The sequence below is a fragment of the Dicentrarchus labrax genome, unplaced genomic scaffold, assembly GCF_905237075.1.
Source record: "Dicentrarchus labrax unplaced genomic scaffold, dlabrax2021, whole genome shotgun sequence".
In the NCBI taxonomy this organism is placed as follows: Eukaryota; Metazoa; Chordata; class Actinopteri; family Moronidae; genus Dicentrarchus; species Dicentrarchus labrax.
The window spans coordinates 28,492,594-28,636,772 of record NW_026136704.1 but is presented as its reverse complement, the minus strand read 5'-3'; the positions used below and the strand labels follow the sequence as shown (position 1 = coordinate 28,636,772).

The 144,179-nt window shown below is 42.9% G+C and overlaps 5 protein-coding genes across 9 annotated transcripts in view; 3 read left to right on the top strand and 2 right to left on the bottom strand.

The window, feature by feature from the left end:
• Window positions 1-47,221: 47,221 nt before the first annotated feature.
• cdon (cell adhesion associated, oncogene regulated) lies at window positions 47,222-78,843 on the top strand. The gene is made up of 19 exons (XM_051397833.1): window positions 47,222-47,718; window positions 60,670-60,808; window positions 61,376-61,654; window positions 62,164-62,310; window positions 62,738-62,881; window positions 62,972-63,262; window positions 63,356-63,625; window positions 66,324-66,598; window positions 67,004-67,178; window positions 69,200-69,316; window positions 69,985-70,188; window positions 70,728-70,909; window positions 71,652-71,757; window positions 73,554-73,676; window positions 73,944-74,135; window positions 74,909-75,204; window positions 75,371-75,450; window positions 76,544-76,806; window positions 78,119-78,843. Exons 2-19 carry the CDS (start codon window positions 60,736-60,738, stop codon window positions 78,271-78,273), a joined length of 3,372 nt encoding a protein of 1,123 aa, XP_051253793.1. The 5' UTR covers window positions 47,222-47,718; window positions 60,670-60,735; the 3' UTR covers window positions 78,274-78,843.
• Window positions 78,844-98,456: 19,613 nt separating this feature from the next.
• On the top strand, window positions 98,457-124,746 carry bcl9l (bcl9 like). Of its 3 annotated transcripts, none has more exons than XM_051397227.1 (9): window positions 98,458-99,206; window positions 115,397-115,470; window positions 115,698-116,110; window positions 118,446-118,568; window positions 118,966-119,140; window positions 119,329-119,413; window positions 119,784-122,187; window positions 122,279-122,533; window positions 123,029-124,746. In XM_051397227.1, exons 3-9 carry the CDS (start codon window positions 115,786-115,788, stop codon window positions 124,219-124,221), a joined length of 4,560 nt encoding a protein of 1,519 aa, XP_051253187.1. In that variant the 5' UTR covers window positions 98,458-99,206; window positions 115,397-115,470; window positions 115,698-115,785; the 3' UTR covers window positions 124,222-124,746. The 3 variants fall into 3 exon arrangements, with proteins under 3 accessions (XP_051253189.1, XP_051253187.1, XP_051253188.1); XM_051397228.1 differs by lacking the exon at window positions 98,458-99,206 and adding an exon at window positions 110,851-110,872; XM_051397229.1 differs by lacking the exon at window positions 118,446-118,568 and having other exon boundaries at window positions 98,457-99,206.
• Window positions 124,747-124,814: 68 nt separating this feature from the next.
• LOC127361986 (C-X-C chemokine receptor type 5) lies at window positions 124,815-127,972 on the bottom strand. Its single transcript, XM_051397230.1, has 2 exons — window positions 127,852-127,972; window positions 124,815-126,098 (listed from the first exon to the last, which is right to left on the bottom strand). Exons 1-2 carry the CDS (start codon window positions 127,882-127,884, stop codon window positions 125,070-125,072), a joined length of 1,062 nt encoding a protein of 353 aa, XP_051253190.1. The 5' UTR covers window positions 127,885-127,972; the 3' UTR covers window positions 124,815-125,069.
• A 4,788-nt stretch (window positions 127,973-132,760) lies between these two features.
• Window positions 132,761-133,521, bottom strand: LOC127361987 (C-X-C chemokine receptor type 4-B-like). Its single transcript, XM_051397231.1, has 2 exons — window positions 133,397-133,521; window positions 132,761-133,083 (listed from the first exon to the last, which is right to left on the bottom strand). The coding sequence occupies exons 1-2, from the start codon at window positions 133,424-133,426 to the stop codon at window positions 132,877-132,879; spliced, it is 237 nt and encodes a 78-aa protein (XP_051253191.1). The 5' UTR covers window positions 133,427-133,521; the 3' UTR covers window positions 132,761-132,876.
• A 3,092-nt stretch (window positions 133,522-136,613) lies between these two features.
• The window catches only part of ddx6 (DEAD (Asp-Glu-Ala-Asp) box helicase 6), a 12,171-nt gene continuing 4,605 nt past the window's right edge, over window positions 136,614-144,179 (top strand). The window contains exons 1-14 of one of the 3 annotated variants that reach the window (XM_051397100.1): window positions 136,639-136,772; window positions 136,891-136,968; window positions 137,243-137,924; window positions 138,025-138,088; window positions 138,844-138,948; window positions 139,429-139,558; window positions 139,931-140,077; window positions 140,923-141,017; window positions 141,122-141,244; window positions 141,368-141,496; window positions 141,775-141,891; window positions 142,264-142,327; window positions 143,033-143,134; window positions 143,256-143,435. In XM_051397100.1, coding sequence (XP_051253060.1) covers window positions 137,725-137,924; window positions 138,025-138,088; window positions 138,844-138,948; window positions 139,429-139,558; window positions 139,931-140,077; window positions 140,923-141,017; window positions 141,122-141,244; window positions 141,368-141,496; window positions 141,775-141,891; window positions 142,264-142,327; window positions 143,033-143,134; window positions 143,256-143,431 — 1,452 coding nt within the window. In that variant the 5' untranslated portion in view covers window positions 136,639-136,772; window positions 136,891-136,968; window positions 137,243-137,724 and the 3' untranslated portion in view covers window positions 143,432-143,435. Of the gene's footprint in view, window positions 136,773-136,890; window positions 136,969-137,242; window positions 137,925-138,024; window positions 138,089-138,843; window positions 138,949-139,428; window positions 139,559-139,930; window positions 140,078-140,922; window positions 141,018-141,121; window positions 141,245-141,367; window positions 141,497-141,774; window positions 141,892-142,263; window positions 142,328-143,032; window positions 143,135-143,255; window positions 143,440-144,179 lie in introns of all 3 variants that reach the window. The other 2 variants (XM_051397099.1, XM_051397101.1) reach the window with 2 other exon arrangements.

Genomic DNA, 144,179 nt, shown 5'->3' with positions numbered 1-144,179 from the left:
GTGAGGGTGCCTGTTTGCCCCATTGAAGGGGCACATGGGCCAATGAGCCTTGTGTGATATAGTGAGAGCAGATTGGCGAGGGAAGTGTGTTTTCCAGGGGCATGAACAGCTCTCCTAATGGAAAGCCCCGTGTCTCATTCAACACTTATTTGTTTTGAGCAGCCCATAATTCAGAGGATATACTGACTTTCTCTAAATTGTTAGTGATTTAAAAAAGGTGAATGTTAATCATATGGTTTGTTTGACTCTTCTGTCACGACTCTTTCGGCACAGCTGATTTGTGTGTAAGAAGCAAAACAACATAACATCAATCACGGGCCTCGTTAACAGTTGTACGAACGCTACACAAACCATGTTGGCGTGTAGGCAATCCATCAAACTCCTAAAGTGAAGGTGCGGTGAACACCATCCATGGGGCTTGTGGGGCGATTGTCGATTTGCATGTGAACACTTATTTGACAATGAGGAGCCAGACTGGGGGACAGCAATTTCGGAGCCGTTTGTTATCTTCCCTACAGGGCAGAACCTAATACAAGCAACCCCTCCCACACTCAAAGAGCGCAGCTTGGAGGCCGGGGCAGAGATGAGTGAAGATGGCATTGGTGTCACTTGGCAGGCATTCATAGCCGCCGCTACCCCCGTCTTCAGCTACGCAGGGGAGACGCGGAGAGACAGAGGCGGAGAGACACGGAGCCCCAGGTACCGACCTCATTAGCAGATAAAAGCAACCTTTCCCCGTGACCCCTGACCCCGGAGGTTGCCATGGAGCCTTCCAGTCGAGGCATAGATGGAGCACGCTGGGATTGCTCCCAGCAGGGTAGAGTGAATATGGGCTGCTGTGAGAATTATTAAGACCCCCCCCCCCCACCCACTCCTCTCTCAAACACAAATCCATATTCGTCCACTTCATGCTCTTCTGAACTCACTTCTTGATGTTGTGCCGGAGCTCATGTGCTGCTCTCCCTCGCTTCCTGCTTTGTTTCTGTTCAGATGTCCTAATACCAGTCAAACAGTTAAGCTCATTACATCGCAGAGTTCAGCTTTGATGTGCAGGGAGGAAAAAGTGTGATCGTTTACATAAGAACGAAAAGGAAAAGACTACCCGCAACTTTTTTCTCTGCCAGTTTCTACTCTGCAAAGTGGCCATGTACGGTGTTTGTTTTCAAGGCTTTGCTGCGTTGCATCATTGATGCTGTTTGTTCTTGTTAGTTCTTAAGTTGCACAACCAGTTTAATTTGTTTAAATTTACATATATTGTATTCAGTTCTGAACCAACAAGAGATTGTGCATCTGCCCTGTTCATGACTTGTTTTGGATTATTTGCATTTCTGGGTTAAGAGGTCTTTTTGTGATGTGTCTGTTATTAACCCATTTTATTAATTTGTTTTTTTTCTTTTTCAAAATTATTACAGTTTATTTTTTTATTTTTTATGTGAAGCACTTATTTCTATACAAACAAAAGTTATTATTATTATTATTATTAATTACTATATTATTAATATTATTATTATTATTGTTGTTGTTATTATAACTGTTATTATTATTATTAATCATTGAATGAGAATGTGAATATGTTCAAACTGTACATAACACCAAGGAGCTCTCAGACTGTGTGATCATACTTGATGCTCTTTGAGGTAAAACCTTTGGGAGAAAGTGTATCAGTGTGTTACAGCGTGTGTGTTCATGTATGTATCTGCATATGCGTGTGTCATGTGTGTGCATGTGTGGTTGTTGGAGAATTAGGGGTGGGGGGTGGGGGGGTTATATCTTGGTCATGCTGACTGAGTTTTATAAGCTGTGGCTAACCCCACTCCCCACAGCTGACTGAATATTAAATAAACAGAGCCAAGTGGATGAATTCAGCGGAGTGAGTGCTCAGGCTGGAGAGGCACTGCTTCACCAGCGCGGGGCCTCCCCCATGGGGCCCCCACATCAGCCTGTCTTATTCTTGGCAGCTGCAGTGGAGAGAGGCAGCCTATGGGGTGGGTGTGTTTTGGGGGTTGTGTACAAGGGGGAGTCACCTAAAGAGACGGGGGGGGGGGGGGGAGAGGTGGATGGAAGGAAAAGTTGGAATGAGTGAGGAAAGCGGGATGTGGGCAAAAGAAAATTGGGGGCTGGTGTTTGTTGCTGTGCAGCTGTGGGATGAGAATGTCATCGCTGGCTAATTTTTCTTGCAGTTTTGAGGAGAGTTGGTGGAATCTGTCCTCCGTCAGCCTGCCTATCAGAGTCAGAGTGTGACAGTGAGGCAGCATGTCAGTGTCAGTCAGTCTGTCAGGACTACCACATGCCTTCACCCCACTCTCTTCTCAAATATAATGTTTTCTGAGTTCACATTTAGTATTTTGGGGTGCGTCTGATACCAACATGAATAGACAGTGATGCTGAAAAGATGAGTAGAGCAACAAGAACAAAGACATCACATTTTGTACCTCCAATTTTTTCAAATATTATAAATAATTTTATGTTTGAGAATGTGTAATTATTATAAGCTTTCTTTTTATTTTTCAAAAATTTCTGTGAATCAGAAGCAGACATAGCAAAAAAAGCACAAGCTTAATTAATAACATTAGCAATGGCTCTCTTAAAGTAATTCCAGGCAGCAGTATGTACAATATCAGGGCGCACCTAAATGGAACGCACCTATAATTAATATTACTAAATACATAAAAAGTCAAAAAGTCTAAATAATAAAAGTAATGATGACTGAATTCCAATTTGCTGCTTCAGTTTCAGCGTTAATGTTATAACACCTGTGCTTTTTCCTACCATGAGAACTCAAAATGTCTGCAGTGAAAAAAGGAATATTATGGCCACTGCTGTTAAAAGTATGACAAATGTCTCAGGTGCAGGTTTACTTTTGCATCATGGATTTCAACCACAAAAATGTGGTGCCGTGTGGCTTTTTTATGTTCATAGTTAGAAAACACCAGCTCTCTACCACATGTAAACACATTTTGGAAGAAAATCATTATTGGTATTCCCTCATCTGCAGCGTGACCCCAGCCACTCTCATCCTCCCTACAAGGGGTCAAGTCAAGGCGTACACACACACACACACACACACACACTACACACTGCCCCGTCTGGAACCCCCTCCCAACCCCACTTCCCAAACATCACTGTCTCACACCCTTGAGAGTTCCTGTCTTGTGTTTTTTTTCATCTCACAGTTAAAATAAGATCTGTAGCTCAACCCCAGATTACCCCTCCACCACCATCGTTACACACCCACCACCAAAGCTTTTTTCACACATACTGTACTTGGTCTGTCCTTTGTGAACCCAAAACCGACCATCCCAGACCGTGAGTTCAGTTATTCCAGACAGTGAATATAAAGCATTTGATATCAAGCTCCGGCTTGATTTATAAGGCGCTCCCACATGAACGCTATCGAGTCTCAGCGAGCATCTGGGCAGGTCATGGGAGCCATTTTCTGGATGGAGTGAATCCGTAGGGCTCCAGCCTCCCACACCCTACTCTATAAACACAGCTGTCAGTCTCGTGTCTCCTGTCATTGCCAGCTCAAGTGTTTTATTCTCTCCTCTTACACATACTTTGAGCTTTAGGGCTGAGCAGGCAGAGAGCACCCAGTCAGCATCCTGATTACGTAGAAGAGAAATATATATGGGATGCTTTCTTGTGTTTACAGAGCAGTCTTCGCCTGGAACATACACTGCTGCAAAACACTGGCCTTCACTAATGACTCACACCAAAAACCAGCAAAGCACACAGCTAATTGAAGCCAGCGACTGTGTTTTCTGATGAATTGTTGTCCTCTTCGTATCCCTCCCTAAGCGTCCTCCCACACTGTGCTTTAGACCTCCCACAGAACACTACAAACATACATTTGCATGCACTTGCAGACACACACATTCATGCACTCATACTCAGGTAGGGGCTGTCATCAGGGAAATGGTGTTTCATCTTGACCCCAGGAAAGCAGAGGCACGAGTGCAGCTCATTGGTTTTCAAAGGGTGAATGAAAAAGGAAAAAGAAAGATTGAGAGGGATAGAAAAGGAGAGAGAGAGAGAGTATTTGTGTGTGCAGTAGAGGAAAGAGAATGAAGGAAACAGTGAGATGAAGAAGGGAGCCGAGTGCTAAAAACTCTCTGTGTACTCCGTCTGCTTCCTTCTCCTGCAGCCCCACGCAGCTCGGCGTTCCCCCTCTCGCTCTCCTTGTGTGGTCCGGAGCTCCAAGTCATTCCCAAACAATCGGCATTAATCCAGGGAGCGAGGGGCCTGGAGTACAGCGCTGCCAGAGCACCCTCACCCTGGCCTGTACTGACGCACGCTGCACTACACCCACTGTACACACACAGACTAATAGACTCATGCAGCCTTTAATCAGCAGCCTTGGTAGTGTGTTGTATGGTACAATCTGATACAGCAGACGTTGACATACAGTACACCATCACAGACATCTGTAAGTGCCAGACGCTATCAGACTCTAGTGAAGAAGTGGTTTATGAGCACCTTGGCAGAGCTGTTTTAAGGTGTTCATGAGCCAATTGCAAGTTAAGATGCACGTAGAGGTGTAAATTGCAAATCACTTGGCTGGTTAGAATCATTTAGAATCAGTTCAGTTCAAAGATTCATAGTCACTGACGGTAGTTTGTTCACTTTTTATAAGCTAAGCAGTGGTATCTCTGTATGTTCAACAGTAAGTGAATGCATCACCATTCGTACATTTGGTGTTGATTTAACTGTCTTCAGTTCAGTAGTAAATTCAGTTTGTTGTTGTTTGTTTGCGTGTTGCTATAAAGACTGTATAATAAATAGTTTACAGAGCTTCTGAGTCTGAAAAGTGAAGGCCAGCAGAGGGGATACCCCACTCGTTGCTAAAATAAGTCTGACTGTATGTAAGCTTATGAGAAACCGACCCTACTTTTCACTTGATTTATTACCTCAGTAAACAGTTTCCTAATGAGTTTATCATTTATTTAAGTAACAAACAGTCCTGAGCTGACAAGTGTGCTCTTAGTCATCAGTGAGGAGAGCTGCTAAATCTCCAAATAAAGTGCTTTAAATCTGGCTTAACTGTTTTGTACAACCTGCCTGGTTGTCTAACTGCTAATTCTTTGCTGTAGAAATGTCAGTGTGTTCTCAGGTCTCATCCATCACATCGGTGCGTGCAATATTATCACAGCAGATAGCCAAAATAGCAAAAATGAGAGCCAACTTTGTCTCAAGTCTGTAGCTCTACATCTTAGAGATTATTAATATATGAAATAGCATGTATTGAACATTTATTTATTTTAATTCACATTCCTGCATTACTCAGTCAACACCTCTGTTCTTTGCAGGTGCACTAAACCATCCTTTCAAGGATCATTTCTATTCCCATAACTCTATTTTGGCACTTTGCATGAAGCCAAGGGTTACAAGGTTGGTTGTGCACTCAGCCTCCGTGAAGGGCTCACATTGACCAGAACCTGCACCACTCCCATCCCCAACCCCTCCCTCACATGCAGGCCCAGGCATCTGGGATTAGCCAGCATCGTGTACTGTGGCCTGGAATGTATATTCCTGGCAGTGCTCAGGGTAAATTGCTGTAATCAGCCATTACTCTAATTCAGTCATTTACCTGACTTTACACATTCATCACTTTCATATAATTCTAGGCACACAGATGATGAATTGGACTGTTTGTCCCCCCCACCCTATCCCCCCGCTGTAACAGCCCAGAAAGCATGTCTCGCCAGGGGACCAAACTGGACTCCCCCTTCAGCCTCTTACAGCCTAATCACCAGCTCTGACCAGCCATTAGTCAGTCAGTTCAGACACCCTGACACCACATCCGGTACCCCAACCCCACCCCACCTTGCTCCCCAGAACACAGGCCAGAAGGTGGGTGTGCTTCTTGTAGGTTGGCTAGATGGAGTTGCAGCGAGGAACCAGGTCACTAGCTCCCTTATGGCCATTACTGTAATTATAGTTGGCGTTGTTAATTGTTTTTTGTTGGGGCCTAATGAGGTAGGGGGGCTGGTGCAATGCAATTAGGGAGGTCGAAGGAGGCGGTGGGAGGAGAGGGAGTTTTGGGTGAGACAGAGGGTGAGCGGGGGAAGCCAGAATGGGAGGAGGGAGCAGGCAAGTGCAGGATTGAATTGTCAGTCCAGGTTATGATTAGGAGGCGCAGATGCGGCCATGTGAGAAATGAATTTCATGCCTGTTGATTCCGCGATTTCTCCTGGAATGTAGGGGTTTCGCTGCAGACAGAGAGAGACAGAGAGAGAGAAAGAGAGAGAGGGAGACAGAGAGAGACAGAGAGAGAGAGAGAGCTCCTCAGACTCAGACTAACGTAGCCCTCTGTGGTCTGACACAGAGAGATAAAGGGATGAAAGGCTGAGGAGGAAAAGGGTGTAAACAAGAACCCATCATGTGGAAGAAGTTGTGCTTTAATCTTCCCCTTGGATGTCCTCTGTCTGTTAGAAGTGGTAATAAGGTGTGGTATTTATTTTAATGTATTTTATTTTAAGTTTAATGTGTATTTTTGTATTATTATTCGAGATAGCACTTTGTACTATTGTTATATGAAATAATAATTATTAAATGTAATAAACTTATGCATCAATAAGAGTACATTAGTATCCACCAAGCTTACACTTCTTACAATACTTTAATATTGCAGTCAAATGTGTGTAGAGCTCATGTCCTTAAGAAGTTGACCGGATATGACCCCTCAGACAAAGCAGATTTGTATTCTTAGACACACATGGGAAGGGGAGGCTCACTACAAGCTTGACCAATCGTGTTACAATTAATCAAGGAACGTCAGATAAATATTCCCTGGTGTTCTTGCAGCGATGCGTCAGTTTGGATTAAAGGTCTGAGTCTGAAGAAAAGGCGGGAAGAATTATGTATCCCTCACTGTGGGAACAACAGAGCCCTATGTACACTTCTCTCCCTTTTGACTCCTTATGTGAGCACATGTTTTCCATTTGTGTTTGAAGTGTCAGCAAAATGTGTGACACAAGGGGAGTGCAGGGTGTCTGGGGCGGGTGTATGGACTGGAGATGGACTGCCAGGCGCTGTTTACTCTGGCCGGCACCAGTTGTGGATACCAGCCTTTAGCCAACTGCCAACCTGCCATCTCACCAACAGCTTCCCGCCCCGCATTACTCTCCCACCCTGCTCACTCTCCCAGGCCAAGGTTGGACGTACAGTGCAGGATTTCTTGGACCAGGCAGCCGAGACGCCGGCCAAGTGGACTCCTCGTCATGAGAATACAACCTTCAAGGTTTAGGTTTATTTTCCTCAGAAATTAGCAATTACTGTTTTTTTTTTTGACCAGAACACAAAACATAAAAAACAATCCAAATGGGAGAAAGAGTTCATCATGGTTCAGTGAAAGCAATTAAGACAGTTAGTTATTCCTAATTACACTGGATAACCCGTTATAACAGTGGTGTTGGAATAAATGGCGCTTGTAATTATTTGTCCTGACCAGAGGAACCAGAGCGTAGAGGCTGGAATTAAGAGTGATGGGAGAAAGCACTTTGGTTGAACTTGCTGACATGATTTTCCTCGTCTCAGCCTTTTTTTCCCCTGCAGCTCCTCTCCAGTGCAAAACAAAAACAATCAAAGATCCCACACCCTGATAATTAACAGCTATCTTTGGATTAAGTAAAAACAACAACATAAAAATACATTTCAAAAATTAGCAACGCTTGTCATTTTTGCTGGCTAGTGAGGTCAAGTGCTGGTAAACGCCCACTGCTTTAAAACTACAACCCTAGTTTGTAAGGTGGGCACTTTGATTTGATCTTATATACATGGAGCCAAAAGACAATCAAATCTCTATCAAGTTTTAGATATTAAAAGCAATTCTAATGTGATTCTAATCCAATACACTATTCAAATTCTGCAAATATCTCCTCAGCATCCGCCAGCTTTCCGCTCTGTGTGCGCTGAAAAAGAATCCGGTGGTTGCACACAGCCCAAGCTCTGTAAATGGGAAACAAAGTGGATGTGACTGACACACAACACTAACTTGTTATTTCAACCAGAACTTGTGTGTCAGGTGTCGTTAAATGACTTGCCCACTGACATTCAGCTTACTTCCTAGTTTGCCAATTTTGTGTTGTTAGCTGTAGTAGCAGGAGAGTTGTGAGTACCTGTCTGGAGTTGGTGTGCCTGCTTCTGGGATACCGCCTCGTCCTCTCTGCATGTTAGGTGCGCAGCAGCAAAACCCACAACATAACTACCGTTAGTTACATTGCTTGCTGTGTCGTTTCTTTGCGCTATACCATGGTACTGGAATTCTCCAGAATCGCTCACCCCACCTTTTAATGGGTTAAGAAATGGGTTTTGGTCAGAATTCCCTGCAGCCCTTTTACAGAAGTTAAGTGGTCTAACTGTATCGAGACATTTAAGCGATGATGTAAAATAGCGAACAAGCTAAGTTATGCCGTCTGGATGCTTTATAGCCTTGCCACCCAAAAGCAATGACTTATTATTTAAGTATAGAAGATTTTCAGTGGGCACTGTTTGCTCTTACCAACCTTCTGCTGGCGACTTTTTGCCCCGTCAGTCAGTGGGTGGTGAGAGTCTGAGCAGTGGGTTCCTGAGCAGTGAGGTAGTGTACATGCTGTAATAGGGTGTCACAGTGAGTACTGCTGTGTCTGTCCATTGGGGACATCGCATCATGGAAAACCGAGCACAGAGCTCAGCCTGTATGGAGCTGGACATTGCGTAAAGTTTTCAGCAGCCTTGTTCGGAAATGAGTCAACATACTAACGAAAAGCGTTTGTCGCACCCTGGGCCCTGTCTACACCTCACAGAGTGGGAGAACGCACAGGTGCAGATCACAGTTTGCGTGTGTACATGTGTTCGTTTGAGCACGTGGTCGTGCACAGAGCGCTGTTTGTACCTCTCCTGCTGGGTTTGTTAATGAAGGAGTGTAATTGGATTTTTTGGGGTTGGTGCTCTGCGTTCAGCAGAGGGCGGAGCTGGGCCGAACCCCCTGAAGAGAGGGGAGATGAGGGGGACAAACCTGCGGGCTGGATTAGCACTGTGCCCTTTTCTCTCCTGCTCTCCCTCTGGTCTTCCCAAGGTAGGGGATTATTGTCTGTATGAGCGGGGAGGCTGGTGAAAGAGCATTTCATGAGTTCAGCTTGTTAGGATAAATGGCAGGTCGTGCGAGACTACACAAATTCTGCTTTGAACGAATGTTAAAGGGCTAATCTAGCTGTTGCTATTGAAAGCACAAAATCCATTAGCTTGTGCAGAGTTATTCTCAAAGGTAAATCTGTCCGTGTGGAAAGAGTGCTCATAAATTTGGCAAATTAGATTTTTATGACATGAAACTTATGAAACACCTGTGAGTGTGAGTAAAAGTCCAGTACAGAGGAAAATGTACCTTACTTGGCTAGTGCATTTGCTGAGGTCGAGGTCGAGCCTCCCAGATATGCCACGACAATGGTAAAGTGAAGAGGGAGGTTCTGCAGGTTTTTTTCACCAACAAAAGCAGTGAAACTGAGGGAGACGTGGAGTGAGGGTGAATACAGGTTTGCTGTCCCTCTCACTCCTTCCCACCCTCCCTTGTTCCCTCTCCCTCCGCTGGCCTATTGTCCTCTGTCCTCAACCTCCCTATCTTCCGGCTGGGACTGGAGTAGTTCCCGATGGCCGCAAACAGGATTAGGAGCACCCATGGCTTTGGTCATTCTCTGTGGATTTGGGAGTGTTACTGCAGCTTGGCTGAGCTATGGTACTTTAATTACCCTGCCACCAGGGGGCCTCAGAGTGGCCCGGCGGGTAGCAAGCAGGGAGCGGGGGAAAAGCTTCTGTCTTTACATGGGAATAATCCCTGAGCCCCTCTCATCAGGTCAACTTGTACTAAGCACTGACAACCCTTTTTAACCCTGACTGCTAGGCTTTAGTGCCAATTGCACAGTGTTAACATGTAAAAATATATATAACTGTGAGTAGGGAAATTATATTTAAAAGCATTCTTAAAAATATTGTTAAAATACTCCGTAAGTGTCGTAGTAACTTCGGCGTCACCTACTCCATAAACACACTGTTGCAATGTGGTTCTGCTGCCAAGTGTGTAGGTCATCATTGTTTATGTTGTTAAATGGCTGCAGACTGATGCATGGCAGCAAACCAATAACATGAAATCGATTTATATTTCAATTATTTAAATTGTTTCATATGGTTTATTGTTCATGTTAGCACTATGTTATCTACATGAGAAGTTACAATGTATAGTATACAACACAATATCAAGTAGAAATCATGATTGAGTGATTCTGTTATTTGAAATTTGTACAGGTTTATGTTAATTTGTGTATATGTGTGTGTAACATTGCGAGATTGTTTGTTTGTCTGTTGTCTAAGTGGCAATGCAACATGCACTTCTCACTGATGTTGTTTATTTAGGCTACATTAGGTTTATTTGCTTGGCCCTGTGATGTCCAGACCAGACCTGCTGCACCTGCTAATGATCGACAGACTTCGTATGAACAGAGAGAAGATTCTTGCCAACAATGACGTCACTCACAGCCATAGGAGCACAGTTGTAAACATAACTGATTTTATGCCTTTCACTTTATGCATTGTTTTATGTGATACCACAAAGAGATTCTAAAAGCTTTCCTCTTTTATTATTCAGAAGATGCAGAGGTATAATCTAATTAAAGTGTATTTATGACAAGGTTTCATGGATGCAAAATACAGCTTCAGCCCAAATGGTTGAGAGTGGAATGAGAAAATACAGCTCAGACTTAAAATGCCAACATCTGGACCTGGCTTAATGTCACTGTTTGCTATGTGTGTGTATGTGTGTCTGTGTGTGAGATGGCAGATACAGTGTGTGTTTTTGTGCTTGTGAGAGAGCAGGGTCTGCAGAGAAGGAGGCAGAGTAGGGGCACAGACAAAGGTAGGCCTGTGTGCCCCTTCCACTGTCGACCTGTGGAAAATTCCCCGACAGCGCTGTGCCAAGATGCCTGGCTGTACGAGGCGGGACTCAGGAGGAATGTGAGAGGCAGACGTGACCAGGAGTGCCAGCATTTAGCCAAGGCCAGAGAGGGTAGAGGGGGCACATCCTAAAGGGGCGCTCAATTTAAATTCACAGATTTCTCTTTGTGATGATTTACATCTTGTGACATGCATCAGTTTTTCATGAGAAAGTCTAAGTCAGTAATTCCAAGATAGTACATCATTTTGCCCATCATGCTCAGTGCTGCAACTGGTCATTGGGAGCAAAACGCGTTCTCGCTCCTAAGTCGTCACATACTGCAGCTTGGTCAGTGCCCCTATGATTTAAAATAGGACGCTGTAGGTAGCAGCCTTTCTGGAAGGGCATTCAAGTTGCAGCAATAAATATGTAATGTCTGCAAGTTCCAGTCAAGTTAGCATTTACAAATATGCAATGTCTGGTTACACTTTCAAAATAAAGTGACGTGAATCAACGTTGTGAAACAGTTTGACTACAAACTACTTTCTTAGGTTTATGCACAAAAAGACTCATACGTCACATTACATAACCGTCATGGATAAAATCTTCCATCCACCCCTCGCTCTTTATAGTACGTCACCTGACTTTGATGGTAGGTGCATCCATAAATTGACCAAGCTGCAGTATTTGAGAACTTGGGAGTGAGACTGGGTTGTTGACGTATTGCACTCCATATTATTACTGGAGTGGAGGTGGGTTGTATTTTGTATTCGCTGACAGATGGAAATACTGTGTTGTCCCTGGTCCACTGCGTTCAGGGTGGTACTTGTCTTGCTGTCCTGTGGTTTCTGGCAAACCCTCACATTTGTCTGCTCATTCAAACAGCTCTAAACCTAAACCAATCACTCCTCTTTCACTGCAGCCTCGTTTGAGGCAGCTGTCCTCAGGCAGTTCACCTGGTTGACTGGCCCCAAGGTGTCAATCTGGACCAGGTGTCCCTTTCTACCCATCACCCCTCTGGTGAGGCATGTCTGACCTACAGGAAGTTGCCAAAATATCCCACCCCACCTGCACTGGAGGCCTGCATATCCTCACTCACCATCCCCTCCACCGCTGATGGCTGGAAGACATGCTACAGTGACTGCAAACTTCCAGGAACGGAACTCTTTAAATGTGCAACTTTGCTAATGAGCTTGAGTTATTGCCTTGGATGGACATTAATAATGAATTATGAATAATTATTAGGGCAGTGCAGTGGCACAGAGAGCCTGTCTCTCATGCAGAAAGCCCTGAATCCAATCACGTCTGACAGCAAGATCCCTTGGGGTACCATTCTGTAGCTGATTTGGCACTTTGATGTCTTCATGGCGGTGAGGTAAGAAAAATGACAATGACAGAAAAGAATATGACAAAAAGTGTTACTCATATGTGCGTTGACGGCCCTCCAAGAGGTATATCGTTCCCAGAGAATCATTTCATAGGACAGCAATCAGGTGCTGTTGTATCCATTGTAGTGTAAGGGGCACAGAGAGGAAATTGTCCCGTCTGCCAAGCCTCCGTGAATCCTGTCAGAGGCTCCACTGGGGCTACCGAGCCTCCCTCAATCAGGCCCAGGAGCCGCCAGGACCCTTGCATCTGGTCCTGCTTAGGGCAGCCCCCAGCCTCTCCCGAATAACATAACAATCATTTGCTTTTGCTCCAGTTTTCTACCACAGCGAAGCGGCAGAGGGGTGCTAAGACAAACTGCTGGGTGTGCTCCTCTGCCGTGCAACCAAAGCATGCGTGAAAACAGTTAGGGTTTGGAGGAAACACATGCGCAAATACATAAATAAACACACATATGGAGACCCACATACACAATGGAGAGAGAAAAAGGTCAGCTTGCCTTGCCCCCACCCTTGTAGACATTCCTGGAGCACCTGCACTCACTTAATATTTTGGCAGGAGTGGAAAAAAAGCTCCTCTGCTCAGCGCCTGTCATGTTTGTTCACTGAAGGAAACAAGTTTGGTTTTAATTAGAGCCCCTGCCAAGAGCTGAGGTAATTGCCACTTTCTTTTTAAATTTTCTTTTCTCTTTTGTTGCTTCATATACTTTAAAACAGAGTTGAGTGGAGCTCATGCTTACAGATTTTTTTTTTTTTAATCTGAGCATGCATTATATGCGGTCAGTGGGTGCATCCATGCTGGAAATTGAAAATACAGGAAAAACACAAGGTCAGCAGCCCCCTGAGTGTAGCCAGACCTGCACTGTCATTAGTTACACAGGACATACAGTTTATGATGAGGAACATAATCATTTGGATAATTGCTGTGTTCATCCAAAACCCACCTCCCCGTGTCTGTATGTCTAACTCTCTGGCTGTTTTGGGCCCAGAACAAGGTTTTGTCCTCAAGGGGTCTGGGGGTTCCGCTCTTACTTAACCCTCCCCACAACCCCCCTCCCCCTTCTCCCCACCTGTAACCCAGCTGTGGCCTTGTGCAGCTCATGAAAATTCCCACCAAATTATTCTGACAAAACACCAACATCTGCTGCTGGGAGACACCCTCTTCATTACACACACATGCAAACACACTCATTTACATATAGAAGGTCATCTCGGTTTACAGTTGTTGGTGTACACACGCCTATATATGTACGGCGACCAAGAGAGCTCAACGTGAGACGGAAATGAAATTTATATACAACATTAAGAAACACAAGTAAGCACAGACATGCAACACAACACAACAGTTGTTTCTGAGGGACGGTAAAAACTGATGGAAAACTGTTATTATTAGTAAAAAGATTCAAACAATATCTTCAAAAATGCTGAAATCATGAAATCTGAATATTTTTTAAAAATGTGCGTTGTTAGCTCATTTTGCAACCGCAGTGATGAGTGGTTGAATCACATTTATTCATTCTTTGTGTCCCCTGGAAACTTCTTTCTATTAAAATATACTTCCATTGTGGTGTGCAGAGTTTGCAGTGTGTCTGTATGCGCATGCATTATTTTATGCTGTGTATGTGTTTTCTTTATTTGCAGTGCGTCAAGCTCCCTCTGCAACCTCATGTTTCTCACGCGATAATACGATGATGGACGAATGTAAAAAAAAAAAAGATTGACAGGCTCATCATCTGCCGCTCTGCTCTGTTTCATCACACCTTGTGCAACAAGTCACAATGTTGAGATTGAGAGGGTGCACTTGAGACAGGAAGACACATTTGATTTGTCTGTCTGTCAATATGTGGATGGGAATCAGGGATGTATTTTCTCCCAGGTTTTTCTCGGCGGGGCCTCAAATGACTTGAGCACATGCTGAGACTTTCAGAAGGGCTTTTATTTTGATTTGCACCAGCAGGGGATAGACTGCAGCCTGCTTGGTCTCTCTCCATCGGAGCCCCTGCGGACCCATCAGAGCCGCGCTCCAGTCCAGAGATGAGACGCCATGGCGCTGATTTACTATTCAGAGGTTATTCATCGCCTGTGGATAAAAAGACAATTGAATTATGTTGTTGGGAGAGCCAAGGCTGGGCCAGAGCAGCTCAGGACGGACAGACAAGAGAGACAGACAGACAGAGATGTCTGATCCTTCTGATTGCTCCAGGCGACTTCCTGTTTCTCTGATCGGCTCTGTGTGCCGATGAAAAACAGAGATGGGAGTGCTGTTTGCAGTCAAGGCCACTGATACTTGCCGAGATGTCTGCAAACAGCTCGGGGTCAAAGGTGAGATCCGAGCTTCAAGAAAATAATTGTGCTCAGGTGTGTATTTCAAGTTTCAGCCTAAAATGAGTTGAAAAATGCAATTTTTAAAGGAATACTAAAGTGAAAGGACGTATTTTGAGTGTCCGATATTCACACTCACAGTTCCTCCACAGCATAGGTAACCTTTACTTGAGTGTTGATGGTTTGAGAAGATTTTATGGGCATTTTAACATGTTTTTTTTTCTATGATTCTCAATTGTAGTTCATTACAACTTCTGTGAATCCATGCTGACAACAAGTTCATTACAACTTCTGTGAATCCATGCTGACAACAAAACTTTATAGATTGTAGATATATGCATTTTTTGGAATATTAAGCAGTTGATTTTTGAGTGAGATACTGTAACTAATAGAGAGGCCTCTGTTTAGTCACACAATGTTCCCTCTGCAGACACTGTGCACATGAGCTTCTTATTTAATGGACATCATGTCATATATGTAAGACGTCCAACATGTATTCAGTTGTAATGAAGCAATGCTGTCAGCTCGGCCCCATGCCCAATAGTAAATTGTTTCTTGGATGTTCTACTTCCTTCCCCTCAATTACATCATGCTGTTAGTGTTGACCTGCCATCCGTGCAACACAACTCAAACTATATAGCGGTGCAGAAAATGGCCCACATTTTTTCACGTCTCAGGTGAAATATACCACAAGAGACACTCATTACAACGTGCTCTGTTTCCTATTGAATTGAATTTTAATCACTGCTGCAGAAATGTCTATGCCAGATGCACCGAGGTGTTGGCAGGACATCCCTCGTTTTTGAAGGACAGGGATGTTTTACCCATTTCCCATCACCCATGTGGACTCACTGATATTAAATTGAAAATACACATTGAAATCCCGGGACACACACAGATTGCAAAAATTTAAAAACATCAACAAATGGGAAAAACATTTAACAGCATGGATCTCTGTATCCCGAAGTCGAGTCCGTTGGGTGGCCTTTGCTCATGGGGTGGCCCACCGTGGCATATGAGTGTTGATTGTGTACAGTATGAGTATCAATTGTAACACCCCCTCTTCTGTTCGCCAAGTGGAACATAGCTCCCTGTGCCCCTCACCTCCCAGGACACAGAAGGTGAGCTGGACACTGGCCCAGATAAACCAAACGTCTGTTCCAGCTGGGGTTGTGTCAGGATCTACTGGGCGGTGGGGACAAGCCCGTCTTTGTCCAACAGAAGCTGCGTGTGGTTCAGTATCTTAAGAGAGTCATAATCACATCGGTGATCGGGGTGTTAACAGGCCCCCACAGCTGTCAGAAAGCGATGCACCCTGGGAATGCATGACGAAGGAACCGCTGGCCCTCGGCGTGCGGTTTGCAGTATGTGTTAATGTCTGTACACACACAGCATGCATATGTCTATTCATCTCAAGGGTAATATGGGTGGATGCCTCATTTCTTGTCCAAACACATCAACAGCTATGGCAGCGCATCAACAGCTTCATCCTGTGTAATTTAAATGTCTTATGAAAAGCTTCTGTCCCGGACATTGTGTCAAGGCATTCCGAGCATTGTGATATATCTTTGTATAAATGCTGAAACACAGTAAATGACAGGATTCAAAAATAAACATAACAACATGAAACAACGATATAATTTCAGAACCAAAAAATCCCACAAAACATCATCTGCTTTAAATCAACCCGAAAACATTTTCTCTTGCCGAGGAGACATTTGGAGGCCTTTTGATGCGTGGAGGGTAACCAAAAAATAGCTTGGTGGTTAGGCAGGGGAATCTACAGGGCATTGCAGGGAACTCTGCTCATGACCCACGCTAAGGTACCTCCTGTCCAGGCGCTGATTCATGAACAGGGGTCAGTCCTTCAGAGTATATATCAGGTTCTCAGTTTGTTGCTTTTAGCAGCTGTTATTGCATTCAAGTGACTAAGCTGCCCCTGCTGAATAGCAGGCTTGAGCAGGGGAGGGGGACTTTGCCCTCAAGGTCCCCCAGCGTGCAGGCAGAACAGGAGGCAGGACCTTCGAGATGACGCTACGGTACTCCGGCAAGGCCCAGGCAGGGATTCGGTAACACCGGCCCATGCCAGGCTGTCTCCAGGCTGGCAGGCAAGGCAGCACAGGCTAGGTGGTCCAGCCTTGTTTACCTCTTCAGCCGCACGCATAGGCTTGTTTAAACAAAGTGGGTGCCTTCATAAGCTTCCCCTCAGCCTGTGGACGTCATCAGGCAGGCGCGTGTTGATGTGGCCTTTCCCTGGAGCACCCTGGACTGTGTACTTTGGAGAGAGACAGAGAGAAAAGAGAGAGAGAGAGAGAGATGTTGCCAGCTGCAGGACTCAGACCACAGCACCCCTCGTCACAGTTGTTTGACCAGATAACTGTGGGCCAAAAAGATGGTGGAGCAGCATCAAAATCTTGGCTTTCTGGCAGCCATGATTAACATTTGGATCCTAACGTCGAAGCCTCCAGCCAACGATTCAACATTCTTCCACTCCACAGTACTGCCAGCTCTTTTTGTGATCACTGTATGCTCACTTCATCACCTGTTGCCTGCTTGGTACAGGTGATCCTTGAAACAGTGCTTGAAAGTACAGTCAGTATAAGAAATGTCTTATTTAAGGATCTCAAGCATGTTGATCTTAATGTTTCAGGAACTTGTAAAATAGCACCTGAAATCAACTAAAACTAAAAAAACAGGGACGTTAAAGTGGTTGAGATTCTTTTGAGCAACCTGGTTTCAGAAATATGTCTCACTTCTGACTTATCAGTGACTGTAAAAGTCTGCACACCAGCACAGGTGTTTTCAGTTATTCTAATGAATTACTTTGGCTCAGGCTGACGCTGGGGAGTGCTATAATTTTTCACAGCAGCCATTTTGACATTGAACTGTAGGGTAAACACAGGTGTTACCAGTGATACTAATTAAGGTTCTGTTCCATTTAGGTCAAACTGAATCAGGATGCTGCTGTTGTGCATGTCAGTTCACTGGAAAGGCTCTGCCACACTAAATGGGACAGAAGCTTAATTAGTCAACACACATTGTTCTTCCTTTACAGGTGCAACAGCATTTCACCCCTAGGCCACCAGGGTGCGACAAACCTGACAGGTAAGTGAAGTAGATGTTGATCAATTATACCCACACAATCAGGAGAAGATGTCTAATCAGGCAAAGTAAGCAGGAGTGTGTAGGGCTTTTAATTAATTCTCTTGAGCAATGTTAATTTCTGCCCTTGTGAAAACATTAGCTGGTCATGGTCAACACATTTGAATAAAATGAAATCTACTTAAGAAAAAGGTTTTCCACCTTTAAAGGCGATTGAAGGTTGTATGTGTCTCCAGACGAATGATTAGCAGAACTATGTGACACGCTATTTATCTCCTGAAAACCGGACGCTGCTATCAAGTCCTGCTAATGCGTTTTTATTGAGGAATTTTCTGCAGAAATCTCCTTATGGCCCACCCCTGTCAACGATACCAGGCCATCCATATCAGTCAAGAGCAGTTGAATGACTCATTAGTAGCTGCCACGAAGGCCACTTGGCTGCTCACTTTATCATTAATCAGAGCACTGTGTCCCTTAATGGCAACCAATAGAGTGTAACAAGCAGCGCTATCTGGGTGCTTTGATCAAGCATCTGCCTGTTCTCTATCACCCTGTTGGCCCTGGGTGGCCTTGTGTTGTGGGCCCTGCTTGGTCCATGGGGACAGGGTTTAGAAAAGGTGGCTATCTCAGATGTCCTCCCCTCAACCATACCGTTCTTCTGAGTCCCCCACCCCCCACCCCACCCCCATTTCTCCAGCACATGAAAGCTAACAGAGGGCATGCTGGTCTGATCCCAGTCGCTGACATGAATTTTTTGATCAATGGCTGGTGCCTCTGAAGGGCCTTTTCCAACACTGCTCCTCTCGCCAGCCTCCCTGCCCCTGATGGCAACCCCCCCACTCCTCCCCTTTCCTCTCACTCTAAAGCTTGGGCAACTCCAAATGTCAATGATGTTAGTTTAGCCATTGTACACGGCTGGCCGCATCTGAATGGGTGACTTGTCCCCAGGCCAGCCCCCTACAATGGCCTCCTTTCTCACTCTGACTTGTTCTCAGCATTTTTCCCCTTCCATGAAGAGAGGGCTCTCTCTCTGGCTCTCTTAGCTATTTGGCTCTGCTGAGAATCCTGGAGTTGGAGTTAAACTGGAAGAGAAGGAGCAGGAGATCAAGAGAGAAAGCCAGAGAGAAAGAGAGAGAGAGAGAGAGGGTGTGAAGGAAGGATGGAGGTTGTGAGGTCAGTGGGGAGGTGGACCGTGACAGAGCAGTAAGCGGTTTTATAACCAGAATTGTTACAGTGTGCTCTGCCAATAATTACCAGCACAGAGGAATGGCGGTAAATCTGGCTTTCACAGACCGGCTAAGCTTGTTAGTGTGCTTAATCGGACAGGGAAAGAGTGTGTTGTAGCGCTGAAAGCTTTGGGGACTGAGAAAATGTGCACCCGCTTCCCTAATGAAGAGTGACGAGAGGAGATGGGGAGGGGAGGAGGTTGAGGGAGGAAAAAGTCATACATGTATGCTGAATTTACAGATCGGGATGGGTTGAAATTCCTCATCCGTGAGAGAGGGCAGAGCTTGGACTGACAGTACGGACTGACACAGAGCTGAAGGGCAAGCAGGGTTATGGAGACAAACAAAAAAAGAAGGGAAGAAGGGTGGAGCCCCATATTTTTTTAGAAGGCGAAATGGGGTCCAGCTCATGTGGTCAGCGAAGACCAGGGCTGCTTTTTAAGTCTTTTGGGGCAAATCCATGTTGAGTTTTGAGTCAGTTGAGACAAGTTCAAGCCACTAGTCTTGTCAAACCAAATCTTTCGTACAAGTTGAAACATTTTTAGCTCCTGCAGATTCGTTGGCACCGCCCTGAGCAGATTTGCATCTTTGCGCACACTCACATCTTTCTGTTGACTTTGTAATGTGCCTTGCACTCTGTCTGAACATACCTTCAGAGTCGTCAGTCTTTCATTGTTGTGATGTAAGTCTGACTTGAGTCTAGAGTCTTCAGCTCAAGCCACCCTCTCCCCTCTAATTTCCTTCCCCGTTGAGTCTATCGTCACCACTTTCCTTACCGTCCTCTGAAATAATTATTTCTCATTAAATACTTCCCTCATTTCCCACGTGGAGCAGATTTATTTGAGCATGTTAAAAGCAAAGCAAAATGAATGTAATATTTTCTGGAACAGCTGCTGGCTGGGTCTCTGCCAGATTCGGGAGACACACTCAAGCACACACACAAAAACAACTTCCCCCCACTTTTCAATGAGGTTTTTATAGACACTGAACATCTGGAGCGAGAAAGACGGTGATGTAGAGAGGAAGAGGGGTATCGAAAAAAAGTAACAAGTCGTATATTGTCACTGACTTTCTTTCGAAGGAATGAGGTCATTATTGTGGCTTGAATTATAATTATCTTTTCATTTTATGAGTAATTAATCTTCCTTTGTGCTTTTTTATTCAATCAGTGGTTGTCATTCTCGTTAAAAGGAAAGTTATATCATTAATTTTGGTCATTTGGTCTCATGTGCAAGAGCAAAGAGCACAAAATCATATCTGCAGAGATTCAGTTACTAAACTAAATGCTTGTTAAATAGCTGAACACAAAATGGAAACCCATGCAGCATTACACATCCCTCAGGTACATACATCTTTTCCCACTGACTTGGAAGAATTGCTCATTTTCAAACACTTTTTCAAACACAAACACTTTGTGTGCTGCCATCTACTGATGCGTCATAGAACTGCTTGGATTTCTGCAGTCTGGGGGTCAGGTACGTCCACATCTGGACGGCACATGCCTTCTGAGACAGATGTATGAGGGGTCAGGGGTCACCTGGGCCCTTTAATGCAGATTAAAGAAGAAAAGTGAAGAACAACAGAGATGAACAAACCTCTGAAGTGGCTCCAAATCTGGACAGCACGGAGTGAGAGTCTGATCAGCATCACTCAGGTATGCATGTGATGACAGGCTGGTTGATTGCACAAAAAGACAGGAAAGAGGTTGCAGAAACTATCCTGGAAACTCCTAATAAACTACATCCATGCATGATTACATTGATAACATTGAGCCAAATTGTGACTGATTTCAAATTCAGATTTTACTGAATATTTTTAATTTCTTTCTTTCTTTGCTGAGATTTTTTATAACTTGTGATGGTACTTTAAATGTAGATGTGTGACGTGGCGTGCTGCTTGTGTCGAGTCTTTGTTCCCCCTGCTTCTCTGCTACTTGCTCTGCTCAGACATGTCTCTCTCTCCCTCCCCTAAATTCCCTTCTTTCAGAGAGAGGTCAGAGGCCAGGGACTGTGACCTACCCTGGGGGTGGGTGAAGGACTCCCCACCTCCCTCCCTTCCCTGAGAGATGGGCTGTTCCTCCCCATCTCTTTATTTTGTATACACCTGAGTCCCTTATTCTCTCTCGGAGTGCAGAAAGAGCTGCCGTATCCAGTTTCCAGCTCTATTTTGGATTGTTCGGACAGATCAATACGTGCTCCACCGCCGGTTGTATGGAGTCATTGTGCACGCCAAAAAAAAGAGAGGGAAATGACTTTACTGAAAGTTCTGATCACGCAGCTAAAAATAAAGCAAGTTCACAAATCCCATGGACATAATGGTGCCTGTGTAGAACTGAATTACGTCCATTTGTGTGGTTTCCAAAATATATTTGTCGAGTTGTAATCTAAAAAAAAAAAGACGTGGAGTTCTAAAGAGAGATTTTACTATCATTACCTGGTTCTGGGAAGTTAGGTCAGATGAAGTCAGGTCTCAAAAGTAACGTCAGACAGTGTATGACTGTTTTCTCCCAACTCATAAGCCCATGTGTTTTGATGTTGACCACCCTCCCTCCTCCAGTACCCCCTGCCTCTTCTTGGCACCGGTCCTGCATGTGTGTTGGCTTAGAGGAATTTTCTGGAGCCTGCAGGAGAAAACGAGTTGCATTACACGCCACTGTCTCCTGCTCGCTCGGTCCAAAGCAAAGTGTTGCTGGCCCTGTCTCTGCTTGTGCTTCTCAAACACGTTTAAACAACTTGCCTCCTCTCTGCTCCTCATTCCACATTTTGACAAGCCAGACAAGGAAAGTGTTTGGGATGAAGCTGGCCCCGTCTCAAGCTTGTGTCTCCTCACGGTGCCTCCAGTGATCTGGACGATTCTTTACAATCTCATGCTTCTTTCTCAACAACTCAAATGTTTCTGATGTGCCTGCAGCCTGTTTTTTTTTTTATATCCACATTTCAAAATGTGAAGGTTATAAAACTGATTTCAAGATCTCCAGTTCAACTTCTCTTCTGTATTTATTCTTCCATTTTATTTTTTTCCCCCCACTTCATCTCTATGTTTTATACAGACTGTTTTGTTAAAACTGAACCCGTTTATCATTCTCTGTCTGCTCTGTGATTTTCATCATTGATTTTTATGCCATATTTTTGTCCACTTCACTTCAACTGAGCATTTTTCTCCAAATCTCTGTTTTGCGATTTATTTCTATACGTATAAATCAAACCGATCGATGACTAATCCGAATATTTCAACAGAAACAGACAGTACTGAAGCAGGTTAAGAGTCCCTACAAACTGCTGACTTTATACTTGGGTTTTGTGAGGTTTTATGAGAAGGGATATGAGATTCTGCCCTTCAGCTGGTGGCATTCCTTTGCTCCTCAAATGCAATTATCTTTTCCCATTTGTCTGTTTTTGTTTTCCCCATCCTTCCCTCTTACACTCATTTCCTGTTTTGAGCTACACCAGGCTTTTAGCCCCCCCTTCCTATAAGTATGAGAGCATATCTGTTATTTACAGCCCCCAGGGGCTACCTGTCATTCTTACCGCTCCATTGTGATTGCCATGGTGACACCCAAATTCCACGGAGCGCAGGTCCCGACCCCCACCCGCTCCACCATTAAGCTCTGACCCCTCACCTCCACACCTGGGGATGCAAGTCACAAAACTTATTGCCATCTATTAGAGAGTGGAGGAGGAGATACGGACGGAGGCAGAAAAAGGAGATCTATCTATCTATCTATCTATCTATCTATCTATCTATCTATCTATCTATCTATCTATCTATCTATCTATCTATCTATCTATCTATCTATCTATCTATCTTCCCTGGTCTTTATGCTAAGCTAAGCTAACCTGCTCATGGGGTGGCATAAATAAATGCTGATATATTAATATTTGCTTGGAACAGCCCCCAAATGAAGATATTTTAACTCCAAAGCATTACATTACTGTGGCACATTAGTGAATCATTGAATAGAAATATCTGAAGGTTTCATTAGAAATTAATAAATGGTTTTATTTATATTTAATCTTCAGACATTTGTCTAAATATTTCTCTCTTCTCAGTGAACTGAAGCCGATCACTTAGTCTAAAATGTGGCCATAACAGATCATTAAGTAAATTCCCATTTTAAAACAATTTATTTTTTTTAAATTAATCTAAAATAATGTGTTGAATTTGATTAGGATCGTAAACCAAACTGGGGCGGCCAGGCATGTTTTAGGCCACCCCCCCGCCCCTGATGACGTGGTATTGATCTTCTCATCCAACACAAAAGGCAAATCAGCATATTTCACCGAATGCTGAACTATTCCTTTAAACCTAAAGCAACTTGTTGACATAAGTTTAAAAAAGTCAAAAGCTGTTTTAGATAAAAGTGTGATGCCTCCTTCAGCACACTGCAGTACTTCAGTTAAATGTTTCTTAAATATCTGATGTTTGATCCGAGCTTCTGTTCGACTCCGTGGTCGTGACTTCAGGTTCATCACAGTGCACCAGCCTGAACGTGTTTGTACACGTTACACTTCTCAAGCCGGTAATATCCTCTTTTCTCAACCTGTGACTATGTATGTGTGTGTGTGTGTGTGTGTGTGTGTGTGCTCTCCAGTTCACCATTGTAGTCATGTTGCCATGGATACAGAGGCCACTTGGAGAGGAAGACATATCAGAAGGTGATAAGAGGCTGTCGTGAACCCGTGACCTGGTAAAGTTACAGAGTTACAGACTGAGTTTAATCTGTTAATCATGAAATGTATGGATATCATCTAATATCTTCCCTTTAACACTGGAAAATCACACAGCAGGGGTTTCATCTTCTTCTTAAGGTCTGACTCACGCTGCTACTGTTACTAAAAATGATGATATGTCTGACTGCTAATAAAGAAAAAAGCTGATCCCATTCACAGGCGCCGCTGAAGTCTGTTGTGTGAATGGAGAAGAGACCTTCGCTCGTGCGACTGTTAACATTTAAAGTTGGTTGAATTAACCCTCGAGCCCCCCGGGCTGTATTCCTCCATAATTACATGGTTTCACATTTTCCCTTACTCATATATAGCCATGTAATGGTTTACTCCTGCAAATATTTTGGTCCAGCTGGCGCTATAGTGTAACTGTAGAAGGAGAGCCTGTAGTGCAGGGGTGCTGTCTTGTCTGTTCATGAATGGACTTTATAACATTTGACAGACAGACAAAATAAAGTCATAGACAGAACATATTCAGGGACAGGCGGGGCAAAATGTCACATTTAGGAATAAAAAGGGAGGAAAATATGATTTACTTTATTTTGGGGTGTTGACAAAAACAAACTTGTTATAAATTCCACCTTCAGGTACTCGTACACTGTTGGCTTTGATGTTCAGCGCAGTCCAAGAGTTACTTTCTGATCAAGTGGTGAATTTCATGTTTTGCTTTATCCACTTTTCTTGTTTCCCTGCTCCGGTTTCCACACAATGCTGTTCGACATCTTCCAGAGCAGGGGTTTCCAAACTTTTTCACGTCAAGTATCACCACAATAGATGTCCTCCCAATTTGAGAGGATTTTGTCTTAAGGAATCATTTTTAGGTTTCGAGATTCAAGTCTTCATAGTGAATCGATGATCCAACTGGGATCATTATAAATTACGATCAATTTTCAGTCAATAAAAACGCACAATACTATTTCTTCTCTTGTTATTGGAACTTCCAAAAAAAAAGTGATTAAAGTTCAAATATGCTATTCCTCCTTTTGCTGGGGACCCTCTACAACCCACTCAAGGACCCCTGTTGGTCACTGTACCCCAGTTTGAAAACCACTGCTCCAGAGAATGGGGTCTAAACTTTATTGTGTAAAGAAACAGATAACAAGAGCAAACTTTCTGTCACACCCCTGAATGCAACATGTTTCCTGGCTGCATTGAGGTTCTGGTTTATTGAGGCTTCTGTCAGTGGACACATTTCTACATCTGTCTCTTCTACGATGCTTTTATTGCTTTATGATTGTTAAATATTTGTGCAAAGTGGTTAGTTTTTGCTAAAAAAACTTTTTAATTCTGTACAAAATTCAACTTTTACTGTTGATATTTTATATAGTAAAACCTCCTTCTCTTGATGAGTCAGACTTGTGATGCCACATTGTCTAGGTGTGGTTCAAAATAACAAGAATGAACCACCAAAATAAGGTTACAGAATCTTAAAGGTAAAGTTTCTATCACCAATGAGAGATAAAATGTTTAGGTTTCCTCTGAGTGTGAAATTAATATGTTCAATGTATATTAAAAATGTGTACCAGTCCAAACCAAAAAGGTAATAAATGTATGGTTGACTGGTGTTCTTTTATAAAAAGTAGTTATTAAATACAGGAAAAGTAGCAAAGACACTACAGAGAATACCACACTGGGTTTCTCATTATCATAAAAAGTAACCTAAGCTCTCTACCTTGCTATTTAACAGTGTGTTAACCCATCTGTTGCATTTATAAACTTTACAGTCCTGACCAGGAGCCCTTCACATGCTCTCTCCCCTCTGGAACAACTGGTTAGTCTCGTGGTCCAGATCTAATGAGGCACACATTATTATTGGCCGGGAGACTCGTGCGTCGGTCTAACCCTCTGTGCCAAGATGCCAGTCTGAATCCTTTTTGCTGCTGCTTTCCATCTGACTGCCATTCTGGCTGCTCCACACCCGTATGACGCCCACCTGTCCATCACTGTTTGTTTGCCTGTCTTCTGAGCTGTCCGCTGTTGGGCCAAACCACACAACCATCTGCCCTCTGCCTGGCTCCTGTCCTCCGAGACACGGATCATCAAAATGTTATTCCAGTGTAAACCTCAGCAGAACTACTGGAACCCCGGCGCTCTGGCACACTCCTGTATTGTCTCTGAGACGTGAGGAGGGAAAGTTTGAAGGAAACTCTACTGTAAAAGAGATTCCCTCCCTGGGAGTCCTGAAGGCTTCAGAGAGAGCAGGACGTCAGGTCAGAGGGTCCCGGATTCATCTGTTGTAGAAACACAGCAAACATGTGGTCATACACCATAACCCCTACTGTACCAGCTAACTGCAGTGTTCATTATTGGTTGTCAGTTTAACCTGTTTTATATTCATTTACTCACAGATACTGCTTTTATTTCACATGCTTATGCTTTTCTAATGATTATGTTCTTTTGATTTTCTTATTTCTAATTTTGTTGTTATTTGTTTTTGTTTTTTATTGTTCCTTCATGGATTTTTAATTTGAATTACTGTTTTCAGTTATTGGAACAACTTTTTGGATCATAACGTTAGACATTTTATTGTTTTTAGCTTGCATTTGGGAAATTTCAGCTTATTACTACATTTACCACTTTCCCTGCACTACTGTTGCACATTTAGGTTATTAGTTTTGTACTTTCTAAAACTACCTGTGTATGTCCAAACTCAGTACATTGTATATATATTTTTTTGACTAGATTTGGTATCTACAACATCTATCTCTATGATCTGCCTCACTCACATGACTGACTGATTTAAGTAAACCAAATCTTTTAAAATTCAACTTCTCCCACTGAAAGTTGAGGTAAACCCTAGAAAACTAACTTAAAATAAACAGAAATTCAACAGCTTTAATGCAAAAAAGAAACCAAATGTCACAGCAAATGCACATTGAGGTTAGAGGGCACGATGTCCTCACAGATGACACTGTATGGTCAGTATCACTCTGATTGTTAAAAATATTCATCAGTGTAACTATAGTGTAGACAGTAGACTCAGTAGACAGAAGATAGATTCACTTCACTTAAGAACATCTCCAACCCCTTTTAACCTAAAACCTCTCCATCACCCTCTTTTCACACACTCTTTTTTTTTTGCAGTGTCTGTGCTCTTCTCTTCTCTCCTCTCTTGTCTTTCTTTGAAAACAGCTTTCAATTTCCTGGGTAGCCGTCTTCAAAGGGAGCGGGCGGGGGGCAAGAGGCCGAGTAGGATGCCAGAGGCACAGTGACAGCTGGGAGGCAGGAGACTCCGAGAACGAGATCAGAGGGTTCGAGTTTCTGCCCGCCACAGACACGCTGTCATTCTCTGAGCTCCTGCCCCTGCTGCTTTCACACACACACACACACACACACACACACACACACACACACACACACACACACACACACACACACACACACTGACAGAAGTACAGCTAAAGACACACTCAACTACATAAATTTACAGTTATACACACACAAACATACGTACTTACAAATGCATACATACTGAGCATGAACATAAGTATAAACACACAGTTACTGCACATATTATCCACACAAACTGTTTTAACCAACAGGCAGACACACACAATGACACATACACAAAGTACAGAATCAAACTACATGTAAACAGACAGTTAAACTTTCACATGGAGCAAAATTAACTTCAAACTGCTAACTTTCCCAGAAGCACCTGCCCTTCATCCCGGCACCAGAGGTCTTCTGAGGCTGCAACACGGGTTGCAACATTGAGTTTTTATTCCCAGGTGATGATGTAAGTGTTGAGGGAAGAGCGAAAATAATCTTATTCAATTTACATAATGTGTTGACTTTGGAACCGATACCATTCTGCTGGAAGGAACGCAGGACCTTTTCATTGGCAGCTCTCTCGCTCAACACATTTTAGTGATTAATGCACTCAAACCGACTTGAAACATCTGTCCTGCTTTCTCATCTAACTGTCTTTTGGCGCTGCAGTTGGCTTACCCACTTGATATGGGTCTCGGCATGTCTTCTGTGCAGCGGTTTGGTTGGCCTTCAAAGTCTAGGCCAGGTAATGGCACTTTGGCTTTTGTGATGCTGCCACAAGCTCACAACTATGAAGAGCTTTGAAGATGCTGGCGCCACATTTCAACAGTATCTCTCTACTGTTTAATCATACCTTTCTAGTGGCCTGGAGAGGGCACTGTAAAGGGAAACAAATTATGTCCTGATAGCATTTGGTAAAGTGATGCCAGGCTGTTTTGTTACTGCCTGACGTGTGGCCTGGCAACCCCATCCAACCCCTGGAGTAAAGTGACATCAGCGACCACAAAGCCCCCGTTTGCACATGAGCAGGGAGTGGGGATAAACAGAGGATCTGTTTGGAAAGGCTCAGTGACGCTTTCCTAAGTCTCACCTCAAAAACCAGAGTGTTGACTGCTCTCGTATTCCCAGTGCATCTCGCACTCTCAAGGAAAAATATGCAGGAGTGGCGAAGGAAAGCCTGAGATTGAGAATGAAAGAGAGAGTGGAAGAAAATGAGACAGTAGGGACTCCAGCTAGAGAGGGGGGGAGGGAGAAAAAGGGGAGGGCGAGAAAGGGAGAAGCAGAGTGAGGGAGAAAGAGAAGGGGGGAATGGTCTTTGTTAATCCCTCCACATCTGGCTTCTATTAGGATGTGGGGGCCGCTAAAATAATGTTTTTCACCCTACAAGTCTTTCTGTGCTATAAATTACCCACCAGCCACTGTGCCTTCCTGACTAAAACTCTTTCAGTGAGCCAGTGTTCGTTTCGCAGGCAGTCGACTCAACTCCTCCCCCCCTTCGTCTTTCTGGTCCTCTCTGCTTTCTCCATTTCGAAACTCCCTCTTAGCGCCGGCGCAGTAAAATCAGGCCTTTCTTCCTGTCAGCCTTCCACACTTCCTGTATGTACTCTGGTCTTTATAACTTTGTCGATCTCACTACATTTGGATATCACCCTCTCCATCCTCACAAGTCAGTGCCCTTGTGGCTCATATAAACACAGAGTAAGGCTGTGTTCAGTCTGATAATGCTAAGTCAAGCCGTAGCCTCTTGACCATTTCAGTGGTGTTCGGGCAAAAAGCAAAAAAAAAATCTTGGCTTTGCCCTATCTGTAACCTAAGCACTCGTATGTTACTTTGTGATTTGGTCACATAGCTGCCCCAACCCAAAACCTTTCACTATGCTGAATTTTCCAGTAACAACTAGACAACTGAAAACACATGTCCACTTCTCTTCTTATATGATAAATCTTCTGCCTTAGCCTATGGCAGCTTGGATCAGCGGATGTAGTGGCCAGCTTGTAAATTACAGATCACTTAACTAACTTGAAGGAAGCTGTATCCTGGTGATCGAAAGCAAGGACGTCACTCAGCCATTTGTTGCACAAATGTGAAGAAAAGAACATTTTATTTCTATCTAAAGAAGAAGATCACATCACCATTTCTTAGTCTCTCAACATTCAGCGTTGATTCTGACTTTCTTCAGTTCAGTAGCATATTCACTATGTTTATGAGGTTAATAGCTCAGGATATGTATAAATATATATATGTACTGAACACCTCGAACAGAGTGATGAAGACAAAAGTGGAACCATGTTTGTAGTTCTGTAATTGAAAAAACCTGTGAGAGTCTGTGTAAATAGCAACATTTTATCGCTCTAGACAGACTTTGAGATCACAGAAATAACTTTGAAGATGCAACCTATTGCAGGATGACAGGTAAAAATAATATTTTCACTAGGGCTGCCCCTTAACAGTTGACTAAACTAAACAGTCTTGGACCCATTTCAATAGTCAGATAGTCGCAGAAAAAATCCCCAAGATCCACCAGGACTAAAGTATCAGAGGATTGTTGCAACATGGACCTTTTGTCTTGTAACACTGGAAGTCTCCTACCAGTGCACTGCTGCATGTGCTAACTGTACTAGCTACCATTAGCAAAATCATTATCGCTATTATCATAAACATGCAATGAGCAGTGAATTCATCACTTGAACTAACAAATGCTAGTTGACTAGGAAAATCTTTAGTCGGGGGCATCCCTAGCTTTCACCTCAGGTTTGTGTTTAGAACACCATGTGAGTAATGTACAGAGTTCACTGATGGGGATAATCCTATCTCAACTTTTGCAGCAGCAGGGACTGGTTAATCAAAAGCACATACCAGGCAGAATACCTTAAAGCTTGTACTGTGTAGCACTGTGTTAATTCGACTGTTTGCCTCTAAAGTGATTCCTTGTAACTAATTATTTGTAAAACTTTGCCTCAAAGCAGTATAAACTGCTGCAGCATCTTGGCATCTGACATCAAGTTGGAGTTTCTTGTTTTTATTGTATTATATTTTATTTTCATTCTGAACATGGCCGTGGCCGCCGTCAGTCTCTCAACAGCGAGACGGTCAGCCAGGTCTGATCTGTCAGAGGCTCATCATCACCAGGGGTTAAGCAGAGTTCAATGTGCAGAGGCGCATAAAAGTAGTGAGCTCGCATGTATGGAGCTGGAGACATGAGGTCTAATGGCCGGTGAGACGGCTGGGCCAATGGAGGAGGGAGGGAGGGAGGCTGGTGGAAGGGGTGGAAGGGCAGCAGGTCAGTGCCTCTTCACCAGTAACACCAATTAGATAAATAAGAGCTGACAGCTAGAGGATGAAAGGGAGAGGATTGACTAATGCGTGAATTCAAGTGGTAATGATGAACTGGCGGAACCTGATTTTATAGCCATTAGGCACCTGTTTTAGGAGGGCAGCTGGTCCTGCCAGGAGGCCGAGGCTTCCCCAGGTGATCCCCGATACCCGGGCACATCTGCTCTGAAACCAGAGCCATGCAAGCTGTAGCACCCTCCTTCTTTGATGACTGATCGCTGGATCATGATGCTTTTAGAGATCAAACCAGAAATCCTGCACGTTGTCGCTCACTTGTGCTCGCTCTGTTTACTGATGATGATTTAATCAGCCGACCGTCATCAAGCGAGATTCAGGTTATGTTACCTGATGACCCGATGAAGTGTGGAGGATTTCTGGCTTCTTCTCAGTTTACAGAGATCAAATCAAGATTAGACGAGAAAGAGCTCTATCCGTGAGAGAGCAACAGTCAGTGCCTCACCCTCTGAAACTGGCACTTCACAGGTACTCTGTGGGCATCACCAAGAGGAACGCCTCAGGACGAGAGAAATTGATGTATCGTATATCTATCCAGCATGGTTCATGTGCTACAATGTGGCAGCGTTTGGCAGAGACAACCCAACTTTTGATCGTGTAAAGTCGTCCTGAGAAACAACAGGATCATATGAGCCCGGAGAGAGGGGAATGTATCGAGATATTTCAGCACGGCGTAATCCTAGCTGGTCACGGCCTATCATCTGGATGGAGTGGATGTCATCCCTGTGCGGGTACCCATTGTGTCAACGGGCCCTTTGCCACATACTTCGATGTGCCCCCTGTCTCTTCTGTCTGTCTCTCCATTACTCCATCCCATAATTACCTTCTGCACTTCACTCAGTGAACCCAATCCTTCCTTTGCCTGTCTGCCAATTCCTCAGATGTTCAGAGAGAGCCATGTCATTAGCCCGCTGAGATGGGCCGGCCAGAGGATTGACTGTCTGGACCGTTCTGACAGAGTTGTCTGGTTTGGTCCCACAGTCTGTATCGGTCTGTTTTCACAAATAAAATGTAGCATTGGCCTTTAAAACAACTCGGGATCTTAAAGTTATTATGCATGAGTTACATTTCTGTGGTCTGATTATTTCATATTGGAAAACCGCTGTTGCTATGTCTATCTGCTCGCATGACGCCTGTGTATCCTCAGGCTGTCAGAAGTTTATCTCAGCTTAGAGCGAGAATGTCTAGATAAGAGATGAGTAACGAGATAGACGGTTTGAGCGCTGAGGTTGCAGATGAGAGCTGTCTCACCAAGCGAGGTCCTCAAATTCCAGCCTGGGAATATCCCAGTTTATCCCGTGAAAAGGTAAGGAAAGAAAGGACACAAACAACCTTTCAAAGAGCAATGTAGATGTATGTCAACCGTGCTCAGGGTACTAAACCCCACGTCATTTTTCTGTCATGATCCATGGGATTATTTGTATGGAGGTGGGGTGTGTGTGGGGGTATGAACAGAGGAGGCTATTCCTCCACGCAGGGGTCTAAGATATCAAAGCCAGAGAGCTGTGGGGAGGATGGAGAGGGTGGATGCAGCAGGAGGGTTTCAGGGTGGTGGGGGTTAGCTTTTGTTCCAACCCCTCCACAAGGATCCCCTGAAAAGATCACCGAGCAGGCCGATTCGTCACGGCTCCGAGCTCTTCCCTCTGATTGGTTACGGCGGGCGAGCAGATGTTGGATCTGCAGCAGGGGGTTCGGATGATTCCAGCTCCTCACACTCACACCGCAGGACGGTCTCACAGCACCAGCAGCTCTCACACACAACCTGCTGAAGCAGGGGCCCACAGGCTCACACACCGCTCGCTCGGCTGACTCTCAAAGACAGACGCACACTTAGCACTGTTCTCCTCTCCTTCCTTACATCAAAGATAAACATAAATGCTTCCCCCTAAACTATGTTTGCTTCTGAAATGTATTATGGGTGTCCACTGACCGTGTGTGAATGTACTTCAAGGTGCTATTGACAAACTAAACATCTTGTCATGGGGTCACAGCTTTATTCCTCCTTGAGAATGGATTACAACATGCACATGGAGCTACTGCTCTTGATATGAGTTCATTTTTGTCAAACTGACTGACATGCATATAACTTCCATGCACCTTTTCATGTTGTTGTTCTGTCTATTAACTGTTGTAAATTGGTCTGATCTTCTTGTTTCATTTACGTGACATTTATCTTGTTATAGAGCTTCTGTAAGCTGCTACTCACAGTTACTTGAACATAAAAATGAAGAGCTACTAGTGCTTGTTATTTAAAGGCACTGGAAACCCAAATCCACTATAGCCTTCTAACTATGGCTTTTAAGGTCTTATAGCCCCCGTTTGCACATGAGCATCATCCTCATGAGCTCCACTTCTGTGGATGCTTTAATTGAAATCATATATGAAATTTTCCTATGTCATGCTACGTTTCCAGAGGCTTTAAGCAAAAAATTAGAGGAGAGCCCATCCAAAAAACTGTCTATTTGCTCCCACAGAAATGTCCATAGGGTGCTGGTTTTGTGCAAGATGAGTCAATGTTGAAGTCTCACTGCACATTTACATCCAAAGAAATTGGATGTGACATGTGTTGTGACATTTTTGAGAATTCTTCTGATGTAAAATAAAGAATAACAAAGATCTGGACTTCTTTCTCTCAGCATTATCTTCAGCGTAGTCTTTTCAGTCTTGTTCAGGTTTCTTTCCACTAACAGAGCTAACTGCCCAAGATAAAAGTAAAACGATGCCTCAAGGCTAATATTCCCCCCATTGAGTGAACTAATTAGTGTGATTAGTGCGGGGATTACTTGTCTGTGTGTCATTTGAGCGATCCTGTTTCCCATCCCGGTAGCTCTGTAGCTCTTTACCCCTATCTTTAGCTTCTCTACAGCAGATAAGAGTACGGCGTGTACATAGTCGTCTTGTGACGCAGAACCTAACCTACTGATGCCTAGATCAGCTTGGAGAGGCAATGAGTACTCCAATTTGGGCAGGAATTGTAATTGTTCTGCTTTGCATCAACAGACTGATGCTTGCTGAAGGGTCTGGGTCCCATACAAACCCTTTCTGGCAGAGTTTAAGAGGCAGATATGCTATCTGGAAAAATCTGCAGGCTCTGGAGCTGAGAACAGTTCCCATACTGTCCCTCCTCGGCTTGGCTAAAGCTGCAGAGTAAATGGCCATTTGGACTGCCTTCTTGTTTTCCCTTTTTCTTCCTGACATGTGTTTTTATACACGACAAACACAAACACAAATAGATCAAAATTAAGAAAAACAAAAATGGAGACACACTCTATCAATTCATTTTGTGATATAGTGACCTGGAACAAGTCTAGAACAAACTTTAATCATCAGTTTTAGGCCATATCTAATAAATCTTTTCATTTCTAATTCCTGATTTCTAATAAAGGAATGGGCAGATTTAGTTTCTGGTTTCATCTTGCTGGGATCTGCATTTACAGTTCTGGCAGGGGGGAAAAGTAAAAGTAAGTAAATGTGTGCGTAGGAGTGTGCAAGTATGCTCACACACAACACAAATCAGAACATTTGGAAAGCCATCAGGAACTGTTCAAATGAACATCTCTGGAGATTTATGGGTCAATTTACAGCGTTGCATTTTCTTATACAGAAACAAAACAGATGTACGGCTATCATGCCGGTAAAGGTTTTATTGACAGTAGAGCCCCGCAAGCTGAAAACCTTTCAGCCTGAGCCTGGACAACTGCCACCAAAAATGAAGAGCAGCAGTGCAGTTTGGCAGGACATTTCTCATGACTACAGTAGGTGTGTTCATCAGAACCATACAGCAACGTCCCGAGGCCCTTGGAGCAGGGGCCGACGTGTTTAAGGTTGATTTAAGATTATTCCGTTTGTTTCCAGTGTTATTTCTCTGCATGGCATATTTTCCGCTCCACTTACTTGGATCAAAACGCCTGTGTGTTTCTTCCACATTATGTTGTTTTATATATGTTTTTGATTTCCCTGCAGTTTTGAACCATGCAGAGACAAGCAGCTTTGAGTGACCCAAAACAGGAGGCGCACACAGGAAGGCATTTCTGATTGATTGAAATAATGAACAGTTCAGTTTGTCAACGTTAAAGCCAAAGGGTCAAAGGGGCAAAGCTTCTCCTAGAACAGACAGGAGTTCTCTTATCCGCTAAAAATCAGCCAGCTGTGGCTCTGCTGTGTGTGCTAGTTTGCTCTCTTTGAAGCTCGGCGCTCCCGTAGGTAAAGCATGGCGTGACTCGAGCCGAACAGGGTGAGGAGACCTATGAGGGGAGATGTTCTGGTTGTGGTTATCGGTGCGCTATGCTGGCATCCAGGCAGCACAGCATGCTGGAGAGATAACAAGCCTTTAGGAGGGAGAGTGGGGGAGAGAGTCAGACCATCCACCTTTTAATACAATATGACCAGGCCTCCGCCCAGGTTGTGGACAATTGAAGTCTGAGCCAGTAATGCACATCTGTGCCTTATTTTATTGCTGTTCAATTTTGCTTCGGTATGCACAGAGGGCAACAAACAAAGCACAGTTCCACCTTGTTCCCATATCCCTGACTGAAACCTCCCTGCCCCCCCCTCTTCTGCTTTCCTCTCTCCCCCCATGTGGAGACCCATTTGGACACACATAGGCATGTATTACAGAGAATGCAAAGGTACAGATCTTATATTGAAGAGGCATTCCAGCGTAGCCCCCACAGGGTAGATGACAGGGTTTTACTTAAAAGGAAAAAGGCATGCAGGGGGAGACTTCAAGTCTGAAGAGGATATTAGAAAAATACATTGAAAAAAGTCCCCTCTGGCAATTTTTTTTCACTTTCAGGAACAATTTTGTACCTTTCCTTCAGAGCGAAAAGTGTGTTCAGTTGAGAGGGGGCAGGAGGAAGGGAGGGATGCTGTTTTTTTTCGGTGTAGGTCTGAAGTGCAAAGGACGTAATGAAAACCAACTGGCAGGCCGTCACTATCTATCTATTCTGGTGCAGGAGTGCATTGACATGGAGAGGAAAAACAGGCCCTCTCCTAATCCAGTGAGGCCTGCACTTCTCTTTTTCTTTCCTCCTTCCCGCTCTCTCTCTCTTTCTATGTCATTTTCAAGATAGAAAACAGTTCTCAAACTGATTTGATGTTTTCACATAACAAGAGAGCAGTGGGATGATGATGTGAGCTGATGTGTAGCTGTGCTGCGTCTCTAAATGTCTTTGTCAGAGACTAGGCTCCAAACAACATAAATTTTGCTCATTTTCCCCACAAACACCAAGAGTAAGACTTTACTCTCATGTCTCCTTTTTATCAGTATGAACACAAATCCCCATAAAGATTTCATTTCATTTCATGTGTTGAGTCTTACATTTTTATTTATTTTTTTATTTTTCTTTGAAATATTAAATCTTGGTTATATAAAATGAGACACATCAGATTCCATAACATAAAATACAAATATACCAGGTGGGATTTGTAGTCCTGAATCTCATTTTTCGTTTGTGTGTTTTAGGTCTACATAGATTGACATTTCTCAGTTATGTCGCGTCCCACCTGGTTGTGCAGTGAAAGCCGCCTTTGGATCAACTCTGAAGGTTTGTCCTGCAGCGGGAGGGTTCGGTCTGCAGGGTGATAACACTCTGAAGAGAGCTCTTTCACACCCACACTGCTTCCTAATCCACACCGCGTCACCCAAACCACCAAGCCCAATATTAGCTTTCCTGCAGCTGGCCAGTCCAAGTAATGAATATGAGCATGTTTGTTTGATTGCGTGTGTAGTGGCTCTGTCTGTGGACATTTTCACTCTGATGCAGATTTGATGTTTTAAAAAGTCACGAGGAAAGTTTCCTGTTTGCACTCATTTTTACATAGCTTTCCAAAGGGGGTTGCTATCGACTATGGATAATGAATTATTGCTTTAATTATTAATTGATTATTTGTTTGAATAATTGAGCCCAAGCTGGCGTCTTCACATTGCTTGTTTTGTCTGACCAACTGTCCCAAAACACAAATATATTCAATTTACAATAATATGAAAGAGAGAAAAGCTTTCATATTTGTTAAGCTTGAACAAGAAAATCTTTGGATTTTTTGCATACATTAAACTAAACACAATTAATTTATTATCAATTATATTCAAACAACAACTGAATTAATCAACTTATAATTTCAGGTCTACTTTAGACAAGATAGCGTTTTTAAAAGGATGTGGATGTCAGCCCCTAAAAAGAAATAAAAGCAAGTGAACTGAATTAGTGTGGCTAAGACATTTAACTGTATAACTAAGTCTACAAAGACCTTTTACAGTGAACACCTTCTTTGGTATGAATATGGACCTAAGAAGATTTATTCGTCAGACTGATAGATACAGAGACTGGCTTGTCCATTAGCAAATGTCTATTAAAGTCTACCAAACAAAACCCAAATCCTATTAAAACGACAGCGCCGTCGTAGTTCACTCTGAGATTTAAAAGCATAAACACTGTACAAACTCTAATGAATCAGACATGATGTTAAGTTGTGATTGTGAACACATCAGACAAGGTGTTTTTATGCAGTCAGAGGAAGCACTGTGGTGCCTATTGTCGCTGTGGAACATTTATGACCGCTGCTCTGCAGTTAAACGTTTGTTAACACTCCATCTACCCTTTTCATAATAATCAGTCATTAGTAAAGTCCAACAGGCTCCTCTCATTAACCAGCCCAGGCTGACAGGTAGAGAGAGCCTTTCATTCTCTCCACATTTATTACTACCTGCTTTAATGAGCACTTAGGACCATCACCTCCACTCTGTGATTTATAGCATTTTTAGCAGAGATCAGAGGCCCGGGCCTGTTGCGCGCCTGTGAAGCCGGCAGCCTTTCCTGACACCCCAAGCCGGCCTGGGCACAGGGGAGACACAGCTGGGCCCAACATGGCGAGAGGTGTGAACTCCCCGGGCTTAATGAGCTGATGGGAGAGGCGGATTACAGGAGGGGTCAGAGGTGATGGGACCTGGGACGCAGAGCCTGGTCTTAATATCCATGAGCCAGATTAAAAGAGAAGAGATTAACTCCATCAATGTGTAGTCACACAGAATTCCTCAAAACCAAAATGCTCATTCTGGGACGAGTTGACATGTAACCTGTGTGTGTCCACCTCTACAGAGCCGGTGTGTATATCATACAGCAACAATGACGAACAATGAATGTATGCAGGATACTGATGTATATCAGATGGGATTGTTGCTGCGACTGTTAATGGATTAGTTCACCCCAAAATTAAAGCTTTATTATTATCCTCTCACCTTCATGTCCAAAAAGCATAAACATCTTCCCAAAAAAAGCAAACTCAATTGTCTAAACAAACAAGCAGCGTAATCAATGTCCTCTGCAGCCAAACGATTGCACTGTGGGGCCAGGAGGCCTGTATTTATCTCATTATCTCCTAAATTTCCCTGACTTGACAGCTCTCTGATTACAGTAGCAGTAGTAAGCGAGTCTTTCATTAGAGTAAATATATGTGTGCAACCACAGCATAATCAGTATGTAGAGTTAGAGCAGTTGTGTGGCTATTAAATGTTTATCTTATGCAGCACAGGCAGTTTGGAGAAGCTGAATAAACAAGTTTTTTGTTTAATTTGTAAAGTTTAAAGTCTAAAGGGACGATCTTGTCTTCAATAGCTGGACACACAAGGGATAATTTGGATGTTTCCACCAATGAACCTCAGTAGTTGAATGATGACAAATCCGTTTTTATGTGTATTTAAGGGCAAACACATATTTTCTTTTGTTTAGCCAGTTAAGATCCCCGCTTAGATTCAAAATCTAATTTACAACATTGCAGTTACACACAGGAAAGATCCCAACAACATTACACAAAAATTCAAATGACATTAAGTGAAACAAGAAGAAGAAAGAATGGTTCCATGTCCATGTTTAAGACTCCTACTTAGAAGAAAGATTTTAGTTTTTAGTAATATATGCAAAGTGTTTTTTTTTTCTGTTCAGTCCAAATCTCAGGCACTTTGAAAAGAAAAGTTTCTTTTGACCCTCAGACCATACTGTAGTCCACAGACTGGAGCCATAAAGTCTTTGACAACCACAATAAAAGTATTTTTTTTGTATTATCCTCAACATTTTGTGTGTATTTGTCAGTGTTTGACAAGGCATATTTTAAGATGTCAAATAAATCACATCAAAATAATAAAAAAAACCTACTTTACAATAGCATCAGTAATCACTAGAACATTTTAGATCAGATTTAATATAAATGATAGTCTTAAACTGAATGGAGGAGGCAGACGGTCAAACCACTTGACGTCACATGAAGCTTGTTTTGACACGGTGGGGAAAATGATTATTTGAGAGGTCAGGGTCGAGTTAGCCACGCTGCTCTGCTGCCCTGACCCTGTGCGTAGATCTACCCATGAGCACCTTGGGTGAAATCAGTCATTACGAAGCTGGAATGACACTGTACCTGCATCACCATCAGATGTCCCTCCGTTGGAGCTCTGCTGAGTCCCTCTCCGCCTGACCTCAAGCAGTCCAGCATTGCAGAGGTGAACCTGAGCTGCCTGAGTGTTCCCTGTTGTGCCATCAATCCGAGCTGGATTTCACCTGCCCTGTCTATCTTCAAGCCAATTTGTCCCGGCTGATCAGTTTTCCTACATAGCTGAAACTCAAAACAAAACAACATATATCCTCTTGTCTTCTCTCTCATGTTCTCCAGTTCTGCCTATAAATCTGCACAAACACCTACCCTTCGTTTGATTATGTGTTTATTTATTATTTGCTATCACCAACTGGGCCTTTAAGTCTACCAGACTGATTAAAAGAAAACAAAATCTGACATTCTCCAAGTTTGACATGAGGCGTGACTCCATACGCACCTCAGAACAAGAAATAAACCAGCACGAAAAACTTTCAATCACATAAATAACATTGATGATCATTTGCAGAGGAGGGTGCACAGTCAGTGAATGGGGGCTTTGCAAATACTTTAAAGCTGTTGAGTGGCCAATCTGTACAGGAACAGAAACAATATTCAGTGCCTCATTTAGGTTTTAAACTTGAAATGTTTCATATGTGGACACACTACATTTCGTTCCTCCATTTCACTGCACTCCATTTCATGTTGAGTACACAACTCTGCAGTGACCTCAGTCCATCAGGGCATAGAGGCAAAACGAGGGAGGAAGTCCAGCGAACTCATGCTGGGCTGGGACATTAACTGCGGGAGCACACAGGCCATGAAATATATGCCTCTTTAGAGAGAGCTTTTTATTCGCCTTTAACAGGGCTATAAACTGCCTTTCAGTACCCTGATCGGGAGACCACAGGCACAGTGACACCAGCTTCGTCAGTCCTCACACACTGACTCTAACCTTCCTGTGTCCGCTCACACCGCCGGATGAAATGGGATACAGGAAGTAGATATGAATTCAACTTTGGGGTCGAGGGGACTTTTGTCCAGCAAGCCTAATTTGAAACAGGAGCCTTTTCAGACAGCTCTATCTGGCTCCCACTTGTACTGTCTTCCCAGCTGTCCCCAGGGGAACTGCGATTTATGGAGCAGAGAGGGGAGCGCGGCCTGCGGGATGGAGCAGATTGTTCACGGATCTAGCCTGTCTCTCTGGCATGAGGGGGAGAAAAAGGAGGAGACGGGCAGAACTGGGTGAGATAGCATGACTTACAGGAGGGGGGGAAAAAAGACATCATTATGAAGACATCAGTGTCTTCACTTCACATCTGCCCAAGATTTCCTCGCAGCCCATCCTGTTCCGGGGGAAAGTCACTCCTCTGGGGTTTGATTGAACCTAACAAATCTCTTGTGTCTTGTCACTGAGATAGCGGTCATCCCCGTGATGTGGTTAGAGAGACAAAACATGCATCCATACGGCTACATATAAAAACCCTCAGACATAGGACAACGTAGATAAACATGTACAGTGTATCAGGCACAAGCAAACATGCACACATGCTCTCTTTGTTTACTCTTGGTACATTTTCCTGCGGCTCCACAGTGATTATCTGCTGATATTCTGCAGTGATTGTGCGCCTGGTCCCTGGGGGGTCTGTGAGGCTCTACATCTGAAAAAGCGGAAGAGAGATAGATGGTATCTTCGGGGATGGTGTGTTTGACCAGTGCAACGCACAAACAAAAGTGATACTTCTCCCGAGATGAGGGCGCTGTCTGTGTCGAGACAGACGGGAAAAAAAAGAGAAAAAATAGATGAGGGCAGCGGACCCTCTATCACACCCTGACATCCTGTCCTGGCCTCAGTTCTGTTTGTCAAACTCTAATCTCTCTGTATCCCCGCTTAAATCCTTGAAAACAAACAAGCACGATGGCATGGTGAAATATCCTCTGGAGGATCGTTCTGTAACACTTGAGGCCTCAGCTGATACCAGCTCGCTCTGTTTGTGGATTATTTTAGCGCCGATGGGAATGCCAGTAACTTCCAAAGGCCATAATGAGATAAGTTTAAACATCCAAACATTTTGGGCATGCGCTCTCCTCGAGGTTGACAAATGTGCTCTGCAAAAGCTGCGTTCAGGAATGCATGCTGACAGCTTCATGGCCTTGTCTAAAACAGAGCCGGCGTGACGGATGGTGTCCTTCTTGTCAATGCCAACTGGTAGATGTTTGTGTGTTTGCGTATTGACATCTATATCTGTGTGTGTGTGTGTGTGTGTGTGTGTGTGTGTGTGTGGAGATGAGGGACATTACCAGAGATTCCTTTTCTTCACCCCTCTGTCCTTGACCTCTTCTCAACAGATTTCTGACGCATTCCCAAGAGCTGAGCACATCCACAGGTTTAGAGTGGAAGTATGTTTATGTTTGTTTTTATTGTCTACACCAAGACTTTATGAAATCTAAAGTAAATGTTTTTAACCACAAACATGGCTGACTAAATAAATGCTTTTAATATAGTTTTTCTCCTTGTTCTTAAGAATGCACCGTAAAAGATTCACTTTTTTTGCAATGCATCTAATCGTTGCTATGTAAATTGAAAGAGCTATTGGTTGCTGTAATTGTACCCCCTATCTATATCGGCCACAAAGAAATCTCTTCCGAAAGCGATTTCAGTGTAAGCTGAAGCTTCTGTAAGGCTTCAGCAGTCTCAGTCTTTTTGGCATAGAATTAATTCTTTGTACTTCAGTGGACAGTATTTGCTTGTGGAAAGAGACAACAACACCAGACAAAGCAAGCCAGCTGATATTACTTACTAGTCTGGCAGCAAGAAGGCCAGCTCTGCATTTGTTTTGCAACCTTTTATGTCACAAAGAAACAACTAAAAGCCAGTCCGGCATCTCTTGTCCAGCACTTTCCTTGGTCACTCTCTATTTTTCTCTTCTTAGCTTTCCACTTAAACCTCCTCTTCTGTGTCTTCACCTCTGCCATGATATCCATACAGGCAGCTTGGTGGGTGATGTTGTACCACAATACGTTATAACCCAAGTTATATAGTGCAAGTTAACAGGTGTTTGGGGTGCTGATTGGGAATGACAAAAGAACCATTCTCATTATTTAAAATGATCTTGAAGTTGTTATTTTAAGGTCAAATATTTACGTAATGTTGCTTTAAAGCTGAAAGTCATTACTCCATTTCCTAGTTTCCACTTTTATACTGCTCTTACACTGTGAATGATGTCCCAATCAGATCATAATAGTGCCCTAAATCTTTGCACTGTAATAGCAAACAGAGGAGAACTGCATGCTCAGCTCCCGAAACAAAACAATGAGGAGAGCTCATTGAAAAGTCAGCATAGAAGTTACTTGGCAGAGAAAAAAACATGCTGAATGTGGAATTCAGGCTCAGATTGTGTGAGTGGAGGTTATATGACCAGACGGTGTGCGAGTGAAAGAGAGTGTGGTGACCTGTAACAGCTCCATGACTCCAGTCTGGGGCTTTAAAATCCACACGCCGGGGTCCTGGATTGAACCCACTGCAGACCTCACTTCAGTATAGACAAGGCAGCCCCAATGGGAAACTGATTGTTTATTTAACTACTGTTTTATGGAATCCCTAGTGACAGGAAGTCCTTAAAACAGCAGCAGTTACTATTTATATAGTCCCTTTTTGGAGTAAACACACTCGCTCGCCCCTCCTCCCTCCAGCAGACACCCTGCCGTTGAGGAATGCACCCATTCACAAGCTGGTGGCCATCTTGGAAGCTTGCCTCTCACTTCCTGTTTCCATGGCTACACTCCAGTGCTACGGGAGATGATAAGCGCTAGCAGTCTCGGGTCCTAATCCTCTTCATCTAGCTCATTTTCTACATCACTTCATGCCATTCAGAATGAGCTGCAAAAGCCAGTTAGCTGCAACAAGCGTCACATTTTTACGCACATAATCCCCGGATTCACAGACAGAAGCAAATACGCACAAAGGAAAATAAATGCGGAAAAACTAGAGTTAGGGTTATGCATGAGTCTGGTATACACATGTTTGTGTGCCGCTATGGGGCAGCTGTATTCTGATCTGCTCCTCCAGCGCTGCACCATAAATCACAAAGTCACCATGAGCCTGTGGGACCAGAGGAAACATCAGTGTTAAACAGGAATGATATTTCACTTCAGCCTCTTCCTGCTCCACAACTCCCCAGATACCCACTACAACCAACTCCCGAATGCTTTATCATGACAGCTTCACGTCAGTGCTGATTCGGTTTCGGGGATGAGACCGGAACAGCACGTCCGTATGATTTGGGAATCCATTATAAATCGGAGCTTGGTGGAAGTGATATAGTGCAGGAGCGCAAGAATAGTTTTCATGGCTTCACATCATGAGTACTGTTCAAAAAAATGGACTGTTAATAGATTTTGTTACACTACTTAAAAAGTAATGTATTTAAGAAGTTTTAAATAGCAATTGTTAATTGAATATATCCATCTGTCTTTTCTATAATTTGGCTTTGGAGCCAGTCTGCTGGATCTTGTGTACGTGTGTGTATGGGAATATTTCCCCATTTTATCATGAATCAAAACAGTGCCACTACTAAACAGTATCTAATCTAAATATCTGCATCTCTTTAGAGCTGCAAGTCCTGCTTTTATTTATTTCTATATTAACCTACAATTGCTCAACCTGCTCGTAACTGCAAAAACTTGTGTTAAGCTCCTAAAAGTTTGAGCTGTTAGTTCCATCAATGTAGGCAAGGCAGTAGCTGTGTTTATGTGAATGAATATATATATTGTTGAGCTGTGGACAACTCAGGCGAAACAATGACAGTGTGAAAACTGGAGCTTAGACAGTTTTATGCCCTGTACAGTTCTCACAGAGGCAGGATATCAGACAGAAAGCTTTAAAGATGTTCAGAGGATGTACAGGGTCACTGCAGTGTCAGCAGGGACGCTGTAGGATTGTTCTACATGGTGAAGCCCGGAGAGACGTGTGAATAAGTGAGATGTTACAGACTGATGAAATTCCCAGAGAGCCTACGATGGATAATGTGATCCCACCACAGTGATGCAGAAACCAGATGCAGAGGGGTGCCTTCAAATTTCTCTTTCTCTCTTTCTTTTACACATCCATGAACACACACACACACAACTGCAGGCGGATACCCGAAGACAGACACAACGTACACACATACACACTCATTGCACACACCTGTCTAAGTCATGAGATATACAGCCCTCCGAGGGGAAATCCATTTAGTCTATGTTGTAAAATATTGTGATTTTTCTCACCCTCGTATAAATATTTCTTCGCCTGCACAAAGTTTTCCTTGTCTTATAAAAACGTATAAAAAGTCTGAAATAAATGTCCTTGTCTTAGCTCCTTAGAGAGAAAAATTACACATTTTTGTAGCTGTCCTACTCCATGTCTAAGCATTTTTTCCTACATCTGATTTCAAGTATGTAAATTGGGTGTTATATCTGCTGCCTAACAATTAAACCTTTGGTATTTTGTCCTGCTGGCCAATCCACAACCCCTGGCTGGCTCAAACAGAGGGATGGTACTCCTGTTATCTCAAAGTGCCTTTTAATAGCACAGGGAGTAAGGCGTTCCTCAGGCCCCTGCTGACAGAGTCAACACAACCCAGGCTGCTTGGCAGGTCATAAACACTCTGTTGACAGTGGTCGGAGGCTTATTATCCTCAGAGCAAAGGACATCAAGCTGGAGGTATCAACTGCAAACAATCCCAGCCTTTGGATTTAGAACACAAAGCCCTTGTTAGCAAGTCTCCTGCCATTTCCCCTCATTTAAGCGCAATCACGGTGTCACACAAGGAAAGTCAGTATTTTACTGTATAAAGTAAAAGCCTCTGCATGATCGTCAACAAGTATTCTTGTACTGGCTAAATGTGTTATAATCTATTGATATTTGATCAGGGCTGATATGACTGTAGGAAACAAGCTTCATATCAGTTAAATGTGGGCCAGAGGTCACTGCTGCTTTGTGCGCTTAGTGTTTTTGCTGCTTCTGCTCTCAGTGAGCAGCTCGCTGAAGCTGCTGCGGCTCAACAGTGCAGAGCTGGCAGCTCCGCACAGATAAGTGAGTATATACCCCAGGGGGCCAGAGACAGCCGAACCCTCTGTGGATGAGAAGTGTCTGTGCTGTCAGCTTTGGTTCCCAGCGTGGCCTCTCCTCCTCGGTCGCCCCTCCCGCCCCAACAGAGCCCCCACCCCTAGCCCTTTGTGTGTGGACCCTGCTCCCTGTGGACTCGCCGCTCTCTGGCCTTTCACATGCGACTGTGTCCAATCACCCTGCTCACCCCCCTCTGAACCCAGAGCCTCCGTCTCCATCTCCAACCAGCTCCTGACCCTGAGAGAGGGACAGAAATGAGAAATCACTTGTATTGGAAAGTGGGCTGCACTGTCTAATGAGACATATTTTTAAAAGAGTTTATAAGTTGTAACTGATTATTATTATCAATGGTTGGAAAGCAGTTTATTGACAGTTGATAAAGCAGTAATTTGTTTTTGGGTTTACAGGTTGTGAAATTTGGTCAATATCCTCCTCCACTATCAAGCCTGCAGTTACGTTATACATTAATAAAGGTTTCCTCCACCACAACACACACACACACACACACACACACACACACACACACACACACACACACACACACACACACACACACACATAACTGAACAACAAAGGTAAAATAATAATTCTACTAATATTAAAAGTAATTATAATAGCTCTTAATAAAAGTATTTTATTCTGGATGCACTAAGAAGAGGTTAAACTGTCCATTGTAGGCGTCTTTCTGCATGAGGAATTGAAGACGTAGTTAGGTTTGAAGGTCAAAATTGAATATATTATTTATGGGTATGTTTTCATTAATGTATAATCACCTGAAAGTAGGTGAAAGAGCACACTGGTCCTTTAAGTAAAACATTTTTTTTACAACCTGGAAATCCAGGTATCGTAATGGCTTATTACTGATCTACAAGCAGTAATAATAGATGATTCATTACATTAGTGAAACAACTTATAAAGCTTTTACAATGTATGACATTAGAAAGTGGTGCTGATAGGTGAGTTGACAGTGTGTAGAGAAAAAAAACATCTTCTCTCTTCTCAATGACAGAAAACTGGCACCTACAGACAAAAAAAAAGGAGGAGAAAAAAGACAGCAGGTCTGTCCAAACCCTGAGCGAAAACAGAGTTGAAGCATCCGTCCTTCATCAGTCCCGTCTCCACCACCTCCTCCATGTTGTTTTCCCCCTCCTCCTGTGTCAGAGCTCTGCTGGTTTGTTGGCTTTGGCCCTGACCGCCCGAAGGCCCGCACTGGGTCGACCCAGCCTCGGGAGGATTGGATCACACCTTCCATAGGAGTCAGCTGTCAGATGGTGAGCTGCACCTGCTGTCTGAAGCAGGGTGGGCCCGCCGCCGCCACCGCCCGGCCAACGCTGGAGCACATAATTACTGCCTCAAAGATGATTATGCTGTTTACTCATGCCCATACGCACAACAGATGACTGTTTCACACTCCCAGCTCCGTCTCCCCCGCCCCTCTGTGAAGGCGTTGCACCTAGGGATGGGGAAATAGCTGCAGCCAACCAACATTCAACCCATCCAACCAACAGGTCTGATGCCAGAAATGACCCGTAGCTATTAGCTGTTCAAACATCCCCCTCCCACATAACTTTAATTCAATTCAATGGGCCCAGTGAGAGCTGATTTAATCTACAAGGCACAGTGTATTCCAGTGAAAAAAAGAACTGCCTTTATGGCTTTGAAGCAGTGTTGGGATTGAGGCTGTTTGTGCTGTAGATGAAACTATCAAAGTCCTAAACACAAGTAGATTTGGTCACTGTTAATGGAGCTTTAAGTATAATTAAAAAAGACTTGGACACTGGACACGTGTTGATAAAGAAAAAAGTAAAGTTATGTAAGTACTTAGTTTAATTCAAATTTTACTCTCTAGTGTTAAGTCTTTTTTGACCCTGACAGAAATGTTCACAACATGAATCCTTTGTGCTCAAACTAATGTCCGTCATGAGGATTAGAGTGTTTAAGTAAATATTGTAAATCACAAATCAAAAAACCTACAAACGATAACTGCACAGGTGAAAATATTTATAGCATTAAACAAATTCACAAAAAAAATATTTCTATTTTTATCATGGTATTTATTTTAGGGTGAGTCTGGTGTAATTTGGGTTTTTTAAAGATTTTTATTATGTCTCGGTTAACCAAGAAGTGTCCTCCAACATCCCTTAAGCCAGTGTAATTTGTAGTTCAATAAATATAAATCACCATTTTATAAAACAAACACATTTTTAGTGTCGAGAAGCACTGATTAAACCACATTAAAGCCACTGTGCTGTAAATGTGCATCCTCAAGCTGACACTGAAGGTGGGTTCACCTTCTATCCGGATAACGCAGGTGAGTGTGCGCAGAGGAGGAAGGAGGAAGTTTTTTTTTTCTTTCTCCTAGATTGTAAAACTTGCTAATGCACAGTCTATATGGGCAACTGCCCCCCTCCTCCTCCCCCTCCCTCTCTCCCTCCCCTCTCCAGGAGCCGTATTGAGCTGTGGGGCTGGGACATTCCTGGTTTGACGACCAGCTCCGCCGCTGCCATGATTTGCTGAGCAATTCGACACTGGCTTCAAAGATGCGTGTGTGGAGGAGGCAGCGGTAGAGAGACGGAGACCGAGAACTGGGGGAGAAGCTCCAATAACGGGTTCATACACACAGGCAGAGCGAGTGAGTGAGCGCACGGAGCCGGGACGTTACGCTTTGATCCAAACACGCGGACTCCAAACTTCCCAAGGAGGAAAACTCTCCACTACCTCAACTCGAAGTTTAGACCAAGGGGGGGCGGGAGTTGTCGCACCTTGGCCCCGAAGCCCTGCGCAGCTCCGCGGGTCTGAAAACTCTCTTCCTCCCCGCTCCACCTCCGGCTGTGTTCATGTTCCTCCCGTCGTCTCACACTTTGAGCCCGGGTCTAATGGAGGGCCCCGTACGGATTTGCCTCCAGAAGAATGCGTTTGGCTGCTAATTCACCCGACGGCTCGCAGCTTTTGCCCTCCTGCACGAGAGGTAAGGACGGAGGCGGAGAGGGGAGTCCCGGGGCCGGCTTGGCTTGGCTGGGAGCGGGGTGGGGGGGTAGAGGCTTCGCTGTGCGCACCAGGCCAGCTGGGTTTCTCTGGAAATAACAAAAGAAAAAGTGACGCTCCGAGACGCCGAGAGCTCCGCAGTGGCAGCTTTAAGCTGTTCCCCAAACATTTGCGTTGTTTTTCTGAACTTTGCATTGCGGTGAAAGCGGAGAGGCGCAGCGGCGCTACGGGCTCCCGCGGTGGGGCAGTGTGGTGAGCGGGGGCGCCCGTGTACGGAGGTTAATATTATGTGTGTGTATCAATGAATTAACTGCCCACATTAGAGACTACAGCTACAATTTCATGCACATTATATAATTACTTTAATACATTGCATTTGCTCCTTAATTTCCATTTTACCTCCTTACAATGAAAACACTGTGATTATTAGATTATTAGATTTTTATTGTTTAGTTTGTGTCAGAATGTGATATTATGCATTAGTTAGTGCTTTGTTGTTCAGGCTACATCTTTGTCATATTATAGTTAGATTGCAGACAGAAAAAGAAAATCCTGAGCAGCATTTTTGTGTAAAATCATGCTTTTATTTAGCTAAAAAAAGCACCCCAAAGCATTCAGATTATCGTTGTTATTCAGCAGTTATCTGTTATCTCTATGCATTCTGACACAGCTCAGCTCTGTTGCCTTTGAATACAACACAAGCAAAGGCATAAATATTTGTTTGGTAAACAGCTCAGCGACACTTCACTTAACTTCCCAGTTGAAAACAGATGGCCTGCAGGCTGCATTTCTGCTTTGAAAGATGAAAGAACATTTTTAGAAATGGCAAATATGACCCTGGGTTGACACACTGGTGACACAGTCATAAAAGGTGAAATTGGACTGGGGATATGTGAGACATTACTTTGTTCTAAAGTTATACTTTAATTATGGATCCACTTTAGGAGCCAACTTTCTGCCACATTTACCACTGTGCAGGAACATGGTGGCTTAGACTAATATTTAAAATTGTTGTTTTTTTTTCCTCTCTCCAAAGACAGAGAGCCTTTATTGTTTTAGATAAATCCCCCGAGGGTGTCATAAATGATGGTTTGGTAAATCCGTGTTTGTATTGCTTTAAAATTTGGCAAGTGCACAAATGACTGTGCAGAGCATGCAACTGTACCTGCTGCTTGAGAGAAGGTGTCATTGTTTGCTGATCAGGAACAGAGCTCTTCACTGATTTGTGATCAGGGATAAAGTCTTAGTTTAGTTCCACAAATGATTAAACGCTGGAGGCAAAGAGGAAAAATACTGTAGAGAGAGAGAAGTGTGAACGCGGTTTGATCAAGATCATGAAACAGCTTTTGCTTTGTTCCTATTGGCTTAATTTTACATGTTTCTTCGGCATCTTTCAACGTGGAAAATATTCCAAAAAAAACAAGAAACAGTTTTGATTTTGTCCTCACTAACCGCTCAGGACTGAGTGTGTGCAAGTGTGTGCATGAGCTTCTTCTGCTCAGGTCTCGCTGTGTTGTGATCTGCACCGCTGCACTTCAGGAACTTTGAGGATGATAACTTAAAACCTTACAGTCATAGACAGAGTTTTTCTTTTGGAAATTTAACATTAATTCCCATTTTAAAATTTCAATTTCTATTTTTTATGCACTTTTTTGTGCACTATACATGCAGATATAAATGTAAAGAGGCAGCATACATGTTGTAAATATATGATCAGTGAATAAAAAGGATGACAAGAGACGTGACACGAGTAAAAGTGATAGTAATGGTGTGGCTGCTGAGACAAGTTTCTCACTTTTTCCCCACAACTAATTTCCTGTGTCTGCTGTTCACCCCTATCATCAGAGCTTCACAGGGACTTTTGTTACATAGGGGTAACTCTCAGAAAACGGAACACTTAAAAGTTATTGAGAACAAAGTCTTGAATCCCTCTCGAATGCATGACATCCAGTCAGTGGGACACACATGGCTGCTCTCAGATAAAACACTTTCAAGTTCAAACAGTTGCTCGTGCATTGTTGCGTCGGTGGGGGACAAGAAGACACTTCCGATGCCTTTCAAATCCTTTCACTGCTCCCCAATATTGGGTGAGCTTTTGACAGGGCCAGAGAGAGATTTGGTCTTTGTGTTGAGGCTCGGACACTGACGGCGTTCCCTTTTTAAATCCTCCCTCAGGTTTTGATACCTCAGTCTTTTCCAGGAGTTTTTTTTAATTTTTTTTAGTAAGGTGTTGTTATTTCCTCCCGCCTGCCTCATTTTAACTTAATTCACTCCACAATTTCCCACATTTCCTTGAATGCCTCTCTCCCTCGCTCCAACGATTGCCTCGTTGGCTGAATTGCATTCTGGTCAGTCTGTAGAGAAATTGGTTGTCCTTTGTTTCTAGGAGCTTTTTAAAATAGAAAATACAATCATTACCCTTTTGAACGTCACAGTCGAAGCTGCATTACCAATAGCTGGTGGATTTCAAGCTGAACATAAGGGCCCGTGGAGTATTTTTAGTATAGCCGAGCACATTGTTATTGTGTGGGGATTTTCCCCACGGTAACTATGAATCGGGAACGTGATTGAATCAGACGACAGAGCCTCAGAATCATTTTTTTTTTTTTGTGACTTGTAGGGAAATTAATAAACCATTAGTGGCCCGGCTCTTATCAGACAGACCCGAACAAAGCACAACTATGCCATTAAGTGAGTCTGAATAATGTTTGAGCCATTAGGGTGCTCGCTAATGATAAACACATGTTGCTGTAGGAGAACTATGTTAAGTGGGCAATTTGAACGTAAGCATGTGTAATGATACCAGCCCCTGCTCTCATAATGGCTCTCTTGATTTTTCTGATCTATTATAATCACACAACCGCATACGCTCCAACAAAGACAAATGATTGTAGAATAGTAGCAGCTGAGGTAACACGTGGGTTTCCATAGCAATGGCGAGGTTTCATTAAAGGTAGAGCCAGGAAGCCAGGTCGTATACGAGTTAAAATCTTTTAGTTTTGGCATTAAAATGAGGCTCTTTGTCAGGTCTGATACGATTAGTCCATCAGTTAACTGACAGACAGGTAAACTACAGCTGCTTTTTGATAAGCAATTTATCCTTCACGTCATTAATAAATGAACTTGACCTAAAATTTTCTGGTTCAAGCTTCTAAAATGTGAGAATTTGCTGCTTTTTTATGTTAATATCATTGTATATTTATTATCTTCAAGTATTTGACTGCTGGTCAAACAAAACATGCAATTTAAAGACATCTCTTTGGACTCTGGGCAATTGCAATTTTCTCACAGTTTATTGAATTAATAAGATTAAAAAACTCAAAAAAATTATTGTTAGCTGCAGCCTTACTTTCAGCTGTTTAAGAAATGATGGATAAGTGGATGAATGTCTATCGGAGGTGAGTGTGGTGGGAGAGGGTGTGTCTAAATGGGTGACTAAACTATATTTTGGGCACCTCCCCACATTCTCCCGTTTTCTAGGCCATACAGATTTGAGGCCAGGCAGCAAACCTCAGCCCTGGCCCTAACGTGAATGGAAGCAAATTTAAAACCTAAATCACAATGTGGTGTGGTTGTTTATTTGGTTTGACGCAGTGATCTGTCATTTTATTGCTCCAAAGGATCAACCTTTGGCAGAGAAATATGTTTCAAGAGTCATAAAACGGGAGAAAAATGCACATTTTGAGCTGCCACCTTATTTTTCATCATCATCACAATATTTTGACAGCTAGAATTAAGTCTTACTTATTTTCTAAGTCTCTGATGGCTAATCCATTTCAGCTTCTTAGTATAATAAAGTAGAATTTAGTGGACTGTTGTGTGGTTGATGTTTGACCCTTCAAGCTACTTTTTCCAAACTCAAACCTGGCTTGTTTTGAACTCTTGACACATAGCCCTTCTTTTACTCTCATTGCTCAGGGATTGAGTCATACAGCAGCGTTTTTTCCCATTTTCTAATACTGGCCTTTACTCTGCGAGCTTCAGCTCCCATTCGTCAAGGACAGACCCAGAGCTCAGGCCCTCATTAGATGGACAGAGGGGAGTTTGGGCAGCATGCCAAAGAGCCCCCATGTTCAAGGAGCCAGGGGGTGCTGATTGACAACACCCAGCAGCCATGAGCAGGGGGTCGATGGGAAAGATGGGCAGGTCATAGAAAGAGTTTGAGTTCTTGTGACTGCTGGGTTGGTGAGTGCACCCTGCAGCTGCAGTGCTCACAAAAAAATACTTCACTTTCCGCCCTTCGTTTCCCTCCCTAAATTTATTCTAGAGAAAAGCTGTGAGTGGAATTGGATAACTTGGAGCCGTGTTGAAGTAGCCACAAAGGCGAGCGCGGTAGCTGAAGGTGTCACTGGTGTTTATACGAAGCTGTCATTAGTAGCACTTCTTATCTGCTCTGAGCTCAGACTGTCGTTATTTTAACTACACAACGCATACGTCTCTCTGAAGGGACCCCCCCTCCCCATTTCTTCCATGTCCCCCTTCCCTGACAGATGATCCAAACAGCCCAGCACTGACTCGCTTTACTATGCAAGCATGTTACTCCACCAGGTTACAGATAGGCTGCATGCTTCCTCCGGTACAACTCCTCTGAAATGTCAAAGGTGAGCTGACTGTAGCCTGATGTATACACCAGCTTTCAACAGATGGTCGTATTGAGTTTCTAAAAATTCAGAACCTTGAAAGACCTGAAACTGGATAATGACTTTCGGGAGATTTGAGAAATGAAATGAGAAACATCGGGGCGTAATTGTTAAGACAAACAAACAGTTTTTGGAGCAGCAGAAACAGATGTTCCAGCCAGCCACCGAAATGCAGCGGGACGAAGCCGTACAGGCTGGATGGAGATAGGCAGGGTGAGGAGGTCTGCTTCTTCTCTGAAGATGGTTTGTTTTCTGTTAATGTAATGGAAATACAGGCCTCAGCTAAATATATATATGTCTGTGTTCTCAATATGATAAGAGAATGTAAACCAATACCCCGCACACATCGCTTTGAGGAGAAACACACTGTCCAGGCGGGTACATTTAATGAAAATACCTCGACAGTGGATGGTTAAGAGCAGTTTTGTGACACAGAAGGACACACTTTGATAGTGACCAAAAAATGATCTTATATGTAGCTGGTAGGCTTGATGAAAAGCCCAAAAGACTACGACAGACTGCAGAAGTACTTGGAAGTGCACTGCAACGGCGTTTTGATGTTACTTTCTGTAGATGCCTTTTATTACACGCTCATAATCACCCGATGGAGTGCTTTTTCACTTTTGTAGCTGTAATATATGTGCCTTTAACATGATGCAGATGGCACATGTATGAGAGGGAGAACAAAAAGTCCCACAGAAGGGTTTCGACGTGGCATTTTACACAACACTCGCCTCTTGCCAAAAACAACAGTTTTTCTCATAATTGTCAAGCGAGTACACGATGAGACCCATTGTTCCGCAGCCTTGTCTTGTGTAGTTTTCTTAATGATTCCTCAGCCCTAGGGAAGATTTCAGGGAGTGAACTCCTGAACCGAACCCTTGCTGACAGGTCTCACAGCAAAGTATTTCAGAACATGCGAGGGGGAATTTTTTTTTTTTTTTTGCATCCTCAGCGTCTTCCTGTTTGCAAGATTCATTTCTTTTTCCCTTCCTGAAACTGACCCTACTAAATATGCCTGACTTAGCCCGTTGCCTCAGCGCGGGCCCCAAGAGTTAGTCTTTTCTTCTTGAAACTGTAAGCAGCCACAGCTTTTTCTATTTCAAATGCTGAACCAATAAGTCACATCTGACATGGGTTTTCTGCGAACCAGAATGTGTGTGCTGTTGAAAAGCCAGCGCAAGGATCAGCAAGACTATATTAAGGCAAAACTAGTGGCTGGCACTCCCCTCCGGCTGACAAACAGGCTACTTGTTTGAAGGGCTGTTTTTCTCCCAGATCAGAGTGTGAGGCAGTGTGGGTACTGCTGCTGCCTGCCTCCGGGCCTGTGGTTGTGGGTACCATTTTGGGCCTTCCCTGCTCCAAAATGTAGCCCCTTAGGGAGCAATGAAACCCCTTATTTATAAAAGATATTCAAAGTGAGTGGAGGAATTTAAGAGAGAAGGGTGAAACATATGGTTGGCCCAGCCTTCTGCATTGTTCTGGGAATGTTTTGAGATTGCAGCAGATACTCAGCAGACTGCGGGGATGTATTTTTTGCCTTGTGATAGATGGAAACACAGCTCTGGTTTGACTCACTTTAATCAAGTAAAATAAATCATCGCCATCCCTTTGTGGCGCTCTTACACAGTAGCAAACACACACAAACCTACACGAAGAATGCACCGAGTTAGCATTAGCCACGGTTTCTTTATTATTGCTGTGTTTTGCTGTTGTCATGAGGTTGTGTTTCTCTTGGCGCCATCAGAGCACTACGTCATCTGCAAAAAGCTCTTCTCACCTCCAGACACTGTGGCAGTGAGCAGCCTGGACCCTAAATGTGTTGGAGAGGTTTTTACGATTTGACGTGGTGCCAGAAGTGGAGACTCAGATGATCTGTGTGTTGATGTATCACCACCGAGTTTGTTTTGTGATCACTCGATTTGCCGCACAACAAGCGTGGAGTGTTACAAGGCGAGACGGATAAACATTTAGACAAACTAAATAAAGCATTGACACGCTTTTTTGGGGGGACTGTATATTTATCTTTGGGTCCTCAGACTTGTACGTACAAGGCAGCTGGTTTGTTTGTTTGGGTTTTTGCAAGAGATTTGCGGAATTGGTGAAGAAGACTAATTATGTTTTAACCTTTTTACATGTGTTTGTTTTTGTTCTGCCGGATGGCTGCGTAGCTCAGGTTTTCACAGGCAAAGGATTTCTGTCCTCCAAACCCCCTTCCTTGAATACAAGGCCATTGCTCTGTTATATTTGCAGAGTCAATTTGTCATTGTGAGAAATGGAAATACTCTGTGTGTACTTTCTTTCTCACGCCTCTCAAGTGACAAACAAAGAAAAAGGCAAACACCCTGAAAGCAACCAAGCTGAGTTTTATGTCTGGTTGGTTTTGAATACTGACTTTGCAAAACGGAGTTTCTTGTTAGCATCTATTTGGACAGCTTGTCATTTTATTTTTGTTGCACATGTTTGAAATAACATTATTTAATATATGTTTTAGTTTGAAAGTACTTTTGGTCGGCAGCCAGGGACCTATCAGGAGGAGACTGAACAGAAACTGTTGTCTGCGTCTCCGCCGCTTGTTGCCGTAGAGACACAGGCAGTGATGGAATCCAGGGGAGTTGGGGAGGGACGGGAGACTGCGTCGAGGGGAGAAGGGGTGTGGACAGCTGGATCAGATCACTGCATGCCCATATTTCACAGCCCACACAACAGCATTTAAAAACATAGATACACTGTCGTGACTCCTCTGGAGAAAGAAGGTGGACATTTTCAAGGCATTAGGCAAACTTGATCATTTTTTTCCTTCACTGCATCAGCGTGTTTTCCCATCATCTCTCTAATCAAGGCTGATATTGAGGAATGTGAATCTGTGGCCTCCTCTGCCTCAGTGCCACGGCTGCACAATCCCAGCTCCCCTCTCGCCTGGTGTGATGAATCAGACTCTTGGCACATGTTGGAGATCAGTGTTATAACACACCCTGCGGGCAAGACGGCCTTCTTGTGCATTCCTCCTTTCCATCAGAATTACCTTTTCCTCTGAGCAGACGTTCCCCTGTGGGCTGAAAGGCCTGTGAAATCGACCGGAAGGGCCCAGAGAGCTCCGACAATGGGGAAGGGTTGTTAGTTACATGCGCTTTGCAAAAGGTCTCGAGGTGGCCTTGTATGGTGGCGATACCCGAGGATCTGTTTCCAGTGTCCGAGGCCGCTATTGAGTTTCGCCCCTGTGGTTAATCCCGCTGTTCAGGACCTTGGGAAACAACCGTACCTCCCCACCCTCCGGACCCTCCCCCTCGCAGATTCCCAGGAAAAACAAGACATTGCAGAACAATCTCCAATTAAGATGGGTCTTACATACTGTACCATTCAGTCCCCACTCTCTCTCCCCTCTGTCTCAATCTTTCTAGCTCCCTCCCTTTCTCTCCCCTCTCAGCTCCCTGTTTGTGTCCTTGGCCAACAAGCCTGGGGGTAGAATTAGCGCTGTCTCCCAGGTCCCGGCCCTGGCACTTTGGAAGGGTCGGGCTTTGGTGAAGGGAGATATTGGGGGAGGGAGGAGGTGAAGGGAGGTGGTGGTGGTGGGGGGGGTGTGTGTCCTTGGTAAACAGGGCTTTGTGGGATGTGACTGTCTGATCCCCGGGGGCCTCTCCTTTCATTTCTCCTCTCGTCTGATCCCACAGCACGGCGTTGTCGTCAGGGCCGTGGCGTCTCAGGGTTCTGGGACCCGCTTGGCCCTGCCGTCACCCCGCGCCTCCCGGATTGCTTATGCTCTGTCCTCCTGCAGACGCACGTGCTCAGAGAGACAGCAGTGTCTGAAAAGCAGACTGTCCTTGAAGATGTATCTCATTTGTCTTCTGCAGTCCAGCTCAGTTTAAATGATTTATTGAGGAGACTTGCATTAACTTTCTGAAGGATGTCAGGTTCAGACAAGGGCAGTCATTTTGTATAATGGATCGACTAAACCCCACGAATGCGATTTTCTCCTTACTTCTCATTGTAAAACAAAAAGGACCCCTCTTCTTTACCCTCCTAATTCCCTTATTTAATTCCAAATCATGTCTCTCTTTCTTTTCCCCTCTTTCTCTCCCTTTCTTTTGCTCACTCCCCTTCTCTCAGTCTGTCCCACTTTTAATAACGTCTCAGTCTTTAATCAGACAGAGTTAGGCCATACCAGAGGCCCAGTGTTTCCACTCATTAGTTTCTTCTGTGGCCCCGGGCTGCCTCAGTGGGCTCACCCAGACCAATAGAAGAAGCCCATAATGGTCCCCTAGAGTCTCTTCTCTCAGGAGGCTCTTCCCAAGTCCCTGAGCCGAGCTGAATGTAGTGAGGCTGAATCATCAGTCAATTTTGGCAGTCGTGGATGCACGCTCAGCCATTATCTGTACGTCTCTATCTCCGAGCCAAATAAAGAGGGAGGAGATATGAGTTGGGGCTTGGCAACTTTTCACCTCCCAGTGAATGTTTCACCTCTTTATACCCCCATCTCCCTTTCCTTCCCTCTCCCAGTGAGCTTTCCTCTCGTATGCTTTTCCCCCCATTGCCTCTCATCTTCTTGTTTTGAATTTATCTCCCATCTCCTGAGTGTGAGTGTGTGTGTGTGTGTGTGTGTGTGTGTGTTCTCTCTCTCTCGCTCTCTCTCTCTCTCTCTCTCTCTCTCTCTCTCTCTCTCTCTCTCTCTCTCTCTCTCTCTCTCTGTGGAGCTCAGGAATGTGTGTGCTGCAGATCCTCTGTCCATGAGATGTGGGGCGAGTGCAGACAAGTTTGGGGTATAGCATGTGAATCAGCTTCAGCGCACAGGTCAGATTAGACCATCATACCAGAAAAGACTTGCGCTTTCTCTTACACCCCACTGCTCCCTTACCCTTAATGTCTTTATCTCTCAGCTTCTTTCAGTTCAGGCATTTGTTACAATTCTCTCTCTTTCTCGAAGATAAACCTTTCTGATTTATCAGATTCGTACCACTCTGATATCGATTGCGAGAGCAGTCGCGATTGGCTCCTGTTGTCGAATGAGCTGCTTCGTGATGTTTGCTGTTGACTTTTATTCAGCTGTGCAGTGTTGTGAAGCGGAGAGGCCAGGCCCCCGCCTCAGTCAGCAGCACCAGTTGTGACCTGTTCTTCCTGCCCTCCAGGTCTTTGATCCTCCACTGCGTTGCTTTTGTCCCTGTTTACCCAATATGACAGGGATATGGACCAGCCCCACATGCGGGCAGATGGGGCTTTAAGTAGTTCCTGCAGAGAGGAGGCAAAAAAGAAGTGCAGGTGCTAAACCCCCCCTCCCAAAAAAAACTCAAACCCCTTTCCCTTCCCCGAGGGCAGCCTGTCAGTGTGTTTATTTTCTCCTGTGTCATCACCAGGGATCCCTCTTGTCCTACAAGGGGATACACGGTGCTATTCCTGTGCCGGAGTTTTGTATTACTCCCAAGATGGATAAATAAAGGTGCTGCCTCTTAGTATATCTCTACTATGGATTCCTCTGGAAGGGAGCTTGACAGATAAAATACAACAAATACAAAAAAAAAAACGGACAAAGACTGAATGAGGGACACAAGCTGTCTAAGAAAACTGCTGTTTTTTCTTGCATTCACACGCTTAAGCCAGGTGTCAGTCAAACATTTCCCAAACATACACGGGTCAACCCCCCCACACCCAGAAAAATAGGAACTTTTCCACTTGAACTCACTGACACTAACCTCATTTATTTTCATAAACTGTCCCTGTGTCTGTATATCAGCTTTCAATGGCGCAGAGTCTGTTTTCTACGCGGAATGTCTCTTCAATTTATAGCTAGTCGATCCCTCCTTGAGAATGGCCATGCATCTACGGCGTAAGTGCAAAAACAGGGAGTAACACAAGATCAGATTTGGGATCGGAGGAGGAAATCTGGAACACAGGATTTTTTTCCTTTAAGTAGTATAGTCTGGAGTTTTGTGAAGTAGAGCAGAGGAGTGAGGGAGTGGGCTGGCCGCAGATCAACATTGGACCAGAGGAGACTCTCTCAGGCCGATCAGACTTCATTTGACAGGGACTTCCCCTTTGTCGAAGGGCCACTCCAGCTTTTGTCTGAGCGTCTGCTCGGGAGGAAGCAGGACTTGCCTTTCCATGCAGCCAGTGCTGCCAGCATCAGGGCAACTCTCTGTGATGAGGGATACAAGATATCCTCACAGTGTCTGTCTCCACTGAGGCGGCTTCATGGTGGCGGATGTCAGAGGAAAGCCAAACAGATAAGAAGCAGGAATGATGCCCCTGTGTTTCCTTGTTGCGCCAGATCGATGGGCCAGATAGGCAGCTGTGTGTGTGTTTACACAAGGGCACCCAGTCGGAGCTGTAGTGCCCGACTGCTACGCCCACTTGGGGGAAGTAACTGGTTAAAATAAGGAGAAACAAAGGTGGATACAGAGAGAGGGAGTTATAGAATCAGCTCTGGTTTCTCATCCATGTGCCAATGTGCCTGCGTTTGGCTGTGCATTTTTATAGCGCTGTTGTTATTATTGTAATTATATATCATTATTCCGGCAGAGAGAGAAAGATAGTTTCCACTGATGACATGGGGGCAGTGTGCAGGGCCTGTTGCAACTCGTGGGATGGAGAAATGCTAGTCTGCAAGATGTGGGTTTGATCTGCCTGAATGAGCATGCACACGCTTAAACTGGAGCCTGAGAGCTGCAGAGCGTACAGCAAATACATAATGCAGTACCTTCAGCCATCAAAATTACAGCTTGTGTTCATTGTTGTCGTTTTAAGCACTTTTACTTTAGTTTTGTCTGTAAAAACAGTGAAAATGTGTGAGTGTGTGTAAGTGAAACAGAGAGAGCTGAAGGTGACCTCTGGGGGCTGGTCCAGGGCCACCAGACACCCGCTGGTTCACCCTCTCTCTCTGCTCTTCCCTGACCTTTGACTTCAGGGTGAGAAGGGGGCGTGGACCAGGAGCTGGGAGAGTTTATTATTTCCTGCCTCTTCTCTCCTCCTTCTCCTCTTAGGATGCTCTCTGAGGGAGGGATAGAGAGAAAGAGAGCAAGATGAAGAGAGTGAGAATGAGTACAGGGATAAAGCATCTGTGTCTCATAGATCATAGAGGGACAGACGTCCCACCAGCATCACTCACAAATAGTGTTGAAACAATTAACAGAAAATGAATCGACAATAGCGTTGACAGTTGATTAATCATTTGTGCCATTTATCAAGCAAAAATGTTCCAGTGTTCCAGATTGTCAAATGTGAAGATTTGCTGCATTTCTCAGTTTTATGTAAGTGTAAATTGAATATCTTTGGGTTAGTTAGATGGGAAAAAAATAGAAATTTGAAGACTGGAATCTAAACTGTGATGGGACATTTTCAGCATTTCTTTACAGAAAGGTAATCAATCAATAATTTAAGAATAACAAGTAGAAGAAGAAGTAATTGTTCTTTGCAGCTCTACTCAAAACTGGCCTCAACTTGTCATCTTCTAGCCATACTGCAGCACTGAGCGGAGGCTAAACAAATTGACCTGCTTGAGTGTGGAGCAGATGAAACAGTGTTTAGGTTCGAGAATGAAGGGTTAGAAACCTGTTCAGCTTCACCGATCCCACCCAGACATCATCCTTTTAATTTGACCCACCCTTCAGCCCCGGTCGGCCCTTCCGCTAACGTCTGCGAGCCAACGAAGCACCAGTGTGAATATCACAGCTGGACGACCATTGTCCCTCCGGCCTCAGGCTCAAACCCTGGTTACCAACCAGGAACCTGGGATCAAAGCTTGCCCGGATTACTCAGAAAAAGGAGGAGGAGGTGCCACAGTTGGAGGGGGTCGGGTTGAAAAGGATAGAGGAATGCTCCTAATTACGTGCCCTCCAGTGTGTCTGGACCTGCACTTCAGGCTACAGTGAACCTATGAGGAAGCAACACAGTGTGACAAGAGAGTGATATTAAGAGTGAGGCGACAGTCTCTCCACAGCCACTCCATTAGCGGGAGATCTCAGCGGCCCAGTGGGAGAGAGAAGCAGGGGGGCAAAGAGGCTGGACATTCCAGCCTCTGTGGAGACACTGAAGTGGGTGAGAAGAGGGGTCAGAGGAGAGGGTGGGACGTGGAGATCAAGGAGTGTGTAAAGAGGATGTGTCGTGAAGATTAGAAGGATTGTCGTATAGGATTCATTTAGAACCTAATAGATTTTCTTCCCGCTCAGATCCACCTTTGAAATCCCCCTGCAGCTTGTTTTGTCATTTATTTCTGTCTGACCTCTTCTGTTGCTCATGCAGATGCTGTCATGTTGCCAAGCAGAGCTCTGGTTTGATGTGTTTTTCCTCTCCTCTGTGTGTTGCAGGTTTGCTGAACAGACGAGAGCGTGCGCGCTGGGCAACACGGCTTCTGGCAGGGGTCAAAGTGCACCATGGACAGTGGCCTAAGGGTCCTCCTGTCCACTGTGCTGTGTCTCAGCCAGTCTCTGCTTATCAGCTGCTCATGTAAGTTGTTGCCACAAAAAACAAATATTGACAATGGAGCAAATGATTGAAAGGTGTCCCTCGTAGTGATGAGTGCACAAAGATCTCTTCAGCTTTCGTGCATGCTTTTATCAGTTTATAGCAGCAGCATTGCAGCTGTGAAAAAGCTTTGTGAACCCAATGTACGCTACCTGACCATCACCAAACAGCAGATAGCTTATCTGGTGAAGAAAGTGTTGATTATATCAGATATATACCAGATAGTTTTCGTAGGAGATGTTGGAGACCAAAACTGAGAAATAAAGAGAGTCAGTATTTTGCTTAAGTCCAAGTGGACACAAAATTAATTACTGCAACTTCAAATGAATAATTTGTGAGTTTTTCATACTCTTTGTGGTTCAAAACATCTGGTGTTGGTGTAGGTCTATCCTGTCGTACACCAGAATGCTTAAGAAGCAGATAGCACATTAGCCATCACAGCAGGCAGAGGTATAGATAGCTTCATGAGAATGTGTTTTTTGGTTCAGGCTAACCAAACACCTGTAACAATATTCTGATCTATTTTTCTCTGCTCCTGTCTCCTCACAGCTCAATATCCCTCCTTCCGATCTGAGCCTGCCTCCTTGGTTCAGAGTCGAGGCTCTGTTGCTCGTCTGCGCTGCTTAGTAAGTCCTCCTTCAGCGGTGGTTTCCTGGCGCTTCAGAGGCCTTCCCCTGGACCAGCACACCCTGCCTGGTGTGGAGCTCAACGAGGGCTCCCTCACCATATCCTCCCTTAAGCCCAGCCATGTTGGCATCTATCAGTGTGTGGCACACTTAGACCATGGGTCGGCCATCGCCAGCCGCCACGCGCGTGTGGCCATAGCAGGTACGGATACGGAGAATTACCCCTCCGTGCATACTTCTACTCACTTCAAAGCAAGGGGGTAAAGAAAGAGAGGAAGTTGCCTTGAGAAAAGGAAGGCCATTTTGTGAGTGTTGAACACTTTGAAAGAATGCCTGTCCTCGGCTGCCTGCTGCTGAGTGGCGGAGGGGAAGGAAGCAGTATGAGTTTTTACTCGGGCACCCTTCCAGATGCCTCTTGACCGGTATCCTTAATGAGCCTTGGGCTTTCCTGTGTAGTGTGTTATGTTCCTGCTGGGATGCTGCTTGCTGTTGGACACTACACTAAGGGGTTGACCCTGATCTGGAACTGTATCAGGCATGAATAGAATCACTCACTGGAACAATAAACAAACCCAGTGATCCAACACAAACAGCTCAACTCAAGTAGCGCTGTCCGCCTTCGTTCTTGACTCAGCACATAATAAATGTCCAATATTCTGCATAGAAAGTAAGTGTAACTGAAGGGGTCTTCTTTTTTTCTTCTCACTGCAGAAATATCAGAATATGAAGATGGCAGACGGCGGTCGTTATCAGTGCAGGAAGGCAGCACTGTTCTTATAGAGTGTCCTCTACCGCACAGCGTCCCTCCAGCCCTTCCTCGACTAAGAGCACGAGGGGAGCGGATAGAAGTATCAACAGGTTTGTTTGAAACTGAAATAAATGTGAAGTTTCTGTTTTTTGTTGTTGTTTTTATAAATAATCCTTTCACTCGAAGTTCGTGATATGATAATATAAACTAGGAGACACTAAAAATTCAATGATATGCTATATTATTTATACTACGGCTGCAACTCATGATTATTTTTTTGACCTATTAATCGGCAGATTATTTTCTACATCTACATATCTGCATTTCCTTCTATTTTCCAATGAGATGTCTGAATTTCTTGTTTTGTCATTCAAAAACCCAAAGATATTCAGGTTAATAAATCAGAGATAAGCGAATTTGAGAGGCAGAAAACAGCATTTTCTGCCATTTATGCATGAAAAATGAGAAGTCACACTAATCAGATTCAGATAAGCTGTCTGTGCTATTACTGAAACTGCTGTTTCCTTCTCTTGTCAGATGACTATTTAGTTCTTCCATCTGGAAACCTTCAGATTATCTCTGTTTCAGCCCAGCACCAGGGCATGTATAAATGTGGTGCATTCAACCCTATAACAGGGGAAACCGTCATGCAGCCTCATGGCACGAAGCTGTCAGTAAAACGTAAGTCTGACATTTAAGTTCTTTTTTTTTACAATGCCAGCTGTATTTATTCTGTAATTATCTACTAATATGGTTCACTTGTTTGTTTAGATTCAGACTCCTCCCCCCCAGTGCGGATAGTTTACCCCACCTCCCCAAAGACTATTTTGGTGCAGCATTCACAGCCGCTGACGTTGGAGTGTATCGTGTCTGGTAGTCCTGCACCAGCAGCAAAATGGTTTAAGAACGGTAAGGAGGTCGCACCGGGGCCTTCTCACCAACAACAGCACAACAACCTGGCCTTCGTGACAGTGACGAGGACTGATGAAGGGAGTTACACCTGTGCTGCTGAGACTGAGCAGGGGATTGTGATCAGCGCTAACTATACTGTGAATGTTCTTGGTAAGAAAAAGACAAGAGAGGGTGTTTGGGGGTGCGGGGACCTTTTGCAGCTGACCTTGTGGCGATGTTAATCTTTGGGCCTCTCCTCCACAGAGCCTGTGTCTATCACAGAGGGCCCGACCGACCAGCTCGTTTCTCCTGGCTCTTCCGCTCGTTTTACCTGCGTAGCAAAAGGAAACCCATCCCCAAACATCACCTGGCTGTTCAACGCTGACCCCATCACGCCATCGCACCGCTTTCAGATCTCTGGATCCTCACTTGTTGTTTCAGACGTGACACCACAGGATCAGGGTGTGTTTCAGTGTCTGCTGGACAACGGGATTGGCTCGGCACAGTCATATGGAATGCTTACGACACAATCAGGTATGTATCTTGACATCTTCAAATTGCCTGTTTCTATCTGACGAACAGTCCAAAACCCAAAAGATACTCAACATATCCTCACATTTGAGCTGCCCCATCCCCACTGTTCCCAACATTCCCCTTTAATTTCCCTTTCAGAACCCTCAAAGCAGGATAAAACTTGATCCAGTGCCACATTGCCACTGTGTAACAATTTGAGATCATGACTAACCTAACAGCATGAGTTTGTACGCTGACATCGGAGTCCTTGCAGAGCTCAAGAGCTTACGGATACAAAAGGGAGAAGTTTGAGAAATGCTACGTAATCGTAATTGATGCAAAAAAATCTTGCTAGTGTTCTTACCAGGCGGGATCTCTGAGGGCCGGCACGTACAGTATCTACAGGGAGTCCTTGCTCCTTGAGTGTGAATGTGTGTGTGTTTTTTCTGAGGGCTGGTAGGAGAGGCTTAGCCAAGGCCGCCCTCCTCCTGAGCCTTGAACTGAGCTTGAGCGTGAGAGTGAGCTTTGTGCACGCCGTCGGGGATAAGCCCCCGGACACTGGAATGTAAGGAGTAGCCGTGGAGGGTTATGACGAGGACCAGACCACCCAGCTGTCAACATCATACATAACTGCCTTTTATTTATTAACACATCACAACCCTCCCCCCTCCTCCGTGGCTCTCCCCCAAGACTCCCCTCTTCTCCCTCCCCAGCCGCTCTACGCCATGGCCCCATTCCTCAGCTCGCCCCTCTATCTGCAGAATGATTAATACAGCTACATGCGGTACATAGGGAGTACAAATCAGACGGGATCAGGCGAGTTCACTGCAGAACATTTGCTCCCCTTCCACAGACCACAGGAAGAAGAATGAGATTCAGTATCTTTAGCTGCGGACCACGCAATACGCAAAAACCGAATATGAAGCTGATAAGCAGGATATGCCCAGCAGAGGTAAACACACTGGGGTCAGTTTGTGTTCGGTTAGTTTTTTAGGTACCAGGCGCCGGAGCTTATCGAATGCCCTTTGCATTCAGAGTAAACAGTGCGTTGATATGTGCAGTCTGCTATTGTAATTCATCTCCGAGAGCAATCTGAAATATGTTTTTTTTTTTCTGTTTGGTATCGTTGTTTCCATCACCATGACGACTCCCTGCTTTACTCCTTTAAGTGGGATGTACCACACGGGAGATGTGGTGTCCTTATTCTGTCATGCGATTGGCTGTTTCCGTCCTGTCATTCGCATCAACGCCCACTGCGCTCCCCTGCTCCTAAATGACAAAGCTAGCAGCCATACAACAAGTGCTGGGATGATTATATGATCAGTTGATTGACCTTTTTCACTGTTTTATGATATTTTCTAAGCTAAATCATTAACAGGTTAAATGCAAATAAAGAAACTTTTAATGCCCTACTCACAACTGCCACGTCAGGAAGGCGTATTGTGACATCCAGGCAGTCAGTTAGGAATGTAAGAAATACATTCACTTGTCCTCCAGTAAGCTGAGCTCTGTCCAAACTGAGGCTCTCGTCTCTGCTGGTAATCCCCCGTGATTTACTGTCACATTTACTCCCAGGTGTTCCTCTCTAATGGACTGACCTTTTTCTGGGAAGAACCTGGCAGCGAATCTCTGTCCAGGTGTAGTAGCACTTACTCAAGATCTATCACTCCTCTCCATCAGGATGGTGAGGATGCCGTGGCCTTAATTGCCTCCTCCTGTATCAGTGGGGAGGAGGAGGAGGAGCCCTGCCTGTGGTTAAGCTGTGAGTCAGAGCTGTGGAAAGGCGAGAGTGGTGGAGGGCAGAAGGAGGGAACGAGCAGGAGAGTATGTAGGACTGGATGTAGTGCTGGGGTCTGATTCTCTCCGGTATTTTAATGGTTGGCGTGTGGAATGTGTGGCAGCTGGCCACAGTCCCAGGATCAGGTCTAGTGTTACCAGCTTCAGTCCTGTTTGTTTTATAAAGTGAACTGGTGCCGCGCACAAAACAGCCAGAAACTGGACCCAGGACCCTGCAGTGTGCCCCTGTGGCAAGCCTCACTGCTTCAACCTCCTCATTCACTTGTTTAGGTTTTAATATTCAATTATGGAGCTCTTTGACCTCAGTGGTGTGGCTCGGAGTGGAGCTGTGGGCTGTGCTCAGTGTCCTCCAAACGTCTGTGAAAAATTCCACCCAGGCTCTGCCAAACTGGTGTCAGCCATAATAAGGGTCCCAGCTCGCATGATTTGCCCAGGTGGACCGCTCTGGCTCTGGTGAAAGATTTAATGAAAAAAACAAACAAAGCATGATTATGTAGTGGAGCCGAGATCCAGGTTTTTCTCGTTATTTTATGTAGATTAAAAGGCTTGTTCCAAATGTAAAACTTTCCAGCACTGGTTGTCTGCTGTGGACATGTAGAGGCCACCTCTGTTAGTCACTGAGTGAGTAATATTGTTGCCATCAGCTTTTATTACATTGTCCCTTTTCCAGTGACAGATGTCCAAAACTTAGATCCAAGTCCTTAATCAAGAAACAATAAAAAAATAAAATATATGCATACAGAAATACAAGAAGGTGCCTATAAATGCTATTGTTTTATTTCAGAAATCTAAGTGCTCCCCTCCAAGGGACAAAGTCTTGGCACTGGGCTCCAGACAGTTAATTGCATTGCCTGTTTTTACTCCAGCTTTGTTTATTGTGCATAGTTATATTTAAATAACCTTTCACCTCTCCCCCTGACAGATCCACAGCTGGGCTCGACTGACGGTGCGCTGCTGGAGGCTTCACCATCGCTCCACCCCATGCAGAGTGACGAGGGCCACGAGCGCTTCCTGACCGAAGAGGAAGGCGACACGATCAACCTGCCGGCCGAGAGAGTCAGTGACCGTCCTACTCCGGAGGCGCCGATCATCACCAGCCCGCCTCAGACCCACAAGCCTGATGTGTACGACCTGGAGTGGAGGGCTGGGCGTGATGGAGGGAGTCCAATCAGCGCCTATTTTGTCAAATACCGCAAGGTGAGGGAAAGACAGATTTCAGTTTTACCGCCAAACCAACAGAGACTGGGCGAATGTAGTTTGTTCATTAAATAAAGAAGGCCAAGACCTAAACTGACTGAAAGGTGGGTCATTTTCCTGTGTTTGCTTCAGTAATAAGCTCACTCTGACTGTAAAACTGCAGCGATACTAGTTAAGTTAAGACTTTGTTGGCAGCAGGACTCTGTTTTTCTGGAGCTGGAAATTGTGACTGAAATCTCTCAGGGATCCTTTCTGAGGCCGTTCCCTGTCGTTAGTCAGGATCGGAAAGAGTCTTAACTGTGCAGGATTGTAGGCAGACAGATGATTCTGCTTTCCTCTCTGGCATTTTTAGTCATGTGTTTGTGTTTGTCTGTGTGTGTGGCCTTCTGTCTTTGTCTGCGTCAGGTTGATGAAATGGGAACAGTGGTGGGGAGTTGGCATACAGTTCGTGTCCCTGGCAGTGAGAAGACCCTGCGGCTGTCAGAGCTGGAGTCCTCCAGTCTCTATGAAGTGCTGATGGTGGCTCGAAGTTCAGCCGGCGAAGGCCAGCCAGCCATGCTCACCTTCCGCACCGGCAAAGGTCAGTCCAACCACTGGCTGTTAACAAAAAGCCAGAAAAATCAAGCACTGTTAAAACAACAGTTATTAGCAGTGTACCTCCAATTCCTATGTGTTATTAGGCTGTTTGGTGTTACTTGTCATATTCCTGGGAATAACTAAACTCTGGAAGACACCACCTCACCCCATTTTCCAACACAGTTATAATAGAAAGAGGAAACTTTTCAGCTGCCTAAAACATCCACAGTAAATGTCAGGTTTTGGTGTCAGACGCTCTGAGTTAAAGAGCATCTGGTTGTCTCTGGGCTCGAGATATTGCACCGACATTCAACAGACATTCAGGAAGAAATTTATCAGAGAAGAAGCAGAAACATCTCTTTCTCCATCGATAGCCTCATGAGATTAGAAAAATATGCAAAGCACATTGCGTTTTGAAGTTAGGGGTGTACAAAAATGCACTGTAGCTTCTTGCTGTGATCTTTGTGTTTCTACCTTCAGAGCAAACACGTATAATCACATTATGTTTGTGATTTCTGGAAGAAGAAGTTTTTTCAACCAAGCTAATTTTTTGGCTCAAGTTTAGCAAAATGAAATTAGTTCAGTTTGTGTGGACTGAGGAAGATTAATAACTGAAGTAGAAGCAGATGAGACAGGCTGAGGATAAATCAATACACCAAAACATAAAATGCTTCATTACTACATAACTTCTGGATGATTAAAAATGAATTATATACAGCCATATGCTGTATCTGAAGGTAGATTATTCCTTTAAATAACTACTTCCACCACATTGTCCAATTATAATCCAAAGTACAATCATAATGATCAGTGTTATAATCATAGTGAATGACTGTAAGCATGTTTTTCGTGTTTTTGAGACAAATAAAAATAAGAACAACCGCAAATGTTCCAAAAACTAACAATAATGCTATACCACAGCAGGGTTGACAAAATGTTCCCTGGTCAGAAATATGTAAAATACTGCCAAAACCCACACATATGATTGTATCCCAAGGGTGGTTCTTTTACAAAAATGATCCTGGACCAAAAGAAATGCCAACCAGGCTCTTATGTCCAGATGCAGCTTCAAGCTCACGAGAACAATACCACCTCCATATTTGACTTATCCTCTGTAAGGTCTGTGAATGTATTTTGTCTGTATTTATTCATTTAATTGTTTAGTTATATTTTATTTAAAATATATCTCCCTACACAACGATTCAAACCCTTAAAAAATATCAAAATGAGCCTTTAAAAACAACCAAGTGTGTATAAGTAAGAACCTCAGATACCCAGAAACAATAACCAAGATGTGATGGCTACAGCTCTGATTAGAAATATATAAACTACAAAATGATTGTTCTTTTATCTGTACTTAAAGTTCCCTTCCACTCAAAAATCTGTTTTTCTTCTAGTTCCTACAGTGCAATGTTTGAGCTTCATTGTGCAGAGTTTGACACTAGAGGGATGTTTTCATCTCCTAAAAGTAAAACGTTTTTCTGTGGTCACTGAAAATCAGATTTTAAAGGGACGGGGCCTACGAGCATGATTGGTGACATAACAAATAGTTTGGAAGTCCATCCCGGTCCAGTATACAATTAATGCAAATGTGATGTACTTTTTAAGGATTATAATGTGGAAATTTTTACTAACTTATACTTTTTTGTGGTAAAAACATATTAGACACACATTATTGTTCCAAGCAGACAATTTGTATCTTAATACATGTCTGGAGATGCTCTTAATGCAGTTAGCATTGCGGTTTTGTGTGCTGGTTCTGTTCCTGAAAAGGGTTCAGTTGGATACACGTTAACATCACACACTCACCCAAGCAACAACACAGCTAACTTACTGAAGAGTTGTCAAATGGAAACCTGAAACCCACCCTGATAAAACCCGAACAGCTCCGGAAACCAGTAGGAAATTTAAGAGTTCAGAGCCAACATCCGGAGCCGTTCCTTGTACTTTTGGTGGAACTGATAGCCCTGAAGACCTATTAGACCTTGTTTTTCTTATTCCCAGCTTTTCCTTTTCCTCTCTCAGAGAAGAGCACCACCTCCAACAAGAATCCGTCCAAGCCTCCCGTCATCTCTGCGCCGCCCAAAGCTCCGGAGGACAAAACCCCCAACACACACTTTGGCGTCGTCATACACGACAGAGGTAGGTGTAGACACAATCTCCGACTGTCTGCTGTTTTGTCGCTGCAGCTGCTGGACTGTGTGCAGACAATGACTGCGGGATGTTTCTGGGGAAATTATGGGGCTTTCTGATGTGTAGTTGTTGAGTTCATGACCAGACTGTGTTGAATAGATCTCAGAGCTTCATGTTTAGATGGGGTCTGCTTTGTTTCTTTCTGCCTTGGAGTACAAACAGTGAAACGATAGTTGACACCCTGTAATGACTCTTTGGATGAAAGATGCTGTAAGCAGAAAGCTGTGAGAATGCACACGGCTTAAGGGTCTGATCTGAGTGTGTGTGTGTGTGTGTGTGTGTGTGTGTGTGTGAGTGAGTGAGTGAGTGTGTGTGTGTGTGTGTGTGTTCCTGCATTACAAACAGCCCTACTTTTCCGAAACTCACATTTGTCTTTTCACTAACCCTCTTTTCTCTCTCTCTTACTCCTGCCCTCTCTAACTCTGTGGCTAAGAGCCCAGGCAGTAAGTACACATTGCTCCACGGCATGCCGCTTCACTGTGTATTCTTTTAATTTTTTCTTTCCCTGTGAACTTGTTCCATCCTAACATGAGTTGGGATGCAGTGATGACGGTTGCCAGTTCGCTCTCGTTTGTTTGCACGACTCAAACGCTGTTCCTTATTTGTTTCTGCCCCAGTACCCGAGGCCCCCGATCGCCCCACCATCTCCATGGCGACTGAAAGTTCGGTGTACGTCACCTGGATCCCGAGAGCCAACGGCGGGTCTCCGATCACGGCTTTCCGTGTGGAGTACAGGCGCGGCCGCAGTGCAGAGTGGGTTGTGGCTGCGGATAATATCTCGCCTCTCAAGCTGTCTGTGGAAGTTCGCAATCTAGAGCCTGGTGAGCTTTCACATAGTTTTCTCTACAGTCCACTGAAGCATGACATGATTCCTCTGCCCAGATAAGAGTTTCCTCTTGATCCTTCCCCTAGTAAGAATGAAACACAGATCTAAACCGATCAGGGGACGCTATATGACTAATTTGCTTATCATTATTTCGATGTAGAATTTGAGTCTTTGAGTCAGCGTTAATCCAGACTAATGTTACCCTTTCACTGCTGCACACCAGAGTGACTCTTTTTTAGTTTATTTATTGGTGACAGACAGCTGTTGTCTCAAAGTGTTTAAAGCATGCATTTAATATAATTTTTGTAGCTTGGTTATTATCTGTATAACAATATTTGTAAAAAGTAGATAACATATAGAATGAACTTCTAATAGAACAAAATAAGATTTAAAATAATCATTTCTGCCATGAGCAAAGCAATAAGGATTTGTTTAAACTTCAGTGCCTCTCAACCTGAGCTAAGACTAAAATATATGATTAACATGATGACACTGTACTGTAACGTTTCCTCTATCATTGTATTTCTCTCTCAGGCTCCACCTACAGGTTTCGTGTGGTCGCCATTAACATGTACGGCGAGAGTCCTCACAGCATTCCCTCGAAGCTGTACCAGGTGCCACAGGCCAGCCCGCGTATCGCAGACCGTCCAGTGGTCGGACCTCACATCTCATCCACAGACGCCATCAGCGACACACAGATCATGCTGCGCTGGACTGTAAGTACACCACTGATATACAACATCCATAGAAGACCAGCGGAAGCTTCTAGATACATTTTATCAGGAATATTTACAAGTTGTTAAGTTAATTGCTGAGATCCCGAAAAAAGGCAGTCAGATTAGGCAAGAAACATGAGCAATCAGATTTTATACAGATTTATTTGGAAGAGCACAAAAAGACAAACTCTAACTTGGTTCAACATTTTAGGTGCACTTACTTCCAAATATAAAATATTCAAGGCCTGCCTACCCCTATCTTATTTTTTATTCAACGTTTGGCCACTGCATAAAACCAGCCAGTGACAGAATAACTTGGGTGATATAGTGTCTTTTACAGCTGGTTCACCTGTGTTTGAGCTGCTGGTGGTTCTTTTGCAGCTTGAGACTCAATCAGTCCTTTAATTGAGCGGCTGTGCTGATTAGAGCTCCACTCTAACAGAGATTAAGAGGTCTTGTCCGTCTACGTTTTGATTCTGCTCTCTTCAAAGCCATTTCTCCTCCTCACAGCAGTTTGGGCTGCAGATGCATGCAGATAGTTCCCCACATTTACTTAACCTCAGACAGTCTCATTATTTTCTGAACTTCAGACAGACAGTGCAATCACAGTCTTGCTTGCAGTCCTGTACATCTGCTGATAACAAGCCTTGCCATTAGTTGCTGGAAAATTTCCTCTCTTTGTATAATAATTGCCTACCAGATTGCTGTAGTCTAACGTAATCTTTTTTCCATCCCCATCCAGTATAGTCCTTCGAGTAACAACAACACTCCAATCCAAGGTTTCTACATTTACTACCGGCCCACAGACAGCGACAATGACAGCGACTACAAAAGGGATGTGGTCGAAGGTAAGTGGAAATGCAAATTTTAGTCAGTGTTTCCACTGGAGATTGAGTGTGTAGCTGTGGTGGATTGTTTGTTGACAGCCCCGTGCTGTCCCGGACGTTCAGCCTCGCGCTCTGCAGATGAACTGGGAGTTGGGAGGGTAATGGATACTCAGTGTCAAGAGTGGGGTGTAGTGAAGAGGGGCATTTCTTGCTGTTTGATTTATAGAGAGTGCTGTCCCTGGGCAGCAGGGCTTTCTGAAATCTGTTTTTAATAAATGGGTGCCAGAGCTGAAATATGAGCCCGGCCAGAGGAGAAGGGCTCAGGTTGCTGGCTGGAATGCTAACAGTGGAGCCTGGTACAGGAAGGGAAGGAGGGACGTCCTTTCACTCCGCCCCAACTCTTTAACATCTGAGCGACTAGTTTTCCACAAACTGCTCACCGTCGGGGACAAACGTCTGCAGGGCTGGGTACCCAGTGAGCGCGATGAAAAGATGTCCGTACATGACTTGCTTCTACTTGAAATCCCTATAGTTCAATGCTGTTGAAAAAACAGTAATTTGTAACCTAGACATCTAAAAACATTTCGACCAGTCCAACGTCAAAGCCACTTTTTTATAATTTAAAGACATAGACGACACTAATTATTACCAGAATTTTTCTACTAAAACGTACAACTTAACAGTAATTTGAAAGTTGTTGGGATTTTTTCTTACCTGCAAATCTGTGCTTACTTCATCTTTTGAAAATGTACTTTTTTGGATACTATACCTTGGGGAAAGTAAACACGTTTTTGAAACTCCCTTTTTTTGTTCATGTATAAATAAAAGTTTCCAAATGCATCATCATCTAAAGTCTTATCAAAAGCAGCCGTATAAGAACTTTGCCTAGACAAGAAGAAACTAATCTGACAAACCACTTAAATGCCATCTTTCGGTACCCAGCAGTTAGATTGTCTGTGCTACAGTCACATTGGTACTCAGTACTCAATAAGTACTGAGGTTCAGTACCTGCCCTTCATGCATGCTGAAGTCACTTTCCCCTCAGATAATCTTCTTGTGTAAAACTACATATTTGAAATCTGTGATAGAGCACAAACTGGCATTTCTTTGTGTTTTAAACGTCTGCTTCTTTATTGATTCTGATTTAAAGCACACAGTCTATTTAGCTTTTAGCAGCAGCTTTATTTTATTGTTCCCTCCTACAGCAGTTAAAATCTACCTTGGGCAGAGGTAGAACATTGTAAAGTGATTTATTATGCTTTATATTAAACAAAACACAGCAAGACCAGCCGCTTATTTCAGCCTCATTTGTTGGAAATGTAGCATTACCATGCCGTAGATTGTCGCCTCATCTGTGATCATAGAGCACGTAGGTGTGTGTGTGTGTGTGTGTGTGTGTGTGTGTGTGTGTGTGTGTGTGTGTGTGTGTGTGTGTGTGTGTGTGTGTGTGTGTGTGTGTGTGTGTGTGTGTGTGTGAATACTGGAGGCAGGCCAGGACAAACATGAAGCTGCCATATATGGAGCTTGTCTAGAGTAAAGCAACTGTCTGGGCCCTCGTGGGACTGACGGAGTAAGAGAGAAGGGTGGAGGGGGGTGGGGGGCCTGAAGCAAAAAGAGAGAGGGGTGAATGAGAGAAGGAAGGAATATGAGCTCCATGAAAGTGTGATACCTGAAGAGAATGAGAGAGAAAGAGTGGAAAAACTGTGTGTTTACCCAGGATTAGGAGCAATGTGAGTCCACACCGGCTCATGGAGGAAGTGATTTCTCACCTTTGTTCCATTTTTTTCCCCTCCTCCCTCGCTCTTCCGCATTCTCAGGTGTAAAACACTGGCACATGATTGGACATCTCCAGCCTGAGACCTCCTATGATATCAAGATGCAGTGCTTTAATGATGGGGGAGAGAGCGAATACAGCAACGTCATGATCTGTGAGACCAGAGGTAAGAAAACACAAAGGTGTACCGCACAAGGAATGACTCATGCATCAATCAAACCTCCACTTTTATCAGAAGTCCAGGCATGTTTCCACGAAGGCTGTAACTTTAATGACGGGTATGATCGCCATAATTGCACAACATAAATGTACTGAGTTTTATGAGACCAGCAACAATGGCTTACATTTTATAGTTTGGAACTGTGTTATTTTTCTTTGTTGCTAGCGGGTAAAGAAAATGTTCCTCATGTCCCCTCCTCCCTCTCTGCTGCAGCACGTCAGTCACCGGGGTCACCCAGCCAGCACCCCATCACGCCACCCGGCCCCCAACCGCAGGAGCCACCTAGCCCGCCAGGAGGACTGTTGTACCTGATTGTGGGCTGTGTTTTAGGAGTGATGGTGCTTATCCTGCTGGCTTTTATCGCCATGTGTCTATGGAGGAATCGCCAGCAGAACAACATGCACAGTGAGTTCATGGACAAAGCAAACCCAAAGCTAACATAAAATAAGTACAGTTTATGCTGACACTGTGAGATTTTGAATAATATCTATAAAAACCATCTATCATGTAGCGTATGTTGTCTTCACACCAAGTTTTACTGTAGTTCAGTCTGTAGCACCGGCGCACACACAAACAGTTAACTCCATTTTAGTTCTCTCATATTTAAAGATAGTTGGCCCCAAGACAGCTTGTGCAGCGTATTTCAAGTGTTCATAGAGCATATATGGATCCCACAGTGCTTGCAAAAGGGTTTGCCATTGTTGGATGGACTCTTTACCAGAGCTTTTGGATCTGTAAATAGTTCAAGTTTTGTAGCTTCAGTTTGGTACAAATCCTGTCTCTCACTGTACAAAGTAAGTCTTCTCAAAGTGCAGTGTTTAATGTTTAATGTCTTAACAAAAGCCGCGTTACAAGAACATTGCTAAGGTTAAAAAAAGAGGCTAAATTATTAAATACGTTCACCCTAAAATATCTGATAAAGAAGACACAAAAGAATATGACAAAGTTTCAATGCCAAATGATACACTGCTGAAAAATAACAAAAGTAGCTCTTCTTCAGATTATTTTTCATTATTCAAAAGTTTATTTAATATCCAAAAGGTTAAAAAGTGAAAAAGAAATTGCCATTAGTCCATCATTTGTCTTGTTTATTTATATTTATTCTTTGAACTAAACTAGGTCAGACTTTCAAATTAGTCTCTACCTCCGTCGTAACCATTCTGCCTCTCTCTCCGTAGAGTATGACCCTCCCGGCTACCTGTACCAGCCAGCAGAGATGAACGGCCATGTTCTCGAGTACACCACCCTTCCTGGCTCCAGCCGCATCAATGGGGGCGTCCACGGGGGCTACGGGCACAGTGGCCCTATCCTACCCCAAGGGTGCCATCACCTCCACCACAAACTCCCCAACGGCTTGGCACTGCTCAACGGCAACGGCAGCCTGTTCTCGCCCGGCCACCCACACAGCCACGATGGCACCCTGCCACACAGCACCCGGGACTGTGAGCACTCGCACCCTCACCACCACCATAACGTGAGTTCTGCGGTCCAGACACCACAAAGTTCTCCAAACTTAGAAACGGACCACTCATTCACATCCATGATATACGAGTGTTAAATGACCAAGTGTGATATTTTCCCTCAGCAGGTGCACATACAGTTTGGTTTGGCTAAATGTAGTGTTTGTGTTCTCTTGTCAGGGTGGAGGCATGTACACAGCTCTTCCCCAAACAGAGTCGTCGGATTGTATGAGCTGTCAGAACCTGTGCAACAATAACAGGTACGGGAAGAAATCGTATTAATCCAAACATAAACTGGACATCTGGGACACATTATTTCTGCTCTGTATTTTTCAGAAAATCTGGGTATTTATTTGTATAATGTATTTTTAAAAAGTCCATAATATGTATTCCAGAAAATATAATTTGTATAATTTGTGCGACAACCTGAAAAGCATTCTGTAGTGTAATCATTTATTTATTATTTTAAGGGATTCTGGTGCACAATCCACAGCTCATTTTCTATTACTGGAAGATTCTCTGAGTTGTTTGTCTACAAGAGTGCCAAATTTCTTGTAAACTACAGTGATTAGTATCTTACTGTCTTCCCGCAGCAGGAAGCACAACAACTTTTTGGTGTGCAGGAACATAAAATCTTGGTGAAACACCAACCTGCTACTAAAAAAATCAGATTTCAATTTTTTTTTTTTATTTAAAAAAGCGGAAAAATATTAACCTCATGCATATTTCAAGGAGATCACTCATATTTTAGAAGACGCAGCTGAGCAAAACGCACACACACACACAAACACACACACATTCCCCCTCCTGCTAGTCCTGTTTATGTACTTAAGGGTCCCCAGCATCACAGTTTACCCTGTGTGCACCCAGCCAGTAGACCTAATGAGCCCTGTGTTTATTTACCTCTGGCTGCTGGGAAAAGAGGGGGTGTGGTCACAGTCCAATCATGTACAGATAGAGGGAAGCGGAGTTCAGGGAAACATGGTGGAGTTCGCTGCGTGTAACTGTCTGCGTTTGGAAACATCACCGGAGAGCAAAACCACAATGTGTCACAGTTATTTAGAGGCAGTGAGACCGGACCTTTAATCTCCGGTTCCACTGTTGAAAATGCTTTTTGCAGCTGTGCGAGAGTGCTCCAGTTGTGTTAGAGCTGTCATTGTTTTCTACACTGTTAGGAGTATTAACACAAGGGTTTTCTGTGTCTGGCGGAAAACCCACAGATATCTGCAGAGAGGAAGAGCCAGAGCGGTTTGTGAAGCACTGCTGAGAGTTTTCAGTGGGTGAGCACTCAGCAACACACGGGCACCTTATAAACGAACGCTTTTCTTTCCATCTCCCTCTGTCTCTGAGCAGATGTTACAACAAGACCAATGGCACTTTCTCCAGCGGCACTCTGCCTCTAATGCATCGCGTGGCGCCATGCCAGCAGGACGGGCTGGAGATGGTGCCTCTGGGCCAGGTTTCGTCGCAGTGCCACGGCCCCGACAGCCAGATGCACTGTGATGACCAGGGGGCCGACGCAGCGTACCAGCCAGACGAGCACAGGGAGTCCTCGCCCTCACAGCATTCCTGCTGTCTGGTTGGGAACAATGAAAACTGTCCAGCAGACAACACTGGTGAGACACATTTTTATACCCACAAAATCTTTCCAATAACTTTGTCTTTTTCCTCCTCCACCACTTTTTTTTTTCCTTTTTCCTCCTCTTCTCTCCTTCTGGTGTTTTCTCACTGATATACAGAACCAGTAGATAATAGGAAAAGCATTAGATTCTGCCTGCCTGATGCAGTTGATGAAATTAAGTATAAATTGCCACAGAAGAGCAACTTCTCACTGCCTGTTCGGCCCTGCTTATGCATTTCCTTTATTTCATTAGATCTATAATTACAGGTCATTTTTGGATAAACACTAATTAATTGATTCATGAGGTTATAGAATACGACTAAAGAAAATTAGATACAAAAACTAGATTAACTTTAGGCCCGGATGAATTATCCCCTTGTTTTTTAATGTTTTCTCATTGCAATAATTTTTCATTGCGACACTTTTTAATCTTTGGATGGTAGCGTCTCTTACTTGTCGCCAGTGAAGTATTTGATGATAAATGTAGCAATAACGCAGAATAACATAATTATATCAGACTGACTAACGGCCTCTACAGCAGTGTATATGAGTATACTAGTTATCAGCCCCATAGCACTGTGTAAATTTAACCATAGACAGTTACAGGCATAGTTCCATATTTTGGGAAGCACACTTATTTGCTTTCTTGCCAAGAAGATTGATACCACGCTCATATCAGCCAGAAACTGGTTAGCTTAGCTTAGCAAAAAGACTGGAAAAGTCTCAACCTGAGGATGCTCGGCAGCCAACTGAGACTCCAGAAAGTCCTTTCTGCAAGCCAAGATAAAGTCTGGCACTAAGCGCTAAAAACTTCAACATTTTTAAACTTTGTTTTTTTGCCCGGATTTAACAAAGTTGTTAATTAGTGATATTTAAAAGATTAAATCGTTGGACAGAACCGGGTTAACCTGCACCTAACTATAGCTTCATATTACTGGGTGGTATAAACATTTTCATCTTAGTCTGAGCAAGAACGTATCGTATTTCCCAAAATGTCAAACTATAACTATTGTATAACTATTGACATTGGAACTAAAAAACAAATTCCCAGTGATTAAGTGAAGACATTTACTTCCAGACCCTCATGGTTAAAAACTATTGTGAAATCGAACTCTGACAGTCCTTCTTCATGCCCTACTAGTTTTTATATCATTACCAATTCGCATGTTGTATGCAGACAAGCTATGCAGGATCACCACAAATTACACTGTGGGCCTCTCCAGAATCTGTTCTTGTCTTTTTTAATATGAAGTATAAACCGAAGACTCTCTCCCCCCCTCTCTCTCTCCCCTGCTCGCTCTGTGCAGCTGAGGAGGAGCTGGAGTCTGTGGACACGGAGGGCCCTGTGGTGTGCTGGGAGAGTCTTGGCCTGCCAGACTTGGACTGTGACGAAAAGCCTGGGTGGATCTCCAGCAGCAGCCTGGCAGGAGAGCTGATCCAGCCCAGCCCACAGGAGGTCTGAACGCAGCCCACACACAAACAAGCTCTCCTGCAGTGTGGAGACTTTAGAGAAACCAGGCTGAGAGACTGAACGAGAGACAGTGGTGGAAAATGTCACAGAGGAAGTATGAGGACCAGCGATGGTATAGTCAGAGACACTGCATGTTACGGTGACAAGGACACTTAACTTTCGATGGACTGAGCTGAGATGAGCGACGTGGGAAAAGAGATTGCAAGAGACTGAGAGCAAAGTCAGATGGAGGGAAACCCAAAGAGCAGAGGAAACGTTGCTCAAAGACTGAAACTATATCCCACTGGAGGGAAGACTCTCGTAAAAGATCAAAAACTCTTTAGATGACTTATTTATTTTTTTGTAGTAGTAAAATATTATTTCATATGAATGTATCTGTTTTAAAGGAAAAAAGTTTGTCTTTTATATTATTTATGCCTTTTGGATGAGAAATACTTTTTATTTTTTGTTGTTTTGTCCCTTTATGTTCCGCTTAAATGTGGAGATTAGCAATTGTCCGTGTAAAGTTTTGTAATAATATAAAGAGAAGATATGGAAGAGTAAACAACAGCCTATTTTCAATGTCTTTCCTCCCCTCCTTCATGTGCAGCGCCCTATGACTGATAGCCATAGTGAAATTCCCGGCCTCGGTCCAAACCCATCGATATTTCTGGCAGGCCTTTGATGTGGCTCTGTGATGGGCTGTTCCACTGCAGTGACCCCTGAACGGGGTGAACACTCCCTTCCCTGTTCAGATTAAGGCTGCTGCTCTTTGCTTCAGTGAATACTCGATAGCTCATCACTTTACGCAAAATGCACTGTTGCTTTGAGAGCACTGTTGACCTACTGGCCCCAATCTGTTAGAGAAGTGGAGTAGTTACATTAAAACAGAATTGTTAAGTGAGAGGAGCCCTCTCGAACACATCTTTTGTATGTTAAAACCGCTCTGCTGTGAGTAACAAAATACTTTTTGAGATCACACAGTTGAAGATGATCTGACCAGGTGGAAATCTGGTGCCAGTCTCCAGATCTTAAACACAAACTGCGTCATAAACAGCTGAAAACTCTTCATCCAGAGAAGACTTGATCCTCTGTCATCAATGTGGTGTTCTTGGTATTAAAGGGTCACTTCACCTAAATCATAAAAAACATGTTTTTTCACTGTAACCCTCCACTGTTGTGTTGTTTCATTTGATTGTGTCCACAAACAGTGAACATTGATCTCTGTGTATAATTAAGAGTAAAAAGGACATTGTTTATAGAAAGACACAATGCTATTGAGCTTTTCAATCAGTACAAACTAAATTGTACTCAAAAACTAAAACTAATCTGCATGGCTGGCTATCACTAGGGGCTCAGTGATTTGGGTGAAGTGACGCTTTACGTAATCACAAATTGGGAAGATTGGTAAAAATGGCCATCTGTCCCAGTTTAATGCCATTACAATCCATGATTTCTTGGAACTGAGGGCTGAACTGACTGACTGAACTGTTGGAGCTGCTAAGACGCTGGTGTAGCGTTTATATCTCAAACTAAATGGACAGTGGTATATGAGAAACAGAAGGAGGGTGAGTTGAAATGCTCCTGATGTGTGAGGGTACTGCAGATAACTCATTCATAAAACGGTTGTAATATACTCTTCTCAAGTTTCAGCTTGCGTTAGCCTAACCCATTTTTCTGAAAGCTTAAACCCTCCATTGGTTTTAAAATAATCTCCATGGTGTGTTGGCTGATTGGAGTTGATAGGATTGCAGCGGGCAGATGACAGGGCTGGCCGTGCTTCACTGAGGATGACTGTGGTGCAGGCTTTCCATGCCTGGTGCCTGTCTGCCTGTGTTTGTGCCAAAGTCGGCTGCCAGTCCTCAGGCCCCGGCTCGCCTGGCATCTCTCCTCCCCCTGATGGTATACGGGATATTCCTGGCACCCGGATTTACTCGCCTGCTGCTGAGGCGTGGCATGGCCTCTTCCGGCTGTTATTTTTAGTCTCGATGGAGACTGGCGGCATTCGTTCAGTTGACTTCACTTAAACTCAGTTCTTTCCCAGGAATAGCCCGCCTGAGTTTCTCAGGCTTGAAACCCTCAAGTTTTTTAGATGTGCACCGATTTGAATTTGTTTCTGAGGTGGGAATCCAAAACAAAAAAGTGACTGACCCTTGCATTTTTGGAAGAACTGGCCATTCTCTGCACAGTCTCATTAAGTTTCCTTTCATCTTTAACTTTATTTCAATGCAGTAGCTCACTCGAGTGTCCATTATGATTCCCTTGCTCCCATTAGGATGAGAAAGGAACAAAACAATGGGTAGGAAATGAAGCTGGAAACGAAAGAGAAATGGTCCAGGGAGGGAGAGGAGATGCTGACAGATGCAGGCTGGGCTGATGAGGAGAAGATAAGGGCATGGTTGTCTCTAAATGAGCTGCTTCTCCATCTCCCACGTCTATCAGTCGGCACTCTCCCTCAGCCCTGCCCTGCACCCTCTACCCACGCAGCTACACCCCTTCATTAAGGAGCCCATGGGAACAAGAAAGCTCATTGTCCGCCTTGGAATTTCTGCCCCCTTGCTGCAGAGCCGACCTGTTAACGCCAGTCCCTCTCCCCTCCGCCCACCATTCTTCCTCTCTCTCCCCTCTCCAGCACACCCTGAATGAATGCAATTCTTATGAATCGGGCAGTGTGTTGTTAACTCGCTTGATTCAGCCCCGGGCGGTTTCATCCTTGAGATGTCACAAACCACAAGTGAAGCATGTTGTGGTTGGATGAACTCCAACGGCATTCCAGTGGGTCCCTGCAAATGATGAGCTCACATGACTAATAATCTATGTTTCCTCAAGGATATCCGCTATTTATTTGTTATTACCAGGCTCATGTCTTGATGCATGAAGATGTCACACAGCCAACTTTCACCGGGGTTTCACGGTGATGTAACCACAGCATTTGTAGACTGCACCTGTTGGATACAATCAGGGGAAAAAAAACAGAACCACTGTCTCGTCTGTGTCCCAGCTGCATCCATTTAGCTGCCCCCTATTTTCTCCCTGTCAACAGAACCTGTTGACATGAGCTAACTTCCAGAATGAAATTAATGGTATTCGCCAGAGTCAGAAGAAATTCTGAGAGCCACACTTGCCGAAAAGTAAATTTGCTATGTAGTTATTTTTATTCACCAGCCACTCTAGGATGTCAGTGTGCACATATGAGTAATGTAATGTTTATTTTATACGGATGAATTATTTAGGAGAACATTTGTTTTATGTGCAAGGATTCCTGTCAAGGTATCTGTCAGTTCAAAGGAGCTGAAATGTTCCCCAGAAATTATTCAGGAATGAGAGATTGTGGCCTCGAGCGATGTGCTTTAAAATGTTGAGATGTGTCAGTCTCCTCTGGTCGTGCCACAGTCTCTCACTCAGCTGAAAGTGACAACACACAGTAGTTAAATCACTGAGACTAATGCACTTAAAGAAAGAAAAACAGCACAGCATGTTGGCTGTTAGAATTAAGCAGAAACAGTAATGAACAATATATTTCAAGAAAAACAACAAAAAAAAAAATAGTCTTGTCTAATGAACCCGCTATCCAGATGGTTTTAATAATCAACACAAGACTGGTTAAGTATTTGAAAAGAAAACCGCAACCTCAGGTCTACATGGTGTCACGCTTCGTAAGTTTATATGGCTACAAAGATTGCAGGACACAATAGCACAGTCTTTCACTGATCAAAGTGTTTCAGTGTGTATTGCAGTCCAGTCGCGCTAAAAACTGTTCACTGAAAGGACAAAAAACATTTTCTCACTTAACCCTCGTGGTATTTCGCCCCGCAGTTTGGGGTTTGTTCGCCCAGGTATCGAGTTAACTGTTAATGAGATTTCTGCCGACTGTGAGTGGAATTTTGTTTGTGATGTACAGCGGTGTGAAACAGCCTCCCTGTTACTCTGGATAATTCACAGAACACTGTGTCACAATGTGTTTTTCAGGGACAATTTATTTGATACTTCTGTTTAAATTGCTCATATAGAGGTCTGCAGATTACCCAGAGTAACCAGGACTTTGTTTCCAAAGACACATCGAGGTAGTACAATAATTCTATGTTAGACTCCCAGTAAAGTCTAGGGACTCACATGAGACAGATGAGTAGTCAAAATCAATGAAGCAGAATCTGAGATATCTTGGTTTTTAGTCCCTTGTCTGGGCCAAGCTACAACATTTTAGTTTGTAGTTTTGTAGTGTCCAAGGCCAAGTCAAATGAACCCCTGATGACTTTACTCAGGTCTTAGTCTTACAAAGCTCCCTTATATTAGACAGCTGTTGAGTAGTACTCTCCATGGTGAGTAAACAGATTTGAATGTGGGAAATTGATCCTTTAGCAGTATATTTTCATTGGTGAAATTCCCTTGTATTAGAGTGGGGGCAAGAAAATCTTGACAAATCGACATGCTTGGCTCGATACCACTGGAAGTAAGTTTGAGAACATGTTTTGGGGAATGTGGATGAGCCAACTCTTTAAAGCAGATGGTTTGAAGATACACACAGAGGTCATGAATCTTAAGAGCAGACATTAATCGGCACACTTGTGAAGAAACACGGCTGATGGGAACTAAATAAGCCAGAGAGTTATCATCAGTCATCCTCCACATCCAACCGGGTGAAGTAGAAAGTTATCCTGGCCCCTTCGTCTGTGTCATACAAAGCCTGGCAGGTGTACATCCCCTCTGCGTCCCTTTGAAGCTCCTCTATGACCAAAGCAGAGCTGTTGATGGCCACCTGCATACGGCCCAGGCTGCTGGACGGAGAGTGGAGCTTCGGGCCCTGTCCATAGTTGTAAGCCACTGCTACGTTATTTTCAGTTCCTGGTTTGGTGAAGCCCCAGATGAAGATGGTGGGCATGGTAGAACCACAGTCCAAGGTGACTGAGCCTCCCACTCTCGCTGTAGCATGAGAGCGAATGTATTCCACCTCCTCGGGGTCAAGTATCTCCAGACCTGTAACACAAGACAGCCGGAGTCAGTTACTATTACTGTAAGGAAAGAAAAGGTCTGGTGTTGTTTTCTAGTCGTCAACAAAAACAGACTCCACAAGATCAGTATTGACAGATGTTTATTAGTAAGTGTCTTCAAAAAAGTTTTACAAGACCTCACAGTTTGTTGGGAACGGACTGCGTCAGCTCTTGAGGATGAACAACACATAATTAAACACACTCGTAGTTTATCTGCCTCTGGCCTATTTGATGGATCACATTTTATGGCTCTCCCTCTGGCTGCGCTTAGCAATTTGACATAATAATGACAGCAGTTTGTAAGAAAATAGAAGAGAAAATAGTCTACTCGCCCCAACTTGTCTCCAACTCAACATCTTTGTTGTTAAAGTAAGCTAAAGTACAATGCGTCTTTACCTTGTAGAGGAAGAGCCAGCCAGCAGAGGAGCAAGCAGAAATAAGGGATCATCCTCAGACTCCCTGCGGTGCCACAAAGCTTCAGCTGGAAATCTAAAGTCAGGAGGCTATTTAAAGCCTATCACAGTGGTGAAAGCGTGTCTCCTCTCCAGTCCACACTGCTGTACACACTGAGAGTGACTGAGCGAGGCTGGAGGACTGACAGGGAGAATTCTTTCAAACTACACTGGAGTCACTTTAAATTATTCATCAATGCTTCCACCTCCCCAGTGTCGCTCAGTTTTGCCTGTCTCTCCAGCTCTCCACTCATGGCTGGGCTAATGGCTAGACCTGAGAGGGAAAGGTGTAGGGTGTCAGAATGATGCCATTGCTTCATATATTATTGAATAAACCGGTGGAGATAGCCTTTTTAGAAATTCCATCACTTCCAACGTGAAATGAAAACCAGGGCCCGTGCAAGGTCGGAAAAATCGGCTCGGAGGCGCCCACACAAACACCTGCAAGTTATTATTTACCCAATGAGAGGTATGCAGCCTGAATAAAATCACCTCTGATTCATGTCATCTACTGATAACTGGTTTTCTCATGACTCAGTGGGTAGCATTGTGTCATCTCTAAGCTTAGACAAGTGTGAATCATGGAAGCAGTGCACATAGACACTCAAAAATGCATGGGATCCTGCATAATTCATGTATGGATATTAGTCCCCAAAATCCTTAAATACTTGTTGAAGTAGGACACTCATGCATGTATTTCTGTTGTTACAAAAATAAAGGCTCTGTTCAGACTAGATCTAGGTGGAGACAAACAGTGAGCATCATTAGTGGTGCCATGCAGCAGCTGCCAGTAAAAGTCCTGTTTCCCAGAGCCTCTGGCTGACATTTAGGCCTGCTAGCTGCAACAGAAGAGGCTGAAGCTGAGCAGTGCTGCCCTACAAGCAGCCCATAAACCTGCTCTTACTGGAGGCAGCCCCAGACTGAGGAGAAGGCTCTAATTAGTAAGGACTTAGTGTTCAGCTCTTTTTTTTGGGGGGGGGGGACTATATTTAGAAGGTTGTTGGAAGACAGACAGATGTAATAAAAATGCAATATAAAACAACATGGTTTCTGAGTGGACTGGCAGATGAAGTTCAAAGATGTCAGTAAACAGATTGCACAATGATGTTTCTGATAAAACTGCCAAGAAGTAAATTGCAATGGAAAATATTGACCTGACAATTATGTACAAAAGACTCAAAATGTTTGCAAATGAGCTGAAAGTTCGTACCAGTGTGGTAGTCCAAAGAGTGTGCAGCAACAAGACAACACATTTATGAGGAGTTAACAAATTAGACTTGGTGTTTTCTTTTGGAAAGAGCTATCAACTTGTTGGAAGGCAGTTTTTAGTTTTTTGCACTCCACTGGCTGGTACTCCTGGATATATAATAGGCATCACAGTACGTTATTAACTGTGAAGGGCAGCATTGGCGTACAGTCTGCCAGAAATATATTAGAAAGGTTTTAGAAGTAAAATAATTTGTCTCTTCTTTCTAACTTTAAGGTCCAGTGTGTAACATTTAGGAGGATATATTGGATTGAATATATTGAATATATAATATTCATAGGTATGTTTTCATTGGTGTATAATCACCTGAATATAAGAATGAGCTGTTTTTATCTACAGACACCGTGGGTCGCCCTATGTGAAATCCATCATGTTGAACCGCCATGTGTTCTACACATGGAGTTTACCAGCTACCACAGCTTCTCACACACACTTCACAGCCCCTTCTCATTCCCAGGTCATCAAATACAGACGAGTTGTGTTCAGTTTGTTGCAATTTTGCAACTTCTCTGCTGCAGGTCCCATTCACTGAAGAGGGATGTGGGTGGGAATAGCTAGGTAAGTTGACCCTGTATCACAGACAGAAATTGGTTTACGCTTTTGCATTCGCCACTTCAGCAAAGTGAGTTGACATCTGATCTAAATTAGGCCTTAAATAAGCAACATAATTATCCTCAACATAATACATTCATTTTGTGCGCAGTAGAAACGTAAGTCCTTGCCAGTGCAATGAGCCGCTGACACAACCGTCTTGCAGCTGCTACACCAGGCCATAATGTTCAAACTGTGACAAAGCATAGAAGGAGTGTGATTTGTCATTAATGGGACCAGTAAGTCCTGTTCTGTTGGAGTAAGAACTGACCAAATTCTTTACTGGTGAAGCACATCCTTTCTAAGCACTGCAGTCCTGCACACTAGGGCCTGCCACATCTGCTGGCTGCCTGCCTGATTTGCTGCCTGGCTGCTTGCAACTTTAAAAAAAAAAAAATGGGAAGGAAGAAGACCAGGCGACTGGAAAGTGTGAGTCGCTGAAAAACAAAATGTTGTGGATGGTGGTCGGTGTGGGGGGGAGAGTTTGCGACAAAGGGAAGGTTGCATCTTATCTGGACCCTCTTAGCCCTGTAAAAGCTTTCAGGTGCTGTGCCCCATTGAGCAGATCCGGCCAGGCCAAGCTCGAGCTACTTTTTTTGTTCTTGGCAGCAGATGAGAGAACAGAATCAGACCCAGATAGCTGGGACTATATAGGGATCTGGGTAACACATTACTGCCACCCCAACATGTGCCACCCGCCCAGGCTGTGAGCACTTGGCAACACTGCACTTTATGTGAGAGCAAAGCTGGCAAAACAGGTGGGTTTCTGTGAGCGTGCCCTATGATTAGATCAGTCATTACCACTGGCATTGTTGAAAGCAAAGCTAACCTCTCATTTCAGAGGACCACCTGTATTGGAATGTGTTACTAAAGCTTAACAGCAGATGATTCAATCTCTGGATGAGAAAAATAGTCTGTGTGAGGATGTGTTTCCACTTATGCTCTAATGAGATTCTGATTTGCTTTTATTTTCCTTTATTTTCACAGTGCTGTACAGCCACTGTTTATTTCTTTCTCAGGTTTTATCAGACTTGTCCAGTGTCCAGCAATGTTGACTTCCTCCTATTTGTAAGTAGCTGTCCTTTGAACCCCGCTGTCCTCAGACTTGAGTCACATACATCTCAAGCTGGCTGCAGCTGGGAGGTTTCCTCCTCCTCTTCCACCTCCTCCTCCTCCTCCCTGCTTTTTCTTCAGTTGACAGTTGTGTCAGGGACCACACATCGAGGAGGTGGAGCGAGGCTGTTGTACTATTCTTGTAGACAGGCTTACATATATTAGCCAGCCTACCGTATATTTCTACTCTATCATCATTTATCGGCCAGGCAGGCAGAGCGGAGGTAAGCAAGGTTGTGCAGAGGCTTGTGCTCGTAAAGCACAGGGGCCCACCCCCATGACCTCCATTTCCCTCCTGGCTTACTCATCTCATAGCCTCAGACCTCACCATGTTGGCCTCCCTCTGCAGAGGCCTCCCTGTTGGGCCACTACCTGAATCACAGAGCAGAGCACAGCCACAGATGACTGGCCTTGGGACAAGGGCAGCAGGAAGGGGCCTCTCTCCACAACTGAGCCCCAGGAGTGCTCAGGCACAAAATATTGTTTTACAGCTAACCTCTGCAGTCCTGCAGTCCTGCAGCCATGCACAAATTGTTTTCCTGGTAATATCTAGGCTCAGTGTGGTGCTAGAATCAAGTTTTTGTACAAGTGACAAAAAAGGTCATATAGCCTGCTTACAATAGTCTCAAATACATAGACAATTTAGAAATAATACTAATAAAAATATTACAATCAGGTGATTTGCATTGGAAACAAGTATCAAACGTAGAGCATCACACACCTATGTACTTAAAGGACCAGGATTTAGGGGCATCTAGTGTTGTAGTTGCAGATTGCACCTCCCTTAGCTTCACCTTCACCTCCCAAGCATGAAGAAGGAACTGCAGTGGTCATGAAAAGCACAGAAAACATGAATGCCCTATCTACAGCCAGTGTTTGGTTTGTCCTTTCTTGGCTGCTGTGGAAACATGGCAGTTCAGCACTGCAAGTGCAATATCCAGTATATATAAGGTTAAATGTGTGTCAAGACGACGAAGAAAACATTGTTTGGTACAGACAATTTTTTTCAAAGAAAATTAAAATTGTAATTACAAAAATGATTATTCCCACTAATCGTAAATTATATCGCCTCAAAATAATCACAATATGACCGTAACCTTTTTTTACCAGCCCTATGTCTTCTGACTGCTTCCTGTCTTTATCCTAATCTAAGCTAGCTACCTAGATATTTACCGTACACACGTGAGACTGGTATCTTCCTGTTCAACTCAGCTGAATATCTCATCTAAAACACATTCTTTATGTCTGAAATAGTTCTTCTTTTAATAAGTAGCAAAAAGGATTTTGTGTTTAGATGGACATGCTTGAATGAAAATACCAGAAACTTTACAGACTTCAAACAATCGAATTGTTGGACAAACAAAGTGACCGGACAATGGACATTGCCATCCTTAGATAAAGGTATAAGTAAAAGCTTCACCTCTGCATAGAAAGACAAATGCTAATGGCTGAAAACAAAGGCTGCTCTGTATTTGCTACATGGGTAATAAAAGAGAAGACTCGTTCTGGTTCTGAATGGACGAGTTAAACTAGCTTTCAAAGGTCTGTGGATACATTTTCTCTCACAGCCAAACTAGAGAGGATTTGATGACCACTTCCACTGCACAAAACTTTCATAGCAAGTCCTTTGGTTTTCTGTTTAGTGTTGACATCTTGTTTTTCTCAAAACAAGAAGAAAAATCTGTCATTGGCGTCAGATTATTTAACTTGTTCCCAATTAAAATCAACTCGTGTAAACAATTTACTTGAATGAAGTGTTGTTCTCTAGTGGAAAGATCTGCTTATTCTGCCTTGTTTCAAGATGTTTACACTTACAGAGTTCTGAAACAAGAGAACCCACATTGGATCGAACAGGAGCTGTCTCACTCCACTGGCAGAAGTTTTATTTTGGTTTCAGAAGGATACAACGTTAAGACTCAGTGTAATGCTACACGGGGTCTGACTGTGGTCACCTTTTACAGTGTGTTGGTCTGAGTGGTGCTTGCGACATGCTAGGTTGGGTATGTAAACCACAGGAGTACAGAGGGCCTGGCACTCTCCCCTCTTGTGAAGCAGAAAGCAGGTCCATGTCAGGGAACGTGTGTGAAGTCCTGGACGAGCTGACCTGGAAAGAGCCAGATGGGGATTGGGGTTTAAGCACCGTAGAGGCCTTTTGCAAACAACATATGGAAAGGCTTTGGCGGCTAATGTAGCGTGGAGTATTTATGTACTGAGTGCAGACTTGACCACTGTCCATCAGGATCTGGGAAGCAGATATGCCACGACCTCTGCAACCATTTCCACAAGACCACCTCATCTGAACCAGCCTACCCCTCAACCTCCCCCCGACACTGCCCCCTTCTGCAGCCTTTCTCCCCACGGGACCCTCACACCGCTTCTGGTTCAGCTGTTTAGTGTACAGTAGCACATACCCACAATCCTCTCTGAGCAGGTGGTCTGTCATAGGCCTCTTTGTTCTCCAGAGTCTCCCCGTGGCAGCTGAGGGCAGGGAACAAGAGGGACATGCAATAATCCAGCGCTTCAGGCTTTTTTGGCTGCGCTTGCTCTGGTTTAATTCATTTAGTCAGAATATCATCATATCAGATTGGGAGAGTGAGGTTGACACAGTGGTTTGCTCAATGAATATTTCATTTGGTGGTTTTTGAAAGCCTGTAGGGCCATATTGAAGGCAACAGTGACTGCAACAAGTTCTGCTTTGACATTACCACAGTGAAATGTATGTTGTAAAAAGGGATGACAGAACTGATTTTAACATACATCCTCTTGATCTTAACGATGTTTGAAGATGTTCTGTTCATGGGTGTGAGAAGTTCCAAAAGCACATCTCAATCACAATCTCATCACAAACCAAATACCTAAGATGCTCAAAATCGGATCAATGTGCGATTAACTTTCAGGTTTGTTTTGTTTGGGGTTTTTTTGTCGCAATTAAATATGTTTGTGCCCAACCAGAACCAGTACGGACACTGGCACCCTGTAGTGAAGCACCTTGATAGTGAACTGTTTTGAGATGGATGGGCATGATGATAATTTACCAGCATTGTTGGAAAGTTGTTGTATGGAACTAAAGCGCAGTTCACACAGTTCAAAAGCCTAAAACAATAGCATGCTTTAAAAAATAATTAGTAGTGATGTTAAATTGTGCAGAGACGCAGGTGCTTATATTGCTTTGGGCAGACGCTAACTTTAATTTTTTCTCTTTGGTGTCAGACGACATGTTCCACTGTCACTGTGACCCTTGTTCTCTTGCTCAAACTGTTTATGCTGCAGCATTTGGGGAACACTTTGTATTATTATCTAATTTATAACCAGATGTACGACAGTAAATTATCAGACTCTCTCAACAGAAGCCAGCCTTGTGGCATGTCGACAATTTAAACGTTAAGACGTTTTCCTAAAACCAAAAATTAGTTTCAAAAATGCTTCAAACATGACAGTGAAATTGCTATTTTGTTTCCACTGGTGTAATGGAGTTGTCAAACATGGTTTAACTCCTTCGTCTTCTAGAAAAAAAGGAAAACTCCTGTGTGTAATTTACGAGCGCGCCACTAATTTGTGCAAGTGGGGGTGTGAACGTGCATGATGCTGGTTGGCACTCGCTGATTCAAGGGTGGCAGAAATCACAGCCAGAGAGGAAGTCTGACAGTACTTCCAGAAGAGTTTCTCAACCTTGGTCAGAATGCCAGGATGTTAGTTTTTTTATTTCACAGACATTTAAAACTTATGTAAAAAATAAGGGTTAAAATTCACCAAAAGCTTTACAAAATCCATATTCTCACCTCAAACTCTGTATAAAGATTATTATTAATAAAACAGGATCTCCTGTCCTCCTGTACGCTCACAAGATTTCTTACTAACGTGTTGCGTATAGGCTTAATCCTGCTTTCACTCAGTGACTGTGAAGGTTGAATGGTAATGATCAGTTTCTTTTGTTCCCTCTGTTGCAAAAGAGAGATTTCATTAGTGTTTCTCCACAGCAACAGCATCAGCTGCATTTCATGAATATGTCAGCATGAAAGATGATCACCAGTTGTTCAGACTTGAGCCAGCAGATGGGTGGGGTAATACTTAATAACACATATTAGCAGCTATGAACTGACTTGATGTTAGCTGAGATCATAGTTGGTTCCATGAAGTCACTATATATTATAGATGTATTTATTCTAGGGTTTCAACACTGTGTAGCCTGGAAACATGTTGTTAGTTCTAGAAATTCACATGAACCCGTAATTATTATTGTAAAGTTGTCCTGTGAATTTGACGTTAACACACTTAGCTGAACTTGTTGGTGACTCAGGCTGACAACTCTAATATGGAGGAGCCTTTCAGTTTGCTTAAACTTGGCCACCAGCTTATTAATATCAACCACAGCAGCGGGTCTCCAACTGTTTCTGGTCCAGTGTGTAACATTTAGGAGGATCAATTGGCAGAAATAGAATATAATATTCATAGATCTGTTTTCATTAGTGTATAATCACTTGATTATAGGAATTATTGCGTTTGCTTTACCTTAGAATGAGACATTTTTATCTACAGATACTGTGGGTCGCCTTCCATGGAGTCCACCATGTGAAACTGCCATGTTTCTACAGTAGCCCACAACGGATAAACCAAACACTGGCTCTAGATAGGGCCTTTCGAGTTTCTTTTGCGAGTTTTGCAGCCACCATAGTTTCTGCTAAAACACTTTACAGCGTATTCTCATTCCCAAGTTATCAAATACAGAAGCGAGTGGTGTTCAGTTAGTTGCAATCTGTAACTTCACAGCTAGATTCCACTAGATCCTACACACAGGTCCTATAAGACCGGTATGCAAAGAATGGTTTAAAGCAAAGGTCTGCACAGGCCAGTGAATACTTATTTATGTTTGCATTACTTATTAAGTCCTTTATACATAAAAAAAAAAATCATGATTAATGAAAAACAAACTTTATTGCAAACTTTTATGACTTGGCTGGGCAGTTTCTTATAATCTTAAACACCCCAGTGTAACATGTGACAGATGTTTCCATGTAAGACAAAGGTAAAAACCCACCATCAGCAAGAAAGTAATTCCTCTGGCCTTTCTGTTCCCTTCAGCCACTTTACAAGCTTCTAAAATGGATACTTGCTCATTCTGAAGCGGTTTCTGCCATTTATAGGAAGGAGGTCACGAAAGCTTTTCGGGTGGGAAAGGTGACTGTAAAGCAGTCAGTGATTTTGTCCAAGTAACTGTTGCTATTGTTCCTCCCCTCATTAGTTGAACCCTGAATATGACAAGTAGGAAGAGACAGTCGACTTCACAGTTGGAAATATTATATATGTATATTATTTCTTTTGAAGACTGAACTTTTTGGTTCATGAGTCAAATCTATGAGAACATCAGTGTGGATTACATATACATGTGTTATGTGATATTTGACATGTATGAAGGGTTACATTTAGAAAGGTGGAGTTCAAATCTAGCATGATGGCAGCTTTTGTACACACATCTGTGTCATCTTACTTTTATGTAAAATGTGCCCTAAAGATGAAATATAAAAAGAAAACCAAACAGCTGTGCAAATAATCTGTAGCTCAAGTTTGCACACATATGACAACATGAAGCTGTACTCATAATCATACCCCCACGTTAAACCGCGGACACTGTCTCTGGCGTACAATGCTTCTGTAAATGCAAACAGCAGCCACGTAAACAAACACCAACAAAGGTAAACAACAAACTATCTACAGTACACGGCCCATGAATTTTACAGAGTGCCACACATCTGTGACAGGCTGTACCACACTCATGTAGGTTTCTCATCTTGCTGCATGGTTTTTGTAAGGTAAAGACATTAAAGCATTACATTTTTTTTTTTTTTTTCAAAAACAAACTTGAACCCTGGAGTGCCTTCCCCATCTGGAAGCAGTAGAGGGCTTGTCTAAAAGATAGAAACGATATGAATCGCTGCTGGCAACTCAAATGTCCAGTCTGGGATCAATTACATAGACAGGATTCAGAGAGAGAGGAGGGGAGCACAGATTCTATATCGTGGTCTGGTCCAGCGTAGGCATGTAGCCCACATACACCCACACACTAAACAAACTGCTCTGTGACCTGCAGCTTGTGTGCACGGTTCCCAGTGTCTGGTTATGGATTGGCTGAGACCGCATGCTGCCATGTTCCCGCCCCGCTCGCACACTGCATTTAACAAGCGACTGATGGCAGTTCCAGATGAGGCCACTCTCAGCCAGCTGCTCTGTCATGTGGGTTGGGGCAAGGATTTCTGCTAGGATCAATAGAATATGCTGGTTGTCTCTGTTACAGTTGCGCAGTTTTATAGCGTAGAAAAAATCTGAAAGAAAGATGTTAATAATTAAATGTTAGGAATTATTTCTCAGCTTTATGTTCTTTATGTCCACGTTTGTCTAACATTTCTGTACCCAGAATTTGCAGCACCATGAAAACATCTGCCTAACAGTCTCAACGAAATGCATTGTGGGATCCTGAAGACGGAGGGGAGGAGGGTCGTAATGGAATGAATATGAATAACACAAAGTAAAAACAGACAGCACAACCAGGAGGGGAGAATGGGAGAAAGACAAAAGGATTTAATAAGATCCAGACTGTTTTTGAGCTCTTGCTGTTTCAAAGGGAGACGCTGCCATATGTATGTCTACACTTACTGTGTTTGTTGGAGACCTTAGCAGGCAGGGCCAGGCATTCAGGGCTTTACGAAAGGTCACAGCAACACCTTCAGTACCCATAACCCTTTTTAGGGTCAAGCTTCAATTCACAAATAGTGCAGGACCTCACCTCATGTGGCCCCATTAAACTGCATAGGCATGGCCTGCTCTGTGTCTCCCGTTACCTTATTTACTAATGTAAACACACACAATGTTGCAACCGGTCGGATGTTACACGTCATTGTACAGTGATATTTTGATTTGGAGATCTCTTGCATGTAGTATCAATAAAGCAGTATCATTACTGTAGTTGGTTAATATATGCAACAAAAATACACCTACAAAGCAACTATCCAATGTCTGTCATTAAAGCTGTTGATGGTACATTGTAGGACAGAATAATGCTTAAACTTAAGCTACTTGTTTGCCTTCCTTTCTCCTGCATTTTCACCTAATTGTGTATTTAATATTAGTATTTATACATCTTTATTATACGTTTGGTACCTGTTGATTTTACACACTTTTCACTTAAATAGTTTCACAATTATTTAATATACATTTTTTTTTAAATATTTGATGTGTTTTGTGGGCTAGTGGTTTATCCACACAAGAAAAATATGTTTGTGCACTTACCCAAGATTAAACAATTTTGTGCAGGAATGTTTTGCCACCATGGCGACCAAATGGCAGTGTACACAAAATCAGAAAAATCTGGGTGTGCCAGACATCTGCAGTCTGGTGTGAATAGTCTTCACCACTGCTTTTTCTTCTGTCTTTCAGTGAGTCATACCTGTGTTTGTCCTAAGCAAAGCTGTCACTGTAGGAATGGAGAACGACTGTGAGCGTGATTAAAATTCATCAGAGTACCTCTACTGCCATCTACTGTCGGCTCTGGTTTTCCACAATGAGAAGTGTGCACTTGTGCAGTGGAGAAACTTTCCTCTGAACACCAGAATGATAAAAGAAGAGCAGTGAACTCTTTTAAAACTCACTGCAATTATAACCAAGAGTGTAGAGCTGCTAGTTTTGTCCAAACTTGGAATAGATATAAAATTAGACTTTCTGCAGTTTGACCAGAAGACAACCCTCTCTGAGAGCGATGTGGTTGACATTGGGAGTTTCTGCATGCTTTTCCTGCTCAGTGTAGCTCACCCGTATGTCCCGTGGATCATGGGTATTTTGCCAACATGGGGACAGTCTGTAGGTAGTTCAGTTAGCACAATGGCTTCATGGAGATAACGTTTGTATGACTTATTTGGGTTTATACTTTGTTACTCAGTTAAAAGGGATTATTTGGCTAGCTTTAGTCGTAGTATTTGAGTTTGTGTCAAACCATCCCATCCAATCCTATCCCAGTGTGGGAGACAGAATAAACACTACCCACACCACCTAAAAAAACATTTCCTTAATTCACCACCTGTACCTAATCCAAGAAAACAAGTTGGCCATCTACTGCAGAGAATTGGCCACATGGGTATTCAGGTGTGCCAACAACCTTGATCATAACACAAACAAGACTGTGGAGATTACATTGACTTCCACAAGAACCCAGATGCTCATCTCCCCCTGGTATTCAATAATAATATCTTGTGTAAACAGTTGAGTCAATTAAATACCCTCAGATTGAATGAGAGCATCTTCGAGTTTGACTGAAAGATGCTCCTCCTGTCTCAACACTGGCAGCTCAAACTAACAAATTCCGGTCCGAATTCTTATCAATGAAAATCCGCTCAGTTTCCATTACCGCTTGTCTGGCTCTGCCTCCTCCTCTTCTGAGCAGTTTGTCATTTCTGTGTCTGCTGGCTACCCTCCATCAAACACCTGCATGATTTTAAAGTAAGGGCAAGAGGAAAACATGATTGTTGCTGACTTTGCCCATCTGGGAAACCACCTGTTTGAGATACCGGTTCTGTGCATCAGTGCCTGCACCAGCCGCCACGGCAACCGCTTCTCCCCAATTAAAATTAAGCTCTCACCACAAAAAAACACACACACACACACACACACACACACACACACACACACACACACACACACACACATCACCGTCAGACCGTCAGACTGACTGAACAAGCAAACAAAATCTGCACACGGCTGCTTGTTATTAGATTATTCAAGCTATTTATCAATGTCAGCCACCGATGCATCATTGCTTTCTTTTGTGCTTTACTGCATTCTCAAGTTGATCCCTTTCTGTTTGATTTGTGTTTATAGGATTATGACTGATAATGACGGTCAAGACTGCTGCAGTGTTTCATTGTAGTATGAAGTTGTATTTTGTCTGCACTGTCTGTCAAGTCCTGTTTTTGATATGCAATTATTTTCTTTGTTCCCATCTTGTATTGTATGCATAAACGGGTGCCAAGCCTTTTCTGCAACATACAAACATCATTATTGGTGCATTGAACTGCATTGTACAATTTCAACATGTACCTTATGCATCAATATGTATCACATATATATAAATTGTTTAATTCATGTGAATTTAATATGAGAAAACAACCTGGATTTGTATTATACTTTTGTATGACACGCACATGTTAGAGCACAAGCTATTGTCTGTTGAGTACATGGTGTTCTCAGATGCACTCTGTTTCCACTCTGAAAGCAGTGGTAGAGATTGTAGGTGAGGGACTTGACTTCCTACATTGCTACACACAATGGCAGGGGTAGTGTTTGTCACCACGGAAACCATTCGTTTCTTGGCAACATTCCTATCATCTCTAGCCGACTCTAAAATCAAATCTAATGATGGGATTCCAGCAGTCTGAAAGAAGAAGGCTTTGGCAAGTGTGAAAAAGCACACAGGTGAAATGATGAGGTACAGAAAAACTTTTTTTCTTTTTTGGTCCTTACCCAATGGGTCCATGCAGACTTCTTGCAGCTGCTGACAGGTGGCTGTCAAGACGAAAACCAGACATTTAGGACTGATTCGTGTCATAATAGTCTTAAATGATGAGTGTGAAGAGGGCTAACATGCATCGCCATCACTAAATGTCAACCTTGCAGCAGCCGCTGTAGCCGAGCCACAAGTTGTTTACCCGCATTAGTAATTCACCCACTCACACTGACCTCTGCACCTCTCAAACTGATACATTTTTTTAATTAGCCATTTGTAAGTAACCGTTCTGCCTAAAGAGATGAGGGGTGATCCTCCCAACTACTGCTGCCTCCGTCTACTATCTCAGAGATGCCTGGAGTCAACACTTTAAACCTCCACATCTAAAGAGCCACACTTTTGTCATCTTTATTACTATTTTACATTTATTTTTTAAAATCTGTTTATTTGCATATAATGTTAAGGAAGGTCCTCCCTTAAATACATCTCCCTGCTTATTTCTTCCCTGTAGCGCCATCACATTCCCTAAGGGTAAACCAATTTACATTCTTGTTTTGCTCTTCAGATCCATGCCAGTTTCCATGACAACATAGTTTCACTTTCTCATCCTCTCTGTCTCACTCTCTCTCTCTCTCTCTCCCTCCTCTCTCTCTGCCCGTTCTCTCATTCCCCACTGCTCCTTTCTTATGTTCTCTTGACCTTCCTCCAATGTTTCATTTTCTTTCTCCCCCAAATAACGGGATCCAAAATTCCTCCTCTCCTCTCATTTCCTCACCTAATTGAGCTCATTTCTCTGCTTGCCATATACCAGCAGAGAATAATGGACTCAGATAAGACATATCTCAAGGGGAGGGAGAGGGGGGCAATGGTGGGATAGAATTCACAGCATCTTTTTTGCATTTTCATCATAAAATACAAATGCAGCATACTCTGTCTGCGGGCTGTTTTATTCCCTCTTAAATATCCCCGGGCTGGTCTGTTTGGCAGGAGTGATGCCCAGAGCCTAAAATTATTGAATCAAAACAATGTGCAGCAGAGTATTCTGTCTTTTGATTAAAACAATACTCTTGTTTGGCAATTAGTGTGTGTACACAACAGCAATACACAACTTAAAAATGGACAAAAGAACAATAGGAAAACAAGATTCCTCTGTCGAGTTACCCTATAGGTTTCCTTATGCTTTCATTTAGTTATTCAAACAATAATAAAAAAAAAAGCTTTAACCCTAAGTCCATCCTAATTTGGCATATAACGACAGAATAATGCGGAGTGCAGATCTCTACCCAATGGCATAATTAAAATCTCAAGCTATTTAATTACTCTATGATTAAAAATGTCTGATGCCAACAGGTGTGATGGTGCGTCCTCGTCTGATTAATGCCAGTCCTTTTCTGCCTCGTCTGGAAAAGAGAAGGTCGCGAGGGAAGGTGGTCCGTCTCATGCACGGCTTTGACCAGTCTGCCTGCTCTCACTCCATGTCTACAGGTCAGGGAGTCGCAGCGAGACACCTCTGTGGTTTGTGACTGTTTTCACTGCTCCGTTCTGACCCAGATGGCAGATTTTAGTTTTTTTATTCCCTCTCTCGCTCTCAGTGTAAATCACTGGCAGCCCTCCTCCTCAAGGATTTATGACTGTATGTGTCCTTCACTAATATTCAACTGGTTGCCTCATACAAACTGTTTCTTGTGCATCCCTTTTTTTAGACAAGCAAAAAAAAAAAAAAAAAATGTGTGTGGTCTAACGTGGTCTAGAAACCTACATCCTGGAGATTAGTAAGCAGTGTTAACATCTGGACAAGGGGAGCGTACAAGAAAAGCTCCTCCTGTCTCATGTTCCCTTGATTATGGCAATTAATCTGGTAGGCAGCCAGAAAAGTATGCTGCTCCTACTATAAGTGTTCCTAGCTGTATAAACTGCTGCAGTCAAAGCACATGTGCTCCGTCAGCCTTTTCCCTGAGTGACAACATTAGCTGATCTTCCAACTCGGCTTTAAAAACAACACAGTCGAGTTGTATTTGGAAGAAAAATGCCTGTAAGTTCACTTGAGGGTATGTTGCCAAGCCTACTTCTGCTACCCATACCACCAGAGGGAGTATTCAACTGAAAAAAAAAGAGCAGGTTTAACAGAGCAACAACTGGATCTTCACTCTGAGTAACTTTATAATGGTTCCCCCCCCACCAAACCTAAAGAGTCTGAGCTCAGTTTACAGTGTTCCTCTGCTTCACTTTGGATTTGAAATCACACAGTCCTCCACAGCAGGGTGGTGCCCACCAGAAAATATGATCTGAGATCTGTAGAGAGAGAGCGAGAGAGAGAGAGAGAGAGAGAGAGAGAGAGAGATGGAAATTTGCTGGATAAGATATAATCAGATGGAAATAAAAACGCGTTATATCTCCTATTTTAATTGATTGATTGTCTCTTTCAGGACACACACACACACACACACACACACACACACACGATTTTAAAATCTGCAAGACAACATTTAATTTCAGGGTTTTGACTATTAAATAAATAAAAAAAAATAATCTAAATATCGCTACAATAATTTTAAAGAGAGCGACATAAAATAAAAAAAATTTAAAATCCAGCCAGCACAGAAGTCCGGTATGACATATCAGTACAGTGACATACGGATGCCCGTGTGGCCACACTAATTATTGTCAGCGGCTGCTGGGAGTGATATGGACTCGCAGAGAAATGCAACGTCCTGCCCTTCTACATCTTGAATAGTGGGAGTCATGAACCGCTGCAAGGTGACGCGTCCTCTGATTTCCACCGAAACTTCAACCTAAGACACGGCCCCGCGTTATTTATCACCATCCGAACCCCCTCCATCTCTCTCTCCCTCTCTCTCTCTCCGTCCGTCCTTATCAAAACATCGGGGATCGGGACCATCTTGCGCAGTGGTACGGGCGAGCGGAGCAAGGCGGCGGCGGCGGCGGCGGCGGCAGCAGCGGCGGCGGCGGCGGCGGCGGCCACTCCGGGGAATGTCGACTGTCCGTCAGTCCTGACATCGGCCCTCTTTGTGATCCTCGGACAGCAGGTAACCGGACACAGCGTCTTCAAAACACCGCCACTGCCCAAAAGCATGCTAGCTTGCTCGCGTTATGTACCCGGAGCTGTCTCTCTTTTTTTTTTTTTTTTTTTTGACGTGTTATAACTTTCTCTTCCTCTCCTCCCTTGTTTATTTTTTTTTAATTTTCTTTTTTAAAATTAAGTCTTCGGTGGAAGAGGAGGAAGAGGAGGAAGGGGGGGCAGCTCACCTCGAAAGCCAATAACAAAAGTTCATAATCCCGTTAGCTAGCACGGGTTCGCTTGCAGATGTGTGCTTCGGCGGCGTCCGTATTTTTTTTTTTTTTTTTTTAACAAGCAAGCAGCCTAGCGAAGACTTGAATTAGCATGCTAAGTTAGCCCCGTGGACCTGGCTGTCGCAGCAAGTCGACCGGGGTTCACACCAGGGGCATGTGTCCTTAAATTCTCCTTACTAACAAAACACGGGGCTTGCTCCACTTTTCTTTTCCCCTCCTCCTCCTCCTTTTTTTTTTTTTTTTGTTTTCCGCCTATAGGAACATTTTCAATCCAGATCCAGATGTGTAAATTACTAATATTAGCTTGTCAGGGCTAATCTGACAGACGCAGCCGGAGCAGCATATGAATGGTTATATATATGTGTGTGTGTGTGTGTGTGTGTGTTAATTATAATTATATTAGCTGCACGTAAAAGCTTAAGTTTCTACCTTATGTTGGTTAAAGTTAGGTTGCACTAATAGTCTGTAGCACTATTAGAGCTGTAGTTTTAATTTTATAGCTAAATGTTGTCACACAGACTGTAAAAAGAGGTGTTATCTCACACACACACACACACACACACACACTTTTCCCTGTTTCTTTCTTTCTCTCTTTGTGTGTGTGTGTGTGTGTGTGTGGTCTCAGTCCTCAGTAAACTTATGACATCCCATGACCCTGCTGGTCCAGCCTGTTGAATGTGGTGTGTTAAACCTGTTCACGGAGAGAGATACTGCAGCTTTTCTCTTTCCGTGTGTGTGTGTGTGTGTGTGTGTGTGTGTGTGTGTGTGCACAGGCGCTTCATGCTGTTTGTGTATCTACAATATCCTGGTGAGCTATATATAGCACCTAACAGAGTTTGCAACTTGATCCGAATTGTCTTTCAGAGCCACAGCACACTGCGCGTTGCTTTCAACTGGAAGTGAAATTTCTCTCTAGTTCAGAGCATCTTTTATCTTCCCTGACTTTCTTGTACAAGAATAGTCCACCGCCTACCTGTAGGCCTTATTTTTTTTGTGCAAGCAGGTTATATTTTTCTGTACGTGTATGTGCTCAAATATTTTAAAACATGGATATTTGAGTAAGCGTTTGTGAAACACTTTGATTAAACAAGTGACAGAAGCAGGCGATGCTGAAGCAAGTCTTCCTGTCACAATAAGAAGGCCTAATGTATCTATAAATGTACAGTAGGGGCCTGCCTCTTCTGTTGATTTGAGTGAATAAGCACGTGGAAGCCACTGCGTGTCCGCACACACTGCTCCAGTGCAAGCAGAGACAGATTTTGGTGAGCCGCTGACAAAGTGTTTCTTATCTGGTGAGGTGATCTGAGAACTTTGGGGTTAGTTACAGGGAGCACCGCTAAGGTGAGCTATGAAAGAATAATGTGATATTGAGAACGTTTCCACAGGACAGAATATACTAAGGCGCTTAAGTACTGGGCTCTATAGGCCCCCGGTGGAAAAAAAAAAAAAAAAAAAAAAGAAGCAAGGCCCCAGTCTAATCCCTGAATAGAAAGCATTTATGGCATTCTTATGACATTTGTGTTATGGTTCACATTAACGTTGCAGTGTCTGTTGTGGTTCTGTGTCTCTCTGTGTGCTTATCTTTTGCATATTTTTGCATATGGTCTCTGCACACTGCTGCTGGTCCTCAACCTTTCAAATACATTAGTCACACCAGTCCTACTCAGAGCTGTGTGTTCAGGCTTTTTGTTTTTTGGTGTAGTTTGGTGAGAACAACCCCATTTGAACTCAGGTGTGCACCAGATAACTGTGGTGCTGTCTTGGTCTTTTTTTTTTTTTTTTTTACAAGCAAACTGTGGTGCTGCTAGCTACAAGTGAGAATGTAATATGAACCAACAACAGGATTTAACCCTGAGATACTGTACACAGTTTCATGTCTGCAGGAGGACGGATGTTTGTCAGCACTTACTTATGATTGCAAGGCCTTGTTGTCTTACAGTCAAGTGTATCCTACACGATAACAGATGTACTACAGGGAGAGGAGTCTTGATTTGTTTTGACTCCCACCATTCTGGGAAATTCTCCTAATATCCAATAAATGAGATACTTGTGGGTCCGTGTGACTTTTGTTTACAAGCTGTGTTAAACTACGACGACTCAAACAGGGAAATGCATCAAAGCAAACTATATGTGTGACCACAGGCGTGGTGATCAATCTTTTTTTTTTTTTTTTTTACAAACAGTAAATGAACTAGGTAAGCTAAGTCTGCTTTATGAAAGAAGAATGTGGGAACTGAGTGCAGCAGTTTTCATGTGGGAGATAACAAACACAAGTCTTGTTGAGGATTTAGTGAATTTCATGCTCGCTGTCACTACACATCACACTGCATTTCAAAGTGAGATCACAAAATCACAAGATCACGCAGGAATCCATCTTGCCAGGCCTCTCAGTCTTTGTGTTTGTGGCCCCGCACAGTGTTACCGGACCAACCGGCGTCCTGTGAGGAACTGAGCTACGGGCGCCGTTAAACGGTGTGCGTGACAACTTGTGGCGAGAATGACTTTTTGCTTTGAAAACAACAATGGCGGCTGCTGAAACGCGTAGTTGCTGTTAGCGTCATCAGTTATATCAGAACTGGTGAGGGTTTCTTCAGTGAAAGTAGAGCAGAGAACTGCACTGAAGGCTTTTTCTGCATAGAAATGAGTTTTTCTGCTCTCCGGTAAGAGTTTGACTATGTTATATTGTTCATTGATCTGACTGGTTGAAGTTTGTTCGCGATAGACTGTGATAGACAGATGGTTTCATGCAATCACCTGCCAAGTTTATTTTGAAAGTGCCTGCTCTTTTTCCAAACAGTTTCCAACGATGGCTTCCCAGATGGTTGTATGTGTGTAACAAACCATCTGGCACAGTCAGGTTAGTGTTTGGTAACTGTGCAGTATGTATTCTTTGGCTGAAACTCCCCCATAAAGTGTTTTGAACAGAGCAACTAACAGTGCCATTCATATAACCCCTAGCAGGGCTAAAAATGCTTGTAACTGACACGTCCTGGTGATAAAAGTGTGTCACCTCTCTGGGTGAAGGAGTGGGTTTTGTCCGAGTTTTGTATAAGGGTGTCTGATACCAGTTAGGGCATAATGCTGCTGGAGAATCAATGCACAACATCTTAATTCACGCACTAATTCATAGAGCTCTGTGTGGCCTTAATAGTGTATACCATTATTCTCTCTAAGCAGTGTGTATTGCAAATTGTATTACATACAGATGCACAAACAAACGGGCTATAAACAGGCTCCTCTATATCCGGATGCTGCATCTGTCACCGCCTCTATCTTCTTAAGCTTCCTTGTCCTATGCTTTTGTAATCATGCCATTACGTACACGTGGTATTTAATATTAAAGTCATTATTCTACCCAGAACAATAGTGCGTCCATACTGTAAATTAACCAGCAACGGCCAAACATGTGCAAACACTTTGATGATGTGGAGGTAATTTTCTACTTTGTTTATATCCATTTTTTCCCCCTCTTTTTGTGGCTTTCTTTCATCTCTCTTCCATCTTAAGTTTCTCACAGCTTGCATCATTGCTTCAGGTCAGGACACCTTTATTTTTTTTAACCTTTATTTATTCAGGGAAGGTTTGCTGAGAGGAAGCCTCTCTTCTGCAGGAACGCCCTGATCACATTTGCACAGTTAGTCACATTCATAGAAGCTGCCCAGTAGAACCACAGTCTGATCTGCTGGCCACTGAGCAGCTCCACTGAAGCGGTTGGGGTTGAGGGCCTTGCTCAAGGGTACCTCAGTGCTTTCCCTACCCAGATTTATTCTGCCGGTCCGGGCCATGAGCTCGCTTCTTTAACTTTTAGGCCACCCCTGCTTACTTCTACCTTTTACCACTTTTATTCCGTTATGACTCCTTGAACGTAATACGAGGGCCATGTGTAGGTTGGATTGTGAATTGGACTGGTGTCAATTTGGACGTTTCTGTAAGACAGTGGTTCCCAACCTGGGGGTTGGCATTTATGATTGTTAAAAATTATGAATAACAAATAATACAGACAAAGAATTGTATAAAAAGTTCCCTAAACAGAAAACAATCTGCTTAAAATGTATCCAAATCACTCCATCAACACAAACTTGCAGTTCACTATTTGGGTTCATGGTACAGTTTTGGTTATAATGTGAAGTATGTCACTTAAGCATGATAGAAAAGGGGTCCCTTTAGGAAAAAGATTGGGAACTACTGCTCTAATCAGTCCCTACAGGAAGGTGCGATGTTGCGATCAAAACAATTAACGCAAATTCTACCAAGTCCTGCGAGTTCTGTACGGGAACTTTGTCCAGTCATTACAACATTTCTGAAATAGGATTTCCTGCTCAAAACATTGGGCCATACGTCACCAAACTCTCTTCCTTGTTTCTATTTGTGAAGGGACTGGGGTTGAGCCAGTGCTGGAATGAGTATCGGGTACAGATAATGTACTTTTTACTTTAAGTACAAGTATCAAGTATCAAATAAGTAAAATATGTCTAGCTGTACTCGTAAATATACCAACTTTTTATAAAATGAACTTTCTGGAAATAACTCTTTCAGGCTTAAATGAACAACTTCCCCATAGCCCCGGCCGCTTACGGTACAAATACAGATCATTTAGTTGGTTAAACAGATACAGATAATGGTGTACTGGCTCATCCGTAATACGAACCATGCAGACGTGTGTCTCACATTCACCCTCCAAACAGTGCGATTTTATCCCACTGGACAAGTTGCCTTAAAAATGTTTTAACCTAAATATTTTTGCAATTTTCACTTTCTCCCATAATTTCATTGCAAAACAAAAAAAAAGCCTAAAACATCACGGCATGCATAGTCCGTCTGTCCCTCACAGGCTCGGGTACGGTAGTTTAGATAGTCTGGTCACTGTTTATAGTTACAGTTCAGTGTTGTTTTGGGAAGAAGAGGCTGTTTACAACCCCTAATGCTCCCCAGGAGGACAACAGTTGCAGTAGGAAAAACAAATCAAAAACAACAGTTCGACACAACCACATATTGTATAAAAAGCACGGGTGCTTTCTCACTCTCTGTCGGTGATGATGGTCTTTGACCTGTGGGGAAAAAACCAAGACGCTGTTTCCGATTGGACTGGTCGTCCTCTCTCTCGAGCAGACTGGTAGGTGTGTGTTCAGTTTGACACTCTGTCCATCAGCCTTCCGCTTTCCAACTGCTTCCGTGCTGTAATGCCTGCCTTCTGTCTGTACTGAGGCTGCAGTTTGGTCTTCTTCCTTGCTCTAGTTGGCTTTCGTCCCAGAATGTGTTGGAAAGGATACAACCCTTGACCCTCTGTACAAAAAGAGCCCAGTACTTCCCCATCATCCCTGAGCTGAGGCAGAACCGTGGACTAGGTGCCTACTTTCTTCTTAGCACTTCATTTCCAGCCTGTTGAGGAGGTCTTTATCAGTGTTTTTACTGGAGAATCCTGTGTAAATTACACCCGTTTCTGCAGATTTTCCCCCATAGACACATAGAAACGTGCAATTTCGCACATATAATTCAGGGGTGGCCACTGGTTTAATGGAGTAGGTTAATATTTGATCTAAAATATCATTTTTCCTGCTCTGCTTAACTCACTACTCTTTGTACGGTTCATAATGTTTTCCCCTGGTGTAAAAAGGAAGGTACATCTTGGGTCATCTCTTTTGTTGTCGCTGTTCAGTGAGGCCTGTTACATCAAAAGACAGCAACGCTTTGAGATCTTCACAAATGTCTCAGTTTTCCTTTTTTTTCTTTCTGTGGCCTTTCCTGTATTGCAGGCCCGTCTCTCTGCACATCGCCTACTGGTTAGCCTATATTTACTCAGCCCCGTGACATGTTTTGTTGCCACAGCAACCTGCCACAACCCCCCTAGTGTGCTGTTTTTTTTGTTGGCCGTCACCTGTGTACTGTCCCACAATGCACTGCAGTTTACCTCCAACAAGTAACTACTGTATGAGCAGACGGAGAGCTGTGCAGATCACAGACTTGTAAACAGTTTGTGGATTAACTTCACCCCAAAAGTAAAAATGAGTTTTTTTTGTTTTTTTTTAAATGTAAAAGTTTAACATGATCGTTGGAGCAACTGAATCCTCATTTCAGATGTGTATTCAAACGGATGCTGACCTGCAGTAACCTCTTGTTATGCTTGTAGACTAATGCATTCCTGCAACACCAGGCCTCAGAAAAACAAAGTGCATGTTGGGAGAAGAGAACAAGCATGTGATTGAAGGAACAGGGAGGGAAAGAAAAAAAAATGTTATGGCAAGGACTATAAAAATCAAGAAATAGATATGGCTATAGGGCTGAATGTGGCCAATAATCCATGATCAGGGTTTCCCAGCCTCTTACACTCTTAGCAGGCCCACTTGAGCGCTCTGACCAAAAATGCCAAACATGCAGTATACTTTTTTTTTTTTTTCCCCTCCTGCAAGACTTTTGAACGAGTTCCAGTTGTGTCCTTTCCTTGCCTTCAGCCCCTGACAGCCTATTAATATAGTCTCCTCTCTACTTAAAAGTTCTGAGCTTTGAATCTGCTGCCTCTGTGCAAGAAACATTCACCCTGGCTGCATCAAAACCCACATAATGTCTCCAAGAATGGTAGTAGTTCCTCAGTTCATTTTCTGAAATAAGACGCTGTATCATCAGATATGGATGGTTGGTGCTTTCCAATTAAGTGACCTTTCAGTGGTCACGTGGCTAAGAGACCCGTGAGGGAAATATATATTTTTTTTACACAGTTTTTGTACGATTCCAACAGAAGCATGCAAAATCAAAGAGCGCTCTAATGGCTGTAATTTATTGGGTGCTGCCACCAATAATCGCTCAAAATGTACTGATGGCTGTCACTTGGAAGCAGTTTCACATTATGGGTCTCAGTTGGTTTTCCATGAGTGAAAGTTGGCAGCGGCTTGATAGCTGATTCGACATCTTTAAACCTTGCTGAGCTCGCCTGTCATCGTCCCTGTTCATTTTTCTAAAAGTTTGCTTGCAAATCATTTCGGTAGCTGACAGAACCGTTGTGTGTTTGCCTTGAATTTCAGCGTTGTGTTGTTCCTCTTGGAAATGTAGTGCAGTAATTTTAAAACGGCTTACTGCAGATTTTAAATCTGTGGAGTGTCAGTTGTGATGTTTAAAATGTATTAGCGAATCTTTTTTCTATGTTCAGACTCAATTCTCACTGAGGTTTTTTGGTTTAATAGTTTTATGTACTACTCCAACATACTTTTTTAATACACAGTGCCACGGTGGGATTTGAACCACAGGGGACGGTGACAGTACTCTGCTGTGTTCTCTGGTCTAATCTAAATTAAACTCCTTATACCAACAATAGGCCACTTCGTTCTTTAAGTTGCTGCAAAGCAACTGAGAGTCCCTTCCTCAGTTTCAGTTGTGTTTCCTCAAGCTGCTAGTCTTCTGAGGAGGTTGTTGGCTGTATATGATCGAGGATTGTAGGTCCAATTGTTAGTACGTGTTTTAAAAGTAATGTACGCAGCAGCCCCACCAGTGACTAAAAACACATTTTCATGGTAGCACGTCAGTTTGGAGAAATTATGCCATTCATTGCTTAATATGCCATAATTTCATGACACTAAATCCCAAATTAACGCAGTGCATCCCAGTTAGTCAATCACAATTATAGTGAACAAAATGATCATGGTTATCAGTATGTATCATTAAATATACAGTAAATATATATAACAGTAAATACCCTATGTAAACATACGAAACCATATCAAATGTGCATTAACATGAACTCACTGACACCCTTACTCACACACAGTTTATCTTCTGTGTTGCATTTGAGTATGTGCACCGACCTCCTGCACAATTTACATAAACACAAATGGGTCTTAAAGGACCAGTGTGTAGGATTTAGTGGCATCTAGTGGTGTAGTTTCAGATTGCAACTCCCACCCTTCACTCTCTCCTTCAAGTGTGAAGGAGGAACTATGGTGGCTGTGAAACCAATGAAAAACATGAACGGCCCTATCTAGGCTATTGTAGAAACATGGTGGCTCAACATGGCGACCTCAATGGAAGGTGAACAGCGGCTTCAGTGTGGTCATGGAGTAACACGGCCATTCCTACGTTCCAACAAAGAAGGGTTCAAAGCCAACCATGTCCCTTCACATTTCATAAAATTTCTCACGATCCACTTTTAGAGCTGATTAATTTATTAGCGAAGGCCCACAGGTTGCTTCACCAGCAGCAGCTCAGTTAAATACACAGCATGTCTAACTCAGTGGAAAGTGGTCATATGGGTGACAATTTTGGGCTTGAAACCTTTGTGTGTGGGACAAGAAGTGTGTCATTACACCAGCCACATAACCCACATTACATGTAACATAAAAGCAAGCGAGGAAAGGCCCACCAGAGGTGTGTTGTGTTGTTCATTTGAGCAGGTTGTGATAAACCAGAGCGCAGTATGTGAGCTGTTTTTAGGAAGCAGCACTTGTGTTTGGTTGCACTAACAATAATTCTGTAGCATGGCAAAAAAAAAAAAGTTTAAATTAATACTTCCTCTAAAGAACAAAGCCTATGGTTCCTTACAAGCGACTCTGAATCAAGGACTTTGTTGTCACTTTCAAAACAACTAGTTTACTATTTTGTGCAGTCTGAAGTCCCGACGCTGGTTAAAGAATTACAGTAAATGGATATTTGTTAGAAAATGTATATGCGCAGTCATTCTGGAGGATGGGGGCACATTCAGATGAAGTATGGAAATGTTTTGATCATGACATGCTTGAGTGGAAACTACGCCCTAGGTGGTGAGAACCCATTTGCAGTGAAGTCAAGAAAACACTTACAGGAACGATGCCAAATACAAACCAGAGAGAGTTAAAATGGGAAAATTTGCATTGTTTCCTGAAAGTATTTCTAAATGATAGGACTGGTCTTTGAATACATTTTGTCATAGCTACAGCACTGTCTCTTATCACTGGAGAAATCCCAATAATGATAATCACATACTTACACTATTCCCAACAGTGTTTGAATTTAAGTGTTAGATAATAAATCACTTGCACTGATAACTTTCTCTATCACACATTTTGGATGCTGTTGAACATTTATAAGGTTTCAAGATGTACCAGCACGTAGACAGATCACACACACACACACACACACACACACACACACACACACACAACCTGGACATCTAACTCAACCCAACAGAAGAAGAACTTGGTAGACCTTGCAAGGACACATTTTAACCTAAAATAGTCCTTCACAGAGGATTTTATTTTGTTAACAGTCATACATGTTATGTTAGCCATGGCCTTGTCCTAAGGCAGAGTGGCCAAGCTCATTTAATTTATTTGCCATCTCTTGGGCTACATTTTGACTGGCGCCATGTGCAAATGCAGTTTGTTAAGCGCCTGATGTCAAAAAAGTCTCAACTGTGCATCTCTGTGTAACTGTGTGCGCTCCTGCGTCATACACATTATTCATTCATCAGTACTGTTAAACACTTTGGCCTCAGTGTTTACTGGTGTCGGTCCACAGAGCAGCACTGTGGCATCTGTGTTTTGGACTTGGCTTAGTATTTTGTTCTCACTGTTGGCCCTGACTTCCCAGGGCTCTCTGGGTCTATTAATACCAGCTCGCTCTAAAAATACAGAGTACTGTGTGACCCACTGGGACTAAATAGGAGCTCAACCTCTTACCGTAAGCACACTGACATACACACACATACAGTGCAGTTTTACCTATAGACATCAGTATTTTCCACACTGAAAGGCAAAAAAACCTTTCGGCAAATTAATTTAAATCATTCATCAAACCTGCAGGCCTAACTGAGAACAGTGGTGTTTGTTTCCAGTGATGATGAAGGAATGTAGGGGTCTGTGTTTGTGTGTGTGTGTGTGTGTGTGTGTGTGTGTGTGTGTGTGTGTGTGTGTATATGTACTTATCATCATGACCTTAAATGAATTGGCATTATATGTAAAGACCACGTGCTATGGATTTTAAAACTCATTGAATTATTTCCCTAATTTGTTTGGAGCCGTGATTGGACACATCTGGACAAGGTCCAACTGTTAAATTGAATTTGTTTCCCAAACAGCTTGTGAAAATGTCAAATGAGGAAAGTGAAATGGAGAACATTTTATGCCCCAACACATTTGTTGATTGGATAACAGCTCAACTTTGCCCAACTGATATCTGCTTTAAAGGGAGCGACTCCAGCAACATGTTTTGATTAAAGGCTTAATAAGTATCTTGCATACTTTAAAGTAGGCAATAAGACAAAACAGTGCACATCTGGGTATGAATATAAAAATGCCAGCCCTCATATTAGTGTTTTCAGTTTCTCTCCTGACTCCCTGTCTTATGGGCACACACTGATTTGTTTGTGATTGCAGTAGAATAAATGGTAGAGAAACAGTTGGATAACCATTAAAGTGTGAATGCGCATTGGGGCCGCTGTATTCAGTACTTCCTCCACATCATCAAGTTAGACTGGATTCTCTTAACTACATACATGTTTGGTAACTTGATGAACAACGTGCACATCATGAACATTAGCAGTAAATTGTCGAGAATACGTTTGTGTGGAATGTCTCTTTTAACTGTACACACCTTGCTTTGCTCGGTGTAAGACAATAACTTTTTGTTGCAAGCGAAGGCAGCAGCCTGTTTGATGATGTTTGATCCTCGCAAACAGTGATTATCTCTCCTGCTTCAGTTGGAGACGTCTCTTTTCAAGAATTGGCTCCACTTTGACATAAAACTGTTCGACAACGTTCGGTTCACCATTGGTGTGAGACATGTTGAACATTTGAGTAAGCCGGCGACTCTTTTGTACTATTCTTGCACAATGAACCATTTTCAAGCAGCCATTTTGACATGAAATAGTAGGGTAAACATAGGTGTTGCCAATGACTCTAATTAAGGTTCAGTTTCAGTTAGCATAGCAGAGACTTTCCAGTGAGCCAGCATGCACAATAGCAGCACCCTGACTCTGTTGGACCTGAATGGAGTAGAAAAAGCTGAAAAAGGTGTATACAGGCTGCTACTGACTATTAGGCATAACTTAGTGCCAGCATCTCAGACCAAAGCGATGGGCACTACAGCCAACCAGCAATTGTACCTAGCAGATAATCGTAAACACATTTAATAGTGGACTGAAATGAAAGTCTTTCCACAGTCTTCCCAACAATCACTAACGCTGGTTTGGTCGAAATAAACCCTTAATTCATTGAGTTGTTTATGTACATGTTGCCAGGCCAGTGTCAGTCAAATCTGATCAATCCACACCCACAGAGTTTTTGTAGAGACCTCCGTCCACATTGAAACGCCTGAACAACATGAACAACATCTCTTCTTTACCCTCTTTACAGTTGGCAACCAACAGAGCTGTGCATCACAGCCAGCATCGTGGGAGGAGTGGGACGGACAGCCCAGCTGACCAAATCATTATTTCATGGTCAGAACGTCATTTGACAAAATCAACTTAACTATAGGTTAATGACAACAGCTGTTCTGTATGATTGGCTGTATCAAAAAAGTTAGAGACGACAGAAAGTTATCTACACTAGGCTCCACACACTCATTCAGTGTCGTCCTGCTCTCTGTGGTCACGCATACTGCGGTTTAATACAGCCGAATTCACAATATAGTTGTTCGCATTTACATATGTTTCTGTTTCTGTTGTCAGAAAACTGAACGAGTATGAAGCATTTATTAGTTGCGGCCCATAAACACTACATGCTGTGATAAAACCCTCATTTTATAATCGCAACATGATCCATTAGCATAATCCAGGTTAATGACAACAGCTCGGCTTTGTATTCGGCTATACTGGTATTTAAAACACACCATCACAGAGAAAGTTGGAGGCTATTAAAGGTTGTCTTCACTTTACTGCCACACAGCCTCCAACCCTCACTGGGCTGGCTATGGTCATTGTTGTGCAAAAGCTCAGTTTACCACGTACTCACTAAAAAACCCAGCCAGTATTTTAAGATTTATACACCATGGAGGCCGTTTTAGAAAAGCTGCATTTTGGGGGCAGAAAAAGCCTTCTCAGTCTGGATGGAGGGCTGAAACCAAAAGAAAAAGATGCGTTTACTAATTTAGCCATCTTAATGTGGATATAGTCTTAATTCTTCCTTGTGACAGACCCCTTATCTCTCCTGTCACACAGCACCTGTAGGTATAGAGAAGGTGTGGCCAGGGACTGTACTGCTATGATTCAGGGCCCCCTGCATGACCACCACAGCAGACATATAGTTGGCTCTGGTCTGTGGCTGCCCAGTGGTCTCCCAGTTACATTTTCTCACTTTTCACGACATTGTGTGGAGTGGTTCAGCATCATTATTTTCTATATTCTATATTTTACTCACACTTTGTTGCACCTTTATTATGAATGATGTGCTTATTTCCATCTAGCTGCTGTGAGCTTGCAGGCTAGTGTGTGTCATCTACTGATTGGTGTGCATCTGAGTAAATCCCAGAGTGAAATGTCACCCTTCTTTAGCTGTAATTATTTAGAGAAATGTAAGAGAAATTATTAAAATTGTGCCTTTTTCATATGTTTTTACAGTAATTGGTCACCTGCTAGTCAGTATGGGTGATGGCAGGGCCTTGATTAGTCAGTCACTGTGCACACCAGGTATGTGTGAGTCAGTGCCCTTTACGTAACAAGCTAAACTGGGGTTTGTTCATTTCCAAACTTTGTCGGCATGCTCTTTTGCACAGTAAGACCCAGGTCTTAATCAGGTTTCATCTATCCATCCATTCATTATCTCTTGCCACTTATCCTTTCAGGGTTGCAGGGGCCTGAAGGCTATATCAGCTCAGCTTGAATGAGAAATTCCTCATCTAGTGTCATTTTACCTCTGTTCCTATCTATCTTATCTATTGGTTGAAGGGCTTAAATGGTTGTGTGAAGAAGTACAATCAGCATTTTGGACCTGCGGATAAAAATAATGAGAGCAAAACATTTTTCTTGCCATTGAAGAAGCTGTTAAGCCATTAGATGAGAACTACAGGAGACCCTGTTTGAGAAGGAAAGCTGCAGTCTGTGAGGCCAGATGGAGGGCTGCAACCATGTCAACACAAACACAAAAGCTAGACTGAAAATGTAACGCTCAAACCTGCTCTGGCAGAGACTGTTTGACAGGATAAGGGGGAGGGAAAGGGAGAACACCTCCCTTAAGGAACGTTTTACAACCTTGATTTTTATTGCAGATTAATTGCATAGCAGCCAGGTTGATTTGATTTAATTCCATCATTCAAATGTCACCATAATTAATCATTTCTCAGGCTTAGCTGTTAAATGTCTTGTTATCTACATGTGTTGAGGTCAGGATGTAATGAATGCAAATGACACCAATTAAGTTTAGTGTTGGTACTTAAGGTGTGTCTGATTAGTCGACGCCTTTTTATAAACAAAAATGAGAGCTGATGGCAGAACATGCAAGTCAGATTTTGCTCGTATCTGTACTGCTGTTCCGTATACAGTACTGTACCTTTTTAAAAAGCATTGAATCCCTGTGCATTTCTCTCTGTTTTACAGCATCAAATCAACGTGGATTTAAGGTCGTTTGGGTTAAACAGAAAAAAAAGATGTCAAAGTGACACAAACTGATCTAAATTAAGTGCAGATATACAATACACAATCCACATAGTTCACACTCTTACTATGACACACCTAAGTCTTTAGTGGTGCAACCAGTTGTTTTAAAAGGATGCATCATACCTGTGTGATTCAACATATTATTGCGTATATTAGGTGACAAAGGATTTGAGGATTCATAGGCCTCAGATTGATAATTGTAGCGTCAAATTACTTACTTTGTACTCAATTGATACTCAATTGAAATTCTACTTATTTTAATCTTAAAGCAGACCTTCAGTGTCCCCTCCATTAGGGTGCAATCTAAAATAAACTCTGGAAACATTATGGTTTAGGGTTTTTAATTGTATTCTTTAGTCTTCACTGCCCTGAAGCACTTTTCTCCAGATGTTGCAATACAAACTGGGTCTTGAGACTCTTCCAAATAAAAAAATTTTTGAAGCCTGTATGTAAACAGCACTATACAAATACACTTTCTTGGCTTGAATAGGGAACCCTGCTTTGTTTGAGAGATGTGACTGCACAACAGTTCAGTTAAACATTAATGTGCTAACCAAAAAAAATGCTAGTCACACCAGCACCTTGTCTAGCTACTCTCCCGGAAGGTCAAGGAATAACATTTATTACATGCTGTAATATTCATGAAGAGCAGATTGGTTTGAGTAGCTGTATTCTTTTTCATACACAGTTCATACCCTCAAAAACCCTCTCAAGTAAAAACCCATCCAGTCTGAAAACGCTGTTCTAGTCACTGTAATGTTGCTAGTGGCTGATTACTTAAATACAGGCTCCATACACGTGGCAAGGAGTGGGGATAATGGTAGTGCAAGGCCTAACTCCAGGTTTACAAAATGTTCAAATGAGACACAACATTTACTAGACACTTGGCTTGTACCTGCTTCTACGTTCTTTTACAGCCCAAACTGGACCCAATGTGACTTCTTCAGGTTTTTCCTTTTGTTGATCATATCAGCTACAGTAGAAATGACTGGGAGTCTCTTGGATATCTACTAGACTGGTATTCACTTTAGATAGGCCTATCTTTTCTTAACTGTCCACTCGAAGGTCAGCGACTCACCATATGATTAGTGTGCCTCCACTTTGTGTTGCACAAAGCAAGTGAGTCACACTTTGTCAACAGGAGCGACGTCTGACTGTCCCCGCTGGAGTTAATGAGTGATGAAGTCCTCAGCCTGCGAACAAGGCACCTTTCTGTGCTGACTTGAGCCTATGTTAGTTAATGACTAATTGCAGCATTGTGTTTACCATTACCTGTCAAGGTGAGTGAGTGGTACAGATGGTTCTTTTAGAGCAGGACAGTTGACCTGACTGCGCAGGCCGCGTGCAGCGGTGGGATTGTGTCATCGGCCAAAAATGGAAACCGGTGGAAGTGTTCACATGAAATCTGCATCATGCCTGCCAAATATCTTGGCTGAATGTTTTTTGAACAGGCTGTGATGACTGTTTTGACCAACTATTGTTCACCAGCAACAGGTGTGGAAGGGTCATGTTGAGACCTGCAAATACTGAAGAACTGTTTAATGCTCCGCACGCTGGCAGCTTTTGTGGCATCAACGGCAACAAAGCAGAAACACACCCCAGTTGCAAAGGTCAAAATCAGAAGCTTGGGGTTATGGACACAGGCAGATGGCAGTGTCAAGAGGGCGTCAGCTTGCAGCTATGGACTTGAACCCAGAGTGAAGCCTAATGTACAAGGAAGTGTCCTCCATTTTTAATGCTACGGTTGAATCAGTTTAAGGCTGCTTTTATTGCCTAACATTAGCAGTAAAGCTAGAAGTGGGTATTTGAGAGCTGAGGCTCCTCATCTAGGCTCTCAGGTCACATTAAATAGGTTAAAACTGAATGTGGGTAATTCTGACAAACCCTTGAGGTTTGGTGGCGTGTCAAAATAGGCCTAAACTAAATCTGTAATAAGCAGGTAATGAGTTTTTGCCTGTTTGTGTTTCAACTCAAAGTACAAAACTGAGAATGAGTGTGTTCGTAAGGGAGGGAGAGACAGGTATTGCTACAGACAGTGTTGTGGAATGTGTGGTGGAGTTTTTGTGGTTTGCAAAGTGTTTGGTAGGGGGAGGGACCTGCGACACTACTGAGCTACTTCTGAGTAGCAGGTCCCTCCCCCAGCTCAAACTCAGTCTTTTCTCTCCTTCCCTTAAAGGAACAGTCACCTCACAGTGTCTCTTTGGCCCATGTCTCATATCAGTCTTTTGGCATCTTTTCTCTCTTTTCTGTCTTTGCTCATGACGTTGATGTTGACCCACAGGCTCAGGACCCACACAATGACAGATAGCACTGACTGTAAAGGTTGCTATCTGTCTCCACTAATGATATTACTCTCTTGGTGTCCCCCAGGTCCATGTGTGGTCAGTGAAGTGTCCTGGAGAACAGTATGGCAGTGTATCAGTTGAGCGTCTGGGTGAGATGAGGTGAGTGAACAGGCTCTTTTAAAAGGTGCTTATCATCCACGCAGTACAGGCTCAATATAGGTTTATCTTTTAGAAAAAATAGGCTAAAACATATACAACCAAACTATGTATCTATAAACTTGGTGCTGTGATCAGATCAGGCCTTGTAGAGACATTTTCTGAATTTGTCTTTTTCGCCTTTTTGTCTGAAATACTGATGATAGTGATTTATTTCTTTTCTCCATCAGTGTCGCCTGCAAGCAATGTGAGCGCCACTGACAAACAGGCACAGCTATTCTCCATACCAGACCTCCACTTCAATCACCAGCCAATCAAATGCACCCAGACAATAAACTGGCCAATCATGGCAAGCAGGTCACCAGTGACAGCCGATCCCAGATACCCAGTGTAAACCAGCAGGCTCAGCAGCAGCAGGGCGCTGCTGGCCACCTGGGTCCAAAGGGCGTCGGTGCCGGGAGCCATGGAGTCAAAACCAACCAGATTACCCCCGGCAACCCTGGGCTGAAGGCTGTCAGCCAATCGGTGAGCAGTGTTGGAGGGATGCTGAAAACCAAATCCAAGCGGGAGCGGAGCGTTTCCATTGACTCTGGTGAATCAAGAAATGCCATTCCTCCAACACTGGAGACGGATGCCAAAGGAGGTAAGGCATGCATGCACAGAGGAAACTGTGTCAGCATCTGGGACATATAGACAGTTTGTTTCTGTTCTAACTGTGCAGAAGTTCACTTCCTTTACCTTCCTATCAGACAAATCTTAACCCGAAATACCAGATTACGTACATTCACCTCCTCCACAGCAGGAAGTGAATGTAAGGACTGGGAGGACAGAATAACTTGTTTTCTCTCTTGCTGAAATGCCCTGACCTTTCAGTGAAGCGTCAGAATTTCCCCCTGGCTTTTGTTAGTTTGTGCCATGCCCGCGATGCGGTGACGTGTCTCAGATGAAAAAGCATTTGGGCTTTCTAGAAAGCTCAGAGAGAGAGAGAGAGAGAGAGAGACAGGTCATGAGCTTGTGAAAAGTTAGTAAGCCCAGAGAGGTTGTTATTAAAGCAGGAGACAGTGAGTGGGTGGGAAGCATTGAAGACCTTTTTTGTGAATGTCTTGGTAATCATTTGTGTTCATGTGGTTCAGAACAAAGTGTTTGATGTGCATTTGTTGGCCGTTGTTTATTGAAGCGCTTGTGTAGGCACGTGACCGTTTGACTGCAGATGACATTAATGTGATTTTGTGAAACTCATCTGGGCTTCCTGTACAGGATTTGAACCTCCTCTTTAAACATGCACACACACAAAACACACAAATACTCTCTCTCACACACACACACACACACACACACACACACACACACACCTACACACCTTGAGGAGGGAGAGGTGTGGTTCCACCACAAAGAGCAACTGAGAACTGAGACTAAAAGAGGGAGAAAATGAAAGATAGGGTGGATCATTTAAAGGGAAATCTCTTCTAGCCCCATTCGACCTCCACTCTACACGCACATGCACACACACCGTCTCATTCCCTGTGATCTTATTTCTGCCTATAGAAAAACAGAAGTGCATTCAAATGAAATGCTCCCTCATCTTTTCTTTAAATCACTCCGCCACCAACTGAAAAAAGCCTTGGCAGTGACAAACAGTCTGAACACAGTAGCAGACGTGGCTGAAAAGCTGACTTTCTTGTTAACATAAACCAACTGCTGGTAACAAAGATTCACAGAAGACAAGAGGTCAGCTCTTTCATTCAGACTGCCTTTCTGTGTCAAGGTAGCAGTCCTCTCTCTGCTGTCCTTCTCTCTGCATTGTCACTGCAAACTTCCTTCCTTCTTTACTGTATATTCTTTTGAGTCTGTGGTTACCCACTCTTACCTGATGTGTTTTTTGGGAGGTAGTTTTCTGCAACAATATCAGTAAGATGTTGAGTAATGAACCTGGAAAATCTTCACTGATTTGTTTATATAGCTTCTCTAAATGTGTGACAGTGATCAGGGATATTGCCAGTGTACTTTTCTTTCCTGCCACCATTTGGAGTTTAAAACCACTGTTGTATTTACTGTCAAAAGTTGCTTCTGCCTCTTCTACTGCAGGTTACCTTCTGGAAATGTTAAAGCTGCTACATATTTCTTGCAGCTGTTTGCACCCACTGGCGCACAGCAGCTTGTGCATCCACAAAATCATAATTGCAGTGCACCATGTGAGAAGGCGCAGCACATGCTTCTCAAAACATTGCATCTGCAGACGTGATTAGCATGCATGGCATGTTGTTGTGAAAAGAGAGAGAACTATCACAAGGACCAGAACTGCAAATGATTGCAGTGTTTTATGTTTACCGAAAGGTAATTTTGATCATTCAGTTGTGTAATTTTTAATATTTCAGTTAATTTAAGAAAATACATTTGTAAGCCAGCTCAGTTCTGTTTCACTTTTTGCACAGGTAAAAAGAGCTAATTTGAATTGCTGTATTATAACTTTATATCAGCTGTTCCCATGACAGTGCAACAACGAGATTGCAGGAAGTGTAAGCATACTTTCTGGTCACAACAACAAGAGCATGTCTGCAGTGGAGACAGTTAAAGCATGTGTGCATAAGCCTGAGTTTCACAATGTTCACAATGTTGTCAAAAACCTCAGAGACGTACTGTAGTTCTCTTTAACATGATCCGAAATTTTCAATGACACGACTGGTAGAGCATTTGATGATTGATTTAAAGGGATTCTACCATTTTGTTCAGATTTAAAGTGATCTGTCAAGGCAGCTGTAAGCTGGGATCCTGTATCTTCAGGCAGATAAGGCAAACTGCATTAGAACAGTAGGACACTGGCTTCTGGCTCTGGGAAATACGGTGATTGGTTGAGATTAGTAAATTATTTATTATTTTATCATTAGTGGTGAATGATAATAACATTGGTAATACCCTTTAAAGGGACAGTACTATGACAGTTGTTATCCAGGTTTTGATATGTGTATATTATCCTCCAGAGGGTGTCATGCGCAGTAAACGGCGCTGTGTTCTAGAGAAGAAACAGCCATACAGTGGAGATGAATGGTGCTCTGGACCTGACACAGAGGAAGATGAAGACAAGCCACACTCTGCGACCCACCGTGAGTCTGTGCACCTCCACAGAGGGAGAAACACAATACCAGTTGCTGTTGTCTGAGTGTAGCACAGTCCTCCCTAACAATAGTGTCATTGTGACCACAACTGTGAAGGCTGCATGAATTACATATAGAGACCCCCTGTCACGGCTCCATTTTATTTTCTCTGAAAACAACAGGTTGAGCCATAAATTATCCATAGCTGTTTTCAGATACTGGACACACTGAAAGGAAGAAGATTTCAGCTTGGAGTGCTATACTATCCCTCTTTACTGATGTGGACTGTGTTTTAGCTCCATCTAGTGTTGAGACGCTGTAGCCAAAAAGATGATCTGGTATTACAAATATAAACCAGTATACCACTTAATACAAACTAAACCAGTATGCTGCTGATTTTTCGCAGGAGAGCGTGTGCTGGCAGGTCCTATCCAGGGACTCACTGAGCGGCTGTCTGCAGGGCCCATGTCTGAATCTGGGGGTCCTGTAATGGCATGTGGAGTGGGACCAGGTCTAAAGGCAGAGCCATCTCAGCCTTCACAGCAAGTGGTGTATGTTTTCACAACCAACCTAGCCAACAGGTGAGAACAATTTGCAGGCCTGACATGCATGTGATTATCCACATCAGAAGAGGAGAATCTAAATTAAATCTTTATATTATCAACAATTTTTAGATTTTAGATTTAGATTTTGTGGATTCTCCAGTTCAACATTGTGACAGTCCAACACAATAATATATTTTTTCTAATTTGCTCTATTTGTTTGACAGTGCTGCAGAGGCAGTAATGAAAGGACAGACTGATTCCATCCTTCTGTTTCACCAGCAAAATGTTCCACGCACCAAGTTGGAGCAGGTCAGTCATCCACAGCTCAGCAGCAAATTAAAGAAAATGTCAAGTTTGTGTTAAACCTGTTAAACCACAGGGAAGTAAAAGTGTTTTACTGCGGTAGAGACCACAGGTGCAAAGTATGTGGTAAGGCTAATTTGTTTAGCTATTTTGGTCTCAGATACCACTTTGTTCCTGTTTCCATTAGCACTTGTTGTGACTCCCTTTGTTACTTGGTGAGAAAGTGAAATGCTCTATGTGTTTATTTGGCAAATAATAGCTGGAATAAACAACCACAACAATACTACTACTAAAGATAACAATCATGTAATTGCAGGCAAAGTAACAGCATTTTAATGGCCTGAACCTGTTTTTTTTCTCCTTTGGTCTTCCACAGGGCCACCCATCAGGGAAGCTTCCTAACCTATCTGAGAAGGTAAACTCCAGCGGCTCTCCGCCCGTAGGCACCCCTAAATCCCAAAGTGGAACTCCACGGCCGGCCTCTGCAGGAGTTGGTGGCCCATTGCATCCTGCAGGGACACCATCTTCAGCAGGACACTCTGATAATGAATCCTCTCAGACCAGACCTGGTGGAGCCTCCAGCAATAACAGCATCATTGCCCATAGGTCAGAGGGGGGGGGCAGGGCCACACCTTCAGGCCCAGTCCCAGGAACTGGAGATGGGGATGGTGCAGGGAGTATGACTCTTCCTGTTGCTACTGTTTCTCCCTCGGTGAGTCCCTCCATCCTATCTGCACACCTACAGAGTGATACAGGCCAGAGGAGTGGCCCAGGGAACTCAGATGGCCTCTCCAAAGAGCAGCTGGAACACAGGGAGCGTTCTTTGCAGACGCTGAGAGATATAGAGAGGTTGCTTCTGCGCAGTGGGGCAAGTGGAGGACCTGGAGAGACAGGAGGCCCTAATAACAATGCTAGTAATAACTCCTCCAACCTAAATAATAACAACAATACTGATAGGAGTGGTATTCTCGAAGACAGTGACAATGGTACTAATAACTGCAGTAGTGGTAATATGCTATCGTCAGCCTTGGCTCCGATTGGGGGGATGAAGAGGTTTGAAGAACCCCTCCAGTCCATAATTTCTCAAACACAGTCCCTTGGTGGACCGGCCATTGACGGCCCTCAAATGGACTCTCACCATAACCTACCACAACACCCCCATCACCAGCTGTCTTCACCTGGGGTTGACATGGGTCCTTTACTTGGACCAGACGGGCTGACACCAGAGCAAATGGCATGGAGGAAACTTCAAGAAGAATACTACCTAGAGAAGAGACGGCAACAGGAAATGCAACCCCACACACACCCGCAGCACTTTAGAATGATGACCGAGATGGGCATGCATGGAGGTCCTATGATGATGAGAGGACCCCCTCCTCCTTACCACAGCAAGCCTGGAGACCAGCAGTGGGGTCCAGGCAATATGATGGGAGGAGGAATGGGTGGAAATCCGCGAATGATAGACATGCACCAAGATGGACCCCGTGGTCCAAGGTTCCTGGGACAGATGCAGAGGGGGCCACCTGGGGGAGGTGGTTTTCCTGGTAGTACAGGTGGAGTTTTATCAGTTGAGGGTCTAGGACCCCAAAGACCTACCAGGCCAGGGATGATCTGGCTAGATGATATGCCAAACAACATAGGTGGTGGAGGTCCCTTTCATGGCTGCTACCCGGGTGGACCTCCTCAGCACTTACAAGGTGACCCAGAACATCCGTTAGCGCATGAGGAAATGTTGCGCATCATGGAGAAACGGCAGATGCAGGGCCTTCCAAGGTTTGAACTTGACAGATTAGCTAAACAGCAGCAACAGGGCAACCTTGGTTCAAGAATTATGGACAATCCTGGCGGCCCAGACTTTCCTAATTTGGGAATGGGCCGTGGCCCACCCTCCTCTCGAGGTGATCTTATGGACTTCCCTGGCTCCCGGGAGATTATGGGCTCTCCTGGAGGGGGTCCTCAGATGAGAGACTTGGTGGATTCTCCTTTGGGGGGCAACCTCACAATGAACATGAACCAACAGATGAATGTTCAGCAACAACAGCAGATGATGCTATCTCAGAAGCTCCGAGGAGGTCCTGCTGGAGGGGGGCCTTTGGGTGAAATGTTTAGTCCTGGAGAGATTTCACGAATCAGGGCTTCACAGAATGGAAGAGGAGGAAATAAGGGGATGATCCCAGGACCTGATGGCCCCTTCCAGTTTCCCAATCAAGGCCCCTTCTCTGGAGGACAGGTGGAAGGACCCTATCTTCAACAACCTGGCCCTGATATGTTTGGGCCTGACCAACAAGGTCCTAATCAAATGGGAGTTACATCACGGCTTAGTCATATGCCTATGACTGGAGGCCTCAGGGGAGCAGACCTCAGTCCTAGGCACCCCTCTGACCTATCAATCAATGTTAACCCCCTGAACTCTCCTTCAGTGCCTCCTCATCAGCTCAAGTCTCCATCGCTCAACCCAGAGCCATCAACTCTTTTACCTTCCCCCTCCGCTCAAGGACTGAAGTCACCCTCACAGATCTCTTCTGCAGGGCATCACCCCCCTCTTCCCCCTGCATCTGGTGCTGGGACTCCTTCCTCTTCTTCCATGAAATCTCCCCAGGTAATGGGGTCTTCCAACCTTGTGTTGCACTCTCCATCTGCCTCTCCTGGACGACTCAAGTCCCCAGCCATGGCTGTGGGTTCTCCAGGGTGGGCGTCTCCTAAAACAGCTCTTCCAAGTCCAGGTGGTCCAACCAGTGGTAAGATAGTGGGCAACGGAGGAAGTATTTCCACTGAAACAGGTACACTCTGAATCCAAGATAATATTGTTCATAATTAATACGGTTCCTTGTAATGCTGTGACATTAATATTTTTTTTAATGTTCTTTGCAGGCCAATCACTTCCCCCCAGGAGCTCCAACTCTACCCCCATTAGCCAACCTGGATCTATGAATCCTAGTATGCCATTTACTTCCTCTCCCAATGCCCTTCCATCTCAGAATCCTTTATCTCTTATCATGTCCCAGATGTCCAAGTATGCCATGCCTAGTTCCACTCCTCTCTACCACGATGCAATCAAAACTATTGCCACTTCCGATGATGAGATGCTGCCCGATCGACCTCTACTATCTGGTGTCAGCATTGGAGGTAGGAAAACAAGCAAACATTGTTACAAAGACAGAAAACACCTTTATACAGTTCTGAAGTATGCACAGAGGAAGCAGTAGAATGGCCCTGATTCAGTGCGTCATTTGTAGATTTTGCCATGCTATCAGAAAATCAATGAATGGTTTTAATTCATAGGTTTTTATAGCTGAAGCAAACACAGATCTATCAGCCCAAGTTCTCATATTATAGTAGTGCTGTTTCAAAGTATACCTCCAGTTAATATTTAGTCTACTGTGTTGAGAAAACCAGCAGTGTATTTTCAGGTGTTAATGGTGTGATTTGTCACATGCTGGTCTTGTTGTAGTGCTTGCTCATGGTGGGAATTGTTGGGTCTCTGTATATAATTTTATAAGGAGTATGGTCTTGACCTGCTCTAAAAAAGTGTGTGTTGAAAAGTGTCCTGAGATAACTTCTGTTATGATTTGTCACTATACAAATATAACTGAATTGAAATTGAAATTGTTTTGTCACCAGGAAACATGGGGAACCCCCAGACCTCCCAGATACTTGTCTCCCAGGGCTCCATTGGTCCCCACAGTGATCCACAAAGCCCCATGGGTATTGTAAGCCAAGGTCAGCAGCACCTGTCCCATGATGCCTCAGGACCTGTGCTTTCTTCCCCAAACCACATGGGCATGCCTGCCATGAATTCTGCCATGATGGGAGGAGGCGTGTCTGACGGACTGGGGCCCTGCAATGTTTCACCTATATCTCAGAACCAGATGGCAGGTTTTTCTCGCATCCAGCAACCACCTCACGGGCCCATGCACTCACCTATTGGAGGAATGTCACAAAATTTCTCTCAGTCTAATGAGGATATTCTACCACCTCAACAGTTACACCTGCTTAGCAAAGGTCATCATCTCCAACGCCCCCCTCACCCTTCAGACTCATTTGGCTCTTTGCCCATGGGGGATGGCCCGGATCTAAGTGAAGTCATACGACCCACTCACACAGGCATCCCTGAGTTTGATCTCTCCCGCATCATTCCTTCTGATAAGCCCAGTAGCACGCTTCAATATTTCCCAAAGAGTGAGCCACATCAAAATCCACACCAGGGGCCACCATCCCAGCAACCTACTCCACAGCAGCTCCTCAAACAGCTGTCTTCTTCTGGCCCTCCACACGGCAGCGGCCCTTCATCAAACCCACATTTAGCAAACTTACAGAATATGATGGCTGAACAGCAGCTGCCACCTCACCCCTCACATGGTGGAATACGCCAAAGCATGGGCATTCCTCAGGGGGGCTCTAGGGGTATGGTTTCTGGTGGGGGCATGGGCCCCATGTGCCCTCCTGGACATATGATGGGAAGGACAGGCATGGTGCCCCAGCAGCATCTCCAGCAACAGCAAGCCATGATGGCGAACAGCCTTCTCCATCATTCTTCCAATCCATATCCTGGCATGATGTCCTCCCAGCAGCACCCACACAATCTGATGGCACAGCAGAACATTATGATGATGCAGGCTAAGCAGCGAAGCATGTCAATTCCAGGGGATCCTTTTGGCCCCCAGGGTCCTCTAATGTCCCCTCAGGGTCCCATGATGGCCCCTTCACACCCACAGTCTGGTATGATGGGCCCCCAGTCTCTCAGACAGCGTGGAATGCCTCTGGACAGTCCTATTGGTTATGGCCCTGGAGGTATGGCTAATATGCCTTTCTGATCCAGCTCACATGAACTGTACAAAAAAAACAAAAAAAACAAACAAACAAAAAAAATGTGTCTACTAGGTTACCTTCCCATTGTGTCCAAGTTTTTTCATTAATGTTATTCTTGGAGTTGTTTGAAAAGAGGAACTGTAAAACAATAAATCGGTGATGCTCCTCCAATTTTGGGTTACAACTGATTTTAAAAAGATTGAATATTTAAAAGCACTGTAACACAGTTCATAACAAATCTGAAGCCATTTTCTAAAATACTGTAAAATATGTATATTTCAAAGATGTGTGTATTTGTTGTGGGAACAGAGTGGCAGTCAGGAGAGGAGTGCCTCAAATTTCTATTTGTTTTAATATCATTGATTTATTTTCTCCAACTACCAAACTGTTGTGCAAAGGAATTATATATATATATATATAATATATATATATACTTGCTGTATATAAGATGCAATTTGTGATTGTTTGCAGTTGTTCTGTATAACTGTGTTTTAATAGAAGTCTAAAAATAGAATAATACTGATCTCTAAGGTGATTTTAGTTTTGGTTATTGTGTTGTCAATTATTGTTGTTTGATAACACTGACACGGGGACACGGTTGCTGTATACTATATGAAATCTTTATTAAATTCAATTAGCAGTACCTAACATACAAGCAAAAACAGATTTCAGCCAACATTTTTTTTTTTTTTTTTTGAGTGGGCAAATAAAACATCTTTTAAATGCAATCAAAGTAGCAATGGGTACTATATTGTCAGAACATCTGATAAAATTATAACATTTTCCATCATAACAAACAAAACAATGTAGAACAGAACCATTTCAGTTACAGCTGACGTTGTAGAAGAGTTTATTACATGACAACGGTGCTGGTGGTTGTTGCTCCATCAGAAAAGGATGGTCGACTGTGACCCCAAACTCTGATGAAAGGCATACAAACACGGCCGCAGCCCAGTTTACAGAGTAACTGTATAAGCTCATTGCGAAACCGCACCCCAACAAAGGCATATAAGAAAGGGTTCAGACAACAGTGTGACAAACCCAGGCTCTTCGTCACATAAAAGGCTGTTAGCAGTTGGTCATAAGAGTCGCAGTTGTTTACTATGGTGACCTTCAGGTCTGCTAGAGTTTTTATCAGTAAGGTGATATTATATGGTAGCCAACAAAAACAAAAGACGAGAGTGATGAGTAAAGCCAGTCGAATTGCTCCTTGCTTGTCTTGGCTTTTGTGACTCTTAAACAAAGTAACTACCACTGCTGTGTAACAATAGCTCATTATGGCCAGAGGTAGGAAAAAGCACACGTGATCCAAGACTCTAAGGGTCAAAACCCAATTGTTTGCATGGATATCATATTGATGAAAGGAACAGGTGAGCGTAGTTTTGTTTTCCTCTTTCACAGTGAGAAACACAACATTGGGCACTGATAAAGCCAAGCAAACCAGCCATAAGAAAGTGCATGTTATGTGCACGGTTCTCCGACGCCGACTTTGCATACTCGTAATGGCATGAACAATTGCAAAATACCGATCGCACCCAATGCAAGCTAGAAGGAAGCTCCCACAGATGAGGCTGAGAGATTTCACCAAGCCCGTCAGCTTGCAGAGAGAGTTGCCGAACAGCCAACCGCTGGCATTCTCAACTACAACAAAAGGCAATGTAAAAAGGAGCATGAGGTCAGCCACGGCAAGGTGAAGTAGATAGATCTCAGTGATTCGCAGGAGATGCCGACGTCTCAGGAGGACCGTTATCATCAGGCCATTCCCTGCCACACCCAACAGGAAGATGAAGATGTACAGCGCCATCAGGAATTTGGAGGTCTGCTGGACCGTTTGCTCACAATATGTGTCATAGTCTGTGTAGATGTAGTCTGTCAGGTTACCCTGTAAAATATAACGGTGGGATAATGTTCTTTTTTATTTATCTTATCACAGTTTTGGGGATCACATTGTGTGCTGGCGATAATGCAATGAAAGCTTATAATTACATCAGCTGGAATAGCTTTAAAATCACTACCTTGATTGTGTTCTATATTCCCTGTAGTTATCTCATTCAAGCTGTTTGGCAGGAAACACTGAATAACCAGAATTTTTTCACTTCCTCTTTACAGTAACTAAGAAACATTTTGAGGCAAATGTGTCAAAACATCCTACTGTGACTGTATACTAATGAACTAAGGAATACTAATGGCTTTATTTCCCCCCCAATCATAAGCCAAGTTATTATTAGACCTGGTGGAGAGATCACAGCTATTAAAACCTTTAGATGAGGACTAGCTGATACAAAAAGTAACTAAAGGCCCTCTAAAATTGCTAAAAATATATTCATAATTTTACAACACTGAATGCATCCACTTGAATTACATTGCATTCCAATGTTATATTTGCAGCAGCATGCATTTGTGCTCCAGTTGCTACATCTTTGGATAAAGAGAAGTAAATATTTTTAGATTTAGATATTGGCATATTCGTCATACTTTTTTCCACGAGACAAAACCTTTACATTTTAAAAGTATAAACCACTGGAAATGTACATGCAATCATTACTGTCATTGTTATTATGGGGCCTAAAGTTCATAATGGCTACTACATTGTAACCTGTTCTTCTATCACAGTGGTTTAACACAATTTTATAATGTAATTTCCTTTATATAATTATTAGGTTTATACATTTGATTTATATTACAGGCAGTGTAGATCATCAGGCAGGAATATGTTGACTGCGATTTGAGATGAGAAACAAACATATAATTATTTAAATTAGTCTTCTGTTAAATTATATTTGTATCAGTGCGATGATAAATGAATTGCTATTCTATCTATTTCTGCATTAAAAAATAGAACATATCAACCTACATTACTCTTATAATATTCACATACAGAAGGATGTATAAGAGTGGATTTCCTCCTCACTTATTTCCCTAGTGAGTCAACAGGAAAGAAACTATATACACCCCATGTAACACACATCTGTTTGTGTGCATTTTTTTATGGTTCAGTAATTCTGGCTACCATAGTTTATAAATAACGTTCCTTAATTTACTTTAAATCTTGTAGTTGAATCTTAAACACAGGCAGCTACGTGTTGCTTCTTACCATAAGATGTTTTTTTTTTTTTAAATGCCAGAGGCTTTAGCTGAGATTTAGAACATTTTTAAGAGTTGGAGAGATTATACTTTACGTTCACTATACGTTGTATATGGGGCAGTAGAGTGAGGGAAATCTAAATGCTGTGATGTTATTTGTCTATTAAAAAAAATAATTTAATTAAATTAATTAAAGTAACTAAATATCAGGAGAGAAAATATATGTGACTGGAATTATACTAACTGGAATTTGTCCACTAAAGGACATTTGACTGCAGACTGCCTCACTGTATACTTATATGTTGCTTAACTAGGACACCAAATATTCTTATGTTATAGAAATTACAAATTTAACACACACGCCACATTTGAACATCTGGAATTAAATTTACAGCAGAATTGGAAATTAAACTTTCGACCCACTATATTATAGTATATTATAATATAATAATAATATATATTAGTATAACAAGACTTTAAGATAGAATAGTACTGCAGCGCCTCTAAAGCAATTTACCATTCACTTCAACAATTTCTTAATTACATCTTACCTCAAAATCTGGCATGTTGATTGTTACAGCCATGGGGGTAAATCTTGGTCTCTTGTGTAGCTTAGGCTGTTGTAATGAAATGTGCTTGTACTTCCTGTTTGTACTAGTTCTATATTTGCTTGGCTGATTTCTTTGTTGGGGGTGTGTTTGGTAGACAACCGGGGTTTCTACAGTCAACATGCTAGACCAGTAATGCAAGCACACACACACACACACACACACACAAATCTCATCTGATGGTGGTGTGAGATTACCATAAACTTCATCCAGCTATGTCACTGCCATCAGTTATGTTTATCACAGAAACATCATGGAGGTAAAACTAACATTATTAATAATGTAATTGAGGTATCTTGGGGATATTTGGGGGGGCAGTTGTTATTTGCCACTGAAGCTAGTCCGTTTACTTGATAAATTCAGGTATGGAAAGCCTCTGAGCAAGGCCCTTAACCCCCGACTGCTCCAGTGCAGCTGCTCCGTGGCCAGCAGATCAGACTGTGGTTGTTGTTGGGCAGCTTCCAGGAGTGTGAACGGGGCATTCCTGAAAAAGAAAGTGCATTGCTGTCAGCGATTTGCCCCTGGTCGAATAAAGGCTAAAAACAGATTAATTCCATAGGGACATATTCAAATCTGCTAGGCCGCCTTTTGAAAGCAGCACCATTATAAAACTAGAAAAGTCATGCCCCCATGATTATCCACACACTACGTCTTAACGCAGAACTTCTTCAGCTGTAAATATAAAAAAATCTTTATTAATATAATTTTTATGTGGATCTTATAACCCTGGTTTGGACCAGTAGAGTGAAGGTTACTTTACCGTAAGAGAATCGAAATACTGTCATGTTATTTGTCTATTTAAAGTAAATGAATAAATAAAGTAAATAAAAATCATGATAGAAAATAAATGTGACTGGGATAGAAACAAGATATCTTGCTGCATTACAAATACAGCATGTCTGACCTTGGGGTATGGAGGACTAAAAGTGCCATAATTAAATAAATAAATACACCGTTAAATAATTACTTAAATGTGTCATTAATAAATTAAAATTGGAATTAAATACATAAATGTAAATAAACTTTCTAGAGCAGAGGTCACTAACAGGTGGACCATGGTGTGGGTCTGGACCCGGACGCCGTCCTATGTGGACCCAGACCTATGATCAATTCATTATTGAGGGATTCTAAATTTTGACTGGGCGCTTCTATTTTAACCAGCACAGCTTTTCTAGTCTTTAGGGTATTTGTTTAGCGGATCAGGAAGCTTACAGACCAATCGCATGCGAGCTAAGCCACGCCACGTGATGCTTCTCAGCCAATCAAATCTGTTTAAACAACAGTGTGAGACTGAATACAGAGATGAGAGCGATGAGAGGCGAGTGACAGATGGGAAAGAGAAGTTATACATGGAGAGGAAACGGAGAGATGAGTGAGCGCGAGACAACAGAAGATTCATGGCGCTCTCTAAAAAGAGAAAAGTTAATAGAAAATAGAGCTTTTAACCCGGAATGGACAGATTCATTTATATGAATTCTTCCCACTGGGAGCACATAACCAGTGTGTCTCATATGTTCAGAGACCGTGGCGCTGATTAAAAGTGCCAATGTGAAACGCCACTATGAGACAAAACAAAGATTTCATCAAACATACCCACTCAAGTCTGAACTAAGACCACGTTCAGACTGCAGGCAAAAGTGGCCCAAATCTGATCTTTTTTTGGGGGTCAAGTGACCAGGTCAGACTTCTTCAGAAATAGTGTGAACACTCAAAACTGGCCCTGATCGGATTTTTTCAAATCAGATTTAGACCACTTCCATATGTGGTCCTGAATCAGACCCAGGCCTGATTTTTTTCAATGCGGCTGCAGTGTGAACAACCAAGGCGGATTTGATGCGACTTTTACGTAAATCTACATCGACATTTCTCACAATTATGCGCCGGCGAGTTCGCCCTAGACACAGACAGTAACATTAAAAACTTGACTAGGCCTACAAAATGGAGAACAGTGATGGAGCAAGTCAATGGAGGGAGAGTGAGGTGTTAGACCTAATTAGTATATGGGGAGATACTTCAATTCAAGCGAAACTAGAAGGATCGTACCGTAACTGCTCCGTTTTTGAAAAAGTAGCAAACAAAATGGAAGAACGGGGACACAGGAGAACGTGGCTGCAGTGCCAAAGGAAGGTGACGAGCCTTAAAGCTAAATTTAAAGAAACGAATGATTCCAATAACCAAAGCGGTCGTGGTCGCATCACCTGCCCATTTTGTAACAAGCATAGCCGTGTTATGGGCGATAAACCCAGCTGTCAGCCGTTGGAGCTGCTGGATGGCTACGAAGCAGGCGAAGAGGAGCCTGAAACATTACACAAACATTTTGAAATAAAAGCGAAAATGCTTACTTCCTCCATAACCTCACTTACTTAAGTGCAACAGCGTGCTGCGTCTGATGTCATTGTTATTGTTCTTTTGTGCATGCGGGGCAGTTTGAAACCGCAAAAAATTCACACCGGAATCTGATATAGGCCACATTTTAAAAGGTAATGTGAACAGCCAAACAAAAAATCGGATCTGAGCAAAAAATTCCGAATTGAGCATTAAGACCTGCGGTGTGAACGTAGCCTATGGTCACAGAAAATAAGCAGTCTCAGATCCCAATATGATCAATCAACCAGTATCCTGACCCATTCATTCACTGCCCAACAAGGGAGAGAGGTTAGAGCTCAATTCTCTCACTGAACACCAGAAAGTGGGGGCGTAAGATATAAGAGGGAAAGAAAGAGAAAGTGTTCAATTGTAAAGATGTGTTGATATTAATTTATTATAAAATTTGTTGAGACTGTTAATCAAGATATGAAACAAAAAAGAAAAAGGGGAACTCAAGATGCTGCTACACTTTATTTTTCTAAAGTGAAACACTTTATTTTATTTTTTAGACTTAGCAGAGGATGTGGAAGCAGGACCTGCTGACCCAGAGCATGTAGCAAGTAAAGCAGAGGAACTTATTGAAGTTCTTGGAGTTACTTCCGCACTTTCCGACCAAGATATTGACCACAGAGTGACTGCAGATTTAGAAGAAGTCAAATAGCGCCACCCAGTGTATTGGAATGAGTTCACTAGCTCTGCATCAATCCATTATCTGGAATTGATTTGCCTTGGCTTGATACGCAGGGTAACCAATCAGGCGTTAGGATCCGCCTACCAACTTTGATGGGCGAGTTTGACAGATTAAAGTAATTCATGAAGCACTGCAACGCAGGACCATGAAATAATTAAATAGTGAAATAATTATATATGTATTTTACATAAAATTGATCGGTATTTGAATGAATTAATGACAAATTTAATAACACATTTATGTATTTAATTCCAATTTTAATTAATTAATGACACATTTAAGTAATTATTTAATGGTGTATTTATTTACATAATTGTGGCACTTTTAGTCCTCCATAATTTTAGTTTTGGTTATTGTGTTGTCAGTTATTGTTGTTTGATAACACTGACACAGGGACACAGTTGCTGTATACTATATGAAATCTTTATTAAATTCAATTAGCAGTACCTGACATACAAGCAAAAACAGATTTCAGCCAACATTGTTTTTTTTGAGTGGGCAAATAAAACATCTTTTAAATGCAATCAAAGTAGCAATGGGTACTATATTGTCAGAACATCTGATAAAATTATAACATTTTCCATCATAACAAACAAAACAATGTAGAACAGAACCATTTCAGTTACAGCTGACGTTGTAGAAGAGTTTATTACAAGAGAACGGTGCTGGTGGTTGTTGCTCCATCAGAAAAGGATGGTCGACTGTGACCCCGAAGAGCGAGGACTGACTCAAAACACATCCATTATTACAAGCCTGTACACCTACTTGCCTTATGTCAGCACATGGCAGTAAATACAATTCAGCACCGAAATTTAGCGGCTCCAGCGCAAATGGTCCAGAGCCGGTCTTTTTTTGTTTCTGATGTCTGACTTAAAGTGACGTTTAAGACATAGCGCCCCCACACTTCAATGGTGAGGACAAGAATTGCATGCAGGCCGGTATCTTTATTAAAGATAAATAGTGTTAAATCACCCTCATGCGCAAATCAGACATTAAAAAATAGCCTAATTTTACACATGATCCATGATTATGACAATACAAAAAAACAAAAAAACAAAAAACAAAAAGGAAATGCATGGGAAAAAACAGCATTTTGCCAATATTTTAAAGACCCCACAAAATTTCACAAATCATGTTTTCAGGGGAGCTCATGTCATATTTACAAACTCTCATTATCTATCAGCCCAGGTTACAGAGTAACTGTATAAGCTCATTGCGAAACCGCACCCCAACAAAGACATATAAGAAAGGGTTCAGACAACAGTGTAACAAACCCAGGCTCTTCGTCACATAAAAGGGCTGGTTGCAGTCGGTCATAATAGTCGCAGTCGTTTAATATGATGACCTGCAGGTCCACTAGAGTTTTTATCAGTAAGGTGATATTATATGGTAGCCAACAAAAACAAAAGACGAGAGTGATGAGTAAAGTCAATCGAACAAATTGCTTGGCTAGGCTTTTGTGACTCTTAAACAAAGTAACTACCACTGCTATGTAACAAAAGCTCATTATGGCCAGAGGTAGGAAAAAGCACACGTGATCCAAGACTCTAAGGGTCAAAACCCAGTTGTTTGCATGGATATCATATTGATGAAAGGAACAGGTGAGCAATGTAGTTGTCCAATCCTCTTCCACAGTGAGAAACACAACATTGGGCACTGATAAAGCCAAGCAAACCAGCCATAAGAAAGTGCATGTTATGTGCACTGTTCTCCGACGTCGACATTGCATACTAGTCATGGGATGAACAATTGCAAAATACCGATCGCACCCAATGAAAGCTAGAAGGAAGCTCCCACAGATGAGGCTGAGAGATTTCACCAAGCCCGTCAGCTTGCAGAGAGAGTTGCCGAACAGCCAACCGCTGGCATTCTCAACTACAACAAAAGGCAATGTAAAAAGGAGCATGAGGTCAGCCACGGCAAGGTGAAGTAGGTAGATCTTCGGGGTTTCGCAGGAGATGCCGACGTCTCAGGAGGACCGTTATCATCAGGCCATTCCCTGCCACACCCAACAGGAAGATGAAGATGTGCAGCGCCATCAGGAATTTGGAGGTCTGCTGGACCGTTGGCTCACAATATGTGTCATAGTCTGTGTAGATGTAGTCTGTCAGGTTACCCTGTAAAATATAACGGTGGGATAAAGTTCTTTTTTATTTATCTTATCACAGTTTTGGGGATCACATTGTGTGCTGGCGATAATGCAATGAAAGCTTATAATTACATCAGCTGGAATAGCTTTAAAATCACTACCTTGATTGTGTTCTATATTCCCTGTAGTTATCTCATTCTAGCTGTTTGGCAGGAAACACTGAATAACCAGAATTTTTTCACTTCCTCTTTACAGTAACTTTACAGTAACAGCCTGTTGCTTAACTAGGACACCAAATATTTTTATGGATAATCTGAAACAATTTCTTAATTACGTTTTACCTCAGAATATGAAATGTCGATTGGAGTCATTGGGGCAAATCTTGGTCTCTTGTGTATTATACTCCGTCGTAAAACGTGCTTGGCTGATTTCTTTGTTGGGGTTAGTTTTGCTTTCGTTAACGAAAATGATGACTAAATATCGTCGTCAACAAACCTTTCCCACGTGACGGAAACGAGACGAGACGCAACGTAAACGGTGGTCATGTGAAACTATATCAAATATATAATGCAATATTGTTGACGAATAAAAACGGGACTGAATGTGGTTTGCAAAATAAAAACTAAAACTAAAATAACTCTTCATTTTCGTTGACCAAAGCGAGACGAGACGAAATGTTATAACGTTATTTCGTCTCGCTATTATTATTATTATTATTATTATTATTATTATTATTATTATTATTACTATTATTATTATTATTATTATTATTATTATTATTATTATTATTATTATTATTATTTTGTAATGTTTCTGTTTCCTGAGTCTCGGGGTTGATCAGCTCACTGCGCAGACGCAGGCGACGTCTCTTCCTCAATCCCCACTCGCGGCATTATTTAGAAGATGCAGCTGCAGTGGGTTAACGTTAGTCCCCCACCCACACACACACACACACACACACACACACACACACACACATTTTATTTGCACTTTTTTATTATGTTATAGTAGCTCGAACATTCAAGCACCTTGTTTCTCTTTAAGTTAAACTTGAATGTAATGTCAATTCTTTCTGGCATTGTCATTTGAAGCTATTTTATTGATTTATTTTATTTAAATGTATGTGTGTGTACTTCTTACATGTTTGGTAGGTAAAATAAATATGTTGTAAATTCAAATCAGAGCGTCTTCCGTGTCTGGAATTGAATGTATTCTTATATAAGGTAACTTGTATAAGGTAACAATAATGTAGATTCAAGATTCAAGAAGCTTTATTTATACTGAGGGAAATTACTGTGCAACAGTTTCAACACAAAGGTGGGAAAGTAAAGTACTACAGGGTTAGAGTAAAAATAAGCATAAAATAAAATAAAGGCTAACATAAAATAAATCAAACAATTAACTAAATGTGACAAATGCAAGCACTTACAGGTAACATAAGTAGAAAAAAAAAAGAAAACAAGTAACCAAATGTGACAATATGCATCAAAAATTGCAGTTAAACGTAGGTATAATAAAATATACAACAATACGCACCGTGCAGTTTAGCAGCATTAATTGAAATAAAATAAGTACAAACTAAATAAGTGATAAGGAGCGATTGGATAAAGTAGTAACAGTGGTAAAGTGATAAACATTGTAGGAGCATTTGTTAGCAGCATAAATTAACTATGGTACAGTACAACTAAATAAAGTGATGAAGTGAAAATTGGGTAAAAAAAAAATGACATTTGCTCAGGGCACAGTGTCTCCACTGTCCCTCTCGCGACCGGAGGTGGATGAGTTATACAGTCTGATGGCCACACCACCTGGTGGAGAGGGTGAGCGTCGTTGTCCAGGACACTGTGCAGTTTACACAGCATCCTCCTCTCAGACACCACCTCCAAAGAGTCCAGTTGGACCCCCAGGACGGAGCCAGCCTTCCTGGTGATCCTGCTGATGTTCTTGGCGTCTGCTGCCCTCAGCCTGCTGCCCCAGCACACAACAGCAAAGAAGATGGCACTGGCTACCACCGACTGGTAGAACATCCTCAGCATGATGTTACATACGTTGAATGAGCGGAGCCTCCTCAGGAAATAGAGTCGACTCTGGCCCTTCTTGTAGACAGATGTAATAATAAGATAACCTTGTTTGACTTGTGAAATGGGTGACTTAAAGAAAATTTTGTTTTTGTCTATACTATACTAGGTACTTGTACTATATTAACTGGGTTAAATAGAAATGCATTACTAAAAAGAGACTAAAATACAATTTTCATTGACTAAAACTAGACGAAAATAGTCATGGATAATTCTAACTAAAATAAGACTTAGTCGACTGAAACTTGACTAGACTAAAAAGAGTATAAACGTGACTAAAACTGAAATTGCTGCTAGACCAGTAATGCAACCACACACACACACACACACACACACACACACACACACACACACACACACACTCACACACACACACACACACACACACACACACACACACACACACCCAGACACACACAAATCTCATCTGATGGTGGTGTGAGATTACCATAAACTTCATCCAGCTGTGTCACTGCCATCAGTTATGTTTATCACAGAAACATCATGGAGGTAAAACTAACATTATTAATAATGTAATTGAGGTATCTTGGGGATATTTGGGGGGGCAGTTGTCTCTTATTTGCCACTGAAGCTAGTCCGTTTACTTGATAAATTCAGGTGCGGAAAGCCTCTGAGCAAGGCCCTTAACCCCCGACTGCTCCAGTGGAGCTGCTCTGTGGCCAGCAGATCAGACTGTGGTTGTTATTGGGCAGCTTCCAGGAGTGTGAACGGGGCATTCCTGAAAAAGAAAGTGCATTGCTGTCAGCGATTTGCCCCTGGTCGAATAAAGGCTAAAAACAGATTAATTCCATAGGGACATATTCAAATCTGCTAGGCCGCCTTTTGAAAGCAGCACCATTATAAAACTAGAAAAGTCATGCCCCCATGATTATCCACACGCCACGTCTTAACGCAGAACTTCTCCAGCTGTAAATATAAAAAAAATCTTTATTAATATAATTTTTATAACCCTGGTTTGGAGCAGTAGAGTGAAGGTTACTTAACCGTAAGAAAATCTAAATACTGTCATGTTATTTGTCTATTTAAAATAAATGAATAAATCATGATAGAAAATAAATGTGACTGGGGTAGACACAAGATATCTTGTTATATGTCTCACTTTGGGGTGGGGGCTTCTGCAACTGTGGTCAGATTCCTTTGGGTTTGACGGATCACCTCCATCTCTCCCCCATGTTTTAAGATTTAATTTGAGTAGAAAAAGAAAAAGAAGACATGCACAATATAACTGTGATGCAGTGACCACTGGAAATAATCACAGCCTGTAAAACGTATATGTTTGTACTATTTAATTAGCTAAAATGTGGCATTAATCATCAACAGCACTGCAGCAGAGTCGTGTTTAGAAAGCAGATGCATGTACATTTGATTTACACACATTACATGGATAATTAAAAGATAGTTTTGAACGCGTTGTGTTGACAGGGACACACTGTTGAAATGAAATCAGCTGATTCGTTGCAGAGAAGGGGAGGGGCGGGTTCAAATACGAGTGGAAGCCATCTTGAACGCTTTGGTTGACAAGACTCTTTCGTAGTCAGCTAAAAAAAAAAAAAAGAAAAAAATTGAGTGCACCTCACAAAAACACCGCATAGGGAACCGGTTACATCAGGTATTCAAGGTAAACGCATGTGTGTCTTACATGGTTTTCGTATTCACGTGTGGCTCTCGACCAGCTTTCCGTCGTTACGTCGCGGTGACTTCTTTTATAATTTCTCTTTTTACTGTCATCGTGTTAGCCTGCTAGCAGACCTTAGCACGGCGGTGGCTTCGGCGAAGCTAACGCGAGCTAATCATCGTTTCCAGTCTAGCTTTTGGTAAGTTTGATTAGCTGTTTTAAACGGAGGTTAAAAAAAATTATGTATTGTGGTTTTTTATCTGAGGTTATTGGTCGGATGCTCTAACGCTGTTTCCACATTGTTAGCAGATAATAACATTAGGCTAACTTTTGACGTGAGGCCAGCTGTTTAAACGTCGACCACCCCCCCTCCCCTCCTCCACTGCTCTCTCAACACAGCATTACACCGTTTGAATCCCAGTGTCGTTGTAGTTGTTTTTTTGTCTAACTAATGTGTCTCCTGTGTTTTTCAGGATTGGATAAAACCGAGAAAAGACGCAGTGGCTCGGTGAAGCTTACACAAGATGGGTAGCTAAACAGTTGGCCAGTACTTGAACGCTAGCTCAGCCCTCCTGGTGTATGATTACCCCAAAAATAACAATGTCAGAAAACATCTATGCGAAGCCCTAATTTACTGAAAGATACCCATGCTCATAGGTTTTCTAATAAACTGAATAGAGGAATTAGTTTTCTTTTTTTTTTTTTTTTTCTTTCTTTTAAACACACACTTTATGTCCCAGATTCAGCAACACTGTTGAGGAACCTGCTGAGACAGAAACATTACAACAATTTACATTTGATAGTTATTAAAGTCTCAAGAGGGAAGGACAAGCTTAAGTTTTGAGTGGTCCCTCCGGAGTGGACTCACTTCATATATACATATATATATATATATTATAGAGAGAGAGAGAGGGGTTTCATTGTTATTGGAACATAAACGTCACGCTAAGTAAACATGAGTACTGTCAGGACAGAGAACCCAGTGATTTTGGGCTTGTCCAACCAGAATGGACAGCTAAGGGGCTCCGTGAAGCCGGCTGGAGCACCAGGTGGAGGAGGAGGAGGAGGCCCCCAACAACAGCAACTTAACCAGATGAAAGGTGCAATCAACAATGGGAATTCCCAGCCAGCCCCTACAACTAATGCTGTCATCAAGTAGGTTATTTGATGTTAGAAATCCAGGAGTTTGGCTGTGTTTTCTGTATGTTGGCACAGTTATTATGCTTATTGCTGACAAGAACTTTACCATCCACAGGCCTGGAGACGACTGGAAGAAAAATTTGAAATTGCCCCCAAAAGACATGAGGATGAAAACTTCGGTTGGTACAAGATAGTTCTCCTCTTAGAGATCTGAAGGTCATTCAAGTTGGAAGTAGAAATAGCAGATAGTAGTTTTATTTCTGCTTCTGTCCTTTTGCCAGTTATATCAGTTACTGAGGCTTTTTATAATCTGTGTTTACTAAGCATTTCTACCCAATGTGAAACCAGTGTTGCCCCAGTGAGTAATGTGATTTTGCTGACCCTCATGTCCTTCTAGCAAATCCTGCAAAGCTATAGGCATTTGCTTGTTTTTTTATAAAGAGTAGGACTTAATTGTATGTACTATTACTGTAAACAAGGCGATGAATGATACAACTTTTGCCCTTGTTTTTCTGTTAAACATCTTGCAATATGCATGCATTGTTAACTATTCTGTGGTAATCATCTTGCTGTCGTATAAAGCACACTGTGTAGGATCTCGGGTGCTTAACGTCTGTAGGTGGTCCTTACAAAGCACATAGTTGTGTCGTACTCTGTTGTGGAAATAAAAACCTTAACATTTTCATCTCCATTGTAATTGTGGCAGTGGTCTGGTTGGTGTTAACATTGCTTCTACTCAAGCTATAAGAATAATTTGCTTTTCATTTCTGAAATTGGTGCACACATTGGTCTACTTTTTGTTTTTGTTTTGTTTTTAATAACACTCTCCCATGTCATTGTTAGTAGGACATCATGCACCAGTTTTTAAACCCATGATCTGTTTCTGTCTGGTGAACTAAATTCTAATTACTTATAATTTTTGTGATGATTACAGGATGTGACTGCAACTAAAGGCAACGAGTTTGAAGATTATTGCCTAAAGAGAGAGCTGCTCATGGGAATCTTTGAGATGGGCTGGGAAAAGCCATCTCCAATCCAGGTACATTCAGACAATACTCAGATTTGATTCCTTTTGACAGCGGAAGAAGGTGGTCTCTTTGTGCTTAAGGAAGTGCATGTTTTGATAATTATAGAGTAGGCTGTATTTGAAAAGTCCTATCAGTCATCCTGTACCTTGACTTTTGTCACGTTGCCAAAATTTCCTTTAGTACCTTTTTCATTTTATATACTTTACATTATTAACTGTGCTTATTTCTGTCTTCATGCTGCTGTAACACCCAAACTTCCCCTCCACAGCATCAATAAAGGATAACCTTATCTTAATTTAAAATGGCATGAAATACTACTCTGAATGACAATCATGTCATGAAACAACAATCATGCCAGATACATGTGGACTGAGACTTAATGACCAAAGTAGTAACCATACCTTTGGTATGTGCTGTAAACTGGCTGTAACGTACCCAGCCATAAAAAGTAGTAGTTGTGTGGTAATGTGGTGTTACTGCTGTTTGTTCAGGAGGAAAGCATTCCCATTGCACTGTCAGGAAGGGATATCTTGGCCAGAGCCAAGAATGGCACGGGAAAGAGTGGAGCCTACCTCATTCCCTTACTTGAACGCATTGACCTGAAGAAGGACTGCATACAAGGTAAGAAAGTTTATTCTCTTCCCAAGTTTGCTCAGAAGCATTCTTGACTCTCACCTAATCAAATGAGTCATTCATTAATAGGATGGGGATGAAAACGGGATGGAACGTAACCAACATGACAGAAGGAGTATAAAACCAATATAGATCCACTGTGTGTAAAACAACTGTTACCACTGTGTGTGATCAATAAATAAAAAACGACCCTAATCTTTGTGACATTGTGTGTAAAGCGTCCATGCAGTTTTAACCTCTAATTGTTGTGGCTTGATCATTTTAGTGGTTTGGAAAGCTTTATGTGTCCAAAGTAAGGCTAAGCCAGCTCAGAGTATTCACACATTTATTAAACCTAATCGCATGTTCCTGTTTTTTCAGCTGTGGTTATAGTGCCCACCAGAGAACTGGCTCTGCAAGTAAGCCAAATATGTATCCAGGTCAGCAAACACATGGGTGGAGTGAAGGTCATGGCAACCACAGGTGGAACCAACCTACGTGATGACATTATGAGACTTGATGAAACGGGTAAACATCAGTTTACACAAATGGTATTTTCATATTTGCCAACATATAATATCAATAATAAAAGTGTATTAAATAGCAGACAGATATTCAAAATATACAGTTATAAACAAGTTGATGGTAAGGATCATGTTGCCCGTATCTCAGCTGCTTCTTAGTTATAAATACGTGTGAGAATTTATTCAGAATATCCCATCTCAAGTACAGTGAAGTGTGTATGGTTAATTCAAAATGCTCAGTGACTATATCCATGATATTGCACGTAATGGCCTGTTCTTGCACATTTTGTAATGAGTGTAATCAAGAGACTAAAGATGATGGATCTTGATCTGGCTCATGCATTAACTCTGGGTTATATGTCAGATCTCAGTATCTTAACTCCGATAATGAAGGGAGCTCTGTCCTCTTTGGCTGGATATTGGCAATCTAATCTCTCAAAAGCAATCTATTTATAGCTTAATAGCCATCACAGAAACCACAGTGTGAGTTGGTTGTGCATTTCTCATTGTTTAAGGCTATAATTATTGACTACACTTTTTGCTGTTACTATTGAGTATCAGGAAATGCACTGATGACTCGCTAACGTATGACATTGGTTTGTTTTAATACCTTTTCGGTCATTGTGCTGCAAAATTATTGGCACGTAAGAGGTGTTTGAAATATGGCAACCAATCGAAACGCCTGCACCGCTGAATATTGCCAATATGATGCACATGGTCCTTTTTTTTTTCTAAAATAGTGCTTCACTAAAAGCTGTGTATTTTAAGATCCTTAGGCAAATGATAACCCTGCCGTTCTTTGATGTAGCTGTGTATCTTTTATTTTTATGTTTTTTCTTTATTTTACAGTACATGTGGTCATTGCCACTCCTGGGAGAATTTTAGACCTCATCAAGAAAGGAGTGGCCAAAGTCAATCAAGTGCAGATGATTGTTCTGGATGAAGTGAGTTAGTTTTATTTTTCATTCTGTTTGACCCATATTGTGTTTTTTTTTTAAGATAAGACTGCTCTAATGTGCCTTTCCCCCCTCGTCCTTGTGCTCAACAGGCTGACAAACTCCTGTCTCAGGACTTTGTGGTTATGATGGAAGAGATACTGGGCTTCCTGGCCAAACAGAGGCAGATTCTGCTTTATTCTGCGACCTTCCCTCTCAGCGTACAGAAGTTTATGGTACAGCTTTCTCATATTTAACTTCAGCCCTTGTTTAATTATTTATTGGCTGATAAATAAATCAGTCTTTTATCTGTTGCACAACCTGAATATAACAGCCTTGTGTTCTCACCTACTTTGTAGAATTCACATTTGCAGAAACCCTATGAGATCAACCTGATGGAGGAGCTTACACTGAAGGGTGTGACTCAGTATTATGCTTATGTAACTGAAAGGCAAAAGGTCCATTGCCTTAACACCTTGTTCTCCAGGGTAAGTGTTGCCTTCCTGCACTTTATGATCCTGTTTTAATTAACTTCAGCTGTGTCATGAAAACATCAGTGTAAAGGCCAACTTGACTGCAGGCTTTTAATGCAAATGGCTATGTCGCACACTTTGACTTCAATATATTATAACTTGTATTTTTTAGTCCATTTTAACACTTGATTGTTTTGCATGTTCATTAGAAATGTTTATCATTGGGCACTTAAATGGCTTGAAACCTAACAAATTTCACCATAATTTACTGTTGTTGGTGGTCTCTTTTTCAGCTCCAGATCAACCAGTCTATAATCTTCTGCAACTCCTCTCAGAGAGTGGAACTCCTTGCCAAGAAGATCTCCCAGCTTGGTTATTCATGTTTCTACATTCATGCCAAGATGAGACAGGTCAGCTTGAAGTACTGCCTCAGAAATACCAACTTTAAGACCAAAATACACAGGTGGCTATGGATGCATGCCAGAACAGCTGCTACTATTACTTTTAGGCGTGCGATAAAGTGGTGCGTTGCGTAGACTGGCATGTGCCTCTACTTGATGTGCTGCTACAATTCACACCAGTGCTCTATTTCTGGAGTGTTGCTGCCACTGCCAGTAGTTTTCCTGATGTGAAACTGTACATGTTGTCCAGTTACCCAGGTGCCTTATTTGTCAACTTACATGTTACATGTTGCCTTGAACACTTAAAATTGATCCATATTAAAGCCTATTTTTGCTACAACCGTGGTGTCTAAATGCACTTTTCTCTCTTTTGCTCTCCAGGAGCATCGCAACCGTGTGTTCCATGACTTCAGAAACGGCCTCTGCAGGAATCTTGTCTGCACTGGTAAGTGGTATCGACATGTGCATGTACATCTCCTGAACTGTACAAGTAGAATTGTGCAATAACTGGAAGCTATTGTGACCATACTTGCTCTGCCCCAGCTTGAGCCATTATTTTCCATTTAGAGAGTGGCGAATACCGACTGGTCAGACTTTGAAACTTCATCACTGAGCTTTGAATAACAACCATGTCTGTCACTGACTTTTCAGTGTGTCTAATCAAGTTGCAGCTGATGTAGAGTCTTGAGCACAAAATGTCTCTGTTGCCAGAGTTTTAATATTTGTCTGTTTTAAAGTGTATATTTGCTCCTCTTCAGCATTAATTTCAGTTCTAGTTTAAAAGTTGTGTGGTTACATCACATGGGGTTTGCTACCATGGTAGGATGGTGAGAGTTTAAAGAGTGCAATGAAAGTGAAACTAACACAGAAGTGTTTGTGTGCATGCATGACCATAATTATGGTCACCATAATTATGGTCATGCATGCACACAAATACTTCAGTGGTGCCCTGTTGGTTAGGCATATGTTGCACCACAGGTGTGTCCATGTTTTTTGCTGTTGCAGTGGAGACAAACAAAACTGTATTATTGTTTACATATTTTAAGTTTGTATCGATTGCTCGTAATAAACTAAACTCTTAATCTGCAGATACTTTTAGTCGATATCCTATGTTGGTGTAGGTTTTGATTTCTTTCTTTATTTCCTCTAGACCTCTTCACAAGAGGAATTGACATTCAAGCTGTGAATGTTGTGATCAATTTTGACTTCCCCAAGCTGGGAGAAACGTACCTTCATCGCATCGGTAGATCCGGTAAGAGACCATATTGGTTATGTTTTATTTTGTTTGGTTTTTTTTGTCCGTGCAGCCTCTTGTACAAACATTTATTTTAAAGAACAATGATAATTTAAATGCTCACATCCCTATTATCCAGGCCGCTTTGGACACTTGGGTCTCGCCATCAACCTCATCACTTACGATGATCGCTTCAACCTGAAAGGGATTGAGGAGCAGCTTGGAACAGAGATCAAGCCCATCCCTGGCATCATTGACAAGAGTCTATATGTGGCAGAGTACCACAGCGAGAGTGGTGAAGAAGTCAAGCCATGAGCCAGTAGGTACACATAGCTGTTTAACACACACACACACACACACACACACACACACACACACACACACACACACACACACACACACAGGATAATTCCTGGATGATTTAACTGTTTGTTTTTCTTTTTGATGTCAGTATAACTATTTTCACACACAAGCCTAGATCAAAGACACTTTATAATTAGACTGATTAATGACAGGCATTACATTCAGCCATTATTACTGTCAATGCCTAGACAATGCTTTTTCTGCTTGCCAAGTAAAGATGCCACGTCTGTTACCTTTTGACAGAGCCAAGTTATGAAACATGACAAAGGCAATCTGCAGTACTGTAAGACAGGAAGAACATTGGGTAGAAAGATTGTGTTCAAACCCCACGGAAGGTGTCTGACTTCAGGTGTTCTTGAGCCAGACACTCGGTCTCTACCAGCTGCAGGAGGGATATCAGCTGAAAAAATAAATCCAAAATAAAATCTCGGTCCTGATCAGAGTCCTTTTTAATGCCAATACAAAGTCTGATCCCGATATTTACATGGAACTAAATGCTGATTAAACATGTATCTGATGCACTGAAATATAACGGGTGTAGCTTACTAAGTGTGTCATACCTTATTTTTGGCTGGACTGCAGCAAAGCGGTCAGTCAGCACTATAAACCCAGAAGTGCGGCAATGACTGAGTGAAGTTACACCAGTGGTCAGTCGAGTTTTGTTTCCTCATAGGCTGAATAGGCGCCAATGTTAGTTGCA

Bases quoted from the DNA above. Each gene is read 5' to 3' on its own strand.
- cdon (XM_051397833.1), top strand. From the start codon at position 60,736: ATGGACAGTGGCCTAAGGGTCCTCCTGTCCACTGTGCTGTGTCTCAGC. The intron at 60,809-61,375 runs GTAAGTTGTTGC...GTCTCCTCACAG, and splicing joins TCTGCTTATCAGCTGCTCAT to CTCAATATCCCTCCTTCCGA. The intron at 76,807-78,118 runs GTGAGACACATT...CGCTCTGTGCAG, and splicing joins CTGTCCAGCAGACAACACTG to CTGAGGAGGAGCTGGAGTCT.
- bcl9l (XM_051397227.1), top strand. From the start codon at position 115,786: ATGCACCCAGACAATAAACTGGCCAATCATGGCAAGCAGGTCACCAGT. The intron at 118,569-118,965 runs GTGAGTCTGTGC...GATTTTTCGCAG, and splicing joins GCCACACTCTGCGACCCACC to GAGAGCGTGTGCTGGCAGGT. The intron at 119,414-119,783 runs GTCAGTCATCCA...GGTCTTCCACAG, and splicing joins CACGCACCAAGTTGGAGCAG to GGCCACCCATCAGGGAAGCT.
- LOC127361986 (XM_051397230.1), bottom strand. From the start codon at position 127,884: ATGGCTGTAACAATCAACATGCCAGATTTTGAG. The intron at 126,099-127,851 runs GTAAGATGTAAT...TATATTTTACAG, and splicing joins TCAACATGCCAGATTTTGAG to GGTAACCTGACAGACTACAT.
- LOC127361987 (XM_051397231.1), bottom strand. From the start codon at position 133,426: ATGACTCCAATCGACATTTCATATTCTGAG. The intron at 133,084-133,396 runs GTAAAACGTAAT...TATATTTTACAG, and splicing joins TCGACATTTCATATTCTGAG to GGTAACCTGACAGACTACAT.